This window comes from Pongo pygmaeus, chromosome 5 (genome assembly GCF_028885625.2).
Source record: "Pongo pygmaeus isolate AG05252 chromosome 5, NHGRI_mPonPyg2-v2.0_pri, whole genome shotgun sequence".
NCBI classification, from domain to species: domain Eukaryota; kingdom Metazoa; phylum Chordata; class Mammalia; order Primates; family Hominidae; genus Pongo; species Pongo pygmaeus.
The window spans coordinates 27,542,081-27,675,870 of record NC_072378.2 but is presented as its reverse complement, the minus strand read 5'-3'; the positions used below and the strand labels follow the sequence as shown (position 1 = coordinate 27,675,870).

The following is a 133,790-nucleotide window of genomic DNA, read 5'->3' as shown; positions in this document are numbered from 1 at the left end:
CTCAGCCTCCCAAAGCTGGGATTACAGGCATGAGCCACCGTGCTCAGCCCTGAGAAAATGGCATCTTTTATTTTTTATTTATTTATTTATTTATTTTTTGAGACGGAGTCTTGCTCTGTCGCCCAGGCTGGAGAGCGGTGGAGCGATCTCCGCTCACTGCAAGCTCCACCTCCTGGGTTCACGCCATTCTCCTGCCTCAGCCTCCCGAGTAGCTGGGACTACAGGCGCCCGCTACCAGCCCGGCTAATTTTTTTTTTTGTATTTTTAGTAGAGACGGGGTTTCACCATGTTAGCCAGGATGGTCTCGATCTCCTGACCTCGTGATCCGCCCACCTCGGCCTCCCAAAGTGCTGGGATTACAGGCGTGAGTCACCATGCCTTGCCAAAAATGGCATCTTTTAAAGCTTGGGGTTGGCCTCACAGGTGGGAATTTATAAGGAAAAAAGGGTTTGGTGTTATTGATGCCACGGGAAGTGTTTTAGGAAGCGTAAATATCAAGAAGGCAAGTAAAATGAAGACCAAAGGATATCAAATGGATTCAAAAATGAGGTCATTAGCAAAAATCATCACTATGTGGACCATCAGGAATGGAGCCGGAATGCTTCCACCCACTGCATCCTGGGCTACAGTCTTATCAATTGCTTGAGTCAGTGAGACAGCACATACTCACACACCACAAGTTATATAAATCAGTTTATTACTTACAGATAGGCAGTAAGAGACAACAGAAACCTCAGATTCATAACAAGCTAGTCCCCCAAGGCTTAAGAAAGCTTCTGGGGAGGATGGAGTCTCAACTGTACATTTCCCACTTATACTGCAGCTAGAATCCCTGAAAGGTAGCCCACTGTGGGTTATATACCCGAGGAGCAATGGAATGCACTGGGCAAAGGTTTGAAGGACATCCTTGTAAAGGAGACAGGAACAAAGTCAGGACTGTCCAGGACAGTTCTTCCCTATCTCAGTATATTGCATTTCCAGCACATCCTACAGTATTCTGAGAACTACAGACAAGGAGAGGGGAGAAACTGGATCACTGGCAGGGCACTTCTCATCCAAGTAATGAAAGGAGTGTGGTGCATCCAAATACTAGCTCTCTATGGCTTTGTTAGTTGTGGTTGTGACATTTGGCCACCTTAAACCAATTAAACTAAAACAGGGCACCTTCAGCTCCCTCCAATGTGATGGGTACCAGATCCTCACATGGTAAGCCAGGGTTGGAGTTCTGTGAGTGTACACTGTGCCATTAGAAATGCTGGCATACTTGACCACTGGCAGGACAGGGAGTCACTCTGGTTGTTCGCAGATTGAGGTCCAGGATGGCAATCCAACTTTTCACCAGGTTTCCCACAGCGGACACAGCTTGAGAAAGCCTAACAAAGGCATTATGCTTCCAGGCCTCTGCTGCCATGCTCCACAGAAAGAACAAAGTGACAGATTGGTGCCTCACTCCCCATCCCCAGAACACTGCCAGCCAAACTGTGAGTAACTCAGCCCATTGGGCACTGTGACTTCCTCCACTGTCAGTGATAATGTCCCCTGTTTTCATGTTGACAGTGGCTGCAGCCCATTTTACCCCTCAAGGCTTCAGCTTTGCTGAGCCATCTGTGTACTAGCAGAAGGTGTCAGAGTCTGCATCCTGTAATCATGGTCCCCATTTGGCTACAGGGATTCCTAGGTGGTGTAGGCACCATTCCACCTGCCAGATAGCAGGCCATCTTTACTTGTAGCTTGCTTACTACCTCTTCTCCTAATCAGGCTCAGTCTTAAATATACTACTTCCATCTGGTGATGTCTCTTTGCTAGGCTAACCCCTTTCTAATGTCTAGGCTGCCTGTTAACCCAGGACAAAATGGGGATTTCTGGTTGGAGTACAACCTTAGTGTACTGGGTCAGCCTTTCAGTTTCCACTAAGGTCCAATAAGCTAAAAACTGCTTTTCAAAAGGGGTGTAGGGAGTGGTTAATCCAGAACCCTAAAGGCCTTTAAACCCCAGTGGCCTCTTCTTTTTGCCAAAGGCTGCAGTCTGCATCATTTCCTAACACAGAGACTTGTAATTCAAATGGAGAGGTGTGCTCTAACTGCCCCAGGGCCATGGCCTGCCTAACGGCTTGTTGTAAAACCTAGAGTGCCTCATCCTCCCTGGGCCCTCAATGCAAAGTAGCAGCTTTCCTAGGTATCTGGTGGAGTGAAGCCAACAGAATGAACAGGTAAGGTATGTGTTGTCTCCAATACCCAAAAAGTCTACCAATCAGGTGTTGGGCCTCCTTTTTCATAGTCGGCCAGTTAATGCTAACAGATTTTGATGGACAGATCTGGAATCTAGTGCTGAGCTCTAGCCCAGGTAGATCCTAAAAAGGTCACCAGTTTGGCTGATCCTGGGACCGTTAGAGTTAACTTCCCAGCCTGCTTGTCACATCCCTGTGACCATCAAGTCCAAGGCCTCTTGTGTGATCTGATCATCAAGGGCCACAATAAGGATGTCATCTATGTAATGAATACACATGACCGCTTTAGGCAAAAGCACAGTGGTGAAATCCCATCCTACCCACTGGTGGCATATGGCAGGTGAGTTCAAATACTCCTGTGGCAGCACTGTAAATGTATATTGTATACTTTGCCATGTGAATACAAATTGATCTCTGCCGTCATCCCTCAAAGGGATTGAGAAGAATCCATTAGCCAGATCAATAACTGCATCATACCACTTGTTGGAAGCCTCCATGATGTGTTCAATTACTGTGGTGATATCTGGGCCACGAGTGTCAATAGGTCTACTACAGCATTTAGCTCTCAATAGTTAATTGTCAGACTCCAGGCTCCACTGGCTTTCTTAACAGGCTAATCCAGACTGTTAAAAGTGGAACCGGTTGCCCACACACTTCTGCTTGAACTAAATATTGGATGAGGAGTGTGATGTCCTTCTTTCCCTCAGGGATATTATACTGTCTTTATCGTACCCTCTTCTAAGGTTTGGGGCGACATGGTGGTGCTTGCCTATGGATTTACCTTACTGTGATGGCTAAAATGTTTCTTTTAGTTGGGACATAGCCCAGTAAGCACCATGAGGTTGTGCACTGCATTAGGTCAATCCCTAGAATATGTTCAGCCAATGGAAACCCAACCACCAGCCTGTCATATCTGCTAAATGGCCACACTCATAAGTGAGAAAGCACCTCCCTACCTAGCATTTCCTTAATTCCCTACCCCACAAAATTCCAGAAGCCACCTGGAATTCATGCCATTCTTCAGGGCCAGGAACTACAGTGGCTTCGGCCTCAGTGTCTAGCAGTTCCATGTAAATTAAAATCTGCCTCCATGTCTACTCTAACAGGTACATAATGCCTCCAATCTCAGGGCAGGGTCAGAGGCCAGGCCGAGGCCAGTGGAGACCTTGGTTCCACACCTGTTTCAGTTTAAAAAGGTGTGGGTACAGAGAACTTGTGTTAGGGCCTGGGAAGATGACTCTCCCAGAGAGGCTAAAGGGGGTGCCAATGTTTCCACTTGTCTATAGACTTCCCTTTCCCAGTACTCCTCCTGCATGGTTGGTACCTGTTGATTCTGTGAACTGCAAGGGCCTCCCTCTGATTGGTTCTGATAGTATGTATCAGATGGGGGGAGGCCATCAATCTCTTATTTAGGACCCCATGCTGCATCAGTTAGATCCACAGTCTGTGGAGTGGGGGCACTTGTAGGCTGCCCCACTACCAGCCCTTGGATTGCCCCCTCCCAAGTTAGCCTTTTGTATTTAATTGTTAGATTAAATTTGTCAAATTTGATCCCCATTCTGCTGCCAGGCTAGCAGAATATGATAAAGCTTTTTGATGGCCCCACCAAAGTCTATTCCAAGGGGAAGAAGTAAAATCAATTGGTTATGCCAGGGCCAACGGCCCTGCTCTATGAAATCATCAATATTGCATCTAAACAGTATTGTATCATCCAATTCCCCCTTCTGGAGGTTGGATAGCCATGAGCCCGGGGCCATCCTGCACAAGGCTGTGACAGCCTCAGGTCCTGACTGCCAAGGGCACAATGGAAGCTTAGGCAAACCACCCTGGATGGGAAAAGAGCCTAGAATGCTAGACACCAACCAAATAAGGAAAGATTCCAGCTTGTGGGCGTGGCGATCTATACCCGTAGCTTGTTGGATCACCCTGAACATCTGCTGCAACACTGGGTTGTAAGCCCATCTACCCAGGCTGTGCCATTCTTTTCATGATAGCAGAATGTTCTGCCACTCCTCATCAACTACCTGAGATAGCCAAGAAAATGTCTTCTCTTGTTTTTTGCCCGTAGTTGTCCTTGAGATAACTAATTTGTCTTTCTGTGAAGGAGAGCATTTTGATGGTTTCTTGCTGAGCTACTCCAACATTCTTGCACTGCTGGGTAAAGACGGGCTGCATCATGCACATTCATTCCTTCTTAAGTGCCTCAGAGACTTTTCTTATAACCTCTTGGGTGTCTTAGCGTCTGAGTATCCATTTCCCAAGATCTCCATCCTGGAGAATGAGCAATCACATATGTGTCCCAAAGCTAGGGGACAGAGTTTCACACTCCTTGGTTTCCACATTCCTTTCTCTCTGCGTCAATCCATGCAGCCAGCTCATTCACATCTGTGGGGAGGTGACATATGTCCCACTTATCATTCCTCCTTCCCCATAAAACATCCTGCAGTATGTCTGGCTCCTGCAACCCCAGACTGACCTCTCTTCCCTGGACTGGGTACTGAAGGGCATTGCCCCTCCCTCTTAGCCCATAAGTCATGGTTCTGCCAGACCAGACTATGGTGCTACACCAATTTTATGAAGCAGGTTCACTAATTACCAATCCCAAAGGAGAACTCTCACTGTGTGAAGAATAACAAAAATCATCACTATGCTAACCACCAGGAATCAGAACATTTCCACCCACAGCATCCTGGGCTGCAGTTTTACTAATTGCCTCAGTCAGATGAGACAGAATACATTCACATGCCACAAATTATATGAATCAGGTTTATTGTTCACAGATAAGCAGTAAGAGACAACAGAAGCCTAAGATGCACAGCAAGCCAGTCCCCCAAGGTTCAAGAAAACTGCCAGGGTGGATGGAGTCTCCACTGCGTGCTCCCCATTTGCACCACAGCTAAGGGACCCTGAAAGGTAATCCACCCTGGATTATATACCTCAGGGGCAACAGGATATGCTGGGCAAAGCTTTGAAGGACATCTTTTTAGGGAAGGCAATCCAGGGCCCTATCTCAGCTTCTGTCCCCTTGGTCTCCAATGCCAGCTGTGAGGATGCAGAAGGGACCCCATGGGTAAGGAGAGATTGAGGGAGGCAATTTCCCCTCTCCCCACCCTCTTTCTCATCCCTTGTACATTAAACTCCTCCTTGCCCCCATACTGGGGGGCACTTGGAAGCTTTCTCCAGGAAAGGGTTTTTAGCTTGAACTTTAAAGACTTGGGTGGATCAGGAAGAAGGACCCTATACTTCTGTCCTTAATCAGATGAGGGCCAGGCAGGTGAGAACCTTATATTCAGGCATGGCCTGGAGGACCAAACCCACAGAATGATAATGGCGCAAAGTACCATGAAAAAGCAGAGGAAAAGTCTCTCTGACTGCACCCTAGAGTTTCATTTCTGCAAACAGATGACTGGGGTCCTGTTCATCCCCAACCTCACTGGGAGATTAGGCCTAAGAGGAGGGGATAACACTACTTCCACATGTCCTTGTTGAACAGCTCTCACATACTGGAGGAGCTGCGAGTCGATGGGTGTCTGATTTCTGAATATGATTTATCCAAATTCACTCACATTTCAGATGTGGATTTATTTTCCAAGAAAATGTTGAGATTGCCACCATTAAAGGAAACTCAGTTACTTGCCTAAAGTGACAAAGACCTTCTTGTCCCAACTCTAGTCAGCCTCCTTTATAAGTACTGAAAGCCCAGACCTTGGGTTTTTTCTTTGGTTCACTTATTCTAGTTTTAGTAAGAATCCTGCTAAGTTTAGTGAAAATTCTCCACCCTTGGTCAGATCACCCTGGATATTTTATCAAATTCCTTATGTCTCACCTTGATATCTTATTACCCTGGCCTCCTGGCCTGTCTTTTGTATGTATGTGTGTGTGTTGTTGTTTGTTCGTTTGTTTGTTTGTTTTTGAGATGGAGTCTTGCTCTTGTTGCCCAGGCTGGAGTGCAATGGTGCAATCTCGGCTCACTGCAACCTCTGCCTCCCAGGTTCAAGCGACTCTCCTGCCTCAGCCTCTCAAGGAGCTGGGATTACAGGCATGCGCCACCACGCCTGGCTAACTCTGTATTTTTAGTAGAAACGCGGTTTCTCCATGTTGGTCAGGCTGGTTTCGAACTCACGACCTCAGGTGATCCACCCACCTCAGCCTCCCAAAGTGCTGGGATTACAGGCGTGAGCCACCATGCCCGGCCTTCCTGGCCTGTCTTTAGCAAAAGAAAAAAAAAAAAAAAAAAATATATATATATATATATATATATATATACTGTTAGATCAGTTTAGCAAAGAATTACCCTACTTCTTAGTAATTTTTCAGCCACTAACCCCTGTACTGATCCTTTGCTATGAATCTCCACTTGTTCTTTTGTATTTGGAATTGAGCCCGATCTCCCCTACTGCAAAACTCCATTATAGTAGTCCCCTTGAAAAAAATCTGCCTTACCATGTTTAGCTAGTGTCATGAATAATTTCTTCTTTAACTAAAAAACACAACAGAACAGCACAAATCAATACTAATAAATCAAAAAACACTAAAGAAAAAAGATATAATCTAATTGGCTTACAGTAATGGATAGTTGAAATAATATGAATTGATGGTATATAACCAATTAGTAATAAAAAGTAAATTAATTTTATTTCAGATATCCTCTAAATTCCAAAAAAGCATAGGAGAAGGAAGAGACTTCTTATCTGGATACAAATATTTTAATGTAACCAAATAACTAAATTTTATTAAACAAGTATGAAATTTAACCTAATTTATGAGTAAAAACATATGCCAAAAAGAGTAAACTGGGATGCGTCAATCTCCTGAGAATTTGAGACACAAATAGTTTTAAACACATATGAAAATGGGTACTTCTAAAATAACAAATAGGTAATAAAGGTATGTGACTTTTAGAAATAAGTCCATTTAAACACCATCTGTGAACAATAAATCTTCAAACTCTTTCAGAGCTGCCAGTGGCTGGAGCACTGTCCTCCGAATGGATGAGAGGCACCTACCCGCCAAGGGTTCAGGTGACATCACAAGAAATGGCGCGGATCCTTACTGCCCTGTGCCTTGGCTTCCACATCAGCGAACTCCGCCTTCGGTCTTCCAGGCGGCCTGTACTACTTAGTCGGCAGCAGTGGCCCCAGCAGCCCAGCCCCACAGTCACTGGGTCTCCAGTCTTTCGCACCTACCAACCCTACCCGCGCTGTGGCGCTCGGGCCCAACTCCTCACCCGGATGCAGTGGGTTAGGGGTTGGGGGAACAGGCTGACTTCAGCTCGGAGTCCTGAGCCCAGATCTTCCAGGCCAGGGGCAGTCCAAGGCAGTCCAAGGCACTCCAAGTTTGGAGACCCAGTCCCTTCTCCGTTTCCAGATCTGCGAAATTCAGTAAAGCTATATCCAGGTGACCAGTAGGGGCCACGCGGCACTGAGAATGCAGAGAATCATGAGAGCCACTCTCCTTCCTCGCGCCCAGATCCCAACAGTCACCAGAACACTGCGGATCCCACTCTCTGCTCCCCAACGACAGTTACCTTGGCAAGTCAAGACCCCAGCCATTGTCGTCACCAGGGGAGAGAGGCAGAGGGAGATTTGGCTACAAAGAAAAAGAAGACAATGTGATCTTGAATCAGGATGCTACGCTGGTGACTTTGAAAATGGGAGGAGGAGGCCGGGGGCGGTGCCTCACGCCTGTAATCCCAGCACTTTGGGAGGCCGAGGCGGGCGGATCACGAGGTCAGGAGATCGAGACCATCCTGGCTAACACGGTGAAACCCTGTCTCTACTAAAAATACAAAAAATTAGCTGGGCGTGGTGGCGGGTGCCTGTAATCCCAGCTACGGGAGGCTGAGGCAGGAGAACGGCGTGAACCCGGGAGGCAGAGCTTGCAGTGAGCCGAGATTGCGCCACCGCACTCCAGCCTGGGCGACAGAGCGAGACTCCATCTCAAAAAAAAAAAAAAAAAGAAAAGAAAAGAAAAGAAAGAAAGTGGGAGGGGGAGCTATGAGCCAAGGAATGTCCCTGTAGAACCTGGAAAGGCCAAGGAAAGCTGCTTCTCCTCTGGTGCTTCTGGAGGGTGTCAGACACCCTGTTTGACATTTTCATTTTGGTCCACTGAAATTGATTGCAGATTTCTGACCCCTAGACCTGTAAGGGAATAAAGACATATTGTTTTAAGCACCACACTTGGGTTTAAGAGACCTTGAGTTGAGTTTAGTGAAACAAATTACCCAAGCTGAAGTAGAGAGTGAGAGAGGGAGAGAGAGAGACCCATAAGGAGATATTTCTGCCCAGTTTCCATTTCGCGTGGGTGGCACACGTGACAACCACTGCGTTACAAAAACCACCATTCACCCAGGAGCTATCTTTAAAATTTAAAATGGACATTTCCTGAATGGCTCACGTTCGGTATTGTGAAATTATTTTTTCTTTTAGAGCATTTTCATATTTGTGGCCCTTTTTTTCTTTCCTTATATATTCCATTCACCAAAACCAACAATACCCAAAATCCATGATTCAAAACCAAGGAAGGCTTTTGCTCAGTGACCCATATCCTCACAAACACCATGTCATCATGTCAGGAAACTTCAGGCAGAATAAGGAGGAATTTTATTTCAAGACCATTGTCCATACTGTGCTATGCCTTTTTCTGTATCCTTCCAACACACCCAAACATTAACCTCTTGATTACAGAAAAAAAGACTTTAGAAACCAGGACCCCAAGGTAGGGGCTTTGGAGACCTTTAGCATTTTCTGTCAAGGAAACGCTTTGCCATAAGAGACTGTGGAGTGAGGTGGGGTAAGGGGGCCACCTGTGACCAGTTATCTTCCTGGCCAACAAGAGGGTAGGCAACTGAGTGTAATCACGTGTCTTCCAAGAGGTGGCAAGTGTGCCAATCAGATAATTTAACTTAGCTTCTTCCTCTCCTCACACAATTTGCCACCATTCCCTCTGGCATCAGTCATTCAGCTACTGCCTCACCCACTGTATTTTGTGTAACTCTGTAATTTTAATTTTGGTATTGTACTATACATCCTGATATACATTTTGTTTCTTAGATTTTACTTCGCACTGAAAAATCCACCTGTTTTTGGTATATATACCTCTGCTTCATTAGTTGTGACTCCTGCAGAGCATGAAACTTCACACAAACTTGTATTCACTGCAGTACTTACTCATTCTGGTGATGGACATGCAGGTTGCCCCAACTCTCTGCTGCCTGAAATTGCTGCAACGACTAGATTCTATGAAGCCCCTACAGAGCTAAGCTGGAATTTCACTGAGAGACATTCGTAGAAGTGGGATTGCTGGGTACTCATCAAAAAGGCTATACAGAAATAAACACTTGTTTAATGCCCATACAGTGAAATCTAAGACCTAGATTGTTAAGATTAAGCTCTTACCTTTATTTCATATAGAAATTCATACTTGTAAGATTTTTAGTATGACAAATCAAAACACAGGAAGTACACCTAACTCACACTGGTCTCAGAAAAATTCCCAGGGGAAAGTGCCTTGAGGTAAATCTAAAATAATGAGTAAACTTATGGTAAAGAACGAAGGATTTGGGAGAATCATCCAATTGAATGAAAATTAGACATGCATAAAATGTCCTCCCATAGTAATTGAATCTGTCAGCAGTGACCTAAACCTGTGAATCCAGAGAGCTTACATGGCTCTGTCACTCCCACAACCCTCATGGCCTGATTTCAGCCCTTTGGGAAGAGTTTTCATTGGCTCTAGGGCTTCCTAAGGGATGCAGGATAAATTCTCTGACTTTAACACCTTCTGTGTGGATTTTTCTGGGCCAAATCCACAGAAGTGAAACACTAGAAACTTCCTTCTTCAGTTCTTTGAATTCAGTTTTAAGATCAGTGATATTTTTCTGTGAGGAAGCTGCCTCTCTTTTTAGTTAGACAGAGGTACAAGGCAGGAAAAGTCTTTTTCTTTTCCCTTTTTTTTCTGTTTCCTTAAAACACACAAGATTGAGCTCAGGCATTCTCTTTATCAAACTCTTCCTGAAGCTGAAAGAGGGTCTGGCTGATTTTCACTTGTAGAAAAAAGCCAAAAGAACAAGAATGAGGCCGGACGTGGTGGCTCATGCCTGTAATCCCAGGACTTTGGGAGGCCGAGGCGGACGGATCACGAGGTCAGGAGTTCGAGACCAGCTTGGCCTATATGGTGAAACCCTGTCTCTACTAAAAATACAAAAATTAGCTGGGTGTGCTGGTGTGCGCCTGTACTACTCCCGGCTACTCAGGAGGCTGAGGCAGAAGAATTTCTTGAACCCAGGAGGCGGGGCTGCAGTGAGCTGAGATTGTGCCACTGCACTCCAGCCTGGGAGACAGAGTGAGACTCCATTTCAAAAAAAAAGAAAAAAAAAAAAAAAAAAAGAATGAGGTGTGATTAAAAATAGAGTGAGTTTTATTATCCATGCTAGCAATGGGGAGAGTGGCTGGCCAAAAGTTGCCACTCTCCAATTCTGGAGAGAGGCCAAGCATTTCAAGAAGAGGAGCTTGTAATGCAGAGGGGCAAGAGGCAGGAGGTGCCCAGTGGGTGTCTCATTCTGATGGCTTATCTTAAATTATTTTTTCACCTGGTGAAGGGGCCAGTGACATTGTAGGCCCAATCAAGTTACAAATTAATGATGGTCAATCTTGCAGATAATGTCTAGCCAAGAGTGAATATTGTCCTTGAATTAATCTCCTACTGGAGAGAGAATTCTGGAGATGCCTGGTCTGCATCAGGATTCAGCCTCTGAAGCTTCTAAGGAAATATATGACCAGATAAGTGGGCATGGTATGAGCTTAACAAGCATCCAGGTACATAAATGAGCATAAGGCATGGGGGCATAAGATGCAAAAGGAAAGGCAGTTTTAATGCCCATTCCAAGGCAGTAATTCAAGACAAAAGAAAACACATCTGCAGTTTGTCTCAAAGCTATGTCTAGAAACTGGGGAGAAAGAAGAAACAAAGTTTTTAAAACGTGGTTTGAAGCTAAGCTGCTTGTTACATTCCAACCTTCTGCAAGATTTTGCTGTTTTTTGTTATTGTTAAAACAAGTAATAGGCCAGGCGCAGTGGCTCACACTTGTAATCTTAGCACTTTGGGAGGCCAAGGCGGGCGGATCACCTGAGGTCAGGAGTTTGAAACCAGCCCGGCCTGAAACCCCGTCTCTACTAAAAATACAAAAAAATTAGCCAGGCATGGTAGTGGGTGCCTGTAATCCCAGTTACTTGGGAGGCTGGGGCAGAAGAATTGCTTGAACGCGGGAGGCAGAGGTTGCAGTGAGCTGAGATCACACAGCTGCATTCCAGCCTGGGCAACAGAGCGAGACATCATCTCAAAAAAAAAAAAAAAAAAAAGTAATCAGAGCCTGGGCAATATAGTGAGACCTCATCTCTACTACAAAAAAACAGAGACCAGGCCGGGTGTGGTGGCTCACACCTATAATTCCAGCACTTTGGGAGGCGGAGGCGGGCGGATCACGAGGTCAGGAGATCGAGACCATCCTGGCTAACACGGTGAAACCCTGTCTCTACTAAAAATACAAAAAAATTAGCCAGGTGTGGTGGCAGGCGCCTGTAGTTCCAGCTACTCAGGAGGCTGAGGCAGGAGAATGGCGGGAACCCGGGAGGTGGAGGTTGCAGTGAGCCGAGATCGCACCACCGCACTCCAGCCTGGGCGACAGAGCGAGACTCTGTCTTAAAAAAAAAAAACAAAACAGAGACCAGTGTGGTGGTACTCATGGTTGTGTATGCCTGAAGCCCCAGCTACTTGGGAAGCTGAGGCAAGAAGATTGAGTCCAGGAGTTCGAGGCAACAGTGAGCTAAGATCGTGCCACTGCACTCCAACCTGGGTGACCAAGCGAGGCTCTTTCTCATTCATTCATTAATTCTTTCATAAGTACATACAGAAACGACAACAATTTGGATGGGGAGTTTATTGAAACAATTGCGTGAGGAGTTACATGTTGATTATAGAGGGAAAAAGAAAGTTACAGAATTGTATTCTTTACTACAATGAAACTTTAAATGACAACTTTTAAATGACACAATCTTAAATTGTAAAAGGGAAGAGAAATTGATTTGTTTCTAAGTGTCCACTCACCTATTTTGTGAAAATCCTCTCTGTGCTTAGGGGTAAAGAGCAGACAATAGATTATCCAATTCTCTGCTTTGCTGAAAGTGGAACCCTCTTCCTTCTTAGAAATCCCTGAGAAAATTATCTTGGACGAAAACTCGCAAGTCCAACTCTTGGTGTCTTAAGGAAGCCAGTCTCATTGGCGAGGCAGGGTCCTGCACGCCCCAGGTGCCTACTCAGATAGACACCATGGGAAAGTGGGGTGGGGCTCAGAGCAGGCAGGCAATTGCAGAGCATGGCCGGAGAGGAGGGTGCTGGTGATGAGAGCTTCAGCTTGCTCAGGACAAAGGAAGGAGAACAGAGGTTCTTGAGATGGCTCTGGATGAAGGAGGGAGAATATAAGTTGTTTTATGTGTTTGATATCTAGGAGTGAGGAAAAAGTGCAATGTTTCCACCCAGTTCTGAACTAAGGACCTTTTGTGTGTTAGGCAAGTGTGATAACTACTATACCATGGAAACATGTGGGTAGAATTCCCTCCAAGTGGAGGATATTATGTGTATGTCCGGACAATCCATGTTTGGAAACATTTCCTGTTCACATTTTTTTTTTTTTTTTTTTTGCCTGTAATCCTTTCATATCTCTCAGACTTTTCACTTCTTAAAATCAACAATATCACATCCTGATTGATATTTGCCTACCACAAATAAGTAGCTGTGTTCACCAAATATATTTACTAGATTGCCCAGCAACCTATTCATAATACCCAAAAGAACTAGAGACATCCCAAGTGCTAGCCATCACATGAATAAGTTTGCATAGAATAATCAGTTCCAATAAGAAAGAACAATCTACAACTATATGTATGAACCTCACAAACTTGACCAAAATAAAACAGACACAAAAGGGGACGCACTCTGTGGTTCCATTGATTTAAATTACAAAGCTAGCAAGACTCCCTTCAGCTGTTAGAAGTCAGAACAGTGGTTCCCTCTGGGAAGAGTGGGTAGTGACTAGAAAAGAACTGGAGATGCTGTTGAGCCATGTGCTGGTTAGGTGGGTATGTTCAGTTTAAGTAGAATCATCAAGATAGATATTTATATGAGGGAGAGATTGATTTTCTGAACAAGGAATTGGCTGATGCAACTGTGGGCTGCCTAGTAAGTGCTAAATCCATAGGACAGGCTGTTAGAAAAGGCAGGCCATCAGGAAGGACAGACCGGAAACAATGAAGAAAACAAATGAAACCAAAAGTTGGCTCTTTGAAAAGTTCACTGAAATTGACAAACATTTAGCAAGATTGACTAAGAGGAAAAGAAGACTCAGATTACTAAACTCAGAAATTAAAGTGGAGACATTACTACCAATTTTGCAGAAATAAAAAAGGATTATTAAAGAATACTATGGACAACTATATGCCAGCAAATTGGAAAACCTAGATGAAGTGGACAACCTCCTAAAAGCACACAATCTACCAAAATTTAATCATAAATAAGCAGAAATCTGAATAGACCTATAACTAGTAAAAATATTGAAGAAGTAATCAGTAATATCCCAACAAAGAGAAGTCCAGAACCAGATGGCTTCACTATTGAATTCTACCAAATTTAAAGAATTAACACCCATCTTTCTCACATTCTTCCACAAAATCAAAGAGGAGGGAATATTTCCGACTCATTTTATGAGGCTAGCATTATCCTGATACCAAAGCTAGAGACATTACAGAAAATGAAAACTACTGACCAATATCCCTCAATTCACACAAAATTCCTCAACAAAATACTAGCAAACTGAATTTAGCAAAATATTGAAAGGTTTATACACCATAACCAAGTAGGATTTGTTCCTGGAATGTGAGGATGATTCAGCACACAAAAGTCAATGCAATATATACCACATTAACTGAATGAAGGGAAAAAAAAAAAACTATAATCATCTTAACTGATACAGAAAAAGTACTTGACAAAATTCAGCACCTTTTTGCCAGGTGCGGTGGCTCACACCTGTAATCCCAGCACTGTGGGAGGCTGAGTCAGGCAGATCACTGGAACTCAGGAGTTCGGAGGGGGAAAAAAATCAAGCCTGCGCGCTCTGAGCCCCACCCCCCATTCCCCATGGTGTCTGAGTAGGCGCCCAGGGCGAGCAGAATCCCTCCTCACAGGCGAGACTGGCTTCCTTGGAAAACCAATAGTCGGACTTGCGAGTTTTCCTCCAAGATAATTTTCTCAGGGACTTCTAAATGTGGTGTTGTACGCCTATGGTCCTCGCTACTTGGCAGGATGAAGTCGGAGGATTGCTTGAGCCCTGGAGGTCCAAGTTGTAGTGAGCCGAGATCGTGGCCACTGCACTCCAGCTTGGGAGACAGAGCAAGACCCTGTCAAAACAAACAAACAAACAAACAAAACACACACACACACACACACACACACACACACATACAATTTAAACCAGGAATAGAAGGAAACTTCCTCAACTTGATAATGCCCAATTATGAAAAACATACAACTAATATCATTCTCAACAGCGAAAGACTGAAAAATTTTCTCCTACAATCAGGAATAATGGGTGCCCACTTTCACCATGTTATTCAGCACAGTATTGGCAAGGAAAAAGTAAAATTATCTATGTTCACAGATAACATGACTTTTTTTGAGAGAGAGATGGGATCTCTCTTTGTCACCCAGGCTGGGGTGCAGCGGAGCAATTATGCCTCACTGCGGCCTCGACTTCCCTGGTTCAAGCGATTACCCTGCCTCATCTTCCGGAGTAGCTGGGACCACAGGCTCCTGCCACCACGCCCGGCTAATAAAAAAAATTTTAGAGACTAGGGTCTCGCTATGTTGCCCGGGCTGGTCTCGAACTCCTGGGCTCAGGCGATCCTCCTACCTTGGCCTCCCAAAGTGCTGGGATTACAGGTGTGAGCCACCAAGCCCGGCCGTGACATGATTTTTATATATAGAAAACCCTGAAAATTACAAACACACAGTCAAACACACACACACACAAACTGTTACAGCAAATAAAGAAATTCAGCAAAACAAGGATAAACAACCACATGAGTTCCGGCAGAGAGCGCGGTGGGAAGCGGAGCGCGGCCGGCTGCTCTGGGGCCCTGCAGACCCTCTGGTCTTGGACCTGAGGAGGAGGCGGGGGCCCCGCCCCGCAGCGGCCTCTGCTCTGCGGGCTCCCAGAGTCCTTGCTGTGTCTCCCACCGGCCAGGCCCAGGCCTGAGGCAGCGTCGAACCTCTCTTCCCTTCCCACCTCGGTGACCTGGTGGCCGTCTGGTCTTCCAGAAAACCCTGCCGGGCCTAGACTCAGCCCCCGCTGGCCGCCAAGAAGCAGCGCCTTTGTGTGGCGGCGGGTGTCGGGGGCGGGAAGAATCGCGCGGAGGCTGCCGGGGTGTGCAGGGACCAGGAAGGCGGAGCTAGGGATGCAGGTTCGGTCGCCTCTTTAGGCCACTGCGCCACGCAGATTGGGTCCAGAAGGTGCCGTTAAGTTTCTTGCCAGAAACTGTCAAGGTGGTGGTATGATTCTTGCCCTTGCACTTTTAGTGTGCTAAAATCAACGGCCAAACTCTACTATTTATAGCAATCAAAGTATTCATCCATGCGCCCGATTTCTTTGCAAATGCCAAGCAAGAAAACCTCAGGTAGATGGAGGGAACAGATAATTTGACTTTTTTTTCTTTAATTTCACTATAGTGTCCTCCTCCACACATACAAGGGTGAAGTTTTGTTTTTTAAGATGAAACTAATTTGTCGTTAATGAAAGCAATGTCAAAATCTTATTTCTCAAAGGTCCTCCGCTTCTGAATCACCTGGAAGCTTCTAAAAATTAAGACTTGTGGGCCATACCAGAGACCCTCTGCACTAGAAGGGGGTATGGCAGGGAATCTTAGGAATAGTCCACCTGGAGAATCACTAGCATAAGTTCTGGGCCTCACATTCCCTCAGAAGAGTCCCATGAACCTGTGGTCAGCAGCTTAGGGCTGGTCTTCTTTACTGATCTGAGGGACAATGGGAAGCTTAGGACTCCCTGCATGGCATTTCTCCCACCCAGTGGAGAACAGCTCAACAAATTTCCTCAGTAACTACAAAGTTAAATGGAAGCATATGCTATGAAAATGCCACAAAAAGCTGTTGCTAGATGAAAATGTCTAAATTTGCTTTAAATTAACATGGGGGCTTGGCAGAGGGAGGAGAGACTAATTGTTGAAGTAGGATCATGGAAATAAGGAGGTCCATAATATTCTCTATAATCTTTTTTTGTCATAAACAGGGGTTTATAAAACTACCTAGTATAGCATGGTGGTCAAGAACACCAGTTCTGGAGACAAACACACCTGGTGGTGTCCCTCCCTAGCTAGCATAACCTCAGCACATTGTTCAAGCCTTAACTTGCTCAAATGTAAACCCGAAATGACAGGGATAGATCTTGACTCAGGAGGCTTGACAAGGCTAAAAGTAATACTAAAAAAAAAAGCAGTAACTACTTCTGTAAGTTGAGCACTGTCTGAAACATTTCAGGGAGTTTTTGTTAATTGAGTTTATGATAATTCTATGAGGTAGACACTGTATCCATATCCATTTTACCAGCACAGACAGAGTCATGAAGAAGCCAAATAGCTTGCCTGAAACCCTACATATGATGAGAAAGTGACAGAGGAAGGAATTGTACTAAGATATTTTGGCTCCAAAGATCCCTGCCAGATCTGCCCTGCCAGTTCATAAGGACTAAGGAGATGCCTCCTCTCTATACTACCATCCAAATGCTTTGCAATCTGTACATCTGTTGCTCCACTTTTTGCTTATGGCATATTGGCTGCTCGTGTTCCTCTTTCTTCTCCTTGAGACTTAGGATTGTGTAATCTTGTCCTGCATGCCTCTGATACTCCTAGTGACAACATAGGGTCACAATTGTCTGGCACATTGTTTGTAGCTCAATAATTTATTTTTCTTTTTTAAAAAAATTGAAATGGGGATCTCGCGATGTTGCCCAGGCTGTCTCGAACTCGTAGCTCAAGTGATCATCCCGCCTAAGCCTCCCAAAGTGCTAGGATTACAGGCGTGAGCCACTGCGCCCAGCCAATAATTTATTTTAATTAATATGAAATAAATGTGTTTACAATATATTTTTTTTAATTAGAAATGGAGTCTCCCTATATTGCCCAGGCTGGAGGGCAGTGGCTTTTCACAGACACAATCATTGCACATGCAGCCTCAAACTCCTGGGCTCAAGTGATCTTCCTGATTTACTTAGTCTCCAGAGTAACTAGAACTACAGGTACACCACTATGTCCAGTTTAACAATATTTTTTATCTTTTTTCTTTCTTTTTTTCTTTAACGATATTTTTAATGATCATTGTTGTTGCTAATCTGGTCTTGATTTGTTAATTGGGAAATACAGTCTAATTTGTTAATTGGGAATTACAGTCTTTCTTTCAGTTGTTACCCACAGCATTCCAATTATTCATGATCCAGCTACTACCAGCTCACATGATCTCAAGGTGAGAAGGGGCTCTCTGTTCCTGGCACCCATGGAAGAAAGAATACTAAGTAGAGGAAAAAGTAAGCACAGACTCTCTCCAGACTGGTCTGGCAGCCCAACCACCATCTCTAAGCACAGAGAGTGTGTGGTGTTTATATGCAAAGTGAAGTTATAAGGAGGAATCTGGAAGAAGACAGCTTGCTTCTAGGTGTGCAGTGAAAGTAGATAGAGGAAGACAGTGAAAAGGGAGAGAAGAACAAAGAAAAGAAAAAAATACACGAGCGTTTTATCCTCTTTTTCTAAATCAAATAGCATTGAACTGTCACATTCCAGAGAAATAATTATTTGTGACATAGAGTCCAATCTTGTAACCTTGTACCTGTTCCCCAGTATATCTCATCCTGAAGCTTCCCTGCTCTGTAACAAATGCTAATAGTCCCAAGAGCTCAGTCTTACAGGTCCTGGTTCCTAAAAGGGTCATTTTCTGGCACTAGAAAGGTGAAGATCAGAACAAGTTGCATGGATAAGATAAGGACACTATGGTAGAATTTTTAAAAAAGATCAAATCATCTGCTCCCTACTCCTCTATCTACTTGAGGTTTTCTTGCCTGGCATTTGCAAAGAAATTGGGGCTCATGGGTGAATACTTGAATTGCTAAAATGATAAAGTTTGGCTATTGGTTTTAGTACACTAAAAGTACAAGGGCAAGAAACGTACCATCACTGTGAGAGTTTCTGGGAAGAAAGGGCAGCTTTAAGATTATAGAACCTGGGGCATCTGGAAAAACTCCATTTTTTTTTTTTTTTTTTTTTTTCTGTAGAAGAGACATGGGACCAAAGGCAAGTTTTACTGGTATTGTGGTTATCACATTTGCCCAATACAGTAAAGACCCTTGCTTTGAAACTCAGAAAGATTTATTATTATTATTATTTGAACAGAACTCTTTCGTTTTCTCTACTGTCCTGGACTTGAAATCGGCTTATCCAAACCCTAGAGACGCTGACACCCGCGTGCTTTCCCCTGCCACCGTTCAGGGCGTTGCCAGCTCCTCCCTCCTGCATGATCGGCTGGGTTCCACCAGCCCCGCTAGTGTTAACAGGAGGAAGTGTCTCCCTGGTCTGCATCTCCCTGGTAATCTGGTTCTCATCCGAATGCAGACAGCGGAAAGGGAGGGTTTTCCGCAAGGAGGTCGGCAAGTATTTCTAGAAGGAAAACAGCTTCTCTTCTAATTAGAGCACCAAAGACTACACTATAGTCACGTTGTCATTAGCCAGTCATTTATTATTTTTGTTATGGGAAGCATAATGCTCTACTTTTTATAGAATTCCTTCGAATTGAGTTATCATTGAAGCTACTAGTTGGTTACAACTAAGCATGAAAACAGATATAAATTTGGAAACTAATCAGTATTTTTTAAAGCATAAAACAATGGGAAGAACATCTAAATACTAGAAATAGGTTTAAAAATTAGTTCACAAATTGATAGATGCATAAATCTTAACAAATTACCTTTCCAAAATTAATTCTATGCCTCTTCTTTGTATAAGTAACTACTAGGAAATATAGTTTATTATACAAAAAAGTACAAACCAATTATTTATCAAATGTTCCTCAACTTAAATTAGGACATCGAGTTTTTATATTATAAATAGCAAATGTGAAAGTGTGCAATTCACCATAATCAAAAACAATTATCTGGGTTGGGGGGTGGAGTGAAAGGGGGAGAAGTCAGGACTAGTCTTTTAAGTGAAAAAGAAGATGCTTTGTAACCGTTGGTTTCCGTAGTGTAGTGGTTATTACGTTCGCCTAACACGCGAAAGGTCCCCGGTTCGAAACCGGGCGGAAACAAGAGCCGTTGGGTTTTCTTCCACCGTTAATTCTGCTTTTGAGTATTTTCATTTGAACCAATAGAATCTTTGCTTTTTGCCGAGCACGTGAACCCTCAGCTTCTGTACTCCTTCCATCACCCAGCGACGTGGCGCTGAATCCCGCGTCACACCTTTCTCTACCCCACGCCGAACCCTCACCCTCATCCTCCTTTTCTGATCTCCGTCTGAGTGGCCCCGGTGGTGTCAATCCCAATAGGCACCGGAGTCCCAGAACTCCACCCACCTGCACCTCGCAGGTGAGACTGGCTTTCTTGGAATCCAGAGAGCAGCACTTGCGGGTTTTTCGTGGAGAGAGTTTCCTCGGGGATTTCTAAGGAACAGCGCTTCGCTTTGGGCCCTTCGGGGAATTGGACTTGCTCTTTTTTTGCTGAAGCACAGAGAGGAAACACTTTTTTTTTTTTTTTTTTTTTTTTTTTGACACAGAGTTTCGCTCTTGTTGCCCAGGCTGGAGGGCAGTGGCACGATCTCGGCTCACTGCAACCCCCGCCTCCCGGGTTCAAGCGATTCTCCTGCCTCAGCCTCCCGAGTAGCTGGGATTACTACCACGCTCGGCTGATTTTTGTATTTCTAGTAGAGATGGGGTTTCGCCATGTTGGCCAGGCTTGTCTCGAACTCCTGACCTCAGGTGATCCACCCGCTTCGGCCTTCCAAAGTGCTGGGATTACAGGCGTGAGCCTCCGCGCCCGGCCAAAACAAAATTTTTGACAGCTCTTAAACTTTCACCATGGATTGTGCACTCGAACAAGGATATAAAAGTGTGTTTGAATTCGAACCAGTCAAAAGAAATTCAGCATTTTCTCTTCTGTCCGGTTATCTATTTATTACCTCTCAGCAGCAAAATCACTTTTCCTTGCTCCATAACAATGGAACGGAGCTGGGCCCTTTAAATATTTTCTTTCGCAGTTTAGCTCAATGTTAAGTTTTGTCAATAGAGGGCGATGGAGAGACATTGCTGGAGGAAATAATGTCTTGCGTTACTGTGCACAGTGGCCTGGCTCGCACAGCCTGAGCAGTTTCCCTAGTAGGAATCTCCTGCAGTGCATGGTGGCCAGCAGTACTTTGGGGGAACCTCCTTTAGACCATCTCTGGTAACAGACTTCCCCATGAACAGTTTTCTTTGGTACTCTAGATGGCACATGACCTGCACCTTCCGCTGGAGCACTTTTTTTCTACCCTCCCAACCTGGATGCAGGTCTGGATCTCAGCCCGGGTGGGGAAGAGAATACTTCTTTGTGTGCTCGATCTCAGACCTCAGCCCTAGGGGTGGTAGCTGCTTCTTATATGGGCCAGGCTGGTCTGGAACCCCTGACCTGAGCTGATCTGCCCACCTCGGCCTCCCAAAGTGCTGGGATTACATGCATGAGCCACCGCGCGAAGGTGACACATTTCTTTCACTAATATTTATTGAGTGCCTATTGTAAACTAGGCTATGTGTTAGACAGTAGGGCTTCATTGGTGAACAAGAACAGACATTGTACCTGTCTTAATAGAACTTACATTCCATTGAGGGAGAAACACATTAATCAAGTTGCCTTACAAACTAATGTAAAACTTGCTACGAGGAGAGATACATTTTGCTATGAGTAATGCAGGTGTCACACACTTAAATGTTTAGGAAAGTCCCTAGAAAATTATTTATTGTTTTGGAGTCTAGAGAATGCATTGGAGAAAGAAGAGTTTTCCAAGAATAGGAAATGGCATGTAAAAAGGCCCTGTGGTGGGAGATAACCTTATAAACAAGAGGAATTAATACACTAGGGCCAGCATAGAAAGCATAAAGCAAAAAAAGGTATGATTTTAAATAAGACTAGAGAAGTAGTTAAAGGTCTAGCATGCATGACATTTCAGGCCATTTTAATAATGGCCTCCTCTACCCTTTATCATCTCAGAATATACAGAATCTGCAATATGGTCTGATTTTATCTAAGGGACAGCCTATTACATTTACTTCCAAGAATCTGAGAGAATTCATAAAATCAGAAGAATCATGTAAGTCCTCTTGGTCCACTAGGAACAAAAACTACAGTCCTACTGGAATTTCAAGTCTCTGTTGCCCCTTTGGTGTTTTGAGTTTTGTCCTTTTTAAGTAAAGTTACAAATGTTAACTGAAATAAACACTAGAGGTCACGATAATTAAAAGTAGAAAAAATTCCCTGAATTACCTGTCTAGGGAGGTCATAGTCTCCATATACTAGCCATGTGTTAAAAATCAGAAGAAAATCAAATGGCCCTAACAGACCTATTCGGAACATTCCGCCCAACAGCAGCAGAACATACATTCTTCTCAAGTGTACACAGAAAATTTTCCAGGATAGATCACATTGGGTTATAACGCATGTCTTTAAAAAATTAAGAAGATGAAAATTATACCAAGTTTCTTTTTTTTTTTTGGATACAAGGTCTCGCTCTGTCACCCAGGCTGGAGTGCAGTGGCACAATCTCAGCTCACTGCAACCTCCCAGGTTCAAACAATTCTCATGCTTCACCTTCTCCAGTAGTTGGGATTACAGGTGTGCACCACCACACCCGGCTAATTTTTTTTTTTTTTTTTTTTTTCTCTGAGACAGAGTTTGACTCTTGTTGCCCAGGCTGGAGTGCAATGGCACAATCTCAGCTCACCACAACCTCTGCCTCCCAGGTTCAAGCAATTCTCTTGCCTCAGCCTCCCAAGTTGCTGGGATTACAGGCTCCCACCACCACGCCCAGCTAATACTGTATTTTTAGTAGAGACAGGGTTTCTCTATGTTGGTCAGGCTAGTCTTGAACTCCCAACCTCAGGTGATCTGCCCGCCTCGGCCTCCCAAAGTGCTGGGATTATAGGCATGAGCCACCGCGCCCGGCTGAACAATCTAATTTTTATACCTCAAAGAAGTAGAGGAACAAATTAAGTCCAAAGTTAGCAGAAGGGAGGAAATAATAAACTTTTTTTTTTTTTGAGACAGAGTCATGCTCTGTCACCAGGCTGGAGTGCAGTGGCACGATCTTGGCTCACTGCAACCTCTGCCTCCAGGATTCAAGCAATTCTCCTGTCTCGGCCTCCTGAGTAACTGGGACTACAGGTGCCCGCCAGCACACCTGGCTAATTTTTGTATTTTTAGTAGAGACCGGGTTTCACTATATTGGTCAGGCTGGTCTCCGACTCCTGACCTCAGGTGATCCACCCGCCTGGGCCTCCCAAATTGCTGGGATTACAGGTGTGAGCCACCGCGCCCAGCCTCAAACTCATTTTATGAGGCTAGAAATATCCTGATATCAAAGAGATACATTAGCAAGAAAACTACAAGCCAGTATCCTTGGTGAACATAGATGCAAAAATCTTCAACAGAATATTAACAAACTGTATTACTGTATTCAACAGCATATTAAAAGAATCATACACCATGAACAAGTGGAATTTATCCTTTGGATGCAAAGATGCTTCACATACAAAAATCAATTAATTGATTGCATGGCCTTATATAGAGAACACCCTAAAGATTCCATTTTTAAAACTGTCAGTTAAGTTGCAGGATATGAAATCAGCATTAAAAAGCAATTGTGTTTCTATGCACTAGCAACAAACTAGCTGAAGAGAAAATTAGGAAGATAATCTCCTAATACAGTGGCACCAAAAATAATAAAATACTTAGTTAAACTTAACTAAGAAATTGAAACACTTGTGCACTGAAAACTATAAAACATCCATCAAAAAGACACAAACAAATGGAAAGACATCCCACGTGCATAGATTGGAAGACTTAAAGTTTCCATACTACCCAAAGTGATTTACAGATTTAATGCAATCTCTATCAAAATCCCACTGGCATTTGTACAGATATAGAGAAAACAATTCTAAAATTATATGAAACTACACAGGACCCTGAATCACTAAATAATCTTGAGAAAAAAAAAATAAAGCAGGAGGCATTACAATTCTCCAGCCCTCTCTTTTGTTCCCTTGGTCTCTATGTTTGTCTTTGTACCAGTATCATACTGGTTTTTTTGTTGTTGTTGTTTGATTTGGTTTGTTGTTTTTGTTGTTGTAGTTGTTGCTGCTGCTGCTGCTGCTGTTGTTTAAGACAAGGTCTCAGGCAGGGCTCAGTGGCTCACACCTGTAATTCCAGCACTTTGGGATGCTGACGGGGGTGGATTGCTTGAGCCCAGGAGTTCGAGACCAGATGGGCAACATGGTAAAATCCCATCTCTACAAAAATTACAGAAAATTAGCCAGGCCTGGTGGCCTGCCCCTGTAGTCTCAGCTACTTGGGAGTCTGAGGTGGGAGGATCGCTTGAGCCCAGGAGGTGGAGGTTGCAGTGAGCAGAGATTGCGCAGCTGCATTCCAGGTTGGGCAACAGGGCAAACATAGGAGAAAAGCTTCATAACATTGGTCTTGGCAATTACTTCATGGATAAGACACCAAAAGCACAGGCAAAAATAGAAAAATTGGACTACTCCAAATGAAGGAGCCTCTACAGCAAAGGAAATAATAGAGTGAAAAGGCAACATATAGAATGGGAGAAAGTATTTGCAAACCATATACCTGTTAAGGAGTTAATTTCCAAAATACAGAACTGCTACAACTCATTAGCAAAACAAACAAACAAACCTCTAACAATCTGATTTAAGAAGGGCTAATAGACATTTATCCAAAGAAGACATGCAAATGAGCAACAATGTTCAATGTCACTAATCATCAGAAAAATGCAAATCAACCTGACAATGAGATTCACATCACACCTGTTAGGATACTATTATCAAAAACAAACAAACAAATAACAAAAACAAAAGGCAACATGTGGAAAATTGGAACCCTTGTTTCTACACTGTAGATGGGAATGCAAAATGATACAGTCACTGTAGAAAACAGTATGGTGTTTCCTCCAAAAAATTTAAAATGTAACTACCTTATGATCATGCTGGCTATTTATCCAAAAGAACTGAAATAAGAATCTGGAAGACACATACCACTTCTGTATTCATTGCAACCAATGAATTCACAACTGTCAAGATGTGGAGGCTGGGTGCGCAGTTGCGCATGCCTGTAATCCCAGCAATTTGGGAGGCTGAGTCGGGTGGATCTCTTGAGGCCAGCAGTTTGAGACCAGCCTGGCCAACATGACGAAACCCCATCTCTACTAAAAATATAAAAATTAGCTGGGCATAGTGGCGCATGCTTGTAATCCCAGATACTCGGGAGGCTGGGGCACAAATCGCTTGAACCCAGGAGGTGGAGGTTGCAATGAGCCAAGATAGTGCAAGACAGAGCAAGACTGTCTCAAAAAAAAAAAAAAAGAAAAAGAAAGAAAGAAAAAAAAGAAGAAAGAAAAAAGAAAAAAAAAGTGGAAACAGACCTGGCACAGTGGCTCACACCTATAATCCCATCATTTTCAAAGGCTGAGGCAGGAGATCAGGAGTTTGAGGAACAAGAGAAAGAAAAAATTTTAAGTTTTAGTTATTTGATATGGGTTTTATTATACATTTTGCTAGGAAGAGTAAAGGTCAATTTTTCTTGTGATTTAAAATACGTATTTTATTACAGTAAGAACACTTGACATGAGATTTATGTAACAAATTTAAATGTATAATATACAGTTGTCCCTTGCTTTGTGGCAGAGATTGATTCCAGGACCTCAGGCAGATACCAAAATCCCCGCATAATCAAGTCCTGCAGTTGGCCCTCTGAAACCTGCCCCGCCTGCATGAAAAGTCAGCTCTCTCTTTGTGCAGGTTTCACATCTTGCCAATAGTGCATTTTTGATCTGCTAGCTTGGTTGAAAAAAAATCTACGTATAAGTGGACCAATGCAGTTCAAACCTGTATTGTTCAAGAGTCAACTGTAGTATCGTTAACTATAGGCACAATGTTGTACAGAGATTTCTAGAACTTTTCCATCATGTATGATATGGTTTGATTGTGTCCCCACCCAAATCTCACCTTGAATTGTAATAATCCCCACGTGTAAAGCGTGGGGCCAGGTGGATATATTGAATCAAGGGGGTGGTTTCCCCCATACTGTTCCTGTGGTAGTGAATAAGTCTTATGAGATCTGATGGTTTTATAAACGGGAGTTCCCCTGCACAAGCTCTCTTGCCTGTGGCTATGTAAGACATGTCTTTGCTTCTTCTTTGCCTTCTGCGGTGATTGTGAGGCCTCCCCAGACAGGTGATACTGTGAGTCCATAAAACCTCTTTCCTTTATAAATTACCCACTCTTAGGTATCTCTTCATTAGCAGTATGAGAACAGACTAATACAATGTATAACTGCAACTTTGTTGATTAGCAACTTCCTGTTTCCCCTTCTCCCAAGCCCTTGGCAACCACCATTCTCTCTGATTCTGAGTTTGATCATTTTAGATATCTCAAGTAGAATTAAGTAGTTAACAAATTAAGATTAATAAAGGTTAATCTAAAATAGAATTAATTTGTTCTTTTAATGGCTTATTTCACTTCGCATATTATCCTCCAGGTTCATTTTCTTTTTTATTAATATTTTATTTTATTTTATTTTATTTTGAGATGGAGTTTCACTCTTGTCACCCAGGCTGGAGTGCAATGCTGCAGTCTCAGCTCACTGCAACCTCTGCCTCCCTGGTTCAAGGGATTCTCCTGCCTCAGCCTCCTGAGTACTTGGGACTACAGACCCGCACCACCACACCCAGCTAATTTTGTATTTTTAGTAGAGATGGGGTTTCACCATGTTGGCCAGGGTGGTCTCAAACTCCTGGTCTCAGGTGATCTGCCTGCCTTGGCCTCCCAAAGTGCTGGAATTACAGGTGTGAGCCACCACTCCCAGTCAAGGTTCATTTTCTTCATCCACTCACCTGATGGTGGACATTCAGTTTGTTTCACATTTTTAAAAAATTTTTATTTTTGTAGAGACAGGGTCTCGCTATATTACCCAGGCTTGGCACTTGGTCCACTTATAAGTGGATTTTTTTCATCCAAACTTGCAGATCAAAAATGCGGTATTGGCAAGATGCAAAACCTGCACAAAGGGAGAGCTGACTCTTCATGTAGGTGGGGCAGATTTCAGAGGGCCAGTCGCAGGACTTGACTATGCAGGGATTTTGGAATATGCCTGAGGTCCTGGAATCAATCTCCCCCACAAAGCAAGGGACAACTGTATAGCATACATTTAAATTTGTTAAGAACGTAAATCTCATGTCAAGTGCTCTTACTACAATAAAATACATTTCTTAAATCAAAAGAAAAATTGACCTTTACTCTTTCTAGCAAAATGTATAATAAAACCCACATCAAATAACTAAAACTTAAAATCTTTTATTTCTCTTATTCCTCAATTCTGATAAATCCTGCCACTGTCCCAGCAAATGTAGGGCGCCACAAATCTAGTACATACCTGCACCACTGCAACTCCAGGAAAGGCTGAGCTCTCTCCCCCAGCTCCTGACTGTCTTGAATTTCTGAACTCCACCTCATGTTGGCCTGAATTTACAGAACTGTGTGACTGCCCATTTAACCCACTGAAGAATAGTCTCCCCATAATCATTGGACACCGATGGCAAATGCTGAGTGCCCAACCTAGGAGACCTTATGGCTAGAGTGACCGATCCCACTCTACTACCCCACCCAACATCCCAGATAGATGCAGGCTGGCGTTGACACAGAGCAGAAATGTCTGGAGCAAAGAGATGTAGATCAAGCCCAGCTATGAACTAAGTCTCTGGAGGTCTTTTTAGGTGATGGGGATTAGAGGGATGGAGGGAACTGAAAAAGAAAGGGGGATCAGCCAAATCAAGTTCAGCAGTCTGATTAAAGGACAGATATTCCTGAAGATCCCTAAGGCAGAAACCTTGTCTTATCTCCTTCATCTGCAACTCATCCCAAACCACACCTTCACCTCTCCCCCAGACAAACACAACCTTCACGGAAGAGTTTTGAAAAGATTTCTGGGAAGAAAATAAAGTTTCCAGAGACAGTTGAGGTATTTTGTCTGGTTGCCACTGGTTAAAATAAATAAGCAAACTTTTTATTGATATCACAACATCTGCTTATGTGCTTACCGGCCATTGACATATTCTATTTTGGAAGTGCCTGTTCAGGTCTTTTGATCATATTCCTAAAAATAAAAGGTAAATGATGTGGCCAGGCACAGTGGCTCATGCCTGTAATCCCAGCACTTTGGGATGCAGAGGCAGGGGTATCACCTGAGGTCGGGAGTTCGAGACCAGCCTGACCAACATGGAGTAACCCGGTCTCTACTAAAAATACAAAATTAGTGGGGTGTGGTGGCGGGAGCCTGTAATCCCAGCTACTCGGGAGGCTGAGGTAGGAGAATTGCTTGAACCTGGGAGATGGAGGTTGCGGTGAGCCAAGATGGCTCAAAAAAATAAATAAAATAAAAATAAACAAATAAAAGGTAAATGATTACTTAAGTGGGTGGGGGAGGGGCGTGGAGCATAGGCTATTTCCATGACCTTGGGGAAACGAAGATTCATAGGGAGATACAAAAATAAGTAAACAAAATTGAAATAAATTTGACTTCGTGAAAATTAACAATTTTATCACAAGACACCATTAAGCTGTTTCTCAAACACAGGTAGGAAGAAGATATTCACACTACAAGTATCCAGCAAAAAACTCTTACGTGATATATACAAAATCAATAATACAAATCCCAATAAAATATCCTGTTGTGATTCAAAAGGGAACTCTGTTCCGTTTTATAAACCGTGAGAGGCTGGGCACAGTGGCTCACACCTGTAATCCTGGCACTGTGAGAAGCCGAGACGGGAGGATCCTTTGAGCTCAGGAGTTCGAGAGCAGCCTGGGCAACATGGCGAAACCCCCGTCTCTACTAAAAATACAAAAATTGGCGGACGCATGGAGTCCCAGCTACTGGGAAAGCGGAGATGGGAGAATCGCTTGAGCCCGAGAGGCAGAGGCTGCAGTGATCCAAGATCGTGGCATTGCACTCCAGCCTGGGGACAGAGAGAGACCCTGTCTAACTGCCGCACCTCCCCCCACCGAAAACAAACAAAAACAAACAAACAACAACAAAAACCTTGAGAGCCTCACTCTTTCCTAATTGAGAAGGGTGACCAGGCTCACCAGCAGGTGGGACCTGTAATGTGGCAGTGCCTTAGGCTACTAACCTGGGTCACATCAGCATAGAGACTGAGGTTAGTTAGGGCCCCACAGCGATCCTTCTCTTGGGACAGCATTGGCTCCTTCAGCTGGGGTGGAATTCAATGAAACAAGTTACCCAAGCTGAAATGGAGAGGGGAGTGGGAAGAATCCGGGAGGTATTTCCGCCCAGTTTCAGACGGAGGGTCCTTCCAGGGTGAAGTGAACGTGAGAACTACTATTCTAGAGAAACTACTATAACAACCATTGTCATATTTGCGGCGCTTTTTCCCTTTCCTTATACATTCCACGTATCAAAATCGAAAATACCAAAACTCTAGACTCAAGATCCAGGAAGGCTTTCCGCAGGGACACAAAATCTCACAAACCCCAGGCCAATAATAAACCTCGGGCAGAACACACAGAAATTTGATTTAAATTTTAAAACTGTTATACAGACTTATGACTGTTTCTCTGTCTTTTCAATGCACACAGACATTCACTTCTTGATTACAGAGAACGACTTTTAAAACCCGCTTTGTAAGGAAGGAGCCCAGGAGACCTCCAGCACTTTTCTGCAGAGAAATACTCACAGGGAGAGACTGTCGAGTGAGATGGGGCCAGGCAGCTGCCTGTGACTGGTTATCTTCCAGGCCAGCAAGAGGGCAGGGGACAGTGCTACACAGCTGTCTTACAAAAGGTAAAATTAGGACCACTTGACTTAGCTTTTTCCGATTCTCACACAATTCCCTGCCATTCCCATTGAGCTATCGTCTCACTTAATCTGCTTTTTGCGTATTGCTATGATTTTAACCTTGGTATTGTGCTTTTTGCTTTTATTTGTTTGTTTTGATCTTTTGTTTTTTGTTTCTTAGATTTTACTTCACCTTGAAAAATCTACCCATCTTGGTACATACGCAGCTGCTTCATTAGTTGTGACTCTTCACAGCATGAAGTTTATACCCACCTACTCTGATGACAGACATGCAGGTTGCTTCAACTCTGTTACCGCATATCACTACAATGATTAGTCTCATTTAATCCACTAGAATGATAAACTGAAATGTCACTGAGGGATATTCCTAGATGTGGGATTGCTTGGTATTAGACAAAAAGCTATGCAAAAATAAAAACTCACTTAATGCCTGTACAGCGAAATCTAAGATCTATATTTTTAAGAATAAAATCCTACTTTTATTCCACGTAGAAATTCATACATATAATATTTTTGTTGTGACAAATGAAAACAGAGGAAGGACATCTAACTCACGTTGGTCTGAGGAAACCTCCCAAGGGAAGGTGATTCTTGAGGTATATCTAAAATTTGAGTGAACTTGTGGTGAAGAAGAAGGGAAGGTATTTTGAGCAGAGGGAAAATTTAAGTTTAACAAGTTATTTACTGTTAATTAACATTTCTTTTATTTTAATGATCTAGGAAAATTTTCTGCAATATGATAATATTTTGTGGGGCTATCTTCTTCAGAGTTTCAAAGTAAAGTAGAAAAACTCATTTTATAGAACCTGATGGCAGATTATTCTGCATGTGGGGAAGATCAGTGAATTTCCCAGTAATTCTGTCCCCAGAGAAACCCAGAACCCCAACTATGCCTGTCCTGCCAATTGACACTCTTAGCTTGTCATCATGTCTTTCTTCCTAGCATTAGTACAGTTTCAAGTATCCTTTGTTTTGTATGAAGCAGGGTTCAGTCTCTGCAGTAGAAGTGTAATTTTTGCCTTGACCTACAAACTCATCTAGGTCAATCCAAGATGAGAGTTTTTTATTTGTATAGCATGATCTTTCAAGCATTCTTCATGGGTAGAATACCTTACTTTTTCTTTTTTTATTTTTTAATTTTATTTATTTTTTGAGATGGAGTTTCGCTCTTGATGGCCAGGCTGGAGTTCATTGGTGTGGTGTTGGCTCACTGCACCTCCGCCTCAAGGGTTCAAGCGATTCTCCTGCCTCAGCCTCCCAAATAGCTGGGATTACAGGTGCCTGCCACCACGCCCAGCTAATTTTTGTATTTTTAGTAGAGGCAGGGTTTCACCATTTTGGCCAGACTGGTCTCGAACTCCTGACTCAGGTGATCCACCGGCCTCAGCCTCCCAAAGTGCTGGGATTACAAGCGTGAGCCACCGCACCCAGCCACTTTTTATTCTTCTACAGTCTTCATGGATTGCCTGATTTTGCTTCACAGTAGTAACAAATAATCTAATATTGTGCAAGTGTGATATTGAGTATGGCCAGGATCCTGTTTTATTGTGCTCACCACAAAGAAATAAATCACGCTCAGCCTCCTGCAGAGGGCAATTTGGCAGAATTCATCAACATTTCAAATGCATATATCAAATGTCCCTTGATGTGCATTTCACAAGTGTACAAAGGATGCTTGCAGGCATAACGATTATGTTCTAATTATTCACTTGATATTACTTGTAATATAAAGATTAAGAAAAAGCTATTTATCTTAAGTATATAATCAGTTAAATAAATTATGCCATACATACGAAATATAACAGTTTTCATTTATTTATTTATGAGTGGCACAATCTCGGCTCACAGTAACCTCTGCCTCCCTGTTTCAAGAGATTCTCCTGCCTCAGCCTCCTGAGTAGCTGGGACTACAGGCCACTAAGCCAGACTAATTTTTGTATTATTAGTAGAGACCGGGTTTTACCATGTTGGCCAGGCTGGTCTCAAACTCCTGACCTCAAGTGATCCGCCCGCCTCGACGTCTCAAAGTGCTGGAATTACAGGCGTGAGCCACTGGGCCTGGCCCCTCCTTATGCTTTTTTTATTTTTATTTTTTTGAGACGGAGTCTCGCTCTGTCGCCCAGGCTGGAGTGCAGTGGCGCAATCTCGGCTCACTGCAAGCTCCGCCTCCCGGGTTCACGCCATTCTCCTGCCTTAGCCTCCTGAGTAGCTGGGACTACAGGCGCCCGCCACTACGCCTGGCTAATTTTTTGTATGTTTTAGTAGAGACGGGGTTTCACCGTGTTAGCCAGGATGGTCTCAATCTCCTGACCTCGTGATCCGCCCGCCTCGGCCTCCCAAAGTGCTGGGATTGCAGGCGTGAGCCACCGCGCGCCCGGCCTCCTTATGCTCTTTTAAATACACAGACTGGGCCAGGGTGGAAGAGAATATGTATTTGTATTAGACTGTATTTGCACTTTTAAAAATCTCTGGAAAGATAGAAGGAAATTCATGACAATGGTAGCCTGTTTAAAATGCTAGGAACTGTACTTTGACATGATAGCACGTAAGAAAAATAAATTAAATTAAAAAGCTGGGAACTGGGTGGGTGAGAAAGAGGAAGGTGATATTAGCTGCATTTTTTTTCTGTACTCAAGATGTTTGAACCAAGTGAATGTGTTACTTATCATAAAAATTAAGCCAGGCAGGGTGGCATGTACCTATAATTCTAGCAACTTGGGAGTCTGAGATAGGAGTGTAGCTTGAGCCTAGGAGTTCGAGACCAGCCTGGGTAACCTAGCGAGACCTTGTCTCAAAAAACTTTTTTTAATTAATAAAATGAAATAATTTAACAAATACTGTAAGCTTATAGTAACGTGGCAATAATAGTATCTGGAATGGTGAATGAAGCCAAGTTATTCATTCAAAAAATAATCTAAGAAAAAATTGTAGACATCTAATAAGCAAGGCAGGAAACCACAGGTGTCCTCCCTAAGGGTGTCTGCAGTAGTGACAAGGAGTCACTATTCTCCAACTAGGAAGGAGACTCCACGTGAAAAGCTAGAGAACAATGATTCACAGAATTACTTTGATGTGAAAGAACGGTAAGGCAAAAGGGGTAGGAGTCTCCCTAATGGCGTCCAAGACTGGCTTTGGACAGCCTATTAAGTGAGACCTGGGAATTTTATTTTATTTTATTTTATTTTGAGACAAAGTCTGGCTCTTGTCCCCTAGAATGGAGTGCAATGGCGCAATCTTGGCTCACTGCAACCTCCACCTCCCGGGTTCAAGCGATTCTCCTGCCTCAGCCTCCCAAGTAGCTGGGACTACAGGCACCCGCCACCATGCCCAGCTGGTTTTTGTATTTTTAGTAGAGACGGGGTTTCATCTTGTTGGCCAGGCTAGTCTCGAACTCCTGACCTCATGATCCACCCGCCTTGGCCTCCCAAAGTGCTGGGATTACAGGCGTGAGCCACCGCACCGGGCCTGAGACCTGGGAATTTTAGGAGAATCATTGGGTTGAACAAAAATTAGACCCAGGCTGGGTGCGGTGGCTCACGCTGTAATCCCAGCACTTTGGGAGGCTGAGGCAGGCAGACCACTTGAGTCCAGGAGTTCAAGACCAGCTTGGGCAACATGGTGAAACCCTGTATCTACCAAAAATACCAAAATATTAGCCGGGAGTGGTGGACGGCGAGTATAGTCCCAGATACTTGGGAGGCAGAGGGGAGGATTGCCTGAGCCCTGGAAGTTGGGAGGTCAAGGCTGCATTGGGCCATGATTGTGCCACTGTACTCTTGCCTGGCCAAGCCTGTAATCTCAGCACTTTGGGAGGCCAAGGCGGGTGGATCACGCAGTCAGGAGTTCAAGACCAGCCTGGCCAAGATGGTGAAACCCCATCTCTGCTACAAATACAAAAATTAGCCTGGTGTGGTGGCAGGAGCCTGTAATCCTAGCTACTTGGGAGGCTGAGGCAGAGAATTGCTTGAATCCGGGAGGTGGAGGTTGTAGTGAGCCGAGATCGCGCCACTGCACAGCCTGGGTGACAGAGAAAGACTCTGTCTAAAAAAAAAAAAAAAAAAAAAAAAAAAAAGAGGCCGGGCGCCGTGGCTCACACCTGTAATCCCAACACTTTGGGAGGCCAAGGCGGGCAGATCACCTGAGGTCAGGAGTTCAAGACCAGCCTCAACATGGAGAAACCCGTCTCTACTAAAAAAAAAAAATACAAATTTAGCTCAGCGTGGTGGTGCATGACTGTAATCCCAGCTACTAGAGAGGCTGAGGCAGGAGAATTGCTGGAACCTGGGAGGCCGTGGTTGCGGTGAGCCGAGATCGCGCCATTGCACTCCAGCCTGGACAACAAGAGCTAAACTCTGTCTCAAAAAAAAAAAAGACTCACATGGAATGTCTTTCCATGTTAATTGGATCTATCAGTAGTGACCTGAACCTGTGAATCCAGGGTGCATACATGACTCAGGGAGTCAGATCCACAAGACACTCATGCTCTGATTCCAGCCCTTGGAATCAAAGGTAGCAGCCTTGATTAGCTCCAGGACTTCATAAGGGATGCAGAGGAAATTCTCTCACCCTAGCTAGCACCTTCTATATGAATTTTCTGGGCCAAATTCACACAAGTGAAACAACAGAAACTTGCTCCTTCAAGTCTGTGAGTTTTGGATTTAGAGATTGGATTTTCCGTAAGGGAGCAGCAAACAAAATAGGTTTTTGTTGTTTTGTATTTCCTTATTAAACAAGTAACTTACAATCATTTGGATAGACTTTATTGAAACAGGTGAGGTGCGACCTGGGGATTATGGAAGGTGGATATAGAAAGAGAGAATTGTTTCCTTTATTATAGTGAAACTTTACATGACAATGATGGTTTAATGCAGTCTTAAAAGAAAATGGAGCTGGGTTTGGTGGCCCACGCCTGTAATCCCAGCAGTCTAGAAGGCCGAAGCAGGCGGATCACCTGAGGTCAGGAGTTTGAGATCAGCCTGGCCAACATGGTGAAACCCCGGCTCTACTAAAAATACAAATATTAGCCCGGCATGGTAGCAGGCACCTGTAATCCCAGCTATTCAGGAGGCTTAGGCAGGAGAAGAGCTTGAACCTGGGAGGCGGAGGTTGCAGTGAGCCGAGATCATGCCATTGCACTCCAGCCTGGGGGACAAGAGCGAGACTTTGTCTCAAAAAAAAAAAAAAAAAAAAAAAAAGAAAGAAAAAAGAAAACGAAAACTTTCTTAGTTACTGATCAGCTTACTTGATTAGAGCATCATGCTAATAATGCCAATATTAGGGGCCCCATAGAGGCCAGGCCAAGATATAATTTTTTTTTCTTTTTTCTTTTTTTTTCTGAGGCAGTCTCCCTCTGTCACCCAGGCTAGAGTGCAATGACACAATCTCGGCTCACTGCAAACTCCGCCTCCCAGGTTCAAGCGATTCTCCTGCCTCAGCCTCCCGAGTAGCTGGGACTACAGGAGACTGCCACCACGCCCAGCCAATTGTTTTTGTATTTTTAGTAGAGACGCCGTTTCACCATATTGGCCAGGCTGGTCTTGAACTCCTGACCTTGTGATCCGCCTGCCTTGGCCTCCCAAAGTGCTGGGATTATAGGCGTGAGCCACCGCGGCCGGCCGGGGTATAATTTCTTTAAACCCTTGACAGTTTCTAAGTATCGATTCACATGTCCACATGAGGTTGCCGCTTATCTATTTCTTGAAATCTCCTCTCTGTCCTTCAGGGTAAAGAATGTCCAGTTCCCCATTTTGCTCAAAACGGAGCCCTGTTCCTTTTTAGAGATCCCCAAGGAAACTCTGTTTGCAGAAAACTGTTGACAAAGGTCTGCTCTCGAGACTCCAAGGAAGCCAGATTCACCTGCATTGCACAGATGGGATCCTGCACATTGGCACCTACTCGGGTAAGGCACCACATGGGCCTCTCAAAACCTGCAGCCAAACGCAGAGTTAAAAGAAAGGGAGCGGCCGCGTGCGGTGGCTCACGCCTGTAATCCCAGCACTTTGGGAGGCTGAGGCGGGCGAATCATCTGAGGTCAGGAGTTCGAGACGAGCCTGGCCAACATGGGGAAAGCTGGTCTCTACTAATTATCCGGGCGTGGTGGCACGCGCCTGTAATCCCAGGAGGCTGAGGCAGGAAAATCGCTTGAACCTGGGAGGTGAAGGGTGCAGTGGGCCGAGATCGCTCCACTGCACTCCAGCTTTGGAGACACAGTGAGACCTGTCTCAAAAAAAAAAAAAAAAAAAAAAAAAAAAAAAAAAAAAAAAAAAAAAGGAGAGAGGGTAATGGATTCGGGATTCAATAACAGCTCAGGACAAAGAAGGGACAAAGGTTCCTGAGATGGCTCAAGATCAAAGACAGAGTACAAAAAGTCTTTCCGTGTTTATGCTTAACAACATGCAAAGATTCTATCGGTTCAAACAGAGAGACTCACAAAGGCAACATGAAGAAAAGAAAAGACATCATATTTTTGATCCAAAAACCTTTTGCTTGTTAGGCAAAATAGTAACCGCTACACGACAGAAAAAAATACCCTGGAAGATCTCAGAATAGAAGGAGCTGGCCGGGCGCTTTGGCTCACGCCTGTAATCCCAGCACTTTGGGAGGCCGAGGCAGGTGGATCACCTGAGGTCAGGAGTTCAAGAACAGCCTGGTCAACATGGTAAAACTCCGTCTCTACTAAAAATACAAAAATTAGCCGGGCTTGGTGGCGGGCGCCTGTAATCCCAGCTACTCGGGAGGCTGAGACAGGAGAATTGCTTGAGCCCGGGAGGCGGAGGCTGCAGTGAGCTGTGATCGCGCCACTGCACTCCAACCTGGGCAACAAAGAGGGAAACTCTGTCTCAAAAAAAAAAAAAAAAAAAAAGGAGCTATGTCTATACAATCCAGCTTCAGTGATCTGGTGCGCAGTGGCTCACGCCTGCAATCCCAGCACTTTAGTTGGTAGAGGCGGATGGATCACTTGAGCCAGGAGTTAGAAGCCAGCCCTGGCAACATATTAAGACACTGTCTCTACAAAAAATTTTTAAAAATTAGCCAGCCTTTAGTCGCTTATGCTGAGGCAGGAGCATCACTTTAGCCCAGGAGTTCAAGTGAGCTGATTACGCCCTGCCCTCCAGCCTGGACTACAAAGCAAGACCCTGCCTTCGCCCCAGTGGGTGGGGGGCGAGTCACAATAGTGGTTCCCTCTGCATAGTGATTGGAAAGGAACTTAGAGTGCTCTTGAGCTGCATGCTGGTAGGCGGGGTTTATTCGGTTTGTGGAGAATCATCCAGATGAATATTTATATGTGAGAGGTTGATTTTTTTTAAGGAATTGGCTTATGCAACTGTGGACCTGGCTAGTAATTGCTAAATCCATAGGGCAGGCTGTCAGAAAAGGCAAGGAAAGGCTGGAAACAATATAGAAAATCAACGAAACCAGAAGTTGGTTCTTTGAAAAGTGGAGCTCACCACTTATTAATTTTTTGTTTGTTTGTTTTTCATGAAAGGGTGTGGAATTTTGTCAAATACTTTTTCTGTATCAATGGAGGTGATTATGTAATTTTTTTCCATTTATTTATTTTTTGAGACTCACTCTGTCACCCAGGCTGGAGTGCAGTGGCATGATTTTGGCTCACTACAACCTCTGCCTCTTGGGTTCAAACGATTGTCATGCCTCAGCCTCCTGAGTAGCTCCACTCAATGAACTAGAAATAGAAGAAAACTTCCTTAACATCATAAAGGCTACTTATGATTAACCTTCAACTAACATCATATTCAATAGTGAAAGGCTGGCCAGGCGCGGTGGCTCATGCCTGTAATCCCAGCATTTTGGGAGACAGAAGCAGGCGGATCACCTGAGGTCAGGAGTTGAAACCAGCCTGGACAACATGGCAAAACCCCATCTCTACTGAAAATACAAAAAAATTAGCTGGGCATGGCATGCGCCTGTAGTCCCAGCTACTCAGGAGGCTGAGGCACGAGAATCACTTGAACCTGGGAGGCAGAGGTTGCAGTGAGCTGAGATCTCACCACTGTACTCCAGCCTGGGCGACAGAGTGAGACACCATCTCAATTAAAAAAAAAAAAAATAGTGAAAGACTGAAAGCTTTTTTTCCAAGATCAGTAAAAGACAAAAATGCCCACATTCACCACTCTATTCGGCATAGTGTTGGCAGTTATAGTCACAGAAAGTAGGCAAGAAAGTGAAATAAAAAGCATCCCAGCTGGCTCTGCGGCTCATGCCTATAATCCCAACACTTTGGGAGGCTGAGGCAGGAGGATCACTTGAGCCAAGTAGTTCGAGACCAGCGCAGGCAATATGGCCAAACCCCATCTCTACCAAGAATACAAAAATTAGCTGGGTGTGGGTGGGAGGATCGCTGGAGCCCGGGAAGTCGAGGCTGCGAGGAGCCATGATTGCGCCACTGCACTCCAGCATGGGTAATCTCCTGTCTCAAAAAATAAACAAATAAAATGTATTTAAAATTTTTGAATTTAAAAAAGAAACTCATATGCCAATGTTTCACAGCAACATTATTGATTTGGGTTGATTCCACCTGTTGACTATTCAGAAAGCCTAAAAGGAGTAAAAATTTTGATACATGCTGTAATATGAATAAAGAGTGAGAACATTATTCAAAGTGAAATAAGCCAAACATAAAGGACAAATATATGATTTCCACAATAGTAAAATTCATAGAGACAGAAAGAGTAGTTACCAAGAGCTGGGGAAGTGGAGAGAAATGGGGAGTTATTATTTAAAGGTTACAGAGTTTCAATTTTGGATGATAAAAAGTTCATCCAAAATTTGGATAATGGGGATGGTTGCAAGATGATGTGAATGTACTTAATTCTACTGAAATGTACACTTAAAACTAATTCTAATAACAAATTTTATATTATGTATATCTTACCACAATTTTTAAAAGGCCGTAACAATATGTAAGGATGTAAATTAAGTGGTTTAGAAAAGTAAAGGGATAGGCCTAGCGCAATGGCTCATGCCTGTAGTCCCAGCACTTTGAGAGGCCAAGGCAGGCGGATCATGAGGTCAAGAGTTAGAGACCAGCCTGGCCAATACGGCGAAACCGCATCTCTACTAAAAATACAAAAATTAGCCATGCATGGTGGCGCAGACTTGTAGTCCCAGCTGCTTGGGAGTCTGAGGCAGAAGAATCACTTGAACCCAGGAGACAAAGGTTGCAGTGAGCTGAGATCACGCCACTGCACTCCAGCTTGGGTGACAGAATGAGACTCTGTCTTAAAAAAAAAAGAAAAGTAAAGGGATAAAGATATATAACACAAAGGTTAGGCTGAGTGTGGTAGCTCATACCTGTAATTCCAGAACATTGCAAGGCTGAGGCAGGTAGATCACCTGAGGCCAGGAGTTCAAGACTGGCTTGACCAAAATGGTGAAGCCCTGTCTCTTACTAAAAATACAAAAATTAGCCAGGTGTGCTGGCCCACCCCTATAGTCCCAGCTACTCAGGAGGCTGAGGCATGACAATCGTTTGAACCCAAGAGGCAGAGGTTGTAGTGAGCCAAAATCATGCCACTGCACTCCAGCCTGGGTGACAGAGTGAGTCTCAAAAAATAAATAAAATAAATTAAATAAAATAAAGTAAAAAAAAACAACAACAACCAAAAAAAAAAAAAAAAAAAAACCCCACAAAGGCTAACCATAAAAAAATTAACATAAAACGTATGTATTAACATAAAGTGTAGATTTTAAGACAAGGAGTATTACCATAGAGACGTGACATAATAAAAAAGAAAAGGAGGCATTTCATAGTGATGAAACAGAGACATTTTATAAAACAGAAACATGTGAATGCTACATGTGTAGCATTCAATATATATTGTATATATTCAATAATATATAACAATAATAAAAAATGACATGAAAACTTATGTCTACACAAAAATCTATCACGATTATTTGTAATCCTTTATTTATAATAGCAAAACCCTAGAAAACTACTAAAATGTACCTCAATAGGTAGATGGTTAAAGAAACTGTGGTACATCCATAACATAAACAACTACTCAACAATTAAAAGGCTGGAACTGTTGATACAACAAATTGGATGGATCTCAAGGGCATTAGGCTGTGAAAAAGGCCATCCTTTTTTTTGTTTTAAGACAGAGTCTTGCTCTGTCACCCAGGCTGGAGTGCAGTGGTGCCATCTCCACTCACTGCAACCTCCGCCTCCTGGGTTCAAGCAGTTCTCATGCCTTACCCTCCTGAGAAGCTGGGACTATAGTCGTGAGCCACCATGTCCAGCTAATTTTTGTATTTTTAGTAGAGATGTGGTTTCACCATGTTGGCCAGGCTGGTCTTGAACTCCTGGCCTCATGTGATCCACCTGCCTCGGCCTTCCAGAGTGCAGGGATTACAGGCGTGAGCCACCGCACCTGGCCTATTTCTATAACATTCTAAAAACAAAATAAAAAACAGAGATTAAGAACACATTAGGCCTGGCCCGGTGGTTCATGCCTATAATCCCAGCACTTTGGGAGGCTGAGGTGGGCAGATCACCTGAAGTCAGGAGTTCAAGAACAGCCTGGCCAACATGGTGAAACCCTTTGCCTACTAAAAATACAAAAAGTAGTCAGGTGTGGTGGCACGTGCCTGTAATCCCAGCTACCTGGGAGGCTGAGGCATGAGAATGGCTTGAACCTGGGAGGCAGAGGTTGCAGTGAGCCGAGGTTGCACCACTGCACTCCAGCCTGGTAACAGAGTGAGACTGTCTCAAAAAAAAAGAACATATTAGTAGTTGTGGCGGGGGGGGGGGGGGGGGGCGGTGGCATGGGAAGTGAGTGTAACTAATTAAGTGGTAGCACCCACAGGGAAATCTCTGTGGTGATGAAACATTTTTTTCTGGTTTCCAGTGATCGTTACACAAATCTACACATGATAAAATGACCTAGAACTATATACAAACATTGTACCAATGTCAGATTCTTGGGTTTGATATTGTACTATAGTTATATAAGATGCAGCCATTGGGGGGAAATAAATTAAGGGTACAGGGGACTTCTCTGTGCTTTCTTTGTAATTGCCTGTAAATCTATAATTATTTCAAAATTAAAAATTCAAAAACCTGATGGTAGTGGGGCATGGTGGCCCACACCAGTAATCCCAGCTACTCAGGAGGCTGAGGCAGGAGAATCACTTGAACCTGGGAGGCGGAGGCTACAGTGAGTTGAGATCGCACCACTGTACTTTAGCCTGGGCAACAGAGCGAGACTCCCTCTCAAAAAAAAAAAAAAAAAAGTAATAAGAATGTTCTCTAATCAATATAGAATTAAACTAGAAATCAGTAACAGAAACAAAGGAAAATATCCCCAAATGCTTGGGGAAATAACATCACACTCCCAAACAACCTATGGGTTAAAGATAAGTTACAAGAGAAATTAGAAAATAGTTTGAACTAAAAATAATAAAGTACAACATATCCAAACTTATTGATAGCTGCTAACACTGTTCTTGGAGAGAAAGCTATAGATTTATATACATATATTACCCAGTCGGGCACGTAAGAAGCTACAAGTCATCACTAAGTCCTAAAAACAAGTAAAACCTGAACAAACTGAAAACCCAAGTCTTCTTAAGTCTGTCAGAAAAAATGAGGTCACAGGGCAAGCCACTGCTCCCAAAATTGAAAAAGACAAATACAGAGAATCACAACTTACCAGAGCAGAAACCCACAGAACAGACACCATGTGAACTAGTGCTGGAGCAGGGAAACCTGAACTCTAATTAGCAAATTGTTAGTGGCTCAACATTGGCGAGTCTAGGAGATAAAAACTCCAGAACTCAGTCATCTGCACGCCACAATTTTGTTAATTTTACCTCAGGAGCTTGACTAGATTGTCATAGTGAATATGGGAGAAAAATCCCCTCTACCTCTGGTAGCAGGTGGAGCAAGAACCAGTTTGCAATAGGCTAGAGCATTTTGTTCTCTTAATAAGGTCTGCCCTCAGGAGAAATCATTTAACCTCAACCTAACCTTCTGGGGTTTTATCAGAGCCCAACTGATCTGCAGGAAGGGAAATAACCAATTCCAGCCCACTCTAGCCATCCAGTCCCACCTAAAGTGGGGGAAAACCTAGTAAGCATGTTTAAAGTTGACAGTCCAGAGACACAGGCTCACTAACAGACTGAGACCTACTTGTGGGACTACAGAATGCTTTATTCCCCCCACATCTTTCCACCACATTACTAAAGGCCTGCTTATAGCACCTCACTTTACCCAGTGGAGCATGTCCTGCTATCAAGGAAAAATGACAAGGCACAATGGAAAGCAAAATACACAGAAGAGACAGAGCAAGCATCAGAATCAGACTCAGATATGACAGGGATGTTGGAATTCTCAGACCAGGAATTTGAAACAACTGATTAAGATGCTAGGGGCTTTGGCCAGGCGAGGTGGCTCACACCTATAATCCCAGCATTTTGGGAAGCTCAAGTGGGCGGATCACGTAAGGCTAGGACTTCCAGACCAGCCTGACCAACATGATGAAACCCCATCTCTACTAAAAATACAAAAAAAATTAGCCGGGCCTGGTGGTACATGTCTGTAAATCCCAGCTACTCAGGAGGCTAAGGCACGAGAATTGATTGAATCCATGAAGCAGAGATTGCATGAGCCACTGCACTGCAGCCTGGGTGACAAAGCGAGGCTCTGTCTCAAAAAAAAAGAAAAAAAAAAAAAAACGTGGAAGGCTCTAATGTATAAAAAAGATGGCATGCAAGAACAGATGGGCAATGTGAGCAGAGAGATGGAAATTCTGAGAAAGAGCCAAAAAGACGTGTTAGTGATCAAAAACAGTATAACATCAAGATAATGAAAAGACAAGCAACACAGTGGGAGAAAATATTTGCTAAAGATACACCAGATAAAGTACTCTTATTCAAAATCTACAAAGAGCTCTTAAAATTCAACAGTAAGAACACAACCTCATGAAAAAAAAATGGCCAAAGACCTTAACAATCATGTCACCAAAGAAGATTATACAGATGAAAAATAAGCATATGAAAAGTGTTCCGCATCATATGTCATCAGGGAAATGCACATTAAAACAACAATAGGATATCACTACACGCCTATCAGAACAGCTAAAGCCCAGAACACTGACAACAGCAAATTTTGGTGAAGCTTTGGACTAACAGGAACTCTGATTCATTCCTGGTGGAATCACAAATGATACAGCTACTTTAAAAGACAGTTCGATGGTTTCTTGCAAAAGTAAACTTATTCTTCTCACACAATCCAGTTGTATTCCTTGGTATCTAACCCAAAAGAGTTGAAAAATTATGTCCACACGAAAATCTGTACACAGATGTTTATAGCACCTTTATTCGTAATTGCCAAAATTTGGAAGCAACCAAAATATTATTCAGTAAGTGAATGGATTAACTGTGATATATGTAGACAATGAAATATTATTCAGCATTAAAAAGAAATGAGATATCAACCCATGAAAAGACATGGAGGAAACTGAAATGCACATTACTAATAAGCCAATCTGAAAAAGCAAATATTGTATGATTGTAATTATATGACATTCTGGAAAGGCAAAACTATGAACACAGTAAAAAGATCAGTCATTGTCAGGGTTTGTGAGTATGGAGGGATGAACAGCCCAAGCACAGAGAATTTTTAAGGCAGTGAAACTACTCTGCATGATACTATATTGGTGGGTATATATCATACTTTCGTGCAAATGGATAGAATGTACAACACCAAAAGTGAAGCCTAATGTAGACTCCGGTCTGTGGGTGACGATGGTATGTCAAGATAGGTCAACAATTGTAATGAATGTACTATTCTAGTGGGGCATGTTGATAGTGAGGGAGTTATGCATGTGCGGGAGCAGGGGGTATATGGGAAATCTCTGTACCTTCTGCTCGAAGTTTTGCTGTGAATCTAGAACCTCTCTTTTTTTTAAAAAAAAAGTCTATAAAATGCATATGTAAGAAAGAAGAAAGGTTTATGTTTGTGAAACTTTATGAAGGGAAATGAAGCTTGGGACTTCAAGCTCGGTGGAGAATTGATTCAGAGTCAGCCCTATAATTGGTACGGACAGTCGTGAAGAACAGATATGAAGGGCCTGAACGAGGGACCTATCAACAACAGAGGAGAAGGACATTGTATAGAGTCTGAATGTAAGCTCAGTAGAATTTTGCAACGATTTTGACGCTAGGTGAGAGAGTGAGAAGGAATTCTGAGGTAAGCAGAAGGACAAATTCCAGTCATCACGTCAAGTAAGTAAACGTCAAATCTGGTCAGCGTCAAGATGTTTGAGATTTGTCTTATGGAGGTTATAGTTTTAGTATAAGGCTCATAGAACTCAAAAATTTAGCAATTTATGGGTTTTGGATATTTCCTAATCTCGATGTGGTGCTTGTTTTGTAGCAGTTTTAAAATGCGATTGTAGACACTGACTTGCATAGAAAGAAAACAAATTTCTAGGAAACAGGGATGATTAACAGGGAATTCCTGATTAGGTCCAGCAGGATAGTTCCTTCTCTTAGTAGGGGTTTCTGAGGTGTAAGCGGGGGTTTCTGTAGTGTAGTGGTTATCACGTTCGCCTCACACGCGAAAGGTCCCCGGCTTGAAACCGGGCGGGAACACTATCCTGTCCTCAATTTTGTCTTTCTAAAACTTACAGCGACCGCTTGTCTTCCTAAAATTTACAGCGACTGTTTTTAGAACTCCCGCTCTTAGGACCCCGTCCATTCGAATAAATTACTATACAAATGTAAGTTGTTTACACTGTGTAACTCAGCACTACGAATACGACTTGCTCTCTTCCTACACCAGATTTAGAGAAGAGGGAGCCCCGTGAGAGCCCAAAGACAACAAGAGGCTAAAGGAAGAAGGAGCATGTATCTATGTTGAAAGATCCCAGCCTGGTCCATTTGATGGGATTTGGAAGGAGGTCGAGTTGCCTGAGAAAAGAGTAACTTGAATTGTATAAGAAATGTTACTTTGTTAGAGAAGACTAACAAAAGCAGGACTTTAAGAATTCTTTTTATACTGGAACATTTCCCTGGTTAGTACTTTTTTTTTTTTTTTTTGAGACAGTCTTTCTCTGTTGCCCAGGCTGGAGTGCAGTGGCTGTAACCTCCGCCTCTTGGGTTCAAGCGATTCTCCTGCCTCAGCCTCCCAAGTAGCTGAGACTACAGGTGTGCGCCACCACGCCTGGCTACTTTTTGTATTTTTAGTAGAGACGGGGTTTCACTATATTGGCCAGGCTGGTCTCACACTCCTGACCTTGTGATCCGCCCACCTCAGACGGGGTTTCACTATATTGGCCAGGCTGGTCTCACACTCCTGACCTTGTGATCCGCCCACCTCAGCCTCCGGAAGTGCTGGGATTACAGGCGTGAGCCACCACGCCTCGCCTCTGTTTAGTACTTTTAAGTGCCCAAGCCTTCTAGCTATACTTGATATCATTGACTATCACTTTAGATTTCACTCCATTTCAAGGTGTCTCTAAAATCCAGTCTTTTGACAAATAACCACATTCCCAATCAGGACCGTCTTCCCAGTCAGGACTGTCTTCATGGGCATGCGACCTACGCATTTGCACAAGGCCAGCCACTTGATTTAATGCTCTGCTATTGCTGGTTTGAAATTCCTAATTTTCTTAAAGAAGGAATATTTCCATTTTGCACCGCACTCGTAAATTATGTAACTGGTTTTTCTCCTAAATGCTCACAAAGGAGTAATCATCCAATGTAATCATTCCTTACAGGGAGAAGCAAAAAGCTGAGCTCAATACTGCAACAAGGAATGCTATGAGGGAAGGCATTTGTAGAATGTGATACTTTGAAGATATAACTGATAATTTTTTTCTCTAAAGAGCAGCTAAAACATAACACTGTATCCAGGGTTTGATTAATTTTTTCCATCATTTTATTTTTATCTGTCTAATAAATGATCCACAACTTCAGGTCCCATTTGCTTCCAGCCTCTTGTTAAGTTTTTTGTTTTTGTTTGTGTTTTCTTTTGGTGTTTCACTAATCATTCTTCTTATCCTCTCAAGACGTTGTCATGTTACTCCACTTTTCAATATATTCCGTGAAATTCTAGAGTTCAGAATCATGCAAGGAGGAAGTTATCACAACCCTCAATTTATACAATATGTATGTCTTATCTCCTTCCTTGCCTTCTTTTGAATTGTATTAAAATCAAAAATCTTACATGAAGCTGTAAGTTCCTTAGAAATATGAAAAGTAGCTACAAATATTTAAACGTAGAAGATTGCAGCTCAATTCTAGATGGTTCTGGATGGTTGGTCTCTGGCATAGATTTAGCTAATTCATCGTAAATGTTTCAAACTCATCACCATGTTCCTCTACAAAGTGCCTCAGACATCGAGATTCAAGGTTTGCTGCTTTATTAGATATAAATCCAAGTCAGGTTTAACTAGTGACAAGAATTTACCTAAATTTAGGGGAAGAAATAAAGAGGCCTCGCTGGGATTTGAACCCAGGATCTCCTGTTTACTAGACAGGCGCTTTAACCAGCTAAGCCACGAAGCCTCACATGTATTGTGGGGGAGTAATTTATTATTTTATAAAAATTTACACCTCAGCCTGTCAATGTTTCTACCTCAGTGATTTTCTTTGTAGGAACACAATACCACATTTCTGGATCTCAGTCAAAACCAGAGAATAATGTTCTTGCTGTAGAATAAGAATAGATCCTGAATTAAGAAGACTATTTTCCTTTAGGAAACTGCTCTAAATGTCAAGAACACCTCCAGACGATAAGCTCTGGTGGCCAGGTAAAAAACTTGCTTAGTTTTGAGAACAATTACATCTCTTATGCCTGGCAGTGAATTTGCCTTCTGATGAACTCTCATTTCATTTGTTCATTCAGTGGGTAAGTGGTATCAGGAAAAACACTCTCTACATTTTTCTCTAACTTGGCCCCCAATGATTCTGCCTGTCCAGCATGCAAAATATGGTCACCCTGGCCACGTCTGACTTCTTGCAACATGAACTCGACCTCTAGGATGGCGTTATCAAAATCAGGTAATGGTGCAGATTAAATTCCTTGGGTAAATATTTTCGGCCGGGCGTGGTGGCTCACGCCTGTAATCCCAGCACTTTGGGAGGCCGAGGCGGGCGGATCACGAGGTCAGAAGATCGAGACCATCCTGGCTAACGTGGTGAAACCCCGTCTCTACTAAAAATACAAAAAATTAGCCGGGGGTGGTGGCGGGCGCCTGTTAGTCCCAGCTACTCTGGAGGCTGAGGCAAGAGAATCGCTTGAACCCGGGAGGTGGAGCTTGCAGTGAGCCAAGATCGCGCCATTGCACTCCAGCCTGGGTGACAGAGCGAGACTCCGTCTCAAAAAAAAAAAAAAAAAAAAAAAATTTTTTTTTCAAATAAGGTTCTACTTAGTTTGAACATCTATGTACTTAAGATACAAGTTATCTGTCTCCCAACTACAGGCAGAGGAGACATAGGATAATCTCGATACACAATCCTATTCAAAAAGAACAAAAACAAGAGGAAAAAGAAAAAGAAAAAACAAAAAACAAGAGGCACACTGGTCTGTAGCAATTGTAGAATTCAGTGGGCACATAACGCTAGTGCGTTGATTGGAACTCAGTAATGCCCTCTGAGAATGACTCCCTAGTCTCTTGGGTCCATCTCCTGGGTTCTTATTCCACGCTCAGATTCATCCATTCTTTTAATAAGAAATATCATTTACTTGCAGCTGAATGGTTTTCTTAGCCTACTTCTTTCCCATAGTAGTCTGGGAGGAAGAGGGGTGAGGTCCAGTCTTTTCATTTTATGCTGTCCTTTATTCCTTTCAGTCCAGACTGTCAATGTTCAAATACTATAATTTTCTTCAAAAAATGTGACTTTATGAAAGTTACTGAAGTTTATTCTTTTAGACCAGGGGTTCACGAACTATAGCCCACAGGCCAAATCTGGCCTTATATCTATTTTTATACAGGTTTATTGGAACATAACCACATTCATTCATTTAGCATTATCTGTAGCTGCTTTCCTGCAACAGCTGATTTGTGTAATTGCCACATCAACTGAATGGCCCACAAAGCCTAAAATATTTACTATCTGGGTCTTCAAAGAAAAAGTTTTCCAGGCCAAAAGCAGTGGTTCATCCCCATAATCCCAGCACTTTGGGAGGCCAAGGCAGGAGGATCACTTGAGCCAAGGAGTTTGAGACCAGCCTGGCCAACCTGGTGAAACCCCCTCTCTACTAAAAATACAAAAAAAATTAGCCGGGTATGGTGGTAGTCCCAGCTACTTGGGAGGCTGAGGCAGGAGAATCACTTGAACCTGGGAGGTAGAGGGTGCAGTGAGCCAAGATCGGACCACTCACTGCCCTCCAGCCTGGGCAGCAGAGTAGGACTCTGTCTCAATAAAAAAAATTGTTTTTTAAGTTCGCCAATCTCTTTTAAAACAAAAGCCACATTCATGAAAATAATGCCTTGTCTCCCTTTGGCTTCCCATAAAACTGCAGTAGGGCCACATTCTTAAGAGTTGTAGAATTATTGTTTGAACTATAGGATCCTTAAGGTATGTCCTTAAGAACATTAAGGGTTTGTTTAGATACCACCTTAAGTCTCTTTGTGGTATTAATAAAGGACTTACAATAACACCCTTGGCTTCATCTTTAGACCACATTTTCTGATCGTACTCTAAACAATAAACTAAAACATTTGTAAGACTCACCTCATTTATTTCTCTTCTCTCAGGTATCACAGTCCCAAACTGACAGCAGGCGATGCCTGAAAACAGTTATTTCACATACTTATGTCCAGTATATTTTTCTTGTTGTTTGCAATTTTCTTAACAGTGACTTCTCCACAGGTAGAAGCAGAAACCCATATCTCTTTTGTTGGTGTTCTTTTTCAATAGTATTATAATTTCAAGTTCCATTCACATTATTGCATGTATATCTACTCTGTTACTTTTTATATTGCTTAATAGCCTATGGTGTGCATTTGTAACAGTTTACCTGTCCACTTTCCAATAATAAATATTAAATTTTCTTTCAATTTCAAAAGACTAAAATAAGGCTGTGATTAACTTTATCACATGTGTACTCTCAGTAGTTTTGTAAGATTTGAGGCAGTGGATAGGGTGGGGGAAGATTTATGCTTAGGAGAAGAGCAGTTACATCATAGAATGTGAATATACTTAATTTGAATAAGAAGTACTCCAGAATGGCTTCATTAATTTAAACTTCGACTAGCAGGACAGGAGGGTTCTTTTATCACTAGTCCTGCAAAAACTGATTTTATTCACCTTCTAGTTTTGCCAATGTAATGACAGTAAATGCAATATATCTTTTTACTTTTTATTTCTGTGATTACTAAAGATTTTGTACAATCTTTGTTAGTCTTGACATATTTCTGTCCTCTAATTGCCTGTTCTATCTTTTGTTCATTTCCTTTTGATCTTGCTGTCCTTCTCTTGCAGATTTTCATGGCTTCTTGATATATATTAAGCCCTTGCCACTTTTGGAGACAATTCAAACATACTCTCTCATTAGCGCATCTGTCTACATATTTATATTTCTACTGTGTCGTTTATCTTACATATTCTTGATTTTTTAATTTAAGATTATTTTAGCTGGGCGTGGTGGCTCACGCCTGTAATCACAGCACATTGGGAGGCTGAGGCGGGGGGGATCACCTGAGGTCAGGAGTTTGAGACCAGCCTGACCAACATGGAGAAACCCCCGTCTCTACTAAAAATACAAAATTTGCCGGGCGTGGTGGTACACGCCTGTAATCCCAGCTACTCGGGAGGCCGAGGCAGGAGAATCGCTTGAACCTGGGAGGCAGAGGTTGCGGTGAGCTGAGATCCTGCCATTGCACTCCAGCCTGGGTAACAGGAGCGAAACTCCGTCTCAAAAAAAAAAAAAAAAGATTTTTTTAAAGTTGGGGGTTTTGCTATGTTGGCCAGACTGGCATTGAACTCCTAGGCTCAAGCAACCCTCCTTCCTCAGTCTCCCCAGTAGCTGGACTACAGTAGCTATATTCTTGATTTTAATGTAAGCAAATATGTCTTCTTTGTTTTTTGCCTTATTGTTTGTGTTTTTGAAGTTTTCAAAAGTTTTCTGCTCCTGGGTATAAGGAGGTTCTCCTTCATATACTTTTTTTTATTTTTTATTTTTGAGACGGAGTCTCGCTCTGTCCCCTAGGCTGGAGTGCAGTGGCAGAATCTGGGCTTACTGCAACCTCCACCTCCCCAGCTCAGGCGACTCTCCTGCCTCACCCTTCCGAGTAGCTGGAATTACAGGCATGTGCCACCATGCCCAGCTAATTTTGTATTTTTACTAGAGACAGGGTTTCACCATGTTGGCCAGGCTGGTCTCCAACTTCTGACCTCAGGTGATCTGCCCACCTGGGCCTGCCAAAGTGCTGGGATTACAGCTGGAGCCACCGTGGCCGACCGTCCTTCATATACTTCGAATAGTTTTCTTTTTTACTGTCACATGTAGATATTTAAACCCTCTAGATAAGTGTACTTTTAAAAAACTTCACAGCTGATTGATTCTGCTCTGTAGTTCGTGTTAAGAGCTAACAGCAATAGAATATTCTGAACATTTTTATGTCTATCTATATACGATGGTTTCTTTCTCTGATACGCTTTCCATGGAACCTTCCAGTCACCTCCATCCCCATCCTCAAGTGAGTTCTTGCCCCAGCAGCGAGAGACCTGAATTTCCTTCAGTGTTTGGTAGAAGCGGGAATCTCTCAGGCCATATCTCCTCTTATAGGAATGGAACCTTGATCTGGCCGAAGACGGAACCCAGAGCCCAACAGCCAAAGGACTTCAGGGGTCCATTCCTTTTCCATGGCTTCATCAGGCAGAGAAAGATCCTGATGTGGACCCAGGCAGTCCTGAGCACCACAAATAAGGCCTGGACTCCTGTTTCCTCAGCTAATGAGATTCTAAGGAGATGTCCTCTGACTTTCTTTGCTTGTCTGCTGCAGACCACACAACCTTTGCATATCGTGGTGCTTTCCTCTGATTACCTGAAAAACAAAGGGGCACGCCACACACTAGGTGTTCAGTATTGTTACATAAATTAATTATATTCCAATCCTACTTCAGGATTTCATTTCAGCTCTGTGTCCTCCAGACCCTAAACTTCCTTTCTACGAGCTTATTTCATGAGTTCTTAAATTCCCCATGACAGCTTTAGCACCCTTTACTGAGTGCCGTTTAGCAGACTATTGAAGTTAGAATTACTGGAGGGTGCTTGGTAAGATTAAGATTCTTGGGACCCATAGTAAATCGCTTTAGTCAGGATCATTGCACGAGGGGTTCTAGAATCCACATTTGTAATAAGTCTCCCAGGAGATACTTTAGCCACAAGGATTGGATTCTCTGTTGTAACAATTACGAGCTTTTCCAGGAGCACTTTGAGTTCTGGGGTATTTCTGTGCAGCCCACACACAGCTCAATATGTTCCTTTTGTAGATAGGTTGCATTGTCAGTTTAAAGCATTTTGTCATTAAAATCAAAGAATTTGAACTGCCTTTGTGTCCACTAAAGATCTTAAAATTTACCCCAGGATGAACTATTTTTAATATAATAAACCTTGGGCCACCAATCCTGATGCCTCCAATGACATCAGTGTGTCTGGAGTGGAGGTTTGAATTCAGCAGGCAAAACGGTGATCTCTGAAGAAAAAATCGGGACAGTGCCTTTAGTGAAGTAGAAGTAGTAGGTGGTGTTAATGCTGTGGTTTCCACTAGGGCACTCCCTCCCCTCATCTCTCCACCCTTCCCCGCCCCTCGCCCCCCTTGTTTTTCTTTTCAAATCAAGTAAAAACAAAAATTTCTGTGGAAATTTTTGACCAAGTGAGGAGACTCAGGAGAAGTGATTGATGAACACATGCTGTGTTTTCCCATTATATCCTCCTCATATTTTAATACAATTCAGTAAAAACAGGAATAATTCAGTACTTGCTTAACGCTCAGTGCAAATGCCTTTGTTGTTATAAAAAAATGATTGCCTAAAGGCTATTGCCAGTGACCGGGATGGCCGAGTGGTTAAGGCGTTGGACTTAAGATCCAATGGGCTAGTGCCCGCGTGGGTTCGAGCCCCACTCTCGGTAGATTAAGTTTTTATCTCCAGACTCCTTTCAATACCAGCATTTTAAAAGTACGCGAAGGTAACTTCATTGTTTTTCTACCCCTTTGCGTTAACACTAATGTTTTTTGTCTTCAAATCTAAAGAAATCGCCTCAATAGGCAGTAGTGTGTGAATGATTCTCTACCACAACCTATCAGATTGCCAACAGAAGGAAAAACCCCTCATATCCACCGCTCACATCCATGGTCTGCTCCAGGACTTTCAATTCCACCAGGAATTGAACCTCTGAGGCTATTTGACCGTAAGGCCACAGGTAAGAAACTCTAGTTCTGGGTACCTCCCAGGAAATAAGAGCCACTCCCCAGGATTCTCATAGTTTCCAAATGATTGTACAAGAAAAGCCCAACTCTTAGCTAGGACTGTCTCTCACACACTCTGGAGAGCATGGTTGAGCCCTTCTCAACAGAGTTTATCTTGTTTTTTTCCAGTTTGAAATGTGAAAATGATCCCTCAGGGAGTTTTATTTTGCATTTAACTGGTTATATTGTCCTTGAGCACCTTTTTATATGTTTAAAAGCCATCTGTATTTCCTTTTCTGTTACATGCATAGTATTCTGTGCTAATTTTTCTACTTAGTTGTTAGGTCTTTCTCTTATGATTTGTAGGGTCTCCTTAAATATGGCTTGATTAAACTTTGTTTTGACATGAATCACAAGTAGTCTAGTTTGTTGTCTTTGAACTTTGGGGTGGCTTGGGACATGTGAAAATGGGTATCTATGCAACCACCAAAGTTATCAGTCTTTTCTTCAAGTTTTATGTTTAACTTAGATATGCCTTTCCCCATTACGAGGTCATTTCACAAAATAACTTTATATCTTCTAGAATATTCTTTTTTATATTTAATTATTTGATCTCATTTTTCCTCTGGTGTAATATGTGAGGTACAGATCCAATTCTGCATTAGTTCCAGAAGACTACCACTAATCCCAACACCATTACTGAACACTCATATTTCCCAGAGCGATTGAAATGACAGCATACTAAATTCTGTTCCCTTTAGAATTCATAGGACCTTGTGTCTCTAAGAGGATTTGAAAGAGTGGACTTTGGAATTCAGCAATCAGATGTCCTAATTCTGGCTTTCCCATTGAACCTCTGAATCTTGATTTCCTCATCTTTTAAATAAAGATAATAATCCCTACTTCATGGAAGGGAGTTGTAAGGATTAAAAGAAATACATATATATATATAGTATCTAAGAAAATGCCTGGCAAATTTAAAAGTGCCCTTTCCCACTATACAGATTAGTACTCTTTTCTCTTAGAAGAAACTCACACTTTCCTTTAGAGCCATCCTTCAGAGAAACTCAGAAATTAGATATTGTTCTGGTAGTTAACTTGTTTCTATGTTGGATGATTATTGTCCTGATAGTTATGCTTCCATGTTGAGATCAAACACCAAGATCCCACACTTGAAATTTCTCTGATCCACGTGGCAGCACAAATTGGGTCATTTTCATGAGCTGCCTCAGTGCTTTGAGTTTGTCCCTGGCCCTGAGAGGGTTGGGGATGTTGGGGCGCAGGGAAGGAAGCACCTTCTGAGGATGTTTATTTGCAACCTCACAGCCAGAATACTCAGGTTTGAGAAAGACTAAGTTCCCATAGAGGAGAATAATTCATCCCTGGCAAAGGTTGGTTTTCTTACTTTTATTTCTGTCACGTGGATGGGGTAGGAAAAAGAGGATGAGTGGTTTTGTTATGTTTCAAAATGAAACTCCAGATGATATGGTTTGGCTGTGTCCCCACCTAAACCTCATCTTGAATTGTAGCTCCCGTAATTCCCATGTGTTGTGGGAGATAATTGAATCACGGGGGCAGTTTCCTCCAGTCTGTTCTTGTGGTAGTGAATAAGTCTCACAGGATCTGATGATTTCATAAGGAGTTTCCCCTTTCACTTGGCTCTCATGCTCTCTTGTCTGCCACCACCTAAGACGTGCCTTTCGCTTTCCACCATGATTGTGAGGCCTCCCCAGCCACGTGGAACTGTGAGTCCATTAAACCTCTTTTTCTTTATGAATTACCCAGTCTTGGGAATGTCTTCATCAGCAGCATGAAAATGGACTAATACACCAGATGACATAGATTTTACCTGAATCAGATCTTTCTGAAAACACAGCAGTCTGTTTTCTGTGTGGTCAGTTAGCTCAGTTGTTTAGAGTGTAGTGCTGACGACATTAATATTAGGGAATGATCCCTACAGAAGTTAATTTATGTAACTTTTCCTAATGGGAGGGCCAACTGCAACCTAAAGTCACCACCCAGTGCACACCTCTGCCACAAGAGATTTGAATCTATTGTATCTGTCATTTGGTTTTATAATATTTGTCTGATCATTAGTGATGCTGAAAATTTCTACTCAACTCTAATTTCTGTTGTTTGTTTGTTGTTGTTGTTGTTGTTTTTAGACAGTCTTGCTCAGTCGCCCAGGCTGGCAGTGGGTGATGCGATCTCAGCTCACTGCAACCTCCACCTCCTGGGTTCAAGCCATTCTTGTGCCTCAGTCTCCTGAGTAGCTGGGACTACAGGCATCTGTTACCACGCCCGGCTAATTTCTGTATTTGTAGTAGATATAAGGTTTCCCCATGTTGGCCAGGCTGGTCTGGAACTCCTGGCCTCAAGTGATTCACCCACCATGGCCTCTCAAAGTGCTGGGATTATGAAGCATGAGCCACCCTGCCTGGCCAGTTGTTGTTTCTTGAGATAGGCAGAATTCTAAGATAGCCCCCAAGAATTCCCCCTCCACCTGGATATTACAAACCTGCATAATACGCTGAACTGTGAATATGATTAGGGTATGTTATATAGCACAGTTGACTTTAAGCAAGGGAAATCATCAGGGATGAGCCCGGCTTAATCAGGTAAGTCCTTAAAAGAAACTGGGCATCCTGTAGTCCCAGCTCGTCGAGGTGGGAGGATTGCTTGAGCCCGGAGGCTTGAGATCATAGTGAGCTATGACTATACCACTGTACTCCGGCCTAGGTGAGAGTGAGACTCCATCTCTTAAAAAAAAAAAAAAAAAAAAAAAAAAAGAACGGGCTCTTCCCAGAGTCAGAGATTAGAAATGTGAGAGAAATTGAAGAGTCTGAAGTTGGGCTGGCTTTGAAGATGAAAGGGCCACCTGTGTGAAGATGGCCTTTAGCTGCTGAGGGCACCCAGCTGACAGCAAGGAAATCGGGATTCTCGTATAACCGTGAGAGCTGCGAAAAGGATCTCAAGATCCAAATAAGAACCCGGCTGGCTGGGTGCGGTGGCTCACGCCTGTAATCCCAGCACTTTGGGAGGCCAAGGCGGGCAGATCACCTGAGGTTAGGAGTTCGAGACCAGCCTGATCAACACGGAGAAACCCCGTCTCTACTAAAAATACAAAATTAGCCAGGCGTGGTGGTGCATGCCTGTAATCCCAGCTACTCGGGAGACTGAGGCAGCAGAATCGCTGGAACCGGGAATTGGAGGTTGCGGTGAGCCAGGGTCACACCATTGCACTCCAGCCTGGGCAACAAGAGCGAAACTCCGTCACAAAGAAAAAAAAAAATCCGGCTAGCCAATGAAGTTAGTCTTGCTAGATTCTGAGCAGAGAACCCAGATACCCAGTGCCCAGACTTCATACCTACAGAACTGTGAGTGGATAAATGAGCATTGTTATAAGCTGCTAAGTGTGATAATGTGTTACACAGCAACATAAAACTAATAGATTTCTTTCTTTCTTTTTTTTGAGACGGAGTCTTGCTTTGTGGCCCAGGCTGGAGTGCAGTGGCGGGATCTCAGCTCACTGCAAGCTCTGCCTCCCGGGTTCATGCCATTCTCCTGCCTCAGCCTGCCCAGTAGCTGGGACTACAGGCGCCTGCCACCACTCCCGGCTAACTTTTTTTTTTGTATTTTCAGTATTTTCAGTAGAGACGGGGTTTCACCGTGTTAGCCAGGATGGTCTCAATCTCCTGACCTCGTGATCCGCCGCCTCGGCCTCCCAAAGTGCTGGGATTACAGGCGTGAGCAACCGCACCCCGCCTAAAACTAATAAATTTCTATTTGGTTGTTTGTTAAAGCAAATAACAGAATGCTAAGATGGAAATGTTACAGCAGAAAATTGGGTTGTATAGGATAGGGTGTCAAGTGCCTCTAAGAGCCACTCTCCATCTAAGCACCTTGCTCTCTCTGTCCCTTTGTTGGGGTCCTGAAACTGACTCTCTGAGGGACCCTCAAACATTTCCTCAATGGATACTTAGAAGCTAATAATTGGGCTGGGCGTAGTGGCTCACGCCTGTATTCCCAGCACTTTGGGAGGCCAAGGAGGGCGGATCACCTGAGGTCAGGAGTTCGAGACCAGTCTGACCAACATGGAGAAACTCTGTCTCTACTAAAAATACAAAATTAGCTGGGCATGGTGGTGCATGCCTGTAATCCCAGCTACTCGGGAGGCTGAGGCAGGAGAATCGCTTGAACCTAGGAGGCAGAGGTTGTGGTAAGCCGAAATCGTGCCACTGCATTCCAGCCTGGGCAACAAGAGTGAAACTCTGTCTCAAAAAAAAAAGAAACTAATAATTACATTTTAGATTAATAGAAGCATATATTCCCTAAGTATGTAAATACAATTTTTTAATTTTTTTGTTTCTTTATATAAGTATAATTTATAAATACAGATATGTATTCGTAGATATTAATTTCACATTTAACATATAACAATAGCTACCAATTCATTCCTTAAACTTTTTTTTTTTTGCAGCACACATCTAGTTACTAGGAATGCAGCAATGGGGGAAAAATAAGTCCCCACTCTCCCAAGCTTTCTGGTGCAGAGGACCAGAAGAGGACCTCGAAGGTGTCTTTTCTTTTCTTTGAGATGGAGATTTGCTCTTGTTGCTCAGGCTGGAGTGCAATGGCACCATCTTGGTGGCTCACTGTAAGCTCCACCTCCCGGGTTCAGGCCAGTCTCCTGTCTCAGCCTCTCCAGTTGCTGGGATTACAGGTGTGTGACACCATACTCGGCTAATTTTGTATTTTTAGTAGAGGCAGGGTTTCGCCATGTTGGTCAGTCTGGTCTCGAACTCCTGACCTCAGGTGATGTGCCTGCCTCAGCCTCCCAAAGTGCTGGGACTACAGGTGTGAGCCACTGTGCCTGGCCAGGTGTCTTTTCTTTTTAAAGAGAAACAGAATCATTATTTTACATATACATATATAATATGAGACCAACAAATTCCAAGATCTGCAGTCAGGAAACTGGATACCCAGGAGAGCCAGTGGTATAGATCCAGTTTGAAGGCCAGCAGGCTCAAAATCCAGGAACAGCCAATGTTTCAGGTTGAGTTCAAAGGCAGAAATAAAACCAATGTCCCAGCTAAAAGGCAGTTGGGCAGGAGGAATTCCCTATTCTTCCTGGGAGGCCAGTCTTCTGTTCTAGTCAGGCTTGCAACTGATGGGATGAGGCCCACCCACATTGGGGAGGGTAATCTGCTTTATTGGTTTTTTTTAATTAAAATTTTATATTTTTAGAGACAAGGCCTCACTATGTTGTCCATGCTGGTCTCAAACTCCTGTGTTCAAGCAATTCTCCCACCTCCATGTCCTGAATTGCTGGGATTACAGGTGCAAGCCATCATGCCTGGCACAATTTATTTATGTAAGAGTTAAACTCGGCTAGGTGCCATGGGTCACACCTGTAATCTCAGCACCTTGGGAGGCCAAGGTGGGCGGATCACTTGAGCTCACAAGTTTGAGACCAGCCTGAGTACCATGGTGAAACCACGTCTCTACCAAAAATACAAAAAATTAGCCTGGTGTGGTGGTGCAGACCTGTGGTTCCAGCTACTCGGGAGGCAGAGGCAGGAGAATCAAGCTTAGGAGGTGGAGATTGCAGTGAGCCATGATCGTGCCATTGCACTCCAGTCTGGGCAACACAATGAGACCCCCTCAAAATATAAATAAAAATTTAAGGCCGGGCATGGTGGCTCATGTCTGTAATTCCAACACTTTGGGAGGCCAAGGCAGTTGGATCACCTGAGGTCAGGAGTTCGAGACCAGCCTAGCCAACATGGTGAAACCCAATCTCCACTAAAAATACAAAAATTAACTGTGCATGGTGGCAGGTGCCTGTAATCCCAGCTACTTGGGAGGCTGAGGCAGGAGAATCGCTTGAACCCAGGAGGCAGAGGTTGTGGTGAGCCAAGATTGTGCCATTGTACTCCAGCCAGGGCGACAAGAGTGAAACTCCGTCTCAAAAAAATTTAAATTTAAATTTAAATTTAAATTTAAAAATGTTAAACTCAGCCAGGCATGGTGGCTTACACCTGTAATTCCAGCACTTTGGGAAGTAGAGGTAGAGGGATTGCTTGAGACCAGGAGTTCAAGACCTGCTTGGGCAATATGGTGAAACCCTGTCTCTACAAAACACAGAAAAATTGGCCAGGTGTGGTAGCACATGCCTGTAGTCCCAGCTACTCAGGAGGCTGAGGTAAGAGGATCACTTGAGCCCAGGAGGTCGAGGCTGCAGTGAGCCAAGATTGTACCACTGCACTCCAGCCTGGGTGACAGAGAGAGACCCTGTCTAAAAAATAACATTAATAATAATATTAATAAGTCAAACTCATCCAATAATACACTCACAGAACACCCAGAATATTGATTGACCAAATATCTGGGCATATCATGGCCCAGTTGAATTGACACATAAAATTAACCATCACAACAGTTTAGTGTAAGAGAAAACAAAATTTAAAAATAAAGAACAATTTTCACCAAACTTAGCATAGTTACAACGAAAGAAACAGATGCAATATTTTTTGCTTAAATTTTTTTTGCACAAGTCATATATATTCAGATGGTTCAAAAATGAGAAAGTATTAAAAGGCATAGGAAAAGTCTTTGGCTTCTCTTTTTCCCCATTCCCTTAATTCCCCCTACCACCTCTACCATAGTTTTTCTTTTCTTTTTTGTTTTGTTTTGTTTATTTTGAGACAAGGTCTCACTGTGTCACCCAAGCTAGAATGCAGTGGTGCAATCATGACTCACTGCAGGCTCAGCCTCCTAGGCTCAAGTGATCCTCCCATCTCAGCCTCCTGAGTAGCTGGAACTATATAGGTATATGCTAATTTTTTAATTTTTTTGTAGAGATGAGGTCTATGTTGCACAGGCAGGCCTTAAACTCCTGGGCTCAAGTGATCCTCCCACCTCAGTCTCCAAAAGTGTTAGGATTACTGGCATGAGCCATCCCTCTTGGCTTACTTTAGTTTTTAAATGCATTCTTCCTGATTTTATGAAACTTGCAAATATGAACACAGTCTTATTTTACCTAACTTTTTACATAAAAGGTAAAATATTTACTCATTATTCTGCAGCTCCTTTTCTCAATATATTTTGGAAATCTCTATTTTATCAGTGATTAGTTACAAATAGCACGTTTAAATTTGCATCTGCACAAAATAGGAGCTTATTTTCAAATGAGTTTATCCAACCAGGCAGGAGTACAATCTGCAAACTTCTTTTCCATTGCACCTCTAAACAAGGGAACAAGAACAAATGTAGATTTATTGGAACTCAAAGGAAGAAGAGAAAATGACATCCTTAATTGTTTTTGATCCAATGAGAAATAAAACACTTTTTGCCTAAAGCAATGTAGTATTCAACAATACGTGAAGTAGGGAATTAGAAGCAGCTGGTGATCAAAGGAAATGTTACATTAATTCAAAAAATATTTATTGACCTTTTCTTCATAATGCAATATTTAGCTATCTATTTTCTTTAAGTAAAGATGTTCAAGAAATAGCATTAAGTTTAAAAAAAAAGATACAAAAAAGTTTTAATAGGATAACAATTCCCCCCCGCCCCAACTTTTTTTTTTGAGATGGGGTCTCACTCTGTCACCCAGGCTGGAATATAGTGGAGCAATCTCAGCTTACTGCAACCTCTGCCTCCCGGCTTCAAGTGATTCTCCTGCCTCAGCCTCCCAAGTAGCTGAGATTACAGGCGGCGCCACCACGTCCAGATACATTTTTTTTTTTAAATTTTTGTATTTTTAGTAGAGATGGGGTTTCGCCATGTTGGCCAGGCTGCTCTTGAAACCCTGAGCTCAAGGAATCCTCCTGTCTCAGCCTCCCAGAGTGCTGGGATTACAGGCACGAGCCACTGTGCCCAGCCAAAGACAATCCCTTTTTAAAAACATACACAACATATACACACAACACATGTATATAAATGTCTAGAAGTGTATGTGTATACATGTATATATATACACACACATACACACACACATATGCCACCCATATATATATAGTAAAATGTGCTTAACATGCTTAACAGTGTTTATCTTTGGAATGTGGGGGGGAATATATACATATACTCAGTCATATTTTTAAGCAAAAATATAGGATTTTTAAGCAAAAATCCTATATAATGCCTTGGTAGCTCAAGGCTGCTGCTCGGAGTTCCTTACCTGGAACAGCAGTTATCCAACCTACAGTCCATATTCAGTATTAATGATGAAGGTAAAAACAGTTGAAAATCAGAACAGTTAACATTCCAGTTGATTTACCAGGATTCTATTAGTTTGGTTATATAGACAGGAGAATTCTTCTGAAGGTGGCTACTCCCTGGTAAAAAGATGAACTTCCTCTTAGAAGGCAGTGGGATAAAGAATTTAGGACAAGGACTCTGGAGATAGACTGTTAGTTTGGGCCTATCCAAATGGGTCTACTCTTTACCTAAGACCTTTAAAAGGGAAAAGTGCATGGACCTTGGAGCCCAACAGTCTTGTCTTCCAGTTCTGGTTTTGCCACTTCCTCTCTCTAAGCTACAACATCTTCATTGTACTAACCCCTACCCTATAAAATAATTGTGAGGAAAGACATACACACACACACCCACATACACTGTATGTCACATAGTGCCTGATAAATAGTAAGTGCTTAATAAATATTAGTTCCTTTATCCCTAAAGAGAAAACCATCCTCATCCTTTATAAGCTGCCTTTCATGAAAATGTTCCTGCTTTATTTCCATAGCCTTTAAAATATTGTAGACACTCATTTCTTTCTCTCTCTTTTTTTTTTTTTGGAGACAGAGTCTTGCTCTGTCACCCAGGCTCACCTGCAGTGGCATGATCTTGGCTCACTGCAACCTCCACCTCCCAGGTTCCACAGGTTCAAGTGACTTTCATGCCTCAGCCTCCCAATGGGTGTGGGCCACCAAACCTGGCTAATTTTTGTATTTTTAATAGAGACAGGGTTTCGCCATGTTGTCCAGCTTGTCTCGAACTCCTGACCTCAAGTGATCTGCCCAACTATGTCTCCCAAAGTGCTGGGATTATAGGCATGAGCCATGGCACCTAGCCCTAGACATTTATTTCTTTTTTGTTTGTTTTTTATTGTTCATTTGTTTTTTGATACAGAGTATCACTCTCACCCAGGCTGGAGTGCAGTGGCATGATCTCGGCTACTGCAACCTCCGCCTCCCAGTTTCAAGCGAGTCTCCTGCCTCAGTCTCCTGAGTAGCTGGGACTACAGGTGCATGCCACCACGCCCGGCTAATTTTTTTGTATTTTTAGTAGACACTTCTGGAGGGAAAAGGATTTTTATCGAAACCTAAACTTTACAGACAGAGGAGGAGTTCTGTTATAGACAACAAAATACCCCTGCAGAATAGGAAGCGCAGTAAGGGTAGATTTATGGAGATGATAGAAAATAGGCACCTGCATAATCTAGGAGCCAAAGCATAAGATTGCCTATCTGCTTCTCTCTCAACACACACAATTCCACCTGTCTTCACTTTTCTCTGCCATAAAACACATTTATGGTCCTGGGCTCTAGAAAAATGAGCAGGACCAGGGGAAGAAGTCAATTCTTTCCATAATCAGTGACACTAATCTTGGAGTAAGTGTGAGTGGCTGAGGCATCCCCAGTTATGGGTAGAGAGTCCTCTTCGGTGAGTTCACTCTCTGCTTGGATCAATTTTGTCTTTTCTGAGGAAATAGTATCCATGTGGCTTGGTTGAGATGTTAAAACACTGACAGCTCCACAGCACCGGGAATTGCAAAGGCGAAGGGCTCCTAGAAAACAGTAATTATACTGATGATTCAATGATGACAATTGCTAATTTTCAAATAGCTTAAGAGTCCAGGCACTAAAGTGTGAGTTACTCATGTAAATTTTTATCATCACTCTAAAGATGTTGTCCAGACTAGCTTCATGGGCATGTTAACTTCTACAGTTGCAAATGGCCCTGCACCCAGAAGAGCCCCACACTTGGTTCAATGCTCTGCTATCACCATCTGGAGAATGTTAATAATTTTTGAACAAGAGACTCTGTATTTTCATTTGCACTGGGCCTCACACATCATGCAGTTGGTCTGACAGAATGTCTTCAGACTTTTTCTGTTGTCAAGAAAGGGAAACAATTCTTTCCCATACTCTGGATTCTATCCCTTTTTCAAGGTATGTTTGGTGCACAGGGATTGCTTCCCAATCCCTCTTCTGGTGTTTAGGTGGTAAAAGTGAAGTGCAGGGAAAAAAATCAAGAAAGGATTTTTTTTTTGGAGAAGGATATATTTTTAAAAATAGGTCACTGAACAATAAGAAGTCATGTATGGCTGGACATGGTGGCTCACGCCTACAATCCCAACACTCTGGGAGGCCGAGGTGGGCAGATCACCTGAGGTCAGGAGTTCAAGACCAGCCTGGCTAACACGCCAAAAATTCGTCTCTACTAAAAATACAAAAAAAAGTAGCCGGGCTTGTTGGCGCTGCCTGTAATCCCAGCTACTCAGGAGGCTGAGGCAGGAGAATCGCTTGAATCCAGGAGGCAAAGGTTGCAGTCAGCTGAGACAGAGCCATTGCACCACAGCTTGGGCAATGAAGAGACACTCTGTCTCAAAACAAAACAAAACAAAGTGATGAATGAGCAATCGTGATCAGAAATCAAAGACAAAAAGCAGTAGATTACCTGACTGGGTGTTGCTATAGCTTCCACGTATTTGAGACCTTTACAGAAAAAGAAAAGGAAGACCAAAGAAATTACATTTTTTTTTTTTTTTTTTTTTGATACAGAGTCTTGCTCGGTCACCTAGGCTGGAGTGCAGTGGCGCAATCTCGACTCACTGCAAGCTCCGCCTCCCAGGTTCACGCCATTCTCCTGCCTCAGCCTCCTGAGTAGCTGGGACTACAGGCGCCCGCCACCACGCCCGGCTAATTTTTTATATTTTTAGTAGAGACGGTGTTTCGCCGTGTTAGCCAGGATGGTCTGGATCTCCTGACCTCGTGATCCGCCCGCCTTGGCTTCCCAAAGTGCTGGGATTACAGGCGTGAGCCACGGCGCCCGGCCCAGAAATTAGCTTTATCCACTTCCTGGGAGGTTAACTCTCCCTCTTCGGCCTCACAGAATCCAATGATCACTCACCAGATAGCAGAAATAGAGCATAGCTGAATGAATTTATGAAGTAAGGAAACTTATAAGTGACTTTTGTTGGGTCAGGTCCCTGACTCACTTCCAAAATGTGTGTATAGTGCATAAGTAAGGAGAAGAACACAAAAGTACCTGTCAACCCTAAGAAAGGAGGGAGACATCAATCTGCTAATTAGCTTATCAATACTTAAAAGATTTAACTGTAGTATTATGATCAGGGAACCAAATTATTTCACCACCTCCCTTCATTCTTCTTCTCCCTCCTTTCAGACCATTTTTTCTCCAGCTTCTCCTTTTCTCTTGTACCCTCCTGAAAATTTTTTAAGAGGCTAATTAAGCCTCTTCCACTCTCACCCCAAGGCCAAGACATTCGGAATTTATTCCTGCCTCTCTTTACCTGTGACAATGCAGATGGATGCACAGAAAATATACTGTTTCTGGGTCTCAGGGAATAACTGAGGGAAGGTCAGCAACAAACAGTTCAAGCAGAATGAGAGGAATCATAAAAATTCCACCCAGTATGAAGTACGCTAAAGAGAGAAAGAGAGGGGTATAAATTCTTTTCAGGGCTCTCTCTGGTTTCAGAGTCCCCCAGTTCTAAAGGTCACATAGTAAAGTTTGGTGGATGTCAGCAGGAAGAAGTAGTTGTTGAGGGAAATGAGGGGAGGGAGTACTGAGGCTCAGGTTAGTAATGACATTTAGCCTTGCCTTTTTTAATCCAGGACTTACTTGGCTTGTGTTTGGGCATCCAACACATCGTCTTACCACTGCAGTCCATGAAAAGTGCACTGACAAGAACATTGGGATCTCCAGGTAGTTCTATTTCTACCCAGGAAGAGACGAGGGAAGACCACCAAAGCAGAGTGGTAGCCGGGAAATTACAGATAACGATCATGGCCTTGTTCAGTTTCTTCATCCACAACCCATGAAGAAGCATCACCTAAGAAAGTGGAGAAAAAGGAAGGAGTTTCTTTAAATTCTCCATATTTACTTCTCGCCCTTCAAAAACAATTCCTAATGATCCCTCATTTCTAAAGCTCTCTTAAGTCTTCCATTCAAGCCCCAATATCCTCTCTATAGTTTAACTCCTTATTCATTTAACAAATACTTACTGCATGCCCATAATGTGTCATGCCTTAAGTTCTGTTATATTGTCTTTTAACTGACCCTAGTTATTATCCCCACCATTCTAGACTCCAGATTAACAGCACCTCCCCCAAGTAAGTTTATCAGGCCCTTCCCCAGCTTGAAACTCCCCTAACTCCTTTTGATTACCTCTAAATATAATCATTGGGGTAACATCCAAGCCCTTCCTTATTCTAGCCTCAGTCTATCTTTCCAGTTTTATTTGTCTGAGCATGGTGGTACAAGCCTGTAATCCCAGCTACTCACGTGGCGGAGGCAGGAGAATCACTTGAACCCGGGAGGCAGAGGTTGCAGTGAGCTGAGATCGCGCCACTGCACTCTAGCCTGGGTGACAGAGCGAGACTCCATCTCAAAAAAATAAATAAATTAAAATAAAATAAATAAATAATTTAAAAGTTTGTAAATTAAAAGTTATAGTAAGCTAAGGTTAATTTACTATTGAAGAAAAATATTTTTTACAAATTTAGTGTAGCCTAAATGTGGTGTTTATAAAATCTACAGTAGTGTACAGTATTGTCCTAGGCCTTCACATTCATTCACCACTCACTGACTCACCCAGAGCAACGTCCAGTCCTGCAAGCTCCATTCATGGTAAGTGTCCCATACAAGTATACTTTATTTTTGGTTTGGAGATGGAGTCTCGCTCTATTGCCCAGGCTGGAGTGCAGTGGCATGATCTTGGCTCACTGCAACCTCTGCCTCCTATGTTCAAGTGATTCTCCTGCCTCAATCTCCGAAGTATCTGGGATTACAGGTGCCCGCCACCACACTGGCTAATTTTTTTGTATTTTAGTAAAGATGGAGTTTCACCATATTGGCCAGGCTGGTTTCAAACTCCTGACCTCAAGTGATCCACCTGCCTTGGCCTCCCAAAGTGTTAGTATTACAGGTGTGAGCCACTGCACCTGGCCAGGTGTACCATTTTAAAAAATCTTTTATATTGTATTTTTACTGTGCCTTTTCTATGTTTCGATATGTTTAGGTACACAAATACTTATCATTGTGTTACAATTGCCTACAATACTCAGTACAGTAACATGCTGCACAGGTTTATAGCCTAGGAGCAATAGGTTATAGCAAACAGCCTAGGTGTGTAGTAGGCTGTACCATCTAGGTTTGAATAAGTGCACTCTGTGAGTCTGCACAAGGATGAAATCACCTAACAACACATTTCTCAGAATGTATCCCTGTCATTAAACAATGAATGACTATTTAAATATGATTAAATGCATATTTAATACTAACTTTTTACTTTTACTTATAAGTAGCAAGGGAAAGTAGTGAATTATAAAATCTTCAGTTATAAATTCATATACATTCAGGAGTCAAGATGTAAAATGTATTTATTACTGTGAGCTGAAGAAAAAGAAGTTGGAAAACATTACTGTAAATATTGGCCACATGAGGGGGTTACAAAGAAAGCGTGGAAAAGAAGATTACCAGATGAGAGAAGACTAGAGAATCTTACGATAGATTCTTATGTGATTTTTGGTACGTAATATGGAAGTTAGAAAAATTAGAACTGCATTTCTATTTCAAAATTCCTTTCATTCCTATCTACTTGTGTGAACACAATTTCTCATATCCATAAGAATGACAAACAGACATAGAGCTGATTTTGACCTCTGGTCTCATTCTAGCAGTGAGGAATATTCTTCCATGGAAACATGAATTAGAAAATATCAGTCCCAGCATGCACAGTGGCTCACGCCTGTAATCCCAACACTTTGGGAGGCCGAGGCAGGCAGAGTGCTTGAGCCCAGGAGTTCACGACCAGTTTGGGCAACCTAATGAGATCCCTTGTCTCTAAGAAAAAAAAAAAAAAAAAAAAAAAAACTTTAGCTGGGCGTAGTGGCATCTGCCTGTGGTCCCAGCTACTTGGGAGGCTGAGGCAGGAGAATTGCTTGAACCTGGGAGGCAGAGGTTGTAGTGAGCTAAGATTGTGCCACTGCATTCCATCCTGGGCAACAGAGTGAGATGGTCTCAAAAAAGAAGGAAAAAAAGAAAAATAGAGAGAAAGAGAAAGAGAGGAAGGAAGGAAGGAAAGTAGGGAGGGAGGGAAGTAGGGAGAGAGATGTTTGGGGAGGGCACATGGAAAAGAATAGAAAAGAAAGAAAGAGGCCAGGAGCAGTGGTTCATGCCTGTGATCCCAGCACTTTGGGAGGCCAAGGCAGGCAGATCACGAGGTCAGAAGATCGAGACCATCCTGGCCAACATGGTGAAACCCCATCTCTACTAAAAATACAAAAAAATTAGCCGGGCATGGTGGCGTGAACCTGTAGTCCCAGCTACTCAGGAGGCTGAGGCAGGAGAATCGCTTGAATCTGGGAGGTGGATGCTGCAGTGAGCCGAGATTGTGCCACTGCACTCCAGCGTGGGTGACATAGTGGGACTGTCTCAAAAAAAAAGAAAAAAAAAGAAAAAAAAAAAAAGAGAGAGAGGAACGGAGGAAGAATAAAAAGACTGAGTTCAAGTAAAAAAGAGAAAGATGGCCAGGCTTAGTGTCTCATGCCTGTAGTCCCAGTACTTTGGAAGGCCAAGGTGGGCAGATCACTTGAGGTCAGGAGTTCAAGACCAGCTTAGCCAACATGATAAAAACCCGTCTCTACTAAAAATACAAAAATTAACTGGGCATGGTGGCATACGCCTGTAATCCCAGCTACTCGGGAAGCTGAGGCAGGAGAATTGCTTGAACCTGGGAAGTGGAAGTTGCAATGAGCCAAGATTGTGCCACTGCACTCCAGCCTGTGTGACACAGCGAGATTCTGTCTCAAAAAAAAAAAAAAAAGAGAAAAAGATGTAAAATATCTAATGTTTAAAAAAAAAGCTTGTTTTTTTTTTTTTAATTTGATGATAGATTTAAATCACTATGGTATTTAGAAACCACTGAATACATTTAGAGGAGTGATGGAACACATTTTAAAATGTCATAATTCACAATATACCGGAAATCACATTTTTTACAACTGTTTAAACTTATGATGTGAAATTTTTAGATGTCAACTTAAAAATGTAGTAGTGGATACATAATTTTTCAACAGGATATGCTTTCAAAGTTTGAATACCACTGCTCTAAAGCAGTTCTTACATGTGATGAACTCCAAGGAGTCAGTCTTGCTAGTTGTGGGACATTGGGCAAGTGACATAAATTCAGCTGTTTCCTTATCTGTAAAATGGGGAGAGTAACAATACCCTATCTCAGTAGCTGTCCAACTTTGGCATTCATCAAAATAGCATGGAGGGCTTTTTAAACAGACTGCTAGATCCTCACCTCTAGAGTTTCTGATTCAGTGGGTCTAGGGCCAGGCCCTAAAATTTGTATTTCTAACAAGTTTCCAGGTGATGCTGATGCTGCTGGTCCAGGAACCACACTCTGAGAACCTTTGGCCTATCTCATAAGGTCATTGAGAAAATTTAAAACATTAGTAGATAAAATGCTTAAACTGTACTGGGACATAGCAGGTGCTAACATGTATTAGCCAATATCATCACTTAGGACTGGATTTACTGTAACAGAAAATTCTACTCCAGTGGATTAAACAGGAAGGAGTCCTATCTCATTTAATAAGAGGTCCCAAGGTAAATCATCCAGAGGTGGCACTACTGTCAAGAATGTCCCCAGCTCCTGTCTTCTTGCTCAATTGCCTTTGTCCCATGACTTTCATCATCATGGATGTATGACAGCTGCTGTTCCTCCAGGAATTCTGTCTGCATTCCTGAGAGGCAGAAAGAAGGGCAAAAATGCACAGGGCAAAGAATTGATGGAGTGTTCCAGCCAAGTTGCTCCCTTTCAAAAAATGTTTCCTGAAACCCCCACAGTGACGCTGACTTGAATCACAATGATCAGATCCAGGTCACATGTTACCCCAACTACAAAGAAATCAGAAAAAGAAAGAATTTTTAGTTCTCTAGCCACTGTGGTGGAGGAAATCAAAGGAGAATGCAGTTTGAGACAGATAATATATTTCACTTGCCTGAAGGGTACCCATGAACACCAAGAAACTCATGCAAAATATCAAGTGTATGTGTATTTTTCTGAAGAGTCAGTCCACAGCTTTCATGAGATCCTTAGAGTCCAAAAACAAGGGCTTTCAAGCCTAGTTTCTTGATTTGAGGGCCTAAATATTTTCACAAAAATGATGTCTGCTCCTTTTCATCCCCTCTGTCTGCCATCACATTAAATCATAAAACCTGAGGGCATGGAACTCTCTTAATTGCTGTATCCTTTCCTTTTTTCTGAAAAAAAGATTCTGAATTCATTGTAAATGCTGCTTATACTATTATACACTTGTCTATAATTTGTCGTAAAGTATATTCTTTGGGGTGTGTTTTTTTTTTTTTTTTTTTTTTGAGATGGAGTCTCACTCTGTCACCCAGGCTGGAGTGCAGTGGTGCAATCTCGGCTCACTGCAAGCTCCGCCTCCCAGGTTCACACCATTCTCCTGCCTCAGTCTCCCGAGTAGCTGGGACTACAGGCACCCGCCACCACGTGCGACTAATTTTTTGTATTTTTAGTAGAGACGGGGTTTCACTGTGTTAGCCAGGATGGTCTCGATCTCCTGACCTCGTGATCTGCCCGCCTCGGCCTCCCAAAGTGCTGGGATTACATGTGTGAGCCACTGCGCCCGGCCTGGTGTGTGTAGGTTTTAAATGTGATTTCCCAAATAGATAATATACTTTTTTGTGTGTGTGTGAGACAGAGTCTTCCTCTATCACCCAGGCTGGAGTGCAATTGCACCATAATGGCTCACTACAGCCTCAAATTCCTAGGCTCAAGCCAATCTCCCACCTCAGTAACCTGAGTAGCTGGGACTACAGGCATGTGCCACTACACATAGCTAAGTTCAATTTTTTTTGTAGAGATGAGGTTTCACTATGTTGACCAGACTGGTCTTGAACTCCTGGGCTCAAGCGATCCTCCCACCTTGGACTCCCAAAGCATGTCCTTGTATATTTTCTTCCTTTGTCATTTGCATAAAGTTGGGGAGCAAGGAATATTAACATCTGAAATAAGTTGCTGTGTCCTGAATTTCAGCCTGGCAATAATACTTGGAGATTTGTGTTCTCTGACCGAAGAAACCAGAAGGGTTGTTAAAGATGAGAGGCAGTAACTGGATTTATTTCTGGGGTGTCTGAGAGACTGACTAATTCAGGAGTAAAACCTAAACACTGAAGGATTTGCATTCTTCAACATCTGACTTTCACTTAATGGGAAGATGGAAGACTTATCAACAAAACTACTGGGATCATCTGGAATCTCATCCTGAAAACACTTAGATCAAAAGTACTAATTGTGAAGTATCAGCTGAACAGTGTATAAAACAGGTTGGAAATGAGTTAAAAAATTATTAAAATGTTAGAATTGAGAAAGTTTAAATCTATTTAAGAATAGCACATAGGTTTATATTCTGGGTAAAACGCATTTAGAAAGTTAACGTTTGCTACTCCTGACAGTAATGAGTCTGAGTTTGGTAGAAAGAGCCTTCCCATTTACAAATCAGCCAAGAGAATGTTCCACTGTGCAGAGAACAAGCGATTTACAAGAAATGGGGAATACTTTTTAAAATAACGAGCTAGGCTGGGCGCAGTGGCTCAAGCCTGTAATCCCAGCACTTTGGGAAGCCGAGGCGGGAGGATCGCTTGAGCCCAGGAGTTCGAGATCAGCCTGGGCAACATGGTGAAACTCCATCTCTACTAAAAATACATACAAAAAAAAAAAAAATATAGCAGGGGGTGGTGGTACATGTCTGTAATCCCAGCTTCTTGGGAGGCTGAGATACAAGAATCACTTGAACCCAGGAGGTGGAGGTTGCAGTAAGCCAAGATCATGCCACTGCACTCCAGCCTGCGGGACAGACTGAGGCACTATCTCAAAGAAACAACAACAAAAAAGAAATACAATAACAAGCTAAAAAACTTTAAAAAGTCAGTCTTTCAATAAAATTACTTTTTGTTTTGTCCCAACAATGTTATGTTTAACATAGTTTTGTACCACTTTTCACAGTGAATCATTTTTATTTTTTTAATATCTAACTCAAGCCCCAACTTTTTTTTGCAGTTGAGATAACCTGACTTTCAATCAGCAGATGTATTAGGTCCCTTATGTTGGCCTTAACCTCTTTATGGGTTAAGAAAATTTGGAAAAGGTAAATGGTCATTTCCAAGTTAGGCTCTCTGATGAGAAGAATTCCTGAAATTTGAAAATACACTGATCAAGTTCAGAGTCTTAGCTTTTGGTTTCTCTGCTCTTTAAACATCAGAAAAGAGAAGTGTGACAAATTGATTTTGGGCGGCCATAAAACCATGTTAAATGTTAATATGAATGGTTTCCTTAAATATGGAGTTCCCTGGTGTCAAATGGGATGTTAGAAACTGGTTAGAAATTAGTCATATTTGCAAGCTCCCTTACTAGCAGATATCATGGGTTGAACTGTGTTCCACCAAAATTCATACGTTGAAGTCCTAAAACTTGGTACCTCAGAATGTGACCCTTATTTGGAGACAGCGCCTTTAGAAAGTTACAGTGAGGTCAACTGAAAGTAGGTCAGTAGGATGTGACCTAACCCATCCTAATATGGCCAGTGTCCTTTTAAAAAGGGAAAATTTGGATACAGACATACACAGAGAGAAGACAATGTGAAGGGACATAGGAAAGAATGGCTATGTACAAGCCAAGGAGAGAAGCTGGAACAGATCTTTCCCTCATTGCCCTCAGAAGGAATCAACTCTACTGAAACCTTGATTTTGGATTTCTAGTCTCCAGAACTGTGAGACAAACACACTTTTGTTGTTTAAGTCACTCAGTTGTGATATTTTGTTACAGCAGCACTAACAAACTAGTACAGCAGGGATTCTCTGATGTTGTACAAGTTTTCTTTCACTCCTCCCATTCAAGCACTACTGTCTTCTTTCCCCATGCAAGGACACTGATGTACAAGAAAGGCTGAGCTGTGGCCGAAAAATTTCCCACTCTTTATGCTTATAAACTCTTTCCTAAATACTTGGCGTCTTTGATGTCAGAATCTCCCAAGTTTCAGCTTAACATAGAATGTGAGCCAAAGTGTTGTATGCAACTTTCATTCTGTCATTGCTTAAAAGGAAGCTGCTAAGTCACAATATTTTCTTTCCCCTTCCTGCAGGCTGTGATTCTGTTTCACCCATGTGAACAAGGCAATCCTCAGGAGGTCCAAAAGCAGCTAGAAGAACATAGACCCCTGGAGAACTTTGTGGAGAAGGGCTTCTAGAAGTCTCTGGTTTGCCCTTCAACAGCACATTTATATGACAAATAAAATTTTCTATCTTGCTTAAATCATTGTTATTTGGTCTTCATGGTACTAATCAAATAAACATCCTAACTGAAAGAAATCAGAGTAGAATTAAGGACTGATAACTAAAGGGGGGCCAAAGTTTACACACACCTACCTAGATTATTCTGAGAGTCTTTTGACTGATTTTACTGTTTTTGGTCTTGTCCCTGTTCAATGCATTCTCCACATTATAACTATAATCTAAGACATAATCTGGTTATGCTACCTGCCTGTTAAGAAACCACTGCCTAGAGTTGAGTTGTATTGTCTAATACAGTGGCCACTAAAATTCAATAAAAATTCAGTAGTACTAGCCACATTTCAAGTGTTTTGTTTGTTTGTTTGTTTGTTTTTTTCTTTTTTAGGCAGGGTCTCTTTCTGTCACCCAGACTGGAGTGCAGTGGCACAAATACAGCTCACTGATGCCTCGACCTCCCAGGCTCAAGCGATCCTCCCACCTCAGCCTCCCAAGTAGCTGGGACTACAGGGGCATGCCACCATGCCTGATAATTTTTTGTATTTTTTGCGAAGACAGGGTTTCATCATTTTGTCCAGGCTAGTCTCAAACTCCTGAGCTCAAGGGATATGCCCACCTCGGCCTCCAAAAGTGCTGGGATTACAGGCGTGAGCCACCATGCCCAGCCTCAAGAGTTTAATAGCCACATGTAGCTAGTGATTACTGTGTTGGACAACACAGATACAGGATAAAGTTCTATTGAACAGCATTGGGCTAGGAGATGCATGTCCCAGCCCCCCACATGTCCTGTAAAGCTTTCTCTCCAGACTTACCTGCTGTCGCCATACACTTAGTCAAGGCCACCATGCTGTTTCTCAGCCCCGCATTTGTTCATAATGCTGCTGCCAAGGAATTCTCTCTCCTCCACCTTGTCCACCTAGAAAACAATTCATTTTTTTAAGTATTACCTTATTTACACACACCCCCAAAAAACCCCAGAAGCATTGAGTAGTTCGAGAATTAATTTTGAATACATCTTCCTTTTTATCTACTATCCCTACAAGATTAGCAGACCCAGAGAAGGGTCTTCATTTTAAAAATAAAAGATTTATAACTTAACAAAAAAACATAATCCAATTAAAAACTAGACAAAAAACTTGAATAAGCATTTCTCCAAAGATATGAAAATGCAAAGAGATACACAACATCACTAATCACTAGGGAAATGTAAATAAAAACCACAAAGAGATACCACTTCACACCCACTAGGTCACCTACCTTTAAAAAAAAAAAAAAAAACCCAAGCAGAAAATAACAAATGTTGGCAAGGATGAAGAGAAATTGGAATCCTTGTGCACTGTTGGTAAGAATGCAAAATAATGTAGCTGCTATGGAAAACAGTATGGCAATTCCTCAAAAAATGAAAAATAGAATTATCATATAACCCAGTAATTCCTTTTCTGGGTATACTCTAAAGAAATGAAGGCATGTAGGCCAGGCACGGTGGCTCATGCCTGTAATCCCAGCACTTTGGGAGGCCAAGGCAGGCGGATCATGAGGTCAGGAGACTGACACCATCCTGGCTAACACGGTGAAACCCCGTCTTTACTAAAAATACAAAAACTGAACCGGGTGTGGTGGCGGGCACCGTAGTCCCAGATACTCGGGAGACTGAGACAGGAGAATGGCATGAACCCGGGAGGTGGAGCTTGCAGTGAGCCGAGATTGCGCCACTGCACTCCAGCCTGGGTGACAGAGCGAGACTCTGTCTCAAAAAAAAAAAAAGAAAAAAGAATTGAAGGCAGGATCTCAAAGAGATATTTATAAACCCTATGTTCATAGCAGCATTATTCACAATAGCCAAAAGGTGAAAGCAACCCAAGTGACTATTGACAGATGAATGGATAAACAAAATGTGGTATATACATATAGTGAAATACTATTCAACTCTAAAAAGTAAGGAATTGACATGCTACAACATGAATGAACCTTGAGAGCACTATGCTAAGTGAAACAAGCCAGCCACAAAAAGACAAATACTGTATGATTCCATTTATTTGAGGTACCTAGAGTAGTTAAATTCATAGAGACAAAAAGCAGAATGGTGATGTCCAGAGGCTGAAGGGAGAGGGGAATGGGGAGTTATTGCTTAATAGGTACAGAGTTTCAGTTTTATAAGATGAAAAGAGTTTTGCAGATAGATGGTAGTGATGGTCGCACAACAATGTGAATGTACCTAACACTACTGAACTGAACACTTAAAAACAATTAAGATAGGCCGGGAGCGGTGGCTCACACCTGTAATCCCTGCACTTTGGGAGGCGGAGGTGGGCGGATCCCGAGGTCAAGAGATCGAGACCATCCTGGCCAACATGGTGAAACCTCGTCTCTACTAAAAATACAAAAAAAATTCGCTGGGCATGGTGGCATGTGCCTGTAATCCCAGCTACACGGGAGGCTGAGGCAGGAGAATCGCTTGAACCCGGGAGGCAGAGATCGTGCCACTGCACTCCAGCCTGGTGACACAGCAAGACTCCATCTTAAAAAAACAAGCAAACAAAAAAAATGATTAAGATGCTAAATTTTATGTGTATTTTATTACAATTGTTTTAAAAGATCCATATTTAAATCTCATTCCGAAAAAGGTAAGTCTTGAGCAAGCCCTGACTCTACCAGAACCCAGTTCACAACCATATCCTCAAACATCCCACATTCTTTTTTTTTTTTGAAGAGTCAGAGTCTTGCTCTGTCACTCCAGCTGGAGCACAGTGGCACAATCATAGCTCACTGTAACCTTGAACTCCTGGGCTCAAGCAACCTTCCACCTCAGCCTCTGGAGTATCTAGGACTATAGGTGCAAGCCATCACACTCCACTAATTTTTCTTTATTTTTTGTAATTGGGGGAAAGAGGGATGGGGTGGATGTTCTTGCTTTGTTGCCCAGGCTGTTCTCCAACTCCTGGCTTCAAGTGATCCTCCCACCTCAGCCTCCCCCAAAGTGCTGGAATTAAAGGCATAAGCCACCAAGGCTGACCTATCCCATATTCTTAAAACATACCCCATGATCCTGCTTTTCTAAAGAGAAGACCACACATGCACAAAAATGCGTGCAAGGAATGACCAGCCTGGCCAACATGGCGAAACTCCATCTCTACTAAAAATACAAAAATTAGCTAAGTGTGGTGGCATGCGCCTATAGTCCCAGCTACTCGGGAGGCTGAGGCAGGAGAATCACTTAAATCCAGGAGGCAGAGGTTGTAGTGAGCTGAGATCGCAACACTGCACTCCAGCCTGGGTGACAGAGCAAGACTCTGCCTCAAAAAAGAAAACAACAACAAAAGTATGAGAAGATTCATAAAAAGACGGTTATGCTTGTTTAAATAAGGCTGAAGAGAAATGGAAAGAAGGGTAAGTGTAAAGTGGCGGTTAAGAGAAAAATCTGCTGGGCAAGAAACATCTCATTCATCTATAGAAGGGTCTTGCAATTCCTGAGTAGATGCATGTGACTAGTGGCGTGCTAGACAGGCTCTAGCCCAAGTGAAGGAGATTGGGGCAGCTGCCATGAGGCAGGCAGATCCTGGAAAGGTGGGATATTACCTAGGACTCGACTCTGACATTTGCTACAGCATCACCTGGTCTCCTGATCTCGCTTTCTGAGCAAAGCAGGTCTATAGAAAGAGAAAGAAGTTATCAGGAATAACCTAGTGCTAGTTCTGCTCACCCAGGCCAACTCCCATAAAAGTCAGTTCTGCACAATTCAGCTGCAAATAAACCTTCTCTCAATATATAAGCACCACCCAAATCCACCACCCGATACAAAGCCGAGTAAAGGCAAAATGCTCAACAAGGTGGTAGGGCCAATATAAATTTAAACATGAATGGAAGAGTGGATATGTTTACAATATGTTAGCTCATCATACAATACAAAAAATTTTTTTCTTTTCTGAGACAGGGTCTTGCTCTGTCACCCCGTCTAGGCTCTGTCACAGTCACAGCACACTGCAGCCTCAACCTCCTGGGCTCTAGCAATCCTCCCGCTTCAGCCTCCTGGGTAGCTGAGACTACAGGCACACACCACCACACCCAGCTAATTTTTTTTCTTTTTTTTTGAGACGGAGTCTTGCACTGTCATCCGGGTTGGAGTGCAATGGTGTGATCTCGGCTCACTGCAACCTCTGCCTCCCGGGTTCAAGCAGTTCTTCTGCCTCAGCCCTCCGAGTAGCTGGGATTACAGGTGCCCGCCACCACGCCCACCTAATCTTGTGTATTTTTAGTAGAGATGCGGTTTACTATATTGGCCAGACTTGTCTCGAACTCCTGACCTCATGATCCGCCCGCCTCAGCCTCCCAAAGTGCTGGGATTACAGGCATGAGCCACCGCGCCCGGCTGCCCAGCGAATTTTTAAATTTTTTTGTAGAGACAGGGTTTCGTCACGTTGCCCAGGCTGGTATCAAACTCCTGAGCTCAAATAATCCACCTGCCTTGGCCTTCCAGCATTGGGATTACAAGTGTAAACCATGGCACCCAGCTAAAATGTGATCGTTAATCTACGTTCATCTGACCTAAAGAAATGTGACACTTTAGGAAAAAACAGACATTAGCTATTTAATAAAACAAAATTTTTCTGTGTAATAGTGTTATATACAGGGAATGAAGGAAAAATATGTTTCTTCAGTTATATGTTTAACTGTATATATATAAAATTATGTGTGTATATATTTATATATAAAGCTATATATATGTACAGTTAACTGTACATATATAATTGTGTGTGTATATATATGTGTATGTATATATGATACATACACGCAGTTATTCACTGCATTGTTTGTGATGGTGAAAGATTAGAAACAACCTAGTGTCTATCACCAGGAAATGCGTAAAGCCCAAGTGTTCATCACCAGGAAATGGCTTAAATATATTATGGTATATCCAAATACAAATGAAGACACTGTATATTAATATAGAAATCTCTTAAGATATAGTGTTAAGTGAAAAAAAGTTGGAAAGTATGCCACCTAACAAATAAATAAGAGTGAAAATAGCCGGGTGTGGTGGCTCACACCTGTAATCCCAGCACTTTGGGAGGCCAAGGTGGGCAGATCACCTGATGTCAGGAGTCCAAGACCAGCCTGGCCAACATGGCGAAACCCAGTATCTACTGAAAATACAAAAATTAGCTGGGCCCAGTGGCGCACGCCTGTAATCCCAGCTACTCAGGAGGCTGAGGCAGGAGAATCGCTTGATCTCTGGAGACAGAGGTTGCAGTGAGCCGAGATTGTACCACTGCACTCCAGCCTGAGTGACAGAGCCAGACTCCCTCTCAAAAAAAAAAAAAAAAAAAATTATTCTATCATTATTTTTTTTTGCAGCAGATTCCAGGAAGTCAGCTTTCTTCTCCTTTCACTAGCTTTTCTCTTCTTCCCTCTACCATAAGCACACACATACAAGATTACTTTCAATGTCAGTAAAAATATTATTTTAAAAGGCATTTTTTTTTTTTTGAGACGGAGTCTCGCTCTGTCACCCAGGCTGGAGTGCAGTGGCGCAATCTCGGCTCACTGCAAGCTCTGTCTCCCGGGTTTACAACATTCTCCTGCCTCACCCTCCCGAATAGCTGGGACTAAAGGCGCCCTCCACCAGCCCGGCTAATTTTTTGTATTTTTAATAGAGACAGCACTTTGGGAGGCCAAGGGGGTGCAGATCATGTGTTAGCCAGGATGGTCTCCATCTCCTGACCTCGTGATCCACCCGCCTCGGCCTCCCAAAGTGCTGGGATTACAGGCATGGGCCACCGCACCCAGCAAAAGCCTATTTTGAAAGAGGTTTCTTATTTTCTTTTTTTTTTTTTCTGAGACAGGGTCTCACTCTGTCACCCAGGCTGGAGTGCAGTGGCGCGATCTCAGCTCACTGCAACCTCCGCCTCCCGGGTTCAAGTGATTCTCCTGACTCAGCCTCCTGAGTACCTGGGATTACAGGTGCAGGCCACCATGCCTGGCTAACTTTTATGTTTTTGGTAGAGACGGGGTTTCACCATGTTAACCAGGATGGTCTCGAACTCCTGACCTTGTGATCCGCCCCCACCTTGGCCTCCCAAAGTCCTGGGTTTACAGGCATGAGCCACCGCCTGAAAGAGGTTTCTTTTAAGAGTCTGTTTTTACCAGCCAATGTCATCTTCCTTCCTCTCATGAACTCTACCCCTTCCTGGCTAGATTCTGATCATCCTGGTGTATTTGTCACAGACCCAAAATACAAATCTCTAGTCAACAGTATAGAGCTCTTCATGGCTTCCAAAACAAGTCATATTTCCTTCCTAGAATGTTCCTTCTCTGGAATCCTCGTGATTCACTCCTCATTCCTTAGTCTTTGCTTAAATAATGGTAAAGCCTTCCGCATTCATCCTATTTAAAACTCAACACCCATCCCTCACTCTACCCTACTCTATATTGCCCTTCTCTGATTTCTTTTTCTCCACAATACCATCACCTGACAAACTGTATTTTCCTCTAGAATAAACTCCACAAATATGGAGATGTTTGTCTTAAATGAATAAAGCCATGTCTATTCAAAACCAATTAGTCAAAATTAGTATCATATTCTTAGTTACTATTTTTTCATAAACTGTCAATTTGGTGCAACCTGGTTCTCATATCCCATTCCCCTTTTCTAGACATTCCTTTAATCAACATACTACTGAAGCTTTCCTTTTCTTTGTAATAATTTTAAAAACCCAGGTCTTTGTGATTGCAATGCTTGCTAGAGGCATCATGCAGGAAATGGCAGAAAACGGGTCCTCTTATATGCTGAACCAATAGTCCATGGAATGGTTGTGGGGGGGTCACAGATCTTGTAATCTGAAGTGCCCCATTGACTTAAAAGTAAAAAACACATGGCCGGGTGCGGTAGCTCACGCCTGTAATCCCAGCACTTTGGGAGGCCGAGGTGGATTGATCACCTGAGGTCAAGAGTTGGAGACCAGCATGGCCAACATGGTGAAACTCCGTCTCTACTTAAAATACAAAAAATTAGCTGGGTGTGGTGGTACACACCTGTAATCCCAGTTACTCGGGAGGCTGAGGCAGGAGAATCGCTTGAACCTGGGAGGCAGAGGTTACAGTGAGCCAAGACCGTGCCACTGTATTCCGGACTGGGAGACAAGAGCGAGACTTCATCTCAAAAAAATAAAATAAAATAAAAAAATAAAAAAGTAAAAAACACAGGCCTTTATGTTTTACAGACATGAATGCAAATCCTTGGTTCTGTCACTTACTAGTTGTGGGATCTTGGACTTATTACCAGGTTAAACCCTCTAAGCCTCAGCTTTACTGTGGTTAAATGGATATAACAATATCCAATCTCTCTAACAGAGTTGTGAGGATTAAATAACAAAATTTGTAAACCTATTTAATAGTACTGGGCATATAACTCCTCAATAAATGTTATTACAATCACTGCGACAGAACAAAGATCACTGGAGGAATATTTCCAAATCGTTAGAGGTTTTAAGATCATCACAACTGTAATCTCAGCACTATGGGAGGCCAAGATGTGCGGATCACTTGAGGTCAGGAATTCAAGACCAGCCTGACCAACATGGTGAAACCTCGGCTCTACTAAGTAGCTGGGCGTGGTGGCACACACCTGAAATCCTAACTACTTGGGAGGCGGAGGCAGGAGAATCGCTTGAACCCGGGAAGCAGAGGATGCAGTGAGCCAAGTTGGCACCACTGCACTCCAGCCTGAGTGACAGAGCTAGACACCATCTCAAAAAAAGAGCACCACTGAACTTTGTAACATTAGCTGACAGAAAAGACACTAGACACTAGAATTCTATGAGCCCCCAGTAGTGTCAGAAAATCCTCTTACATGGATTTTGTTTTTTGTTGAAGAAAAAAAACTTCTTAAACAGAGAAATATTGCTGGATTTCTTAGATTAGATAAGGATAAAATGAGAACTATCTTACTCTACTCGTTCCTTGTATTATTCAAGATTCAGTACCCTGCTGGTAAGTTTCATTCAGCGAATCCAGCACACACGAATTAAGTGCTAGTTAAGGTACAATGTCTCCAACAGGCACGGTGTCAGAATAATGGTTTCTGTCCATCAGAACAAAGGATGAGATGCGCCTCTTGGATTTGACTGTAGCCCAATGGTCATCATCGCTGGCTGCACATTAGTATTATCCAGGAAATTTTAAAGCTCTATAGGTGATTCTAAGGAAGAGGAGGACTGAGAGGCCGACTGTTAAGATGCACTGCTACTGTCCGATGAGCACACACTCATCCATAACCTTACACATTTCTTATTCACCTGATGCCCGGAATCATCAAACAGTGTATTCAACACAGTCACGCCATTTCTGTTTTCCAGGTAACTATCCTCCACAAGCTACTGTTATCCAGAGCAGGTAAACTCCCTAGCGTCTGTCGCTCAAGAACTTAAATCCCTCCCTGCACCCAACCCATCAACAGTGACTTATTACCATCCACAAGCCAGGCTGCTTCCCGATGCACCTTTTCTGCTGGGGAGTGCCCAGACGAGCGCCATCTGCTCCTGGGTCAGAGGAGTCCCTGCAGAGTCATCGACTTCCTCCTTTCCAAAAGCCCCGTAGGTTGCATTGGAGTCTCGAGGCGAAGCGCCGACACTTCATCTGCCCGTCACCTCCCGATTTTTGCAATATGTTTGTTCTGAACAATAATGTGTGCCCTGGAAGCCAACTCAAGTCCCAGATCTAGGTTTCTCGACATTTCCCCAAGTCCCACCTGCGTCAGGTTGTAGGCTCCGGGGCCAGTTCCTTTCGATCTGCATCAAAAAACCTGGCGATCCCGTTTGGGCACAAGAGCTCAGGGCGTTGGTCCCCGCGATCGCGGAAGCCCACTTCCAGAAAAACTCGACCACTAACAGTAAGCTTCAGGGGTCGCAAAAAGGGGCAGAAGGGTTTGTATCCCCTGGCGTCATTTCCGGGTCCGCTCTGGAAACCTCGGATGTTTCCGTGTCTCTGTCGTTTATTCCAACTGTTAATGCTCCATGTGCCTTTGACTCTCCTCACCTTCCCTTCTAAACACACGGGGAAGAAAGGTTCAGGTTTCCCAGAGAAATTGTGTGGAAAAACCTTTAAAGTATATATACAAAGGTAGACAGAATAGTACAGTGCATCCAATGTACCTGACACATCTTCAAGAATTACTAACTCGGCCGGGCGCGGTGGCTCACGCCTGTAATCCCAACACTTTGGGAGGCCGAGACGGGCGGATCACAAGGTCAGGAGTTCGAAACCAACCTGGCCAACATAGTAAAACCTCGTCTATACTAAAAATACAAAAAACTAGTTGGGCGTGGTGGCGGGCACCTGTAATCCTAGCTACTAGGGAGGCTGAGGCAGGAGAATCGCTTGAACCTAGGAGGCGGAGGTTGTGGTTAGCCGAGATCGCGCCATTGCACTCCAGCCTGGGCAACAAGAGCGAAACTGCCCCTCAAAAAAAAAAAAAAAAAAAAAAAAGAAAGAAAGAAAAGAATTACCAACTCGTGGCAATTTTATTAATCTATAACCCACCTCCTCCCCTTATGTGGTTGGAAGCAAATCTTTTTAATTTTTTTTTTTTTTTTTTTTTTGACGGAGTCTTGCTCTGTCGCCCAGGCTAGAGTGCAGTGGCGCGACCTCGGCTCACTGCAACCTCCATCTCCCGGGTTCAAGCGATTCTCCTGCCTCAGCCTCCTCAGCTTCCCGAGTAGCTGGGATTACAGGCACCCACCACCGCACCTGGCTAATTTTTGTATTTTTAGTAGAGACGAGGTTTCACCATCTTGGCCAGGCTGGTCTCAAACTCCTGACCTCATGATCCACCCGCCTCGGCCTCCCAAAGTGCTGGGATTACAGGCATGAGCCACCGAGCCCGGCCCACTCCACTTTTCCTTAAAGCAAAACCTGTCATTCTTCTGTTTCTTGCCTCTTAGTTTCTTAGTCCTTTTTTTCCTATTAGCCCTATTTGTATTTATTTGTTATTAATGCACTATGACTAATAAAAACTTGCCTAGGGTCAGAAACTTTGAGCTTTAGCAAAAACAAAAACATACACACAAAAACTCAAAAAGTTTTTTCAGATAAAGGTTTGTTTTTCAAGTACAATTAAGAGCATGATTCTGCTCAGGCGTGGAGGCTCGCGCCTGTAATCCCAGCACTCTGGGAGGCTGAGGCAGGGAGATCACTTGAGGTCAGGACTTCGAGACCAGCCTGGCCAACATGGTGAAACCCCAACTCTACTAAAAATACAAAAATTAGCTGACTGTGGTAGCCGCTGCCTGTAATCCTAGCTACTGGAGAGGCTGAGGCAAGAGAATCTCTTGAACCAAGACAGCGGAGGTTGCAGTGAGCTGAGATCCCACCACTGCACTCCAGCCTGGACAACAGAGCAAGACTCCATCTCAAAAAAAAAAAAAAAAAAAAAAAAAAAAGAAAGAAAGAAAAGGAAAAAAAGCATGATTCTGAACAGTTTAGTCATTTTAGAAACTTTTGGGATAAATCTGAATATTCAGAGTTTTCTCTGGCCATAAAACAGAAGACAGGAAGAATGTAAATTTTTATTTATATGGAGAGAAAAGACACAGTTGTCCCTGGGTTATCTTTAAGAAAGCTCCTGTTCTTAATTCTCTAACTAACTGTAATAATATCTCGGAGGACTATCTGTAAAACAAAAGGAAACAACCACCTGTTAAATTCAGAATTCCAAAAAATTTAATTGTATCTCCTGTGTAATATAAACATCCATCTCATGGCCTTGCTTATTAATCATTCTTAAAAAATTATATATAAATTGGTTCTATGACCACTATAAAAGTACCTGCATTTTGTTTTTACACAGAAAAGTTTAAGATTCAATGTAATCTTTAAGGGACCTAAATTGGCATAATAATATTTTCATAATTGGGAGGAGGGGTTATGACTTTCCTTCAATGCATAGGGAAAAAATCACTTTGCTGCTTGTGGCAGCAGTATTAACTGTAGTTGTAAGATTAGACAGCTTAAGGGTAATACCAACACCAGATGTGGTAGAACAGTGCCAATCACAGAGAAAAAGTCAGAGTACCTCTGTACTCCCTGTCACATGAGATGTATTTCTGTCCTAAGCCAATTGGATTATTCTTCCTTTTTCCCATTTTTATTTTTTATTTTGCAGCTGAATGATACATTCTAACGCAACATCCTTAACACTTACCAAGTTCTCAATTAAATCTATTCTGCATGATCCCCTCTTGTCTGGTAAATCTGGTAAATCTCCTTCTCTGAGTCCCTTAGCTTCCTGCTCCCGTATGGATTAGTTGCATTCTAGGTTTCTTGAATAGCTGTCATCCTGTGGTTTTTCATTTTTGAGCTCCTAGATCAGATTCATCATTTCCTGAGTTCCATGTCTTTCTCTCTCTTCCTCCCTATTTTCCCTGTAGTATATATATTCAGTTTGCTTCTTAAAATGTAGGTCAGCTTTTTGAGTCATCATAGGTTTATAAATGTCTTTATTCTAACTTCACATTTGATGTTATACATAGCTATGGAATTCTGTATTAAAACATTTTTCCTCCAGATTTTGAGGCATTATTTTGTTTTCTCCTGACATTCATTCGAGGTTGCTGATGAGACGTCTGATGCAGAAAGAGTATCTTTCTCTTGCCCACCACCATTACCTCTGAAAGCTGTTAGAATCTGATGTAGTTTGCTTTCAGTCTTATTCCACCATGAGCAGGTCTATACAAGTCTACTCCTAAAGGCTGAGGAAGCTGAGAGGCCAAAGAAAGAGGCTGACAAATTCAGTTTCTCAGAAAGAAACATTTAATAACAGAAGCCATGTCTTGAGTGGTAGCAAGACAAGATGATGGATCCCCACATTGTCACCAGCCAAACTCAGGGCTTATGAACCACAGGGAATTTGCCTAAGGGCAGGAATTTTTTTTTTTTTTTTTTTTTTTGAGACAGGGTCTCCTTCTGTCGCCCAGGCTGGAATGGCCAGATCTTGGCTCACTGCAACCTCCACCTCCCAGGTCAAGAGATTCTCATTCCTCAGCCTCTGGAGTAGCTGGGACTATAGGCACGCCCCACCATGCCCAACTGATTTTGGTGTTTTTGGTAGAGACAGCATTTCACCATGTTGGCCAGGCAGGTCTCAAACTCTGGACCTCAAGTAATCTGCCCACCACGGCCTCCCAAAGTGTTGGGATTATAGGCGTGACATACCATGCCCAGCCTAAGGGCAGGATTTGTGTATGGTAAGTATGTGGTTACAATAACATCAAGGTTGTTTTCACCTAATTGCAGGATTTATTGTACCTTAAAGTAGAAATCTTGGAGGCATTCCCAGAACTGGGGTTAATCAGAAGTCAACATGGTGGATTACCATCCAAGATGGAGTGGCTTTCAGCTGGGCACAGTTGCAGTTGGCCAAGATCATGTCACTGCACTCCAGCCTGGGCAATAGAGCTAGACTGTCTAAAAATATATATATATTATATATAATATATATAATATATATACACACACACATATATGCACACACACATATATACATATATAATATTCATGCACACACACATTTTTGTACTCTAGTTTGTTACTTAACATTATTTCCTTCATATCTTTTCACTAGAGACAGCAGATTGCCATACCGAAGAGTGAGATCAATAAATGTTTGTTGAAATTGTATGTAATTTCCTTTGATTATTGTACAGCTTGGGAGCCCATATTCAAACCTCTTTGATGATCATATGGTCTAGAAAATAAAGTGCTTTGTTCACCTTATAAGAGAAAATTAAGGACATCGTCTTCACCACCCTCTTTCCTACGATGAAAAAGCCTGTACTTTGTACAGTGGACAAGAAGTATCTATATTCAATTCCTGGCTAGTAGGACCAACTCATTTGAAAATAAGCTGATTTTTTTTTTTTTTTTTTCAGATGGAGTCTCGCTCTGTCCCCTAGGCTGGAATGCGGTGGCGTGATCTTGGCTCACTGGAGCCTCGGCCTCCCTGGTTCAAGCAATTCTCCTGCCTCAGCCTCCTGAGTAGCTGGGACTACAGGCGCGCGCTGCCACACCCAGTTAATTTTTGTGTTTTTAGTAGAGACAGGGTTTCACCATATTGGCTGGATGGTCTTTATCTCCTGACCTCGTGATCCGCCCTCCTCGGCCTCCCAAATAAGCTTTGCTTTTAACAGTGTACAAAGTTGAAAAGTGCAATTTAAAACATCTAAGATACATTAACAAAAGTGTAAATGCAAAACAACGAGTAAATAACTAAGCTCTCTTTTGTGTGAAAAAGAAGAAAAAATAATCAATATAAATGCAGTATTTAAATAAAGAAACCCAGTAGGGATATATGAGAAATTAAGGACAGAGTTTACCTACAGAAGGTGGTGGTGAGAATTGAGCTGATGAAGAATAAAAATGGAAGGAAAGGCCGGGCAGCGTGGCTCACGCCTGTAATCCCAGCACTTTGTGAGGCCGAGGTGGGTGGATCGCCTGAGTTTAGGAGTTTGAGACCAGTCTGGCCAACATGGCGAAACCCCATCTCTACTAAAAATACAAAAATTAGCCAGGCGTGGTGCTGCACGCCTATAATCCCAGCTACTCGGGAGGCTGAGGCAGGAGAATCGCTTGAACCTGGGAGACAGGGGCTGCAGTGAGCCGAGATCTGGCCACTGCACTCCAGCCTGGGTTACAGAGCAAGACTCTGTCTCAAAAAAAAAAAAAAAAAAGAAAAAGAAAAGAAAAATTTTTAATATATCTTTTAAAAGTTTTCTTTAAAATGTTTCTGCTTTGTATAATAATAAAGTGTTATTTATTTTTTAAAAAACTCTTAAATTAGAAAAATATTTTTAAAGGTATGTATCCTGTTCACGTTGGAATAAGCGTTCAGAGTATATAAAACAAAGATCTTTGTCATTGTTATCATTGAACTTTTGGAAAATTTTTCTTTCTCACTTTATAATCTTGTTTTCTCTTAGACTGAAATGAAGAAAACGGAATGACCCAGCATGAGTGATTCAAACGGTGGGTGGTTTTACATGCGTTTTTTTTTTTGAAGTAATCAAATAATTCAGCATTTTACTCCAAGAAAATTTCCCCGGGGCAGAGGAGGACAAGAATCACAAAAGCCTCCAACTGCACTGTAACTCTGTCAGTATAAAGTGTCTGTTGCCCCTTTGTTTTACGGATGGGATGTGGGTATGCCTTGGAGGCGGCGGAAAGAAACGTCCCCGTTCAAATTAGCCGCTCTCGAGTAAGGGAGGGCACACCACATTCACAGATTCGTTTCCTCGGCACAAAGTTAAATTAACTGCTCTCGAGTAAGGGAGGGAACACCAAATTCACAGATTCGTTTTCTCGGCGCAAAGCTAAGTCTGGAGAAACACACAGGTACACGTTCAGATACACGTCTGGAAGACCATCCATTCTCATGATAAAAGCGCAACGAACACTTGGCCAGTACGGGGATCGAACCCGCGACCTTGGCGTTATTAGCACCACGCTCTAACCAACTGAGCTAACCGGCCAGATGGTGGAGTGCTTTACTTCCACATTATAAACTACTATCAAACGGCATGCTGTATGGAAATTAACTTCGAATAGATAATTACATTCATTCTGTTTCCCACTTTTCCTTCACCCGGGCTGGGAGTGGCGGAGCTCCACATTGAACACCAAAGAACCCTGCTTCTTACGGGGAAACAGTTTTTCTTAACCTGCTAATTCTGATCCGAGAAGATTCAAGTCAACGTTTCCAATCGGGGCTTCCTTCCTCCTGCCTGGGGCGGATCCGAAGTTGCATCCAAGCTTGAGATCTTGGCCAGCGGATCAGGGAACCGTTGGACCACGGACCTGTCTCATGGTTGAAAGGACGCGGCTCCCGAGTGATGGGTGCAGAGTCCTCTCTGTTCTTGGAGACCCTTCCAGACAGGTCGGCTCTTCTCGAAGGCCTCGGGATCCGGAAACTGCACCCTCTCCCCGCCTAGCCTCGGGTGGTTCCTCTGTCACTACGACCCTGAAGTCTCAGCGGCGCTTCCCAGGCCTGTGGCTGCGGGCTCAAGAAAGTCACACACTTGCCGCTGCAGTTCCCGTCACAGGACAGCTAGTGGCGCTCGGGCGCGGACTGGGGTCCGCTGAGACAAAAGGACGGTGGGGACAGCCTCTCTTGAGCATTTGACCTCACCTCTTCCCTGGACAGAACCAAACCCCCAAAACAATAATAGGGATTACGGAGCCAGCGTGTTTCCGGAGTAAGGGCCATTATTTGCGGGAGAGAGAAATCCTATGATCTGAAAAGGGAGGAGGAGGCGAGGCCCGGATTCGACAACTCAGAGGAAGCAGGCGTGAAACATTTGCCCTTGCGAGGTGCCCCGCTTCCAGACGGAGCCTGATCCTCCTGCTGGCAGGTGACAACCCAGGAAGGGGCCACTGGAGCAGCTAATTCATGATTTACTGTCTGTTTTCTTGACAAGATTCTACTTGCCCCCTCTTCCTACCACAACTGTTTCTGTTAGTTAAGGGTAATAAAGGTAATAATATTTTCAAAAGTTAATTGGCCTATGTACATTTTAAATGCCCTCCTTATGCCCTCCCCCTCTATTTAGACGTATATGCATATACTTATTTATATATATATATAAATTGTAAAGTCTTATCTTGGATATGCACTATTAGTACATAATGTTTAGTGCTTTATATTCATGTCTTTGCCTGAGAAATGAGAATCATATCCTTTGACTAGCCAAATTTGCCATTTATTTTCTAACTTTACATTTCAATCCTTTGAATATGAAAGATTAAAATTAGTTTAACATCATAAATAATAAATCACCTCTTCTTGTCCTTCAGCTCCTTTCACTAACGTTGCACTTTTTTTTTTTTTTTTTTTTTTTTTTTGAGACGGAGTCTCGCTCTATCGCCCCCCAGGCTGGAGTGCAGTGGTGCGATCTTGGCTCACTGCAAGCTCCGACTCCCAGGTTCACGCCATTCTCCTGCCTCAGCCTCCGGAGCAGCTAGGACTACAGGCGCCCGCCACCATGCCTGGCTAATTTTGTATTTTTAGTACAGACAGGGTTTCACCGTGTTAGTCAGGATGATTTCGATTTCCTGACCTCGTGATCCACCCGTCTTGGCCTCCCAAAGTGCTGGGATTACAGGCGTGAGCCACCGCTCCCGGCCCTATTTTATTTTTATTTTATTTATTTATTTATTTTTTGACAGAGTGTCGCTCTGTTTCCCAGGCTGGATTGCAGTGGTGTGATCTTGGCTCACTGCAACCTCCGCCTCCTGGGTCAAGCGATTCTCGTTCCTCAGCCTCCCGAGTAGCTAGGATTACAAGTGCGAGCCACCAGGCCAGGCTAATTTTTGTATTTTTAGTACAGACGGTGTTTCATGTTGGCCAGGCTGGTCTTGAACTCCTGATCTCAAGTGACCCGCCCGCCTCGGCCTCCCAAAGTGCCGCGATTACAGGCTTGAGCCACCGTGCCCGGCCTATATACATCTTTTTAATCAACTAGTAGATGTCTTCGTTTGCTTTGTTCCGTAGTGAAAATGCTCAAAGTTTGTGACACAGATTATTATTATCATTGTTGTTTTACTAGAACACACTTGTTACGGTAAATGATTCCTGAAAGACTGGGCCACATTTAGACTTACTTTGACCTCAAGAGACCACCGTAGGCATCAGTCACTTGCTTTTTGTCATCGATCAGTTCCCTAGGAAACAGACACTGAGATGGAGATTTGTGTGCGGGAAGTTCATTGGGGACACTCTCAAAATCAGCACCTGTGAGAGGGTGAGGTGAGCAGGATTGAGAAAAGACAGAAGCTGAATTCAATACAGGTGCAACATACGTCCAGCCCATCTCACAGGTGTATATAAATCTGGAATGGTCCTTCACAAATGTCCTTAATTATAGTGGGGAGGCGGGAAGGGCAGACCTATATATTCCTCCATCAATAGTCATGGGATTTGAGCTGCTCCAGTGGTGGGGTGTGACTTGGAGCAAGTGACTTCTCTTCCATTGAAGGTGGGTCCCAGAGTCGGACCCAGACATGAGCCATCAGTAGTTAATATTCCTGTAGTTGAGGAATGAGTGCCACCACCTGGGCGTGGGGGGCCCGGGTGGGGAATCTACACTTGATCTTAGCCAAAAGGCCGAGAAGCGATAGGAGTGGGGGGATCTGATAGATGCACCACATATCCTCATAGTTCTTTTCCTACAGCAACCATGTGTCAGACATGTGCTAATCTTCCACCAATAATCCCTGCTTCTCCACACTAACAGAGAAGAGAACAGGTGTGGTTAAAACAAAATGATGGTTAATAAAGGGTCAATTCATTTTTCCTTTGAGGTTCAGCAAAAGTCCCTACCTGGCCACCAGAGCCTATAGTGAGTCTAAGGATATCCATGTTGGAACAACTTTTCTTTTCTTTTCTTTTCTTTTTTTTTTTTTTTGAGACGGAGTCTCGCTCTTGTCGCCCAGCCTGGAGTGGGAGTGCAGTGCCATGATCTCGGCTCACTGCAACCTCCGCCTCCCGGGTTCAAGCGATTCTCCTGCCTCAGCCTCCTGAGTAGCTGGGATTACAGGCGCCCGCCACCACGCCGGCAAATTTTTGTACTTTTAGTAGAGACGGGGCTTCGCCATTTTGGCCAGTCTGTTCTGGAACTCCTGACCTCAGGTGATCCGCCCGCCTCAGCCTCCCAAAATGCTGGGATTACAGGTGTGAGCCACCGCGCCCGGCCGGGACAACTTTTGAAGGGGAAATAGTCATTTCAATCCAGCCCATGAATTAATCCTTTCAAAATAAAATTATTTGGTTTTCACTGAGACCTGAATGTCTATTTTTGTTTTGAAGTCATCTAACAAACTAGTTGCTGGGATTGTTGCAAATTATAGAAGTGTGAAATAGTTTTCAAGTAATATACAATTCTAGTTTTGTTCGGCTGTGGCTCCGTGGCTTAGCTGGTTAAAGCGCCTGTCTAGTAAACAGGAGATCCTGGGTTCGAATCCCAGCGGGGCCTGGCTTTCTGTACCTCACTCGTTTTGTAATTTCACCGGGTGCAACCGAATTTACACCCAATAAATCCTGTAATACTCAGGCTTATAAAAGCCTTGCTAGAAAACAGGAGGTACATTAAGCGAGAAGCGGGAAATGCAAACAGTTTCATAGCAAGCATTCCTAATTCATGATGACTTTAAGACATAATATTTGTTGTATTGTAAGGCTAGGTAGCCTAGCATAGCTGAGGTTTGCTCCTTTGTCCCACCGTTTGAAAGGAAGTGATGCATATTCAACAGCTTTAGAAATAGGCCCTTTTGGCCGGGCGAGGTGGCTGTCGCCTGTAATCCCAGCACTTTGGGAGGCCGAGGCTTGCGGATCACCTGAGGTCAGGAGTTCCAGACCACCCTGGCCAATATGGCGAAATCCCGCCTCTACCAAAAATACAACAGTTAGCCGGGCTTCGTAGCAGGCCCCTATAATCCCAGCTACTCCTGAGATTGAGGCAGGAGAATCGCTTGAACCCGGGAGGCGAAGCTTGCAGTGTGAGGAGATGGTGCCACTGCACTCCAGCTTGGGCGACAGAGAGACCCCGTCTCAAAAAAACAAACAGACGAAAAAAACCCTGCACGCAATTGGAATAGAGATGGCACCCAAAAACTTTTTTACAATAGACCACTAATGGCTTTTCTCATTTTTTTTTGAGACGGAGTTTGGCTTTTGTTGCCCAGGCTGGAGTGCAACGGCGCCATCTCGGCTCGCCGCAACCTCCGTCTCCTGGGTTCAAGCGATTCTCCTGCCTCAGCCTCCCGAGTAGCTGGGATTACAGGCATGCGCCACCACGCCTGGCTAATTTTGGGGTTTCTCCATGTTGATCAGGCTAGTCTCGAACTCCCGACCTCGGTTGATCTGCCCACCTCGGGCTTCCAAAGTGTTGGGATTACAGGCGTGAGCCACCGCGCCCGGCCTTAAACTTTAAATTGATTACTGTAATAGCTATTCTTCCTCTTTGAATGATTCTGGACTTAGGATATCACCACAGTTTCTGTAAAGAAGAGACTGTGATATCATCTTAAAGAATTATTCATGACAAAACTGATAAACTATTAACAATAGACTAAAGGCGAATGAAAAACGCATTTTAATATCTGAAGCCTTTTCTAGGCAGATTTTCACATAAAAGATCTCAGAAAAACACCAAACTGTAAAGATAAGGTGTTTCTGTCTTATCTGCTCTGTTTCTTTGGGTATTCTAAGACTTATCAACTATATGTCAATCTTTACTCACATATACAGGAACATGTTCTTTATTCAAAAAGACTTTCCTTCTTCAAGGGCAAAATGCCCTTTTTCTAGGATCCTCAAATGGACAGCTCTGTGTGTGTGTGTGTGTGCTCTTAATGTAAGCCTTGTGTTGGCTTAAGCTAACTACGTGATTCTTCTTCACGTCCAGGTGTTAAATCCTGACATTGAGCACTAAATAAACTTTACTTTATTTTATTTATTTATTTATTTGAGACGGAGTCTCACTCTGTAGTCCAGTCTGGAATGCAGTGGCGGTCTCGGCTCACTGCAAAATCCGCCTCCCCGGTTCAAGCGATTCTCCTGCCTCAGCCTCCCCAATAGCTGGGATTACAGGCGCCCATCACCACGCTCGGCTAATTTTTGTATTTTTAGTAGAGATGGGGTTTCACCATGTTGGCCAGGCAGGTCTCAAACTCCCGATCTCAGGTGATCCGCCCGTCTCGGCCTCCCAAAGTGCCGGGATTACAGGCGTGAGCCACTGTGCCCGGCGGGGCACTGAATAAACTTCAGTAAATTGATTTGAATATTCCTGAAAAGGTGAAAGGTATGGCATGGCGATGATGGAAAATGTTGGGAAGGAGAAATAGTCTCAGGAGGCATTTCCATCTGGTTTCCAACCAGAGAACTTTAAGCGTGTGAGGCGAACCTGTTAACAACTACACTACAGAAAATAACTTCCAAATATTGTTATCCGGCAGACTCAGCACAGATTTTTCTGGAGTCCACTGTTCTTACTGCCTTCTGTAGTACTTTCTTCTCTTTGTTAAGACTGTTTAATGCTAACGCTGTGTCCACAATTCCACATAAGCAGCACACCAAACTTAGGAATGTCCAACACTCACAGATTGTTTTAAGTTCCCTGAAACTTGATTAAAATCTAAACCATGATCACACATGAAAAAATCTCAAGAATCTTGCCACTTTTCAGGACTGACATTTACATCTTGACTGGATTGTGGAGTCAATCATTTTAATTTAGTAGAGACAGGGTTTCACCATGCTGGCCAGGCTGATCTCCAACTCCTGACCTGAAGTGATCCGCCTGCCTCTGCCTCCCTAGGATTTTTTAAATCTTTGGTTTCAACCATTTTCATATAATTTGAATAGTTATAGTTTTCTTTATGTTTATCTTTGTTGGCATTTGTTGATGGAATTAAATTTGTGAGTTGATGTCATATGTGTTCATTGACTAGTACACCTTAATAAATTTTTTAGAAAACCAAGAAACCAAAACTCTTCACTGGACGACATCTACATGCCAAGAATTAAAGATTAATCCCCAATCTCTCCAATTTCTCTCATCACATTCAGATTAAAATATATCTTCCCCTCTTTTGGAGACACTTCGTCCCTTCTTCCCTGATCCAGCCCATATATTCCCATTTAGTCTAATTTCTTTCCAAGCCCTGCTTCAAATCCTTGGATTTGCTCCCTAAGAATATGACCACTCCATTCAGTTCCTAATGACAAAAAATCATTTTCTTCGTCTAAGAGCTCCAGAGGGAGCCAAAAAAAAAAGCTCCTTTCTAACCTATCTACAACCATCATTCTTCTTTTCATCGATGAAGTCTCAGATCTGGCGTCGTTTTCTCTAGGAGGTCTTCCTTGATGGGCACTGGGGCATTTTTTAGTTTTTTGTTTGTTTGCTTTTTTGAGACGGAGTTTGGTTCTTGTTGCCCGGGCTGGAATGCAATGGCGCGATGTAGGCTCACCGCAACCTCCGCCTCCCGGATTCAAGCGATTCTCCTGCCTCAGCCTACCGAGTAGCTGGGATTACAGGCATGCGCCACCACGCCTGGCTAATTTATTTATTTATTTTTTTATTTTTTAATAGAGACGAGGTTTCTCCATGTTGCTCAGGCTGATCTCCAACTCCTGACCTCAGCTGATCCGCCCCTCCTTGGCTTCCCAAAGTGCCGGGATTGCGGGCGTGAGCCACAGCGCCCGGCCCCCAGTTTTTTGACTGTTGTCATCAGGCTGCTCTGAACACTCCGAACAATATAGTCGATATATTTGGCGAACGCATTTCTGCTCGTATCTGTCATCGGTATGTGATATTGGTGATTCCAATTAATGGGAAAAGTGAGGGTGAGAACAATACTACAATCGGAAAATTTTCTACAAGGAAAGAAGAAATCCAAAATTTCTAAACTTGGGGTATCAGGGAATATATACTTCCATGATTCAAAGTAAGGGTGTTTCCGTGGTGTAGTGGTTATCACGTTCGCCTAACACGCGAAAGGTCCCCGGTTCGAAACCGGGCGGAAACACGTAGGGTCATAACATTTTTCGTTGCTGCTTAGTTTCTATTCCTTCTTACGCACGAACCGGTTTGCGGTTCTGGACTTTAAAAATACGCAATTCTGAGCTCAATTTGTGGTCCAGAAGTCTAAGATGAAAGATTTCTGAAGCCACTGACACTGAAGTCCGTGTCGCCCCGCCTCCTCTCGCCCCTGTAAGTTTCCCGTCCCTTTTCCTCCTCTTCTGGGCTTCAGAACCCTAGGAGGTGTCAATCCCAGGAGACGCCCACGGCCCAGTACTCGGCCTACGCCGCTCAGGTGAGACTGGCTTCCTTGGAATTCCATCTTAGATTTCTGGACCACAAATTGAACTCAGAATTGTTTATTTTTAAAGTCCAGAACCGCAAACGGGTTTGTGCGTAGAGGGAATAGAAACCCAGCAGCAACGAAAAATAATACAAGCCTTTCGCGTGTTAGACGAACGCGACAACCACTACACTACGGAAACCTCGTGTTATTGCGCTTTCACCTTACTAAGTCTGCGGGTTTCCCGCAATTCGAAATTCCGCCGCGGCAGCTACTGAGTGTCAGTTAACAGCAGACGTCTCGAGCAATTATTAGTAGTAGTACTATCGGTACTGTTAGTGCCACACAATATTTCTAAAACCCATCAAGCGTGGACGAGGAGGAAGAGCTGTGAGGAGAGAAGGGTAAAGGAATAAATAAGAAATTCCTGCTGTCAACGGCCTGGATAATCTGTATTGGACTAGGAGACTTGAATTTTCGTGACCGCCTTTCCCCTCCACGTTTCCACCACCCGAGAAGATCCTCTGGGACTTGATTCTCAGCGGGGCTTGATCTCAGACATTTCAATTCCAGTGCGTTCCTTCCAGTGGGAATTCGGGGCGCGACTTCCTGCGCACTGGGCGGACTCCCGGCCTCGCTCACTGCCAGGAGCCTTCTGTACAAACGCTACCTTCTCCCAGGACTCAGCAATGAGCGTTCAGCTCGGTTCGAAGTGAGCTCCCAGCAGGCGACCGTCCCGAGTGAAGGAAGGGAACCCGACCATTTCTGGAATCAGCGTAGTGTTCACGCCGTTTGCGAGATTTCTCGGAAATAAGAAAGAAAAAGAGGAAAGGGTTAAAAAGTTTAGCGACTTTGTGTGTTTCGTGGCCTATTTTGGTAAAAATCGCTAACTTTAGGACAGTTTTTCTTCTGGGATAGACATACACTCGGAGGGCGTTTCCACTTTCCTCACCTACATTCTGAGAGATTATTTCCTCATTTTGCACCCTGCCTGCAATAAGTGACTCCCCGCAAGTGGCGAAGACTGGGCTCTCCTGATGGTCGATCGCCAACCCCTACCCCCAGTGCACTAAGAGAACTCTCATGATCATGCTGATACATGAATTTTCAAACTTATTGAAAGAAATTTAATTGACTTCGTTAGAGGTTAACTCACACCAAATCTCAGATTCTGGTTGTTTTATTTTCTGAGTCGGAATTTCACTCTTGTTGCCCATGCTGGAGTGCAATTGCACCTTCTTGGCTCATTGCAACCTCCACCTTTCGGTCCGCCTCTCGGATTCAAGCGATTCTCCTGCCTTAGCCTCCCAAGTAGCTGGGATTACAGGAATGTACCACCACACCCGACTAATTTTTAGTAGAGACGGGGTTTCACCGTGTTAGGCTGGTCTCGAACTCCTGACCTCAGGTGATCCACCCGCCTCAGCCTCCGAAAGTGCTGGTATTACAGGCGCGAGCCACCGCGCCCAGCCCTCAGAACCTGGTTAATTTGACAAGGAAAGAGGAGGCAGAAACTAACATTTTAAGAATCTGGGCCGGGCGTGGTGGTTTAAGCCTGTAATCCTAGCACTTTGGGAGACCGAGGTGGGCAGATCACCTGAGGTCAGAAGTTCGAACATGGCGAAACGCTGTCTCTACTAAAAATACAAAAATTAGCCGGGCGCGGTTGCTCACGCCTGTAATCCCAGCACTTTTGGAGGCCGAGGCAGGCTGATCACCTGAGGTCAGGAGTTTGAGACCAGCCTGGCCAGCATGGCAAAACCCCACTCTACTAAAAATACAAACAATAGCTGGGCGTGGTGACACATACTTGCAATCCCAGCTACTTGGGAGGCTGAGGCAGGAGAATCGCTTGGACCCAGGAGGAGGAGTTTGCAGTGAGCCGAGATCACGCCATTGCACTCCAGCCTAGGCAACAAGAGCAAAACTCTGTCTCAAAAAAAAAAACAAAAAAAAACTCTGATATATATACTACACATTTTAGAGGTGTTATCTTCTATAACACTCCTTATATATAACTTCCTGAAATGCTGTGCGTGTCTAACTTTTAAAATGCTTCCTCATCTGCAAGTCATGGTTTGCTGTCTCCTGTACTCTATGCCTCATACTCCGTGAACTCCACGCAATCAGTGTCTCTCTCACGACTGGGCTTTTCACCTGAGGTTGCCTCTAGCTGAAAAGCTTTGCGCTTGGCTTTGCCTAGTTAGTTATCTTTACCTCGTGATTGGATCTCAGGGAAACTATTTTTTCTTTAGGAAAGACTTCCTTAAACTACATCAGTGAAAGTCCTATATTCCTCGTAGTACCATGAACTTTCTTCCCTTGCCAACTTTACATTTATGAGTATAATAACCAGATTGATGTCTGTCTCCCTAGAATATAAGTTGCATTTGGACAGGAACAGTCTCTGTTCTTGCTCATCGATGAATCCATACTGCCTTGCACTCAATGAATACCTTTGAATGTAAGACTGAACCCTTACCATGATTCTCTGAGTAAACTATGATTTTCCTAATTTTAAGTTGAAGCACCGAGGCTTGCAGCGATCATCTGTCTTGCCTAAGTGTGGACCTGGTATGTGAGTTATGGCTCACACACGGATATTCCTGGCTTAACAGTCTTGCTCACTCCTTAATATACTATTGGATGTGGGTATATTTTTAACAAATCCCCAAAGTTCTGATCTTTGTAATTTCCTAGAAACTGATAATGAAAAAGAAATCACTAGAACAATAGTAATAGCTACAATTTATTACCAGCCATTAAATCAAATATTTAATGATTTTTCATATATAAACGAACAAAGCAAGCCTAAGGTGTAGGTGCAATTGTTACTTACAATCATTTGCCTGTCTTATAGATGCAGAAGTTCAGGAGTGGGGAGGTTAAATAATGTAAATAACTTCCTCAAGCTCACACAAGTTATAGAACTTGGAACCAGTATTTCTATCCATGTGTGTCTGAGGTCAAAGTATTCCCCACCGCCGGGCAAGGTGGCTCATACCTGTAATCCCAGCACTTTGGGAGGCCAAGGTGGGCGAATCACGAGGTCAGGAGTTCGAGACCAGCCAGGACAACATGATGAAACCCCATCTCTACTAAAAATACAAAAAATTAACTGGGCGTAGTGGCAGGCGCCTGTAATCCCAGCTACTCGGGAGGCTGAAGCAGGAGAATTGCTTGAACCCAGGAGGCGGAGGTTGCAGTGAGCTGAGATTGTGCCACTGCACTCCAGCTTGGACAACAGAGTGAGACTCTGTCTCAAAAAAAAAAAAAAAAAGTATTCCTCACTATTGCAGTTTTCTGGAAAAAGGAAGGGTCTATGAAAAGACACTGGTATTAAGAGGGTGAAACTGAGCATATAATATGAAAATGATTTTTACAGTATAGGGAGAGGCAGAAAAAGCTCAATATAGAGACACTCTGAGGACATGGAGAGTTGCCAGAGATAACTCGTACAAATATTATGCTTGTAATTGGTACTACTTCCTGGAGAAAATGGGAAGTGCATATTTCAGAGTAAAAGGAGGACGTTTTTCATTTAAGAGAATGGGTATGAACAATGGCTCAGTAAATATTCCCTAATGCAAATTAAATGTATTGCTACCCTTGGATGCGGGCATTAGAGAAATACTAGTCTGCCAGGCGCAGTGGCTCATGCCTGTAATGGCAGCACTTTGAGAGGCTGAGTTGGGCAGATCACCTGAGGTCAGGAGTTCGAGATCAGCCTGGCCAACATGGCAAAACCTGGTCTCTACTAAAAATACAAAAACAAATTAGCCAGGCTTGGTGGCGCTAATTCCAGCTACTCAGGAGGCTGAGGCAGGAGAATTGCTTGAACCCGAGAGGCAGATGTTGAAATGAATGGAGATCACACCACTGCACTCCAGCCTGGGCAACAGGACGAGACTCTGCCTCAAAAAAAAAAAAAAAAGAAAAAAAAAAGAAAAGAAAAGAAATTCTAGTCAGATACATGGTTCTTTTGGTGAAAGCTGTTTGTTTTGGTAGCAAGAACCATCCCACTTCCCTTAGAGTCCTTTCTCTTTCCACACTTCAGCTGAATTTGCCTCCTTGCCCTCCTCAACTACACTGTCTTCCTCTAAGTCTCCCTGGAAGACTAGAAAGATCTCTAGGCAGGAAATCTGAATATCTGACCTTCAGTCTTGGTGTTTATTATGTTGTGTCCTTGGGAAACTCAATGACCTCTCTGAATTTTATTTTCTAATCCGTGAAATGGGATAATGAAACCTGTATTCTAATGTATCTTCAACAAATATTTATTGAATGTCACCCATATCTCTTCTAGGTATGAGTAATCTGACAGTAAACAAATATCTTGCCCTCATGGAGTTTGCATTCTCATAGGGAAGACAGCCAATATACAAAATAAATAAGTTATATAGTGCGTTTTTAAAATGATCATAAGTGGGCCAGGCGTCGTGGCTCATGTCTGTAATCCCAGCACTTTGGGAGGCCGAGGCGGGTGGATCACCTGAGATCATGAGTTCAAGACGAGCCTGGCCAACATGGCAAAACCCCATCTCTACTAAAAATATAAAAATTAGCAGGGTGTGGTGGCACACGCCTGTAATCCCAGCTACTCGGGAGGCTGAGGCAGGATACTTGCTTGAGCCCAGGAGACGGAGGTTGCAGTGAGCAGAGATCATGCCACTGCATTGCAGCCTGGCAGACAGAGCAAGACTCTGTCTAAAAAAAGAAAAAAAAAAAAAGACTCAGCCCTGAGATATCCTGGTACAAGGACGGAGGAGAGCAGGAGGAACCAGCGAAAGAGAAATTGAAGGAGAAAGACAATGAGTGGTGAAAAAATAGACAAATAGATCAATGACAAACAATAATGACAAATAGATCTAGAGAGACCAGAAATAGACCTGTACAAACATAGTAGTCAAGTAGTCAATCTTTGACAAAGAAGCAAAGGCAACACAATAGAGCAAAGATAGTCTTTTCAACAAATGGAAACAATTGAACAACTGAACTTCCACATGCAAAACAGTGAACCTAGACACAGATACACCCTTTACAAATATTAACTCAAAATGGATCATAGCCCTAAATGTAAAATGCAAAACTGTTAAACTAAAATATAACAGGAGAAAACCTAGATGACCATGGATATGGCAATGACATTTTATTTTATTACTCAATTAGAAAATTTTATTGAAACAATGTGAGTGAATAATTTTTTTGCTGCAAATTTACAACTATTAAGATATGATCATGAAAATGGGTTGATCACTAATGAATGGGTTTGTCATTAGAGACCAATCAATTTTTTAAACATAAAATGAAGGGTCAGGCCCAATATTCGCATAAACTACCTCAGTATCAATAAAAGATATTTTAAAAATCAGAAATAATTAAAGTGACACATACCTATTTTGTTTTTTTATTAACTACATGGGCACCCATGAGAGGATTCCAATGATTCTAATAATCTTAGGATTGTCAGAACTAACATATGGAGGAAGAAATAAGACAAAAGACCTACAAAAGGCCAGGCATGGTGGCTCACCCCTGTAATCTCAGCATTTTGGGAGGCCAAGGCGGGCAGATCACGAGTTCAGGAGATCGAGACCATCCTGGGTAACACAGTGAAACCCCGTCTCTACTAAAAACACAAAAAATTAGCTGGGCGAGGTGGCACATGCCTGTAGTGCCAGCTACTCGGGAGGCTGAGGCAGGAGAATTGCTTGAACCCAGGAGGTGGAGGTTGCAGTGAGCTGAGATCTCGCCACTGCACTCCAGCCTGGGCAACAGAGCGAGAGACTCCGTCTCAAAAAAAAAAAAACCTAAGACAGTTGCTCATAAAGAAAGCAAGAAAGCAACAAAGCTAAGACTCCGACTCAGAGAGTGGGCAGTACTTCCTCTCGCTGGGGGCAGGCCAAAAGGAGGACTCCCATGGAGCCTAGCTTGGATCCCAGTTGGCAGAAAAATATAAACAGATGTTCTGTTGGGTGACTCAGATAATTCTTATTTTTATATACAATCTTTCAGAAAAGAACTATAATAATTATGATGTGATACTATTCTAGAGAATAACTAATTGATATTTTTACTTTATTAACCTTTTTTCTTGTATGCATACAAACATGCACATATACACAGTTTTGGAGGAAAAGACAGTTATAGTTCATAGTTTACTATAAATGCATATCATCCAACTTGATAGAAATTTACTACAAATGCGTATCATACAATTCAATAGAAATCTATGTGCTCCAGAATGTACAGAAGGTACGCAATGTTCCAAAGAATGTCATTGTCACCTCTGGTCTTTTGTTTTGTTTAAAGACAAGGTTTCACTCTGTCATCCTAGTGCAGTGGTGTGATTATGGCTCACTGCAACCTCTGACTCCCAGGCTCAAGCAATCCTTCCACATCAGCCTCCCAAGTAGCTGGGGCTGCAGGCGTGTTCCATCACACATGACTAAGCAATCACATTTTAGATAAAACATCAAAGATATGTCCCATGAAAGAAGTAATAAACTTCATTAAAATTTAAAATTCTACTGTGCTAGAGATAATATCAAAAGAGTGAGAAGACACAGATTAAAGAAAATATTTGCAAAAAGCTTATGTAATGAACAACTTATTCAAAATATGCAAAGGACTCTTAAAACTAAATAGCAGGAACACAACCCAATAAAAAATAAGCTAAAGACCCTAACAGATATCTTGCTAAAGAAGATATACAGATGGCCAATGAGCATAAGAAAAGATGCTCCACATTATATGTAAACAGAGAAATGTATTATTGTTTTAATTGTATTATACCACTCACTACCCACCTATTAGAATGGCCAAAATCTGGAACACTGACCACACCTACACTGGTGAGGATATGGAGCAAGAGAAACTCTCATTCATTGCTGGTGGGGATGAAAAATGGTACAGCTACTTTGGGAGACACTTTAGTGGTTTCTTACAACACTAGACATACTTTTATTATATGATCCAGCAATCACACCCCTTGGCAACTATCCAAAGGAGCTGAAAACATGTCTACACAAAAACCTGCACATAAATGTTTATAGAAGCTTTATTCATAATTGCCAAAAGTTGGAAGTAACCAATACGTCTTTCAGTAGGTAAATGAATAAATATACTACAGTACATCAGACAATGGAATATTATTCAGCCGTAAAAATAAATGAGTTATTAAAGCATGAAAAGACACGGAGGAACCTTAAATACTTATTACTAAGTGGAAGACAACCAGGAAAATTGTTACCCTAAAGTCAATTGAAGAAAGTGTTGTAAGAAGGAGAATGTATTGATAGCTGCAGCTATCCCAAGTAAGGTGAGGACTGGGAAATGATTTTAGCCATGTGCAGATAATCGGCGACCTTGTCAAGGCATTATAGGATCACTGACAGTCCTTCAGAGGCTGGTAGGTGGATGAATGTGGTGATAGATGTGCGTGGAAGGTCTCTTCTGATTGTGAAGTAGGAAGTCATCAATTGAACACAAGGATGGGAGAGGTGTTGGAGCATTGGGATGAGAGATATGAAATAGTGACTTAATTTTTTTTTTTTTTTGAGACGGAGTCTCACTGTCTGTCACCCAGGCTGGAGGGCAGTGGCGCCATCTCAGCTCACTGCAACCTCCGCCTCCCGGGTTCAAGTTATTCTCCTGCCTCAGCCTCCCCAGTAGCTGGGATTACAGGCGCGCGCCATCACATCTGGCTATTTTTTTTTTTTTCTTTTTGTATTTTTAGTAGAGATGGGGTTTCGCCATGTTGGCCAGGCTGGTCTCGAACTCCTAACCTCAGGTGATCCCCCCGCCTCGGCCTCCAAAGTGCTGGGATTACAGGCTTGGGCCACTGCATCCGGCTGAAACAGTGACTTAGAACAAGAGGACTGGGAGTGGACTAATCTAATCGCGTATGGTACAATTTCCCTGGTAGCCTTGAGCACCTACTTGAGATTCATTGTCACGAATTTAAAGTGAGATCTGTCAACTGATTGTATGTTTTTCTTCCGCCATGTTTAGCTGCCCTGGTTGTGGCTTTGCCAAAGGAGTACAAAGTGAGAGGGGCAGGGAAATTGAGAGTGCAGCAAGAGCGTGACTCTAATATGTGCTGGGTAAAGAGAAGAAAATTCATGAACCGGAGGGAGGAATAGGGAACTGACAATTGAGTCCCCGGGGATTTGTTCCAGCAACAAAAGCAGCCACTAAGCAACAAATAAGTTTCTGATGCATAGAGTCAGATAACAAGTAAAGATTAAGACACTATCATGTTTCCTAGGAACTTCTTGTTGAAAAAGAGAGACAAATATATAAAAAGTGACAAACACAAACACGGAAGCATTAACCTGTCGTGGGAACATTAAAGAGTGAGAGAGTCAAAGAGCCTAACACGACTTCCTATGAGACAAAAAGTGACCCCGGGGCTGTGATGGCCGAGTGGTTAAGGCGTTGGACTCGAAATCCAATGGGGATTCCCCGCGCAGGTTCAAATCCTGCTCACAGCGTCGCCATTTTCTGGTTAGATTTCCAATTTGCTACTTTCTAATATTAGTTCACTAGGATGGAAAGTTGTGAGTGCTATCGCTGTGGCTTTTACAGCGCGCGCGCACACTTGTGGAAATGTACATCAAGAAATATGCACATTTGAAGGCCGGGCGCGGTGGCTCACTCCTGCAATCCCCGCACTTCGGGAGGCCGAAACGGGAGGATCATTTGAGGTCAGGAGTTGGAGACCAGCCTGACTAACACATTGAAACCCCGTCTCTACTAAAAATGCAGAAAAATTAGCTGGGCTTGCTGGCGCACGCCTGTAGTCCCAGCTACTTGGGAGCCTGAGGCAGGAGAATCGCTTGAACCTGGGAGGCGAAGGTTGCAGTGGCCGAGATCGCGCCACTGCACCCCAGCTTGGGAGACAGAGTGAGGCTAGACTGTCTCAAAGAAAAAGAAAATGTTGGTTGTCTTACATCTAATCATAATGGCAAATACAAGACAGGTGCAACGTTGAAAATATTAGGAATACAATTTCCCGTTTCGATTACTAGTATGACAGCTTTGTTAAAGCATTCTCAGGCAGCAATCTTTACTTTGTATTTGTCCTGATCTCACAGCTGGTGGGAGCCAAAAAATTTAGGATGATAACAATCCGTCATATGCATTAGTTGCTCTTCAAAGCGTTTTGTATAAACGAGGAAACAGAGGCACAAAGAGGATACATTTTGGCTTCTGACCACCTTCTTAAACCCATACGAAACTTCGTCTCCTTATAAGCACTTCTTCATTGTCCACTATTTTGCTTACTTTGAACAGCTATGCAAGTAAAGTTCCTTGTTTCTAAGTTTCTATGTCAAATGTGATTCTGAAAAATGTGTACTTTCTTCATCTGCTACTTTGAGTTGTAATACAATTTTACAATAAACTTCTCCCTAGTGAGTGGGTACTTGTTTTTTCCTTTTGGACGAGAAGAGGGAAAAACTATGATTAATGCTTCCAGAAATGTATTACAAAGCACTTTACTTTTTGCAATATCTAAATTTAAAATAATACAGATTTCTCATTACTGATCCACATACATCATTAGTGCCCAATGTAAGTATATTAAAAATGAAATTCAGGCCGGGCGCGGTGGCTCGCGCCTGTAATCCCAGCACTTCGGGAGGCCGAGGCGGGCGGGTCACCTAAGGTAGGAAGTTCGAGATCAGCCTGACCAACATGGAGAAACCCCGTCTCTACTAAAAATACAAAATTAGCCGGGCATGGAGGCACATGCCTGTAATCCCAGCTACTTGGGAGGCTGAGGCATGAGAGTCACTTGAACCCAGGAGGCGGTGGTTGCGGTGAGCCGAGATCGCGCCGCTGCACTCCAGCCTGGGCAACAAGAGCGAAACTCCGACTCAAAAAAAAAAGAAGGAAAAAAATCAAATTCAGGTAAAAGCAGCTGATTGGCCTGAAAAAAAAGTAACAAAAAGCTAAAAAGTAGGCACACACATGAAAGATAGAAACACCAATATTGCTTTGAAAGAAAGACATTCATCTTAGCACATATACAATGTTTCAAAGATGAAGATTGGTCATTATTTTCAATAAAGACACTTTATGTGAATGTCTATTATGCCAACAAACCACAAAAGAAAACATGCTTTCCTTGAATCAGTGCGGTTTGGGGTTTTAATCCCTACCTAAATAAAGAAACAATCATTTTTTTTTTCTGGCCCCAATAGTGTAATACAGTATAATTATGAAAAGAGTAACAGTTAAGCTAGCATTGCAGGCGCGGGCCAGTGGCGCAATGGATAACGCGTCTGACTACGGATCAGAAGATTCTAGGTTCGACTCCTGGCTGGCTCGCTTGTGCTCACCTTTTTTCCTTCTTCAAAGCCGTATTAACAATCCTGTGAATGTCCTTTTCCAGAGTGGTGTGCTGTTACTTGAATGTGAAAGAGACAAGCGTCGAAAGAGCCAACCTACAGGATTTTGTTTCTACCTTTCATCTCTTTCTCAACTGGAGAAAGGAGAAAAAGACCATTAGAAAGCTTAAAAATCAAAGAAGCTTAAAAAATTTTTTTTTTCACGTAGATCTTCTTCATCAGTATTCTTTTCCATTGGGAGAAGTCCACATTCCTGGCGTCTCTGAGGCACAGCTCTTTCCCTGGGCATGACTGTTGTCAAAAAGAAAGGGGACATCTGAAGAAACGTTGAATCATAAAGGTAGGGCTGTGGGGATGCGAGATGCAAGCTGCTCCTTGCGTCAGCTGGGCCTCCTACACAGAGCTCAACCCTGAAGTCGGTGGACACAACTCAGCCTCAACATCGCCCCCATCCACCAGTCTCGCCACGGACTTCTTCTCTGCCTACCAGGTTCCCACCACTTTTCCTCCGCCCTGAGATCCTCGAGAAATAGAAGACAGGAGAATCGGCAGGGACACAGATAGATAGATAGACAGATAGATGATAGATAGATAGATAGATAGATAGATAGATAGATAGATAGATAGATAGATAGATATCCCAGAAGAAGATGAGTGTGGAAGGTGGCAGCTTTGGGGCGGTGTCTGAACAGACGGACCTACTTTCTCAGCGACCAGGAAGATGGTGGAGGAGAGAGAGGCTGGGAAGCAACCACAGTCAAGCGGGGGAAAATTCCTCAAACTAAACCAAAAGAGCATCTTAATATGTGGCTCGGTTTCCGAACCTATAGCTTGGATCTTCGCTCTGCATCTCAGGTGAGTTTACTGAAGTTACTTACCAGTATGGGCTGTCAGGGGCACTGCGGGTAAACGAATGAAACCACAAACCTTGTAGTCCAAATGTGTTGGGCTGTGGACAGGTTGAACGGAGAACTGGCGATTCTTAAAACATCGCATTCACTTACACACCGTTTAAGCTAAAGGGGAGAAATTTTCCGTGAAAGCCAGTGGCAGCCTCACGTGGTGTGGGTATTTATTTGCCTTGGAAACTTCCTGGGATCAGAAAAAAAGAATGAAGCACAGCCGCTACGAGGAACAAAACCTCATATCTTGCTGCTATTAGTACCACACTCTCACCAAGCCACCGGCCACGCTGAGCCTGCTTTCCTTTCCCTATCGAAACTCGTTTAAAGAGTCAAAATAATATTGTCTTCCTTTCAATATTGAGAATAAAAAAAACATTGAAAAAAGTATATATTGCTTCCTAACTTTTCACTAAAAACTAAACAGGCAAATGTCATATCTCTTCTTAGTTCCCCGTTCCCTAAAACGCACCCACCTAGCTGCCGCACTACTCCAACCCAATTTTCTTCAATACATTCTTCCTAATGCTTACATCTTTTTTGTTGTTCTTTGTTTGTTTTGAGACGGAGTTTCGCTCTTGTTGCCCAGGCTGGAGTACTATGGCACGGTCTCAGCTCACCGCAAACTCCGCCTCCCGGGCTCAAGTGATTCTCCTGCCTCAGCCTCCCTAGTAGCTGGGATTATAGGCATGAGCCCAGCTTATTTTGTGTTTTTAGTTGAGACGAGGTTTCACCATATTGGTCAGGCTGGTCTCCAACTCCTGACCTCAAATGATCACACCGCCTCGGCCTCCCAAAGTGCTGAGATTACAAGTTCGAGCCACCGTGCCTGGCCTGTTCTTTTTATTTTTTAAAATATACGGAAACGAACGTAAATAGCCTTCTCGCTTGATGAATAACAGAGCGTTTTAATTTCGGATTTAGAGCAGCTGTGATTCGACAGGCTTGAATTAAAATTCCGCCGTTCAGCTACCTGAACGGACTGTGACACGCAGTGGCCCGTACGGGGATCGAACCCGCGACCTTGGCGTTATTAGCACCACGCTCTAACCAACTGAGCTAACCGGCCACACGACTTTGCTAGCTTTTTAAAGGAAACCATATATAAATTCGTTGACATTTTTGTTTTTCTAAATAAAACAGAACTTTTTTCTTTCTTACTCCTTTCAAAAGAGACCTTTGAGACTATATTCACAGACTTTAGCAAGGAAGTCCAAATTATTTTAACTCTGAGCCAGACTAGAAAATTCACGGAGAAATTTTTGACAGAGGATGTGGAAAAAGCGCTGTAATAGGATTTTCAATGGGGAGTGAAGGGCACCTCCTCTTTTTATTTTATTTTTGTTGTTGTTAGACAACAAATTTATTTATTTTTTTTTTGAACGGCACTGCTCCTTGCGGAGTATGGCTAATTCAAAGGCATTACGCCCAGAGTCGGCAGCCTTCTCTTTTTAGAGGCATGTCAGTGTACTGGATCGCAAGTTGCAAACTTCCCTTTAGTGACTTGTAACTTAAGGACTTATTATTTTCAAGTTGGTTCAAGACAACGCCGCCGAAAGGAAGGCGAACGGGGTTGAGGGAAGGAGCCGCGCCTTCTCAGTGTCTCTGAAGTCACAAACATAAGCATTGATGTAATCGGCGAAGATACCAGGGGTGGAAACTGAGGTAGCCCAGCAGTACCGGAATTACATAGTAAATCTGGTATGTTTTTTGAGAGTGGTAGAAAAGGGCTACAGAGGTTTGCAGAAGGGCAAGATTGTGGTGGCACCTCGCTAGGTATTAAGTCTCACTTAACAGCACTTGTTGTGTGTCACTCAAATTCCAACTTGGGAACCGAAGGATTTCAGCCCGAGTTGGAGAGGCCAGAATAAGTGAGATACGCTCTTTCATCCTTGGTCAGGCTACTGGTTTTATTACCTGGAGACAAGTTGAGAGAAACCTCCTGCAGCGTCAGGAACTATCTCTCTACATGTGCCTGGGGTTTCCTTCGTGTTTTTGGAACTTTCAAGATCACTGACGCCTAATAAACTTTTAACGAATATATTAGCAGTTAAATGAATCAGCAAGTAACGATTTTGTTGATTCTAAAACTGACGCTGGCGCAAGGAAGTGTTGGAATTCTAGTGTTACTCTTAATATATTCAACGGTTAAAGACCGAAGTACCACCAGGAGCTTCGATGTTTTTTATTCTTCTAGTCCTCAAGAGGTTTTATCCTAGGTGTCAAGAACTGAGGCTTCTACTTGCTCAAAAATCACCTGAAAGGAAACTCTCCGATACAGTTCCTGCAGTAACACATCCTCTTCACCCGTCGCAAAGAATTACATTCTGGCTTTTGAGGATCCCTCTTGCACATTCCGACTGGTGCTTATAGACCCCCGAAGTTCACATGTAAAGCCATAGCAAGGGAATGAACTTGTCATATATGACATCAACACCGGAAGGATTACCCTTTTTTCTTCTTCAGATAAATTGGAGCTAATCTTCTGACATTCCTGTACTCTGTCCTGAGGCTTGTTGACAGGCAGAGAGCTCTTCATGCTGTCCTCACTCTAACAGCACCAGCCTGGATATTTGCTCTTTCTTTTGTAACCAAAACCAAATACTATTGGAGAAATCTGCACCTGGGACTAGAGAAATCACATTTTTTGCTAGTAACACCTAAGATTTAAATCTGTTCTTCTCACCCCACTCCCACCTTCAATTGTGTTTCCTGGATCCAAAAACCATATTATTCTTTACTTTGCTTTAAATGAAATACTTTGTGTTAACGTTACCAGCAGTAATTCCAGACAAAAAGAAGGGTTCAATACAAGGTTTTCTGTCCTTCCTTAACCGTAAACATGGTATAAAATGATGATCAAATCTCCGTTGATCTTAGATCCTATCCCCATATCCTCCTCAGAGACTATCGAATTTCTTACTTTCTTATCTTCCCTAAAATAATCTATGCATAATCAAGCATATCATTACTATCTTCACCTGCATTATTGGCAACACAGCGGAACATCTGTCACAAGTGTCTTGTAAGATATATACATATATCTTTTTCTTTTTCTCTTTTCTTTTTTTTTTTTGAGACGGAGTCTCTCTCTGTCGCCCAGGCTGGAGTGCAATGGCGCGATCTCGGCTCACTGCAGCCTCCGCCTCCTGGGCTCAAGCGATTTTCCTGCCTCAGCCTCCCCAAGTAGCGGGGATTACAGGCGCCCGCCACCACACCCGTCTATTTTTTGTATTTTTAGTAGAGACGGGGTTTCACCATGTTGTCCAGGCCGCTATCGACCTCCTGACCTCAGGTGATCCGGCCGCCTCAGCCTTCCAAAGTGTTGGGATTACCGGCATGAGCCACCGATCTTGGCCTTGTAAGATAATTTCAAAATATTTATGTTATATTCCAGATTAGGTTATTTTAATTATCTAAGACTGCCTCAGGAAAAATACTGAATCAATACTTTTTTTTTTTTTAATTTAAGACTGCCTCAGGAAAAATACTGAATCAATACTAACAATTTTTTTTTTTTTAAAGAAATGTGGATGACCTCGCCATGTTGTCCAGGCTGGCCTTGAAGCCATAGACCCAAGTGATCCTCTCGCCTCAGCTTCCCAACTATCTGGGGCCACTGTGCTCCCGCACCTGCCACTGTGCCCAGCTCATTTATTTTACAATGTGAATATATATATGCGCATATATATGTGTGTGTGTGTGTGTGTAATCACATATAGCCTTAGTATTACTAAAATTCAGGTTATTTTTAATATGTCATCTCTTGCGTCTCTGCACAGTAAAAATGACTAGTCATGCACTGGGACTGTCCCTGCAACTGAAAACAACTAAAATGCTGTATAAAACAAGCAAAACTTCTAAAAAAATTCAAAGTGCTGATAATAATTTAAGGATTTAACAGACCAAATTCTGAGTGAAAGTAGAAACAGAGGGAGTTAAGCATAGAACCGAAAGTGCTTGGCCAGGCGCGGTGACTCACTCCTGTAATCCCAGCACTTTGGGAGGCCGAGGCGGGCAGATTACCTAAAGTCAGGAGTTTGAGACCAGCCTGGCCAACAAGGCGAAACCCCGTCTCTACTAAAAAAATACAAAAATTAGCCGGGTGTGGCGGAGGGCCCCTGTAATCCCAGTTACTCGGGAGGCTGAGGCAGGAGAATCGCTTGAATCCGGGAGGCGGAGTTTGCAGTGAGCCGAAATCAAGCCACTGCACTCCAGCCTGGACGACAGAGCGATACTCCGTCTTAAAAAAAAAAAAAAAAAAAAAAAAGTGCTTATGCCCTGATTCTTATGTGTTTCATAACATCGTAACATGTAAGTGCGGCCGAGCACGGTGGCTCACGCCTGTAATCCCAACACTTTGGGAGGCCGAGGTGAGGGGATCACGAGGTCAGGTGACCGAGACCATCCTAGCCAACATGGTGAAACCCCGTCTCTACTAAAAATACCAAAAAATCGCTTGAACCCAGCAGACGGAGGTTGCAGTGAGCCGAGATCGCGCCACTGCACTCCAACCTGGGCGACAGAGCGAGACTCCGTCTGGAAAACAAAAAAACATGTAAGTGCACACTGAATGAGGTACTGAATAAGATTGCTTTCTTCCCCTCAACGAATTACTAAAATCTGTGGAGGAGCTCATGTTTATGGGTGTGGAACTGCGTTTTGTGAAATGACTTACAAGAGCCCTTTTCATTATAAGGGCAAATGCATGTATTCCCTTTCCATATAAATTAAATGTCAATATGGACTTACATATTGGTAGATGGCTGACATTTGGTGGAGGGCCAGTATTACACAGTTAACGCGGTGAAACATTAATTTAGCAGAGTCGACATGTACAAGAGAGCCCCTAAATGGCTGTCGAAACCCAGAATTTAACCAGAGACCTGCAGATCTTCAGTCTAACACTCTCCTAATTGAGCTATTTCGGCCATCTGTAAGGAATGAGTTGTTTTGTTTTGTTTTTGTTTTTGTTTTTCTGTTTTTTTTTTTTTTTTTGTCGGTTGCTTTCAAATCGCCCTTCATGAACACCCTCCTAGTTTCCTTTCTGGGTGCTATATTTCAGAGAAAGTAAAACATATATGGTTCCTTAGGATATTAATTGGATGGGCATAGGGATTTGGTGATTCAAAACTTCCTGCTGAAATGGGATGCTTCCTAGAATTGAAGACACCACCAGACACCACCATCTGGGATAATTTCTTTTCTTTTCTTTTTTTTTTCTGAGACAGTTTTGCTCTTGTTGCCCAGGCTGGAGTGCAATGGCGCGATCTTGGCTCACTGCAACCTCTGCCTCCCGGGTTCAAGTGATTCTCCTGCCTCAGCCTCCCAAGTAGCTGAGATTACAGACATGCGGTACTACGCCAAGATTTTTTTTTTTTTTTTTGTATTTTTAGTACAGATGGGGTTTCTCCATATTGGTCAGGCTGGTCTTGAACTCCCGACCTCAGGTGATCCGCCCGCCTCTGTCTCCCAAAGTGCTGGGATTACAGGCGTGAGCCACCACGCCCAGCCGGAAGTATTGAGTTTTAGGAAAAATGAAGGATTAGGCACATATATTTACTTAAGAATATACATTTCTTTTTGGCAAATTCTACATAATATAAGGCTAAACACACTAATCTAGGAATAGTAATTATTTCTGAGAAAGGGAGTGGCATTGCAGGTGAGAGGAGATATTTTTGCTGTTTTTCCTGTATTGTGTAGAATATTTATATTCAGAAAATATCCATTATTTGGATAATTAAAAGAATAATAATTTAGCATATACTATATTAAAATGCATGAGATAGTTGAAGTCGACAAACCTTACCTCCTATATAATGTGAAACTGTATACTATTTAGTTATTGACAAAGCCAAACACAACCTTCCTCTTTTTTTTGAGACGGAGTCTCACTCTCTCCCAGTCTCCCAGTCTGGAGTGCAGTGGCGCGATCTCGGCTCACTGCAAGCTCCGCCTCCAGGGTTCACGCCATTCTCCTGCCTCAGCCTCCCCAGTAGCTGAGACTATAGGCGCCCGCACTACGCCCGGCTAACTTTGTATTTTTAGCAGAGACGGGGGTTTCACCGTGTTAGCCAGGATGGTCTCGATCTCCCGACTTCATGATCCATCCGTGTCGGCCTCCCAAAGTGCTGGGATTACAGGCGTGAGCCACCACGCCCGGCCACAAACCTTCCCCTTTTGCCTGAATCTACTGATAGGCAGACCGTTCCCTTTTATCTCCTAGCCAATCCAATTCTCTGTTTCATGAGTGATTAGCTAAAATTAGAACTGTTTGTCTCTTGTGTTGCGGGTCTCCAAGACTCACTCCTAGGTTTAATGATTGGCCAGAAGGATTCATAGGACCCAGCATATAATCATCCTCACAAGTAATTCCAAATGTAAATAACGTCACCTATAACTTTTGAGGTTATATTTTTACCTCACCTTCCTCCACCTATTTGTACCACACCTTCCCCAACTCCCTGGCAACCACTGATCTTTTTTACTATCTACCTCTCTTTATAAAAGTCTAAGCAAAACCACCCTGCAGAGTACACTCTGATCTTCAGATCCAGAGTGCTCTCCCAGTTGTAATAACCAAAGACAGAAATCAACCTCCTCACTTACCGAGTTTGGTCTTTGTATTAGTGCTGTGAGTCACAAAGGAGTGAAAGCCTCCCTCAGACACCCATCTTCTTCACTCAGGCACTAAATCCTTCCTAGCTTGTTCTGGTCCTTCCCTGACTGGCAACTTGGGGATTTCACACTGAGGCCAGCTCCTGATCCCTGAGCTACAGGCATCTGTCTGTGGTAGCACAGTAAGGATTTGATTTTGATTCTTTGAGGGCTCCCTTGGTTTGGTTTTGTTGGTGGCTTTTGTTTAAGTTGGTATTATGGATAAATCTAAATCCACGCCTCAACCCCTTTCAAAAGCCCTCACACTTTGTCACTGTGATAACAATTCAGTTAATTACCTCTCATGCTTTGTCACTGTGATAACAATTCAGTTAATTACCTCTCATGCTTTGCCACTGTGATAACAATTCAGTTAATTACCTTTAAAAATGGCAGAATTTAACTATTAGGTGTAGCTCTTCTAATTCCTTGATAATTTAAGATAATTGAAGTCCATGTTTTAAACAGCTAAGGTCATTTACAATTATGTTATCCCCTATCCACCTATGTTTACCTTTTTTTTTCTTTCTTTCTTTCTTTGAGATGGAGTCTTGCTTTGTCCGCCAAGCTGGAGTGCAATGGTGCCATCTCAGCTCACTGCAGCCTACGCCTCCCGAGCTCAAGCAATTCTCCTGCCTCAGCCTCCCAGGTAGCTGGGATTACAGGCGCCTACAACCACACCTGGCTAATTTTTGTATTTTTGTAGAGACGGGGTTTCGCCATGTTGGCAAGGCTGGTCTCAAGCTCCTGACCTCAGGTGATCAGCCTGCCTTGGCCTCCCAAAGTGCTGAGACTACAGGCTTGAGCGACTGCACCCGGCCACCTTTTTTTTTTCTTTTTTCTTTTTTTTTACTACAGCTGCTAGCAGCTCTAAGAAATTGTGTTTACTTTTTTTTATTATTCTTATTCTTCTTATTATTATTCTTTTCCTTTCTTGAGACAGGGTCTCTGTTGCCCAAGCTGAAGTGTAGCTCTCTGCAACCTTGAACTCTTGGGCTCAAGCAATCCTCCCACCTCAACCTCTTGAGTGGCTGGGACTACAGATGTGTAGTCCCACTATGTCTGGTTAATTTTTTAAATTTTTGTAGAGACAGGGTCTCACTACGTTGCCCAGGCTAGTCTGGAACTCCTGGCCTTAAGTGATCCTCCCACCTTGGCCTCCCAAAGTGCTGGCTTTTGAAATTACAGGCTTGAGCCACCATGCCAGGCCATGTTTACCTTTTTAAATAAACTTTATATTTTAGACCATTTTTAGATGTATATGAAAACTGTGCAGAAAATACAGAATTCCCATATAATCCCTTCCCTAACTTCATTTTGAGCTAGTATGCAAAGTGTTTTTAACATTAACATCTTGCATTAATGTGGTACATTGGTTGCAATGAATGAATCAATATTAATACAATATTGACCAGGCACAGTGGCTCATGCCTGTAATCCCAGCACGTTGGGAGGCCAAGGTGGGCGCAGTTTGAGACCAGCGTGGCCAACATGGAGGAACCCCGTCTCTATTAAAAAAACAAAAATTAGCTGGGCGCGGTGGCCGGTGCCTATAATCCCAGCTACTCGGGAGGCTGAGGCAAGAGAATTGCTTGAACCCGCGAGGCAGAGGTTGCAGTGAGCCGAGATCGTGCCACTGTACTCCAGCCTGGGCAACAGAGCAAGACTCTGTCTTGAAAATAAAAGACAAAAAACATACAAACAAAATATGCATGTAGCTGGGCACGGTGGCTCACGCCTGTAATCCCAGCACTTTGGGAGGCCGAGGCAGGCGGATCACCTGAGGTCGCGAGTTCAAGACCAGCCTGACCAACATGGTGAAACCCCGTCTCTACTAAAAATACAAAAATTAGCCGGGCGCGGTGGTGGGCGCCTGTAATCCCAGCTACTAGGGCGGCTGAGACATGAGAATAGCTTGAACCCGGGAGGCGGAGGTTGCAGTGAGCCAAGATCGTGCCATTGCACTCTAGCCTGGGCAACAGAGTGAGACTCTGTCTCAAAAACAACAACAACAACAACAACAACAAAATACAAAAAAAAAAAAAAAATGCATGTAAAGTTCCTTTATGTCTTTTAATGACTTTATAGCCGATTTCTCTTTGTCATTGAACAATATTTCATTGTATGGATATACCACAGTTTGTTCATCTATTCACCTATTGAAGGACAGCTTGGTTGCTTCCAAGTTTTGAAAATTATGAATAAAGTTGTTATAAACACTCATGTGCAGGTTTTTTGTAGACTTAAGCTCTTTAATTCTTTGGGTAAATATTAAGGAGTGCAATTGCTGAATTTTATGGTAAAAGTATATTTAGCTTTTAAAGAAACTGCCAAATTGCCTTTCAAAGAGATGACCATTTTGCATTTCCACCAGCAATGAATGAGAATTGGTGTCACTTCACATCCTCATCAGCATTTGTGTTGTCAGTGTTCTGGATTTTGGCCATTTTAATAGGTATGTTGTGTTATCTCACTTTTTTAAAATTTGAATTTCCCTAAACATATACTGTGGAGCATCTTTTCATATGCATATTAATCATCTGTATATCTTCTTTGGTGAAATGACTGTTAAGGTCTTTGGCCATTTTTTCATGGGGTTGTTTATGTTCTTACTGATGAGTTTTAAGAGCTCTGTGTATTTTGAATAACAGTACTTTATCTGATATGTCTTTTGCCTGTATTTTCTCCCCATCTGCAGCTTGTATTTTCATTGTCTTGGTATTATAGTGTTTTTGATCACTAGCACGTCTTTTTGGTTCTTTCTTAGAATTTTCATCTCTCTGCTTACATTGCCCATGCGTTCTTGTATGCTGTCATCTTAGCATCTTAATCAGTTGTTTCAAATTCCTGGTCTGAGAATTCCAACATCCCTGTCATATCTGAGTCTGGTTCTGATGTTTGCTCTCTCTCTTTAAAGTGTGTATTTTGTCTTTTTTTATGTCTTGTTATTTTTTTCTTGATAGCAGGACATGCTGTGCTGGGTAAAATGAGCTGCTATAAGCAGGCCTTTAGTAATGTGGTGGCAAAGTGTGGAGGGAGAAAAGCATTCTGCAGTCCCACAAGTAGGTCTCAGTCTATTAGTGAGCCTGTGTCTCTGGACTGTGAGCTTTAAACATGCTTTTTAGGTTTTTCCCCACTTTCGGTGGTACTGGATGGCTAGAGTGGGCTGGGGTTGGTTATTTCCCTTCCCGCAGATCCATCGGGCTCTTGATAAAACCCCAGCAGGTTAGATTGAGATTAAATGGTTTCTCCTGAGGGCAGACCTTGTTAAGAAGAACAGAATGGGCTGGGCGCAGTGGCTTATGCCTGTAATCCCAGCACTTTGGGAGGCCGAGGCAGGTGGATCACCTGAGATCAGGAGTTCAAGACCAGCTTGGCCAACATGGCGAAACCCCGTCTCTACTAAAGATACAAAAATTAGCCGGGCGTGATGGCAGGCGCCTGTGATCCCAGCTGCTCAGGAGGCTGAGGCAGAGAGAACTGCTTAAAACCCAGGAGGCGGAGGTTGCAGTGAGCTGAGATCGCGCCGCTGCACGCCAGCCTGGGCGATAGATTGAGACTCCGTCTTAAAAAAAAAAAAAAAAAAAAACCAGAATGATCTGGCCTGTTGCAAACTGGTTCTTGCCCTACCCGCTACCAGAGGGGATTTTTCTCCCTCATTGTGAGAACTTGGTTGAGCTCCTGAGATAAAATTCACAAATTTGTAGCTGGAGATTTTTTCCTGAGATTCGTCCACAGAAAGCCTCAAGCAGTGTCTTAATTACAGCTCAGGTGTCCCTCCTCCAGCACTGATTCAGGTGGAGGATTTTGCTCTTTGGCTTTCTGGTCTGGTAAGTTGTAGTACTCCGTATTTGCCTTTCTGTCTCTCCAATTTTGGGGGCAGTGGTTTGCCCTGTGACCTCACAGGAAGTATGGAAAACCTTCAGCCATGAGTGTGGATTTTCCTATTTTTAGTTCCATCGTGGTTTTGTTGTTGTTTTTCTTTTTTTCTTTTTCTTTTTCTTTTTTTTTTTTTGAGACAGAGTCTTGCTCTGTTGCCCAGGTTGGAGTGCAGTAGCGCGGTCTCGGCTCACTGCAAGCTCCGCCTCCCGGGTTCACGCCATTCTCCTGCCTCAGCCTCCCAAGTAGCTGGGACTACAGGTGCCCGCCACCACGCCCGGCTAATTTTTTGTATTTTTAGTAGAGACGGGGGTTTCACCGTATTAGCCAGAATGGTCTTGATTTCCTGACCTCATGATCCGCCCCCCTCGGCCTCCCAAAGTGCTGGGATTACAGGCGTAAGCCACCGTGTCCAGCCTGTTTTTCTTTTCACTGTTTAGTTCCTGTGAACCATCAGGTCATCTTAACTTTTAATTTTAAAATTATTATAGATTAACAAGGAGTTACAAAGAAAGTAGAGAACTCCCCTGTACCCTCAACCCAGTTTCCTACAAAGATTACTTCTTCATTTTTTTTTTTTTTTTTTGAGACTGGGTCTCGCTCTGTTGCCCAGGAGTGAGTCCAGTGGTGTGATATCGGCTGACTGCAACCTCCCCTCTTGGGTTCAAGCGATTCTCCTGCCTCAGGCTCCGGAGTAGCTGGGATTACGGGCACCCACCAGCACAACAGGCTAATTTTTGTACTTTTAGTAGAGACAAGGTTTCACCATGTTGACCTAGCTAGTCTTAAATTCCTGACCTCAGGTGATCCACCCGTCTCAGCCTCCCAAAGTGCTGGGATTACATGGGTGAGCCACCCAATGTGCCGGCCCAATGGTTACTTCTTATATAACACAATATCGAACACAGGAATTTGACACTGGTATGATATGTGTGTATGGTTCTAAATCATTTTTATCACATGTGTAGGTTTGGGTACCTAACACTGGAAACCAGATACAAAAATAATTCCAGCACCACAAAGATCTCCCTGTGAATGCCACCCCTTAATTAGTCATACCGACTTACCTCTCCTTTTGACAAAAATTCTTTTTTTTTGTTTGTTTGTTTGTTTGTTTAAGATAGAGTCTCGCTCTTTCTCCCAGGCTGGAGTGCAATCTCGGCTCACTGCAACCTCTGCCTCCCGTGTTCAAGTGATTCTCCTGCCTCTGCCTCTGCCTCCCGAGTAGCTGGGATTACAGGTGTCAGTCGCCAGGCCTGGTTACTTTTTCTATTTTTAGTAGAGATGAGATTTCACCATGTTGGCTAGGCTGGTCTCAAACTCCTGACTTCAAGTGATCTTCTTGCCTTGGCCTCCCACAGTGCTCGGATTACAGGCGTGAGCCACTGTGCCCGGCCTTGACAAAAATTCTACCATTCTTTTTCATTTTGAGAATGTTATAGAAATAGAATCATATAATAGATGACCTTTAAAAATTGGCCTTTTCCACAGCCTAGTTCCCTCAAGATCCATCCAACTCATGATATCAATAGCTCCTGACTTTTTATTGCTGAGTATTCCGTGGGATGTATGGACAACTGTTATTTAACCATTCACATATTGAAAGACATTTTGATGCTTTCCAGTGTTTTGCTATTACAAATAAAGCTGCTATTAACAATTGTATACAGATTTTTGTGTGGACAAAAGTTTTCACATCATTTGTGGTCTATGTATTTTGAAACCATGTTATTGGATGCATACACATTTAGAATGTTTATGTTTCTCTTTTATAAAATGTCTCCTATTACTATAAAATACATATCTTATTGTTATGAAATATCTCTGTGGTAATGCTTCTTGTCTTAAATTCTACATTTTAAAAAATGTTGGCCGGATGTGGTGGCTCACACCTACAATCCCACTTTGGGATTGTAGGTGTGATCCTATAACTTTGGGAGGTTGAGGCAGGAGGACCACTGGAGGTCAGGAATTTGAAACCAAGCTGGCCAACATGGTGAAATCCCGTCTCTACTAAAAATACAAAAATTAGCTGGGCATGGTGATGCACGCCTGGAATCCCAGCTACTCTGGAGGCTGAGGCAGGAGAATCGCTTGAACCTGGGAGATGGAAGTTGAAGTGAGCTGAGATCATGTCACTAAACTCCAGTCTGGGTGACAGTGTGAGACTCCATCTCAAACAAATAAATAAATATAAATAAATAAATAAATAGTAAAGTTAATATAGTCACACCAGGTAAAACACTAAAAATAGGATTAGCTTTTGTTTTGTAAATTTTTAACATTTCTCTTCTAGATGACTTACTTTATATCCTTATGCATATTTTCCCCCATGGCATTTTTTAAATTGTGGTAAAACATACATAATATAAAATTTGCCATTTTAATCATTTTAAGAGTACGTTTTGGTAAAATTAAATAAATTTAGTGTGGTGGAACCATCACCATCATCCATCTCCAGAACTTCTTTAGCATCCCAAACTGAAACTCTATAACCATTAAACAAAAACTCCCCATCTGCTCCCCTTCAGCCCTTGGTACCCATTGTCTATCTCTATAAATTTTGATTGCGCTTTTATGTATCTAATAGAAGTGGATTATACAATATTTGTCCTGTTTGGCTTTTTTCACTTAGCTTAATGTCCTCAAAGTTCATTCACGACATGGTATTTATGAGAATTTCATTTTTTCTAAGGCTTAATTATATCCCATTGCATGTATATATCACATATTTATCTGTCAATGGACATTGGGTTAAATCTATCTTTTTTTGGGGGGGAGGGGATGACAAGGTCTCATAATGTCACCAGGCTGCAGTGCAGTGGCAGCTAATTTTAAATTTTTTTTGTAGAAGTAGCGATCTCACATTTTGCCCAATCCGGTCTTGAACACCTTGCCTCAAGGGGTCCTTCAGCCTCAGCCTCCCAAACTGCTGGAATTACAGATGTGATCCAGCATGCCCAGCCCCATCTTTTGACTATTGTGGATAACGCTACTGGGAACAACTGGCGTGCAAGTATCTGAGCTTCTGCTTTCTTTTTTTTTTTTTTTTGAGAGGAGTCTGGCTCTGTCGCCCAGGCTGGAATGCAGTGGCCTGATCTTGGCTCACTGCAAGCTCCACCTCCTGGGTTCATGCCTCAGCCTCCCGCATAGCTGGGACTATAGGAGCCCTCCACCACGCCCGGCTAATATTTTTGTATTTTTAGTAGAGACGGGGTTTCACCGTGTTAGCCAGGATGGTCTCCATCTCCTGACTCTCCTGACCTCGTGATCCGCCCACCTCGGCCTCCCAAAGTGCTGGGATTACAGGCGTGAGCCACTGGGCCCAGCTGAGCTTCTGCGTTCAATTCGTTTAGATAAACACCTAGAAGTGGAATTGTTGGACCATATGGTAATAATATGTTTAATTTTTTTAGAAACTGCCATACTGTTTTCTACAGTGGCTGTACTATTTTACATTCCCACCAGCAATGCACCAGAATAATAATTTTCCATATCCTTGCTGGTATTTATTTTGCTTTTTGTTTTCTTTTTCTTTTTTTCTAATAGCCACCCTAAGGGGTCTCAGATGCTATCTCACTGTGGTTTTGATTCGCATTTTCCTAATGGTTAGTGAAGTTGAGCATTTCTTTATGTGCTTACTGGCTATTTGTGCTTGTATCTTCTTTGGAGAAATGATCCAATTCCTTTGCCCAATTTGAACTGGGTTGTGTTGTTGTTGTTGTTGAATTGTAGTAGCTCTTTACATATTCTGGATATTAATTCTTTGTCAGAGACATGCTGCACAAATATTTTCTTCTGTTCCATGGATTGTCTTTTCACTCTTTTGATAGTGTCCTAATTCAATAAATAATTCAATAAAATCTGACTAAACAGTGTCCTGACTATAAATGTTTTTATTTTATTTTTATTGTTTATTTATTTCTTTATTTTTTGAGACAGAGTCTCGCTCTGTCACCCAGGCTAGAGTGCAGTGGTGCAATCTTGGCTCACTTGAACCTCCGCCTCTCGGGTTCAAGTGATTCTCCTGGCGTGGCCTCCCAAGTAGCTGGGACTACAGGCACATGACACCACACCTGGCTAAGTTTTGTAATTTTAGTAGAGATGGGGTGTCACCATATTGGTCAGGCTGGTCTCGAACGCCTGACCTCAGGTGATCCACCCGCCTCGGACTCCCAAAGTGCTGGGATTACAGGAGTGAGCCACCGTGCACAGCCTACAAATGGTATCAATTTGATGAAGTCTAATTTATCTATTTTTGTCATTGTTCTCTGTGCTTTTGGTGTGATATCCAAGAAATCATTGCCAAATGTCATGAAGACTTTCTCCAATGTTTTCATCTAAGAATTTTAAGGTTTTAGCACCTATGTTTACATCTTTTATCTGTTTTTAAGTTAGTTTTTACGTGTATTATAAGGTAAACATCCAACTTCATTCTTTTGCATGTAGATATCCAGTTTTCCCAGCACCATTTGTTGAGAAGTCAGTCCTTTCTCCATTAAATGGCCCTGGCACCCTTGTCACAAATCAGTTGGCCATATAAGCCATAGTTTATTTCTGGGCCCTCTATTCGCTTGTGTCTGTATGTCTCTCCTTATGCCAGTACCATACTGTTTTGATTACTGTAGCTTTAAAGTAAATGTTGAGGTCAGGAAGTATGAAGCCTCCAACTTTGTTCTTCTTTTTCTTTTTTTCTTTTATTTTTGCATAAAGACAAACTTTATTGAGCCCCTCAGCACTAGCTCTCTTTCTCCTGCACAGTCTTGGTTCCCCGGAGACGTCCAGTCCGGCGGGGAGCAATGAGACCCACTTTGCGGCCAGCAGGGGCATCCATCTTGAAGGCTGGCTGGGCCTACCACAAATATAAGGCAAAGAAGAAATGCAGGCCACGAGTACGGGGTGTGGCCATGAACCCTGTGGGTCCTTTTGAAGGTGGCAACTCCCAGCACATTGGCAAGCCCTCCATCATCATGAAGGTGTTTAAAGTTTGTCAAATCCTTTTTTGCATTAACGCAAAGGACTGTGTTTTTTCTTTCCTTCTGTTTATGTATACATTATATTAATTACTTGTTTTGTATGCTGAATCCTTCCATTTCAGGAATAAATCCTACTTTGCTATGGTGTATAATCCTTTTAATATGTTGTTGAATTTAGTGTGCCAGTATTTTGTTGAGGAATTTAGCATCAATATTCATAAAAAAATATTGGCCTGTAGCTTTCTTTTTTGTAATGGCTTTGTCTGGCTTTGGTATCAGAATAATACTAGCTTCATAAAATGGGTTAGGAAGTGTTTCCTACTCTTCAGTTTTGTGGAAAAGTGTGAGAAGGACTGCTTAAGTCTTTAACTGTTTGATAGAATTCATCAGTTAAGCCAGCTGGTCCAGGGCTTTTTTTCATGGTAGGTTTTTGATTACTGTTTCAATATCCTTACTAGTTATAGGTCTATTCAGATTTCTAATTCTTTATGATTCAATCTTTGTAGATTGTGTGTTACTAGGAGTTTGTTCATTTAATCTAGGTCATCCAATTTGCTGGCATACAATTTTTCATAGTGTACTCTTATAATTCTTTTTATTTTTGTAAATTCAGTGATAATATCCCCGCTTTCACTTCCAATTTTAATAATTTGAGTCTCTTGTCTTTTTTTTGTTTTTCCTTAGTCTAGCTAAATGTCAAGTTTGCTGACAATGTAGACAATGTAGACAACTTTTCAAAGAACTTCTGGTTTTATTGAATTGTCTGTATTGTTTTCAGCCTGTCTTTTCTGATGGCCTTTTATTATAGCCTGCCCTATGGATTTAGCACTTTCTAACCAGTCTCCACAATTGCATAAGCGTATTACTTCTTCAATTTATCGGTCTCTTCCTGTGCACCTCTCTCCCAATCTCTCCCTCTCTCTCCCTCTCCCTCCCTCCTTCTCTGTCTCCACCTCTCTCTCCCACCTTCCCCGCGTCTTACACGCACACACACACACACCCCTTGAGTACACACAAAAGGAACACACCTGGGAAACCAGAGCATTTCCAGTTCCTTTTCAGTTACGACCCACTCTCCCCAGATGGAAGCACTATTGTGACTTCTGGCTGGACAGCGGAATGTTGCCTGCTTTATAATTTAAATCAGTGGAGCCACAGAGTACGTCCTTTTCTGTCTGGTTTACTTTAGTCGACATCTCTGTGAGATTCATCCACATAGTTGTAGATTGTTCATTCTCGTTGCAATAGATTATTTCATGTGAATTCATTCATGCATCTGCTGATGGGCGCTTGGGAAGTTTCCAGAAGTTTTTATTATTCTGAATAGGTTACTGGGCATTCTGGTAAATATATTTGGTGAATATATGTACCAATTTGTGGTAGGCAAATAACAACTGTCAGGATGTGATATCTTTGATTTTAATAAGTGGAAAGTCTGAAAGATATGGAAAGAAACTACCAGAAAAAAAAAAATCTGAGTAGAAAATGTAGATTTTCTAAAGCCTAACCTGGATTGTCTCGCCCTAGGTGCTTCAATTCTAACCTCTACTGGCAGTGTTGTTTCCGTAGTGTAGTGGTTATCACGTTCGCCTAACACGCGAAAGGTCCCTGGTTCGAAGCCAGGCGGAAACAAGTGGTTGCTTTCTTTAAGTTTTGTTCCTGATCTTGAGAGTCTCCATTTGAACAAGATACGACCTTCGTATATGAACAAGCACCTAAATCAAAGGATCTCATATCCTCCTTTTTTTTATTTGAGCCACCTCAGGAACATTTTTGCTCCCTCCTTTGTCCTGAGCCGCGGCGAGGCCCACATAGCCCCATCTTCCCACGCCCCAGCATGTCGCTGTCCCAGCTCCCTCCCCTTATGGTCTGCATGGCCTGTAGTTTCTAGGGCCCAGAGCAGGCTCTCGTGGTGCAGGACCCCGCCTATACTGTGCAGGTGAGATTGGCTTCCTTGCAATTTCCAAAGCCACTTGTGCAGGTTCTTCGCAAAGAGATTTTCCTCAGAAGTTTCTAATTATAAGCAATGCTTAGGACACAGACCTGTGAGAAAAAAATAAAAAAAGAAACAGGGCCATGCTTTGAGCCAAGTGAATAACTGATATTCTATTGTCTGCCCTTTACCCCTAAGTGCAGAGAGAATTTTTCACAAAATAGATAAGAGGCAATTTCATGTGGATACTTAGATAATAAAAAATTAGATACTGGCCTGGCCTCTATGGGTACTCAACGCCAGATGTCGGCATTATTGGTAAGATGCGCCAATCAACTGAACTGATCAGTAACAAAGAAACTGATTTATTTCTTAAACTTAAGAGTGTGCTAGGCTGGACGCCACAGTGGCTCAGGTCTGTAATCCCGTCACTCTGGGAGGCCGAGGCGGGTGGATTACTTGAGGTCAGGAGTTCAAGACCAGCTTGGCAAACATGGCGAAACCCCCATCTCTACAAAATTACAAAAATTAGCTGGGCGTGGTGGCACACACCTGTAGTCCCAGCTACTTGGGAGGCTGAGGTATGAGAATTGCTTGACTCTGGGAGGAGGAGGTTGTAGTGAGCCAAGATTGTGCCACTGCACTCCAGCCTGGGCAACAGAATGAGACTCTGCCAAAAAAAAAAAAAAAAGTGTGCTAAACTAGCATTGTCACTTTAAATTTCACTGTAATAAAGCAGACGATTCCCTAACTTCTAATATCCACCTTCTGTAATCTACCTGTAGTGCCTCACTGAGTTTTTTAATAAACTCTCCAACCAAATGGTTGTAAATTACTTGTTTTAACAACAAAACCAAAGAGCAACAATTAAAAAAAAAAAAAAAGCTTGATATAGGGAAAAAGAGGAGGACCACATTCATGTAACTTTCATTACAGTATATTGTTATAATTGTTATATTTTATTATTAGTTGCTGTTATTTACCCTGGCTGTTTTATCAATTAAACCATTATAGGTGTGTGTTGTAAACCCAAAATATCTGAGACAGATCTCAACCAATTTAGAGAGTTTATTTTGCTAAGGTTAAGGATACGCCTATTACACAGGCTCAGGAGGTCCTGACAACATGTGCCCAAGGTGGTCAGGGTACAGCTTGCTTTTATGCATTTTAAGGAGACATGAGACATCAATCAGTATGTGTAAGATGTACATTGGTTCGATCCAGTAGGACTGGACAACTCAAAGTGGTGGTGGGGTCTTCCAGGTCATAGGCAAAAAAGACACAAAAGACAAAGTTTGCATTCCTTTGAGTCCTTGATCAGCCTTTCACAGAATACACAATTTAGTCTGGCTCAGTGAATCTGCATTTTTACATAAACAATAAGGCAGAGGAAACAATCAGTTATGCATTTGTCTCAGGTGAGCAGAGGGAGGACAGTTCTTTTTTTTTTTTTTTTTTTGTGACAGAGTCTCACTCTGTCACCCAGGCTAAAGTGCAGTGGTGCGATCTTGGCTCACTGCAACAACCTCCGCCTCCTGGGTTCAAGCGATTCTCCTGTCTCAGTCGCCTCAGTAGCTGGGATTACAGGCGCATGCCACTACACCTGGCTAATTTTTGTGTTTTTAGTAGAGACAGGGTTTTGCCATGTTGGCCAGGCGGGTCTCGAACTCCTGACCTCAGGTGATCCACCCACCTTGGCTTCCCAAAGTGCTGGGATTATAGGCGAGAACAACCACATCCGGCCAGAGGGATGACTTTCTGTCCCACACCTGTGAAGGTAAACTATCAGTTTACATTGCCAGGGTGAAATTCAACAGAATTGTTTTAGGATAAACACCTTGAAGCCCACAAGGAATTTCCTTGTGGGCAAATTGTGAGGGAGGTATGTAGCTCTTTTATCTTTTTAGCTATCTTGTTTAGGAATAAAATGAGAGGCAGTTTTGCGTGTAGTTCCCAGCTTGACTTTTCTGTTGACTTAGTGATTTTAGGGTTCTAAGATTTATTTTCCTTTCACAGTGTGTATAGAAGAAAAAAAGTTATGTATAGGGTTTAGTACTATCAGCAGTCTCAAGCATCCACTAGGGGTCTTGGAATATATCCCCCATGAGTAAAGGGACTATTGTATCTGAAACTGTACCAAACTAAGAAGAAAGGCATAAGAGTGTGCACTAATGGGACATCCACAGTTGGGGCCCAGGCTTTTTCTAGGCACAGAATTACTGAGAAATTCACTGATCTTCCTCACATGCAGAAGAATTTGTTATAAGATGCTATGAAACAGGTTTTCCTGCTTTACTCTGAAATGCTACATTACTCTGAAATGACCAAATCACAAAATATTGATGGTTAAAAAAATTTTTCAGGTCACTAAATGTAATTGCCCAACGAGTTCACCTTGCCTGCTGCCTAGACAGAGCCAATTTATCAAGACAGGGAAATTGCAATGGAGAAAGTAATTCACGCAGAGCCAGCTGTGTGGGAGACCGGAGTTTTATTACTCAAATCTGTCTCCCGGAGCATTGGAGCACTAGGGGATGGTAATTTTAAAAGATAATTTAGCGTCAAGTGCGGTGGCTCATACCTGTAATCCCAGGACTTTGGGAGGCCGAGGTTTGCAGATTATCTGAGGTCAGGAGTTCGAGACCAGCCTGGCCAAATGGTGAAATCCCATTTCTACTAAAAATACAAAAATTAGCTGGGCGTAGTGGCGGGAGGGGAGCCTGTAATCCCAGCTACTCGGGAGGCTGAGGCAGGAGAATCGCTTGAACCCGGGAGGCGGAGGTTTCAGTGTGCCGAGATTGTGCCATTGCACTCCAGCCTGGGCAACAAGAGCGACAGTTGATCTCAAACAAACAAAAATAAATAAATTAATTAAAAAATAATTTAGCGGGTAAGGGGCTTGCTGATTGGTCAGGTTGGAGATGGAATTATAGCAGTGGTCGAAGTGAGGTTTTCTTGCTGTCTTCTGTTCCTGGGTGGGATTGCAGAACTGGGTGGTGGTAGCTGATCCATCAAATGTAGGGTCTGCAAAATATCTCAAGCACCGATATTAGGTTTTACAGTAGTGATGTTATCCCCAGGAGCAATATGGGGAGCTTCAGATTCTTGCAGCCAGAGGATGCATGACGGACCCCTAAACCATAATTTGTAATCTTGTAGCTAATTTGTTACTCCTATACAGGCGACTGGTCCCCAGGCAAGAAGGGAGTTTCTTTTGGGAAAAAGCTGTTATGGTCTTTGTTCTAAACCATAAACTATAAACTAAGTGCCTCCCAAAGTTAGTTCAGCCTACATCCAGGAATGAACAAGGACAGCTTGGAGGTTAGAAGAAAGATGGTTAGATCAGATCTCTTACACTGTCTCAGTTAAAATTTTGCAGTGGTTGTTTCATAAAGGCCAAAAAAAAAAAGTTTAAAGTTTATTAATAGCAAAGAAGTCACTCAACTTTAAAAGTTTCCTCTGCTCGGTCCGGCGCGGTGTCTCATGCCTGTAATCCCAGCACTTTGGGAGGCCGAGAAAGGTGGATCGCCTGAGGTCAGAAGTTCGAGACCAGCCTGACCAACATAGCGAAAAGCCGCCTCTACTAAAAAAACTCCACAAAAATTAGCTGGGCATGGTGGCGTGTGCCTGTAGTTCCAGCTACTCAGGAGGCTGCGACAGGAGAATTGCTTGAACCGGGGAGAATTGCTTGAACCCAGGAGGTGGAGGTTACAGTGAGCTGAGATTGCACCACTGCACTACAGCCTAGGCGACAGAACGAGACTCCGTCTCAAAAAAAAAAAAAAAAAAAAAAAAAAATTTCCTCTGTCAAAATACCTTTCCTTTTTCACCTGGCCCGGCATTTGTGAAGTATTTGGGTCACTGGGGAAACCCCTTCCTGGGTCTCGGGTTGTGGAATTTTGGTATTGTTGTTTTTGATAAATGGAAGATACAAGGAAAGGAAAAACTTGCCTCAAATATGAAAATGCTCTAAAGGGAAAAATACATTGCACAATACTAAATACGGGACATCCAAGAAACCTCCATTTTAATTTTTAGAGGTGACTCTTGGGTGTACGGTAGTTTCCGTAGAGTAGTGGTTCTCACGTTTGCCACACACAAGAAAAATCCTCTCCTGAAACTGGGCGGAAATATACCCTGCCAGTATTGTTTTTTTCTTCTCTCTCCACTTTAGCTTAGTTAATTCTTCTTTCACTAAACTCGACTCCAGTCGTCAACGCAAACGTCAACGTCAAAGGTGAACACTGAACATTGTTGCAAAACTAGTATCGCTGTGGGGTCCTAACTTTGGCCTCTAACCTGGGCTGAGGCGCAGGTGGCACAGGTCCCACCTACCTGGTGCGTCTGGCCACTCTTCACAGTCAGGAAAGAGTAAGGCTCTCAAGGTTTATAAAATGGAACAGAACTCCCTTTGGGGTTTGTTGTTTGTTTGTTTGGGGTTTTTTGTTTGTTTTCTTTTTGTTTTTGAGACAGGGTCTCACTCTGTCGCCCAAGCTGGAGTGCAGTGGCACAATCAGGGCTCACGGCTGCCTGGACCCCCCGGGGTCAAGCAATTCTCCCACCTCAGCCCCCAGAGTAGCTGGGACCACAAGCTCATGCCACCATGCCAGGCTAAAATTTTAATGTTTTGTTGCAGGTAGGGGAAGGAGTGTCTCACTATATTGCCCAGGCTGGTCTCGAACTCAAGGGCTCAAGAGATCCTCCCGCCTCAGCCTCTCAGAGTGTTGGGATTACAGGCATGAGCCACCAGGCCTGGCAGAGCTTCCCTTTGAATCACATCTGCGTACATTTCATTGTGCTATCTTTTTATCATTGATCCATATATATCACTTAAGAGTTCTTTGCCAGATATTTGTATTGCAAATATCTTCTTGTCACTTGAGTCTGGGAAACACTTTAATGATCTCTTGTGATGAAATTGTTAATTTTCGTGGCACATGTCTATAATTCCAGCTACTTGGGAGGCTGAGGCGGGAGAACTGCTTGAACCTGGAAGGTAGAGGTTACAGTGAGCCGAGATGGCACCACTGTACTGCAGCCTGGGCAACCCAGCAAGACTCCGTGTCAAAAATAATAATTAGAAGAAGAAATTGTTAATTTTTATGAAGTCAAATTTATTTAACTTTGGTTTAGTTGTTTTTGTGTCTCCCTAAGAAATTTTTCTTTCCCCAAGCTCACATAAATATTCGATTCTTTTTTATCCCCCTCATAACTTTATTTATCTTTCACTTTTAGAGTTATGAGCAAAAAACCTGAACAGGCACTTCCAAAGCAGAATATGTTAATGACCAATGAGCACATGAGCATATGTTTTGACAGCAATAAAAAGTTTGCTGATTTCTTTATTTTAACCAGTGGTGACCAGACAAAAGACCTCAACGGTCTCTGGTAACATTATTTTCTTGCCGGAAATCTTTTCAAAACTCTTCCGTGAAGGTTGTGTTTTTCTGGGGGAGGGGTGGAAGCGTGATTTGAGGTGGGTTGCAGAGGGAGATAAGACAAGGTTTCTGCCTTCAGGATTTTCAGGAATATCTGCCCTTCAGAAGCTCTGCTTAATGTGATTCTGCTGATCTCCCTTTCTTTTTCAGTTTGCTCCATTCCTCCAATCCTGAGACTTACTTCATAGCTGCATTTGATCTACATCTCTTCGGCTCCAGATGGTTTTACTAGGGGTCAATGTGGGCTGCATCTCTCTGGGACAAAGGGAGAGCTACTGGAGTCAGATTGGCCTCTCCAGCCAAAACAGCCTACCAGTTAGGTGCTCGAGCCATAAGGTCCTATCAGCTATGTGCTCAGTCTCTGCTAGGAGCCATCCTACGCTGTCAGAAAGCTCTTCCTTAGTGGGTGAAATGGGAAGTCCCCTGGGACTTGAAATTGAGGTCAATCAGAGGTGGGGGGTCAGAAATTCAAGACAGTCTAGAGCTGGAGGTGGGAGCCCAACCTTTCTGGTAGTTCCAGTGGTGCCTGTACACACTAGATTTGTGGGGCCCTAATTTGTGGGGCTAGTAGCAGAATTTATTGGAATTGACGAAGAAAAGATTTTAAGTTGTAGTTTTTTGATGTAATGTGCAAGTATTATTACATATTTTGCTAGAGAGTAAAGGTAAATCCATTTTTCTTTTGATTAAAAAAAGTATTGAGGCAAAAAGAGCTTGCCATGAGATTTACTCTCTTGACAAAAAAAAAAATTTTTTTTTTTGAGATGGAGTTTTGCTCTTGTTGCCCAGGCTGGAGTGCAATGGCGCAATCTCAGCTCACCACAACCTCCACCTCCGAGGTTCAAGCTGTTCTCCTGCTTCTGCCTCCCCAGTAGCTGGGATTACAGGCATGTGCCACCACGCCAGGCTAATTTTGTATTTTTAGTAGAGACAGGGGTTTCTCTATGTTGGTTAGGCTGGTCTTGAACTCCTGACCTCAGGTGATCCACCCACCTCGGCCTCCCAAAGTGCTGGGATTACAGGTGTGAGCCACCATGCCCAGCGACAAAAATTTAAGAGTACAATATAGTATTGTTAACTACAGGCACAATGTTGTACAGCAGATCTCTAGAACTTACCTTGCATAACTGAAATTCCCATTTTCCCCTTCCTCCAACCACAGGCAACCACCATTCTGGTCTCTGATTCAACGAGTTTGGTTATTTTAGACATCTCAAGTGGAATCAAGCAGTATTTGTCCATTTGTGGGAAGCTCATTTCACTTACAATAATGTCCTCAAAGTTGATCCATGCTGTTGCATGTTGCAGAATTTCCTTTTTTTTCTTTTTCTTTTGAGACAGGGTCTTGCTTTGCCTTTCAGGATCGAGTGCAATGGTATGATGTTGGCTCACTACAGCCTCAACCTCCTGGGCTCAAATGATCCTCCCACCTCAGTCTCCTGAGTAGCTAGGACTGCACACCACCATGCTTGGCTAATATTTTAATTTTTTGTAGAGACAGGCTCTCACTGTATTGCTCAAGCGATCATCCCACCTCAGCCTCCCAAAGTGCTGGAATTATAGGCGTGAGCCACCATGCCTGGCCAGAATTTCCTTTATTTTAAAGGCTGAATAATATTCTATTGTATGTATATACCATGTTTTCTATATTAATCCCTCCACTGATGAACATTTAGGTTGCTTCCACATCTTTGGTATTGTGAATAATGCTGTAATTAATATAGGTGTGCTAATATGTCCTTGAGATTCTGAATTCAATTTTTTTGGGTATATACCCAGAAGTGGGGTTGCTGAATCATATATGGTAGTTCTATTTTTTTTTTTTTTTTTTGAGATGGAGTCTTGCTCTGTCGCCCAGGCTGGAGGGCAGTGACCCGATCTTGGCTCACTGCAACCTCCGCCTCTTGGCTTCCAGTGATTCTTCTGCCTCAGCCTCCCGAGTGACTGGGATTACAGGCGGGCACCAACACACCCAGCTAATTTTGTATTTTTAGTAGAGATGGGGTTTTGCCATGTTGCTCAGGCTGGTGTCGAACTCCTGACCTCAAGTGATCCATGCACCTCGGCCTCCCAAAGTGCTGGGATTACAGGCATGAGCCACTGCACCCGGCCTGGTAGTTCTATTTTTAATTTTTTGAAGAACCTTCATACTGTTTTCCACAGTGGCTGCACCATTTCGCAATCTCATTAACAGGGTAGAAAGCTTCCAATTTCTCTACGAACTCACCAACACTTGTCTTTTGTTTTTTTGATAATAGCTATCCTAACAGGTATAAGATGATATCTCACTTTTGGTTTGATTTGCATTCCCTTGATGATTAGTGACATTGAGCGTCTTTTCATATGGTTGTTGGCTATTTGTATATCGTCTTTGGAGAAATGTCTATGCAAGTCCTTAGTACATTTTTATTACTGTTATTGTTTTTTGAGATGGAATTTTGCTCTTGTTTCCCAGGCTGGAGTGCAATGGCGCGATCTTGGCTCACCGCAACCTCTGCCTCCTAGGTTGAAGTGATTCTCCTGCCTCAGCCTCCCGAGTAGCTGGGATTACAGGCATGCACCACCACACCCAGCTAATTTTGTATTTTTAGTAGAGACGGGTTTTCTCTATGTTGGTCAGGCTGGTCTCAAACTCCCGATCTCAGGTGATCTGCCCGCTTCAGCCTCCCAAAGTGCTAGGATTACAGGTGTGAGCCACCGCGCCCAGCCCATTTTTGTTTCTAATCAGGTTTTTGTTTTTATTTGTTTTGATTAACTATGAATTGTAAGAGTTATGTATCTTGGAAATTAACCCCTTATCAGATATATGGTTTGCAAATTTTTTTTTCCCATTTAATAGGTTGCATTTTTTTTGGCTGTGCAGAAGGCCTATAATCCCAGCACTTTGGGGGGCCAAGGTGGGTGGATCATCTGAGGTCGGGAGTTTGAGACCAACCTGACCAACATGGAGAAACTCCGTATCTACTAAAAATACAAAATTAGCTGGGTATGGTGGCACATGCCTGAGGCAGGAGAATCACTTGAACCTGTGAGGCGGAGGTTGCGGTAAGTCAAGATCGCACCATTGCACTCCAGCCAGGGCAACAAGAAGGAAAGTCCATCTCAAAAAAAAAAAAAAACAAAAAAAAAAAACAAGCAAACAAAGAAAAAAAACCTCTTTTGTTTGATGTAATCCCATTTTTCTATTTTTGCTCTTTTGGGCTATGATTTTGATGTCATAGTAATTAAATCATTGCCAAGACCGATGTCCTAAAGCTTTCCTCCCAGAGTTTTATAGTTGCAGATCTTAGATTTAAGTCATTAATCCATTTTAGTTAATTTTTGTGAATGATGTAAACAAGGGTCTAATTTCATTCTTTTTCATGTGAATATCTAGTTTTCTCAACATCATTTGTTGAAGAGGCCGTTTTTTTCCCATTGTGTGTTCTTGGCAACTTTGTTAAAGATCAGTTGACCATATATTTGTGGATTAATCTCTGGACTCTCTATCCTGTTATTTTGGTTTATATACTTGTCTTTATGCTAGTACCAGACTGTTTTAATAACTGTAGCTCTGTAGTATATGCTGGAATCAGGAAGTGTGATGTCTTCAGCTTTGTTGTTCTTTCTCAAGATTGACTTGGTGACTGTGGGTTCTTTGTAGTTTCATGTGAGTTTTATATGAATTTTATGGTCTTTTTTTTCTGTTCTGTAAAAACTGCCAGAGAGATTTGGATACGGATTGCATTAATTGTACATCACTGAAAATTTTAACAAACATTAACAACATTTCACCTTCATGATTAAGTTTAATTCTTTTTTTAAGGGGGAGGGGTGCTACTATAAATGGGATTGTCCTTTAATTTTTCTTTTTATGTAGTTTATTGTTTATTATTTCATGTAGTTTATTGTTACTGTATAGTAATGCAAGTGGTTTCTGAATGTTGATTTTGTATTCTGCAAATACATTGAATTTGTTCATTAGTATTAACACTTCTTTTTAATGGAGTCTTTAGGACTGTCCCTATAAAAAGTCATGTTATCTGCAAACAGGCCCAATTTTACTTCTTCCTTTCCAATTTGGATGCTTTTGGCGGTGTTGTTTTTGTCTTATGTTGAGACAGGGTCTTGCCTGAACTCAGTCTTCAGGTTGACTGATAATGCGTGATTCAAATCACATGATTGGTATTTCTGACGAGGTTATGGGGTGTGGCAAACCTCATCTTCAAAAAATACACTATACCCAAGCGGGGTGGTGGGCACTTATAGTCCTAGCTACTCGGGAAGCGGAGGCAGGAGGATCCCTTCAGCCTAGGAGCTTGAATCCAGCCTGGGCAACATAGTGAAATGCTATCTCTTAAAACAAACAAAACACTACTGCTAGGTGGTCCAGTTTTTCATTACACAGGAAGAGATGGGCTCCTCCTTAGAAACTAATCTAGAATAACATCTGACAAAGAACAGAACATAAATAATTCTGCTTTTCTAGGAAACTAATAACAGAAACCAATAGCCTGTTCTGAGGAGAACTGGGTGGCTAGGATATAAGAAAATGGTAAGCTTTACACAAAAAATATTTTAAACCATGCATATTATCTATGCAAAACTTTAAAAAATTAACAAATTATTACATGAAATACAATTTAGAAATGACAAGAGACAGAAAAGACTATATTTATGCTCTGGATAAAATCACTTAGGGGAGCATTTTAAGGATACAGATCTTCTCAGTTTATACCAGAAATAGAAATGGAAATAGGAGTGAACAAAAGTAAACAAACAATAAAGAAATCCAGAAGATCAAAATGGAAAAAAAAAAAAGAGGGAGAAAGAAAATTTTTCTACTATTGAAATTATATTCCATAAATAATCTAAAAAATTATTGGACTCTGGCCGGGCACAGTGGCTCACGCCTGTAATCCCAGCACTTTGGGAGGCCGAGACGGGCAGATCACAAGGTCAGGAGATCGAGACCATCCTGACTAACACGGTGAAACCCCGTCTCTACCAAAAATACAAAAAATTATCCGGGCGTGGTGGTGGGCACCTGTAGTCCCAGCTACTCGGGAGGCTGAGGCAGGAGAATGGTGTGAACCCGGGGGGCGGAGCTTGCAGTGAGCCGAGATCGCGCCACTGCACTCCAGCCTGGGCGACAGAGTGACACTCTGTCTCAAAAAAAAAAAAAAGTTATTGGATTCATTTTCACATGAAGATAAAAATTTTAAAAGTAGAATACTTAGCCCCTTTTGGTGGTGGTGTGATATCTCACAGTAGATATTACCCAACATGGGGACTAAAACAAACTCACTTCAAATTCTAGTTGTTAGCCAAGCATATATATCAATCTTTCATTTGGCAGGAGTATATGCCAAATCTAGGAGAACCTTGGAGTTTTTAATGCTTAAAATTTCCAATATTCTCTTCTGGAATAACCAAAAAGAAATACATTTTACATTTTTTTCCCCTTCTCATCACCCACATCTAAATCACCTTATTTTTTCCTCCTTTCCTTTCTATTCTTCTTATCTCTCCCCATAGTTCTGACTTTACTCACGGTACTGTTTTGACCTTCCAAGAATATTTTTGAGCATCTACTAAGTATCATTACATTGGACTAATTATTTGAAAGGTTTTTTTTTGTTTTGTTTTGTTTTTGTTTTTGTTTTGAGACGGAGTCTCACTCTGTCACCCAGGCTGGGGTGCAGTGGCCCGATCTCAGCTCACTGCAACCTCTGCCTGCTGGCTTCAAATGATTCTCCTGCCTCAGCCTCCCGAGTAGCTTGGACTACAGGCACGCACCACCACGCCCAGCTAATTTTTGTATTTTTTTTTTTTTTTAGTAGAGATGGGGTTTCACCATGTTGGCCAGGATGGTCTTGATCTCTTGACCTCGTGATCCACCCGCCTCAGCCTCCCAAAGTGCTGGGATTACAGGCGTGAGCCACTGCACCCAGAAAATCATAAGCGTTTTTAAGATGCTTTTCAGATCCTGAATTCCAGCAGAAAGGCCGACACCAACTAGCGCTGACATTCATAAAGGAACTGAATCAGTGTGAAAATGCAGTTTCAGGCAGAACACAGTGGTACACACCTGTAATCCCAGCACTTTGGGAGGCCAAAATTGGAGGATCACTTGAGGCCAGGAGTTCAAGATCAGCCTGGGCAACATAGTGAGACCCTCTCTCGAACAATGACAGCAACAATTTTTTAATTTTACAAAAAAGGGCCAGGTGCGGTGGCTCATGCTTGTAATCCCAGCACTTTGGGTGGCCAACAAGGATGGATCACTCGAGGTCAGGAGTTTGAGACCAGCCTGGGCAACATGGTGAAACCCCGTCTGTACTAAAAACACAAAAATTAGCTGGCGTGGTGGCCATGGTGCCACATGCCTGTAATTCTAG

At 42.8% G+C, this 133,790-nt stretch overlaps 2 long non-coding RNA genes and 11 other non-coding genes across 13 annotated transcripts; 8 read left to right on the top strand and 5 right to left on the bottom strand.

The window, feature by feature from the left end:
• Positions 1-7,754: 7,754 nt before the first annotated feature.
• Positions 7,755-15,668, bottom strand: LOC134739697 (uncharacterized). Its single transcript, XR_010126601.1, has 3 exons — positions 12,332-15,668; positions 8,251-8,367; positions 7,755-7,816 (listed from the first exon to the last, which is right to left on the bottom strand). It is a non-coding gene; the product is annotated as an uncharacterized LOC134739697 (long non-coding RNA).
• A 3,898-nt stretch (positions 15,669-19,566) lies between these two features.
• On the top strand, positions 19,567-19,639 carry TRNAV-AAC (transfer RNA valine (anticodon AAC)). Its single transcript has one exon. It is a non-coding gene; the product is annotated as a tRNA-Val (tRNA).
• A 24,369-nt stretch (positions 19,640-44,008) lies between these two features.
• TRNAV-CAC (transfer RNA valine (anticodon CAC)) lies at positions 44,009-44,081 on the top strand. Its single transcript has one exon. It is a non-coding gene; the product is annotated as a tRNA-Val (tRNA).
• A 1,843-nt stretch (positions 44,082-45,924) lies between these two features.
• On the bottom strand, positions 45,925-45,998 carry TRNAT-AGU (transfer RNA threonine (anticodon AGU)). The gene has a single exon. It is a non-coding gene; the product is annotated as a tRNA-Thr (tRNA).
• A 5,492-nt stretch (positions 45,999-51,490) lies between these two features.
• Positions 51,491-51,573, top strand: TRNAL-UAA (transfer RNA leucine (anticodon UAA)). The gene has a single exon. It is a non-coding gene; the product is annotated as a tRNA-Leu (tRNA).
• An 11,037-nt stretch (positions 51,574-62,610) lies between these two features.
• Positions 62,611-80,359, bottom strand: LOC129038082 (uncharacterized). The gene is made up of 3 exons (XR_008503071.2): positions 79,888-80,359; positions 72,237-72,340; positions 62,611-63,934 (listed from the first exon to the last, which is right to left on the bottom strand). It is a non-coding gene; the product is annotated as an uncharacterized LOC129038082 (long non-coding RNA).
• Positions 80,360-85,866: 5,507 nt separating this feature from the next.
• On the bottom strand, positions 85,867-85,940 carry TRNAI-AAU (transfer RNA isoleucine (anticodon AAU)). The gene has a single exon. It is a non-coding gene; the product is annotated as a tRNA-Ile (tRNA).
• A 3,424-nt stretch (positions 85,941-89,364) lies between these two features.
• TRNAT-AGU (transfer RNA threonine (anticodon AGU)) lies at positions 89,365-89,438 on the top strand. Its single transcript has one exon. It is a non-coding gene; the product is annotated as a tRNA-Thr (tRNA).
• A 3,480-nt stretch (positions 89,439-92,918) lies between these two features.
• Positions 92,919-92,991, top strand: TRNAV-AAC (transfer RNA valine (anticodon AAC)). Its single transcript has one exon. It is a non-coding gene; the product is annotated as a tRNA-Val (tRNA).
• Positions 92,992-101,680: 8,689 nt separating this feature from the next.
• TRNAS-CGA (transfer RNA serine (anticodon CGA)) lies at positions 101,681-101,762 on the top strand. Its single transcript has one exon. It is a non-coding gene; the product is annotated as a tRNA-Ser (tRNA).
• Positions 101,763-103,529: 1,767 nt separating this feature from the next.
• On the top strand, positions 103,530-103,602 carry TRNAR-ACG (transfer RNA arginine (anticodon ACG)). Its single transcript has one exon. It is a non-coding gene; the product is annotated as a tRNA-Arg (tRNA).
• A 1,917-nt stretch (positions 103,603-105,519) lies between these two features.
• On the bottom strand, positions 105,520-105,593 carry TRNAI-AAU (transfer RNA isoleucine (anticodon AAU)). The gene has a single exon. It is a non-coding gene; the product is annotated as a tRNA-Ile (tRNA).
• Positions 105,594-121,598: 16,005 nt separating this feature from the next.
• Positions 121,599-121,671, top strand: TRNAV-AAC (transfer RNA valine (anticodon AAC)). The gene has a single exon. It is a non-coding gene; the product is annotated as a tRNA-Val (tRNA).
• The last annotated feature ends 12,119 nt before the right edge of the window (positions 121,672-133,790 follow it).